This window comes from Apium graveolens, chromosome 10 (genome assembly GCF_009905375.1).
Source record: "Apium graveolens cultivar Ventura chromosome 10, ASM990537v1, whole genome shotgun sequence".
In the NCBI taxonomy this organism is placed as follows: Eukaryota; Viridiplantae; Streptophyta; class Magnoliopsida; order Apiales; family Apiaceae; genus Apium; species Apium graveolens.
In genome coordinates, this window is record NC_133656.1 from 91230062 (window position 1) to 91374240 (window position 144179).

Genomic DNA, 144179 nt, shown 5'->3' on the forward strand with positions numbered 1-144179 from the left:
GAGTAAATGCCTCAACATCAAGGGAGGTGGAATCTATAACAGCTTGAGGTTGCCGAGATAGTCCCTCCCTATCTACATCCTGGACATTCATTAACTCACTAGCAATGACATCCATCCTTATAGCTGTTGTACCTGCATTTCTCTCTTGGTCTCTCTTTTGTTATATCAGGGTCTCACCCTGGCTCCCCACCCTCACACCCTCACCTTCACCATCTAAGGTGGGACTCCTCTCACTCTCTTTTGCCAATCCTGAAGAAATAGATTGCATATTTTCACTCTTTTCCTCTCCTTTTCCTGGGAGCAACCCAGACTCTCACTCATAACACTCTCTTCCCTCAATCCTAAGAGTGAATATACAACCACTAAGTCTTCTGCACTATAGATAATAGATGAAATTTGAAGTTGTACAGAGACACCCGACGGATGAGGAATATCCATCGGGTTAGCAGTTTGAATATTCGACAGATAAATACTGTTAAGCTTATCCATCGGGATACAATCACTACTCGGTGGATGAGCAATATCCATCGAGAGAGTAGAAATGAATGAACTTGGAATTGAAACTATTGTTGACTATGTGCTGATTGATGAGATTTTAGGCACAGATGTTTCAACAGTTACTGAAAGAATTGGCAAGTGAGCCAACAAATCATCCAAAAGATGATGCTCACTTGCACTAGATTTTGGCTTCCCCAACAAAGTTAAAGAAGGGGAATCAGGAATTGATGTGTTGATCATATCCACATCCAGAGAGTTTGTAGGAGAATTTGGTGTTTGAGGTGCTTCTATAACTAATAATTTTGGCTGTGACTCCACATTTATTGGAGCCACATCAAGCTGAATTTATGAAGGTGCAGTGACTGTGTCTTTAGCACCAGTTTGCACAGTGTGTGAACCCTGTGCATCCCCAAAGGTTTTGGATTTCTTCTTTCTGGCATAAGTTTGGGGTGAGCTAGTGTCCCTTACCCTTTTGACCTGTGCTCTTGGCTGAGAGCTTTGTTCAATAGCCACATCCTTTTGGGAGGATGCAGCTAGAAATTTGCTTTTGTCCTTTTTAAGCACTGTAGTTTGTTGGGAAACTGCAGTGTGGCTAGGCTGGGAAACACTCACCTCTCCAACCTTATCCTTAGGGTTTCTTTTATTTTCACCCTGTCCCTCACCTACCTTACCCACCTTCACACTCCGCTCTTTGGGTTTGGTGGATTTTATAACTGACACCTTTTGAGAGGTACCAGAGGGGGCTTTCTTTGATTTGGATTTTGAAATTTTTAATGGTTTAGTAGCTTGGGTAGGCAATTGTTTGGGCATTGACACAGTTGCCACAGCTACACTAGAATTCAAAGAAATTTGTGAGGTTGGAAGAGTAGGGACAGATGAACTTACCTCACTTACCTGAGGTGTTTCCATTACAGGGAAATAGAAGAGTGGCACCTCCTTGTGATGGTTTGCCCTATTTAAATCTGCAATAATTCTTCTCTCTTGAACCCAACAATCCAATTTGTTGTTTGGGTTCTCAAGCACAATTTTCTCAGAGAGGTGGTTAGCTAACATCATGAAAAATCTAGCATAATAAACATTTTTACCCTTCTTATTTAACTCCCTGATTTAAACCCCAACTCAAACAAAACAAGATCACTAAAATTAAAGAACTTATCTGTAACTAGCATGTAGAGCATGTTAAGCATAGAAATATTGACATAATCAAAATTACTGATTTTACCAGAAAAGACCTTGGTAACTACATCACATATGAAACTCCATTCTTTCCTAAGATCCAACCTCCAAATATCACTTAACTTAGAAGTAAAGAGTGCATAGTTCATGGAATTAAGCATATTAACAATATCAGTATCTGTGTGTGGTGAGGTCACAATATTATCAGGAATTTTGAAACATGTTTTAATAACATCACTATTGATACATAATTCCTTACCTTTAATAGTGAGTGTGATGGTCTTGTCAGTAGAGTTGTATGTAGCAGTTGTCCACATCTCTTCAACAACCTCACAGAAGATGGTGGGTGATTCTAGCATTGCATAGCTGAGTTTGTAGTTCTTCACAAAATCCATCATTTTATGGTAGTCACTTGAATGTTGAATCCCTTTATTTACTAGATCCGTGAAGTTGTTCTTCTCATAGATGTATCCAGTTTGTTACATGATCTTGAGTACTAGTGTCATTGTTAGAGAGTGGAAATTGCAGAGATAGAGATGATAGTTGCTTTTGAGAGAGAGAATTTTGAGCAGATAATTTGAGAATGATAAAAGAAAAGCAATGGAAATGAAATAAGCTTTTATATTATCTCAAAAATAACTGTAAAAAATAATAAAGTAAAATAAAGTAACCAATGAAAATTGCCCAAAATAGCCGTTTAAAATTAAACTGTAAAAATTCCATCAATTATCCGTCGTGTTATGCTTACAAACTGTAAGTATACTCGATGGATAATGTTCAGGAAATTAACGGCTAAGATTAAGACAATTCGACGGATGAGGATAAACTGTTATCCGTCGAGTTATAAAATATTCCAGAAAAATAATTGATTTTTATTTACAAATAGTATTCCGACGGATGATCAAACACGATGGATAAAGATCATCCGTCGAGATGTAAATTTTGACTTAGCCAAAATTCCATCTAAGACTGAAAAATCAATTAAATTTCTGGCTGCATAACAACTTGCAAATTATCTGAAAATATTTAAGAATAATTATGCATACCTAACTCACTTACCAACATTGAGAAGGTGGATTCATCCAGTGGCTTTGTAAAAATATCTGCAAGCTGCTTTTCACTTGGAAGAAAATGTAGTCCCACAGTACCATTCATTACATGTTCCCTTATGAAGTGGTACTTTATATCTATGTGCTTTGTCCTTCAATGTTGTATTGGATTTTCAGTGATGGCAATTGCACTTGTGTTATCATAGAAAATGGGAATTCTTTCCACTTGCAGACCATAGTCTAGCAATTGGTTTTTCATCCACAAAATCTGTGCACAGCAACTGCCAGCAGCAATATATTCAGCTTCAGCTGTAGAAGTAGAAACTGAATTTTGCTTTATACTGAACCAGGACACAAGCTTGTGTCCTAGAAATTGACAGGTTCCTGTTGTACTTTTTCTATCAATTCTACAACCTGCATAATCTGCATCTGAATAACCAGAATCTCTAGGGTACCAAATGCCAAGTTCTGGTGTTCATTTGAGATATCTGAAAATTCTCTTAATAGCTACTACGTGAGATTCTCTAGGATCATCCTGAAATCTAGCACACAAACATGTAGCAAACATTATATCTGGCCTACTAGCTGTTAAGTACAGAAGTGAGCCAACCATGCCCCTATAATTTGAAATATCCACAGACTTCAGTAGTGTTTAATTCAAGCTTAGTTGCAGTGGCCATGGGAGTTTTTACAGATGTGCAATCCATTAGATCAAACTTCTTTAAAAGATCATAAATGTATTTAGTTTGACTAATGAATATTCCATCACTAACTTGCTTAACTTGCAGACCAAGAAAGTAAGTTAGTTCTCCCATCATACTCATTTCATACGTACTTTGCATCAATTTGGTAAACATTTTGCAAAGTTTTTCATCTGTAGAGCCAAAAATAATGTCATCTACATAAATTTGAACAAGTATACTAGAGCCATTAACATTTCTAAAAAAAAGAGTTTTGTCTACAGTACCTCTAGTGAAGTGATTCTCCAAAAGAAACTTTGACAAAGTGTCATACCAGGCTCTAGGTGCTTGCTTCAGTTCATAAAGTGCTTTCAAAAGATAGTAAATATATTCTGGAAAATTTGGATCTTCAAAACCAGGAGGCTGATTCACATAGACTTCCTCCTCCAAATCTCCATTCGGAAAGGCACTTTTGACATCCATTTGATAGACTTTGAATTTGGCATGAGCTGCATAGGCTAAGAAGATTCTGATGGGTCCAAGTCTTGCAATAGGAGCAAATGTTTCATCAAAATCTATTCCTTCTTGTTGAAAATAGCCCTTAACAACCAATCTAACTTTGTTCCTGACTACTATGCCATTTTCATCCATCTTTTTTCTGAATACCCATTTGGTGTCTATTGGATTCTTTCCTTTAGGCTTGGGCACCAGCTTCCATACCTTATTCCTCTTAAATTAGTTTAGCTCCTCCTGCATAGCTAAAATCCAATTAGGATCCAACAAAGCTTTTCTACCTTCTTTGGTTTTTCCTTAGAAAGAAAGATGTTGTATAGACATTCTTCTTGAGTTGCTCTCCTTGTTTGAACTCTAGAAGATACATCACCAATGACGAGCTCAAAGGGGTGATCCTTTGTCCATTTCCTTTGTTGAGGTAGATTAGCTTTAGATGAAGAGGCCACATTGTTGTCTTGATGTGTGATTGAGTTTTGATTATTTGAAACCCCTATGAGTTAATGGATCTTTGATTTGAGAAATGGAAGCTTTTTATAAGTGATCTATTCTGACTTCCAGCTTCTTTTAATGACCCGACGGATAGTGAATTTTGAGTACCGACGGATGAGGCTGGTTGTCTCCTGACGGATAAAGCAGATTGTCTCCTGACGGATGAAGCATTTTGCAACTCGACAGATGTTGAATTTTATGCTTCATTGGTAGGAGATTTTTCTGCATTATCCTTTAATACTATTTCTTTATCACTTTCATCATCACTGTCATCACTAAGCATCTCCACATTGTCAAATTTGAGACTCTCATGGTAATCTCCATCTTGCAGTCCTTCAATCTTTTTATCATCAAACACAACATGTATTGATTCCACAACAATGTTGGTTCTTAGATTGTAGACTCTATATGCTTTACCAACAGCATATCCAACAAAAATTCCTTCATCTGCTTTAGCATCAAACTTTCCATTCTGACCAGTTTGATTTCTCAAGATATAACATTTACAGCCAAAGACATGAAGAAAATTTAGAGTTGGCTTCTTGTTCTTGAACAATTGGTAGGGAGTCATGCATTTTGCTTGATTAATCAGAGAAATATTCTGAGTGTAGCATGCAGTATTTACAACTTCAGCCCAGAAATATGTTGGTAACTTAGACTCTTCAAGCATTGTCCTTACAGCTTCAATAAGTGATCTATTCTTCCTTTCTACTACTCCATTTTGTTGTGGAGTTCTTGCTGCTGAAAACTCATGTAAAATCCCATTTTCTTCACAAAATGCTCTCATGACAGAATTCTTGAACTCAGTTCCATTGTCACTCCAGATTCTTCTAACTTTGAAATCAGGATGATTATTGAATTGCCTTATGTGATATTTAATGATTTCACTAGCCTCATCTTTAGACTTTCGGAAATATGTCCAAGAAAACTTTGAGAAATCATCTACAATTACTAGGCAAAATCTTTTCCTTGAGATGGACAACACATTGACTGGTCCAAACAAATCCATGTGTAGCAGTTGCAAAGGTTCTACAATTGTTGAATCAAGCTTCTTCCTGAATGATGCTTTGATCTGCTTTCCTTTTTGGCAGGCATCACACAATCCATCCTTAGAAAACTCCACTTGAGGAATGCCTCTAACCAGTTCTTTCTTTACTAGTTCATTCACGGTCTTGAAGTTTAAATGGGATAGCTTCTTGTGCCATAACCAACTTTCATCCTGACTTGCTTTGCTGAGAAGACAAGTAACAGATTCTACATTTGATGAGTTGAAGTCAGCTAGGTACACATTTCCTTTTCTCACACCAGTGAGAACCACTTTGTTGCTCCTCTTGTTAGTCACAACACAGGCTTCTGAGTTGAAGGTTACTGAATTTCCTTTATCACAAAGCTGGCTGATACTCAATAAATTGTGCTTGAGACCATCCACTAAGGAAACCTCTTCAATAATGACATTGTCTTTTGAAATCATGCCATATCCCACAGTATAACCCTTGCTGTCATCTCCAAAAGTAATACTTGGGCCAGCTCTCTCCTTGAACTCTGTGAGCTGGGTAGAATCACCAGTCATGTGTCTTGAACAACCATTATCCAAGTACCATAGATTCTTTCTGTTTCCCTGCACACATCAAAATCAAATCAAGTTGATTTTGGTACCCAAGTTTCCTTGGGTCCTGCCTTGTTAGCTTTCTTTTTCTGTTTCTTAGGTTTGATCTCATTTGACTTGGGGATATCAGATTCATCCTTAGTCATATGAGTTGAACCTTTGAAACCATTCATTATAGCATAATTATCATGCATATTTTGATTAACAGGGAATGGCATGCTATTAGTAAATATGTTATTCCATTAAGGCATGCTAAATGGCATTTGTGGCATACTAAATGCAGCATAATAAGGATTAGGTGCAAATGGAATATTAACAAACTGTGCATTCATATTCTGTGTAGACATAACATTCATAGGCACAGAAGGCATGGCATTCATGTTGGGAAAATGAGGTGGCACAGATATGAAAGTAGGCATGGCAGTTTTGCAATTAACAGACAAATGATTTACACTACCACACTTGACACATATTTTTCTTGGAGCATATTTATCAGGTGTGTAGTTGTTATGCTTGTTAATTCCTACTTTACCATTTATATTATTTTTCCTTTTAGCCTCTGTTTTAACCTCAATCTTTTCAAGTCTGTCACTCAATTGCTTGACAATCATATGACCAACATTAGCCTTTTTCTCCTTCCTAACTTGACTAGATTCTCCTGGAACAAAATTTTTGGAAACTGATCCATATTTCTTATTTAACTTGACAAGTTTGGCTTTACTCACAGGCTTGCTCACAGTCGACGAATGAGGATTTATATCACTCGGCGGATAACCCTTTTTGTTATCCGAAGGATGACCCTCATCATCCGTCGAGTCTACATCTGTTAGCAATCTTTTAACCAAATTGGATTCCAGCTTCTCCTTATCCTTCTTACAGGCTACATCACAAAAGAACTCAATACCTTGAACTTTGATGATTTGAGCATGAACATCTCTAGATGTTTTCCATGCCTTAATCACCTCATGTTCTCGTTCAAGCTGCTTCTTCAAGATCTCTTCTTTCTTCAAGGACTCAGTTAATTCATCCTTAGCAATTTTACACTCAATTCTCAATTTTTCAAATTCAATGAACTGAGACTCTAGCACATTATTCCTCTCACTTAGAAACAAATTGTTTTCTTTGATTTTAGCATTTTCCTTAGTAAGAGACTTAAGTGTAACACGCAAATGATATAATTCTGTAGACATGTCATTTATAGCATCATTACACTCAGCTTTAGATAAATGTACAAGATTAGTGGTGATTACCTGATTACTTGAAGAACTTGTCTCTGTTTCATCAGACTTTGCCATTCGGCTAGATTTACATAACTGACATCCTCATCCTCATCCAGACCATCTACTGCCCAGTCATTTTCTTGTGTAATGAAAACCCTTTCCTTTTGTTTGAGCAACTCAAAGTATTTATGTTTATAATCCACAGGCTCAAACTTCTTTTTGCTGGAATCTGACTTTCTACACTCACTGGAAAAGTGCCCTGCTAAGCCACATTTGAAATATTTGAATTTTGATTTATCCACAATGTTTCTATTTGGCTTAGCTGCTCCAAAGTTCTTTTTGAACTTGAGCTTGGCAAATCTTCTGGAAAGAAATGCTAGATGTTCATCAATATCTTCCATGTCATCTTAGCTCAAAGAATCTTCATTTTCTGCTACCAGCCCCTTGCCCTTATTTTCACAGACCTTTGAAGTTGATTCAATAGCTTCCATCTTCATCTCCTTCTCTTTCTCTAACTCAGCAACTAGTGCAATGGATCCTCCTTTCTTCTTTCCTCTCTCCATCCTCTCATCTTGCTCTATTTCAAGCTCATAAGTTTTCAGGATGCCATACAGTCTCTCCAAAGTAAACTCCGTATAATCTTGAGAGTTTCTCAATGAGAATGTCATAGGTTTTCATTCCTTTGAAAGAGATGTAAGGAACTTAAGATTGGAGTCTTTTGTCTGATAGACTCTTCCATGCAAGTTCAGAGCATTTAGTAGTTTTTGAAATCTACTAAAAATGTCAGTGAGAGACTCACTATCTTCACTATGAAAGTGCTCATATTACTGAATTAGCAGCTGCATCTTGTTTTCTCTAACTTGTTCAGTGCCATCACAGATAATCTGTACAGTATCCCAAACTTCCTTGGCAGTTTTACAATTGATGATGTTGTCAAACATATCACCATCAACTCCATTGAACAGGATATTCATGGCCTTCTTATCTTTCCTGACTTGTTCAATATCAGGATCCGGCCATTCATGCCTTGGCTTGGGGACATATGGCTCATTTCCAGTTACAGCTCTCATTGGTACATGAGGGCCTCTTTCTATGCAATCTACATAGGTCTCATCTTGAGAAAGTAAATGAAGATGCATCTTTACCTTCCAGTGATGGTAATTATCTTTATCCAGAAAAGGAATCTTGACTCCAACATCCTTCTTGTTCATATTGCTATTTTGTTGTGATCTTTAAACTCTTTGTTTATCAAGAGCTTACTCTGATACCAATTGTTAGTCCCTTAACAATACAACAAGAATTACAGAAGGGGGGTTGAATGGAATTCTTGAAACTTTTTCTTGGTTTAAAACTTGTTCTACCTTAACAATATATATCTGTGTGAATTGATTTGCAAAGTACGGAATAATAACTTGAAATGAATCAAAACACAAGTATTTAAAAATACAAGTCTTTAAAAACTTTCTGATGGATTAGAATGTATCCACCAGAGATATATATTATATATCAAGAGAACCTTGTATAGCAATAAAAGCTCATAGCTGCTTACAAATGAACAAGTAAGATTACAGAGAAATGCTAAGGGTGCAGCGTACAAATGTTTCTCTGAAAAATGTTCTTAGTCTTGTTGTTGTTCTATTAGCTAGTTCTTGGTTTATATAACACCAAGATTACAAAGTAATAAGACAAGATAATAAAACAAAAACTATCAAGTCTAATACTATGCTGCTTCATTACTCTATTTCAGCATCTTTGAGTATCTTCATAATAGCATGGAAATGACAATACTTCTTTGTTCTCTAAAACCCAGTTGAATAGGCTTCCACATTCCATTTGCATACACTCGATGCATGTGACTGTGTTGTCACTGTCAACAGATGTTTGAATTCTTTATCCGTCGGGTTCATGATGATCCGTCGAGTTCATGATCATCCGTCTGGTTGTCTTGTTCATCATCCGTCGAATGGCATTGTTGTTTATCCGTCGGGTAGCAATCTGGCACTTGACTTCATTTCATTTATGCAGAATTACAAGACATCATCTATGTACAATTAATCAACCTATTCTGCATATCTAGTTAAAGTCAACATGACTTGAGTATTACTTACAGAATCTAAACAATGTGTATGCAGAAATGTGCTACAGACTTATTGTTACACAAGCTACTCACTCGATGGATAATAAATCATCATCCGTCGGGACTATATTGAGTTATCCGTTGGACTATAATCCTTATCCGTCGAGTGCTACATATTTCATTAAGTAAAATCTACCAAGGTGTTTTGTTAATGAAATCATCAAGTTCACAACATATCCACAACAACCTTTTTAGAAATAAATTACAAAAATAAGATTGCTAAGTTTATTTTCAAAAATAAGATCTGCAACTTTATTTTATTTTTAAATTACTTTTAAAATTGATTTATTTTACTTTTATTATTTTTGGAGTGAATTCTGGTTGCATATGTTACTAATCGTAGTCATTTCATTTCAACCCCATATGCACCGGAAAATTAACAAAAAATTATTTTTTTTTGGATCATTCAATCTTGATATTCATCTGACCAAATAGAGAACATAAATTGTACCATGTAAATAAACACAATAAATTTGATGAAACCTTATTTTTGTATAATTATATCAATAAAAAGTAAAAACAATCACAATAAGACAAAATATTTATTTTAAAAAAAGGACTACACCTTAATGAAAAACCAAAATGAAGTATTACAAAATTACCTCCACCTTCAAATTTAACAATCTCTTACTATATATTAAACCAGGACAAGAAGGGTAAAAAAGTTCCAGAATAATGCCTGCGAAAAAGACTAGTATAGCTTTAGTAATGATGTATTAACAAGAATGCCACTTGCATACTTATTTACCAAGATGAAAGTCCATAAGAACATCCAAGAACTCGAATTGCATTCCATTTCATTGATTCCCTAAATTACTTGTGAAAGAACCATAGGCATAACCAAAAAAGCCACTCCCAAAATTTAATGGATATTATAGCCGAGTTTTTATTATAAAGATCTAGGTTATAGCTCATTAGAGAGTTTAATTTCATAGCTATCCATTATAGCTCATTATCAGAGTCGGACGTTGCAATTGATTCAAAGTTTCAAGAATCTCGTTGTATGTTGCTTTTGCGTATTTGATCAGAGGTTGGTGTTCAATGTTCAGTAATTTATAAACTTTTGTCAATTGTGTATGTGATTATACTATGTCGTGGATTGTGAGGTTTTTAAATTGGAATGATCGTGCATGTGTTGCTCATCAGTCAATTAGTCATTTGTGCATATTCATAAAATTTTAGGGTCCTATACCCTCTAATTCTTTGGTAGTCCGAGTTTAGAGGCCTTAAATTGGTGAGTGTGGCTAAAGTGGAATTGTGAAACATTATGTAGCATGTTTAGACTTACTCTATTTCTATGTATCTATGTATATATTAATGTGATATGTATAAATCAGATTCTAAGTTTTTAGGAAGATGCCTTTTTTGTTTCTTGAGAAAAGTAAGTTACAGACAAGTTGAGGAAATAGGTTACTGTATTGAGTAAATGTATGTAGATATGAGACAGTACTGAATAAAAGTTTAAGTATTTACAAGACCAAGTGTGCAGTCCAGATGAAGATTCTGGAAAGTATTTTTGGTGCATTTTGTTAAGTCTAATATGGAAGAGCGGAGATTGTTGAAGCGTCTCTATAAATACAATTCTGGAACTTACAAGGTATATCTGATGGAAATTGTAGATTTAATTGTGTGAATGCTTCGTAGGTTAGCTATGCATGGAATATACTTTTAACAGAAATATTTAGAATAGGAAGTCTTGTGATTTTGAACCTCGCACTCAAGTTTCTAAGCACCATCGGTGACCCCCATAAATAAATAATCCTGATGCCCAATAGCATTTGTTAGTATAAGTACTTGGTGAATCATAATTCTTCTTTAGAGGCCCTGTGACTGAAACTCGTTACATTTAGTTGTTGTTTATAGGGCAAGATTACCCGCTTCTCCATTTCCAAGTTCAGCCATGTGCCATAAGGATTGTATGTTAATGAATTATTTATAATATTATGTAATAATTCTGTAAAATATGAAATTAATTTAATTAAGTATAATATGAACAATTGAAACCAATAACCCAAAGTATAAAATAAAGTAATATGTTACTATCTAAATATTCAAGAGGTGATTACTTTTGATTTATGATTTATTTTTGTTGGCTTAGGACCATTCACAATAACAATTAATGTGAAGTAAAGTTATTACAAATATATAATACATAAGTAATAACTTAAGGCATTTTGACAATATACTCCAAAGTCTAAGTTAGTAATTTTTTTTATATCTCTTAGCATTTTTACTGTTTATGCGCACACATGTTAGCATATGCATATTACCATTTCATAAAAAGCATTAGAAATAGAAAGAGAAGATGTACAGTAAGAGATAGTTAGCATAGGGAAAAGAGAAATAACTAATCAGACTAATAAGTCAGGGCTCGACAACTAGAAATATATTAAAATGGAAAAAAGAAACTAAGAGTGCAGCCTTGAACGCCATTAAGAGGGTTTTGAAATACATTCAGACTTGGTTCTAAACAGTTACTTACATTTACAATGCTTGCGCATCGTCAACTTCACATCGATTACCAATATCAAAAGGGTGAATCAAAAATAGATAATTGATCCCTTCAAAGATTGTCTTGCATGTGTTCACAAACATGAATACACCTAAAAGCTGGAAAGCAGGGATGCGACACTTAGGTGATTCACTGCGCACCGAGTGCAGACTGGTGCGAAGGTGCGCGGGGTGTGGCGTCATACGTACGGGGTGCGTCACCAGGTGTATCACTGTATTACCTGCTGGACTTCGTGGGAGTGCGGGAAAGGGGATGTGGGAGGGGTAATAATGGTCATTTTCCAGTTACTTTAAAAGAACGAAAACCAGCTCTAACAGGAAAATGGAGAGGGAGATATGTTCATCTCCAGTCAACTGTGTTGTGTTCAATCGATGAGTCAGATCTGTTGATCTGCTGATATATGTGTGTATGTATGCGTGACTGTAACGCCCTCCAAATCCGGGGTCTAGATCTAGGGGTTACTTGCTAATCACCATTATAATACCAACATGTATAACAATTGTACAAATATATATCTAACCCCTTTACATCTATCCAGGATCTTTTAAGGTTGAGGTATGAAAATAAGAACAACACACTATCTTTATTTCAAACCCAAATATAAAATCTCATAGAACTCTCTTTATTACAAACCTTTGTCTAAACAAGTTTTAAGCTAAATTCATTATATTTCAATCACACACCACTTCTATCTACACTACGCCTGTTCAGGTGGCGCAAAGCTCTCCTCTTTTATCGGGATTAGCACTCTTGGTATTAGAGGATCCCGCTGCTTGACACGCTTCTTCACCACGCGAGTCCGAATAGGTTTCATTCTCTTTCTTGTCTGAAAACAAATAAAGTGAATAACAACAAAAGGGGTGAGCCATGATTTTCTCAGCAAGTCCACAATATATAAACAGTATTGTAAGAAAGCTAAATGAAACGGTAATCTGTAAAGATGTAACCCTGTAAGGAAATAACGAAGGTCATTATTGGTGATTATCAATAAACTAGACTGGACACAAGTTCGCACCCATGTAATAACCCCAAAATTTTGAACTTTTTGTAACCCTTATGAATAGTGTTTTTGCTGATATTGCTGAATAAGAAAACTTTTCATGCCACACTATGTAGGAGTTCTTTTATGGATATTCTGAGATTTTATTGGTACTCTATATGATATATAAGTGTATGTAAAGATCATCAGAATCCAAATTTGAACCTTTTGATGTTTCCCGAAAATCCACCAGATATCGAAAGAATTGAGTATAAGGTAACAGGATAAAAAAGATTTAAATTCAAGGATTTTAAGAGAGGATCATAAAGGGAATATAATGTGTTGAGAAAGGTTAAGGGAACCTAAGTAATAAGATCCCGGGTATGATCCCTCAAACGATAAACGAAAACGAAAGTTAAGCGAACCGTATAACAGATCAGCGGTCATTAGCCAAATAATTAAAAGCTAATCAAAGACATTAGTGGGGATGATGTCATCAAACCAATAAGAAGAGGACAAAGGTGGGAGGGTGACATCACATGGTGACATAAGCATGACCAAACAAAGTGTGCTGTTGGTTGAATTAGAACCACACAAAAGTAACCATGGTAAAAAGGTAATAAAATAAAACAAATCAAAAAAACAACCAACCAAGCCAAAACATTTCATTTTCACCAAAAACACAAATTTATTTCATCTCCTTCATCAAAGCTCTCGGCTTTTCTTCTTTTCCAAAGAAAGAAAAATCAAAATCCTAGTTCCAAACTTTGTTAAATCACAAGGTAATTATCCAAGGTCCCTTATGCTTAGTTATGGATATCCTATAAGTTTGAGCTCCTAAATCATTCACAATCTCTTCCTAAAAATCATGGAAGAAGACGGTGAATAGTGTTTTTCAAGAACTAAAATTTTTGTTCTTGAGTTTTTGTTTAGATTAAGCTTGGATAAGGACTTTTAAGGATGATTCCAAGCTAATTACTTGATTCTCCACTCTCCAAGGAAGGTATAACCCCTCCAACCCCTAACTTTAGTTGAGGAATTAGGTTTAGTTTTGTTGTTATGATTCATGAGAGGCTTGTTTGTTGTGAATGTAGAGATTAGATGGTTTTCTGAAGTTTTTGGAGAGGTAGTTCTTGGATTGTTGATTAATGAACTTAAGTGTAGTTTAAATTCATGTTTAAGAATAATATAAATTGATAATGTGGAGTTGTCGGGGATGTGATGATTAAGTATGGATGGAGTTTGGTTGGGATGTTGATTGTGAGTTGATTGTGAGATGATTTGGAGTGGTTTAAATTTGGGTAATCGCGTAAACATAGCCGTTGTAATGTCCGATTTACTTTAGACTGTTTTTATTCTTAACATTAGGACCCGTGAACTCACTGCTAGGTTTTGACCATTGCCATGATTAGATAGTTCAAGTTACGAGCTTCGTTTTGATATGTAGTTCGTTTGATTCCGATGTACGGTTTAGGAGAAACGGCCGTTTTAAGTAACGGCGTTTCGCGAACGAATCATTACTCCTCGCCTTACTTTCAAACATAGGTTAAAGACCTAAAAGGACTAATTGGAGTATGAAACATTTATGTAAAGTGTGTTAGGCAGTTGGTAAGACACTTGCGAAAGAATCGCCTTATAACTCGTAATGGTTAATTTATTAAAAATGGTGGAGCCGAGGGTACTCGAGCGACTTAAGAGAATCAGTAAGCGCAAAGCGAGCGTTAGAGTCTAAATTGGTTAAAGTATAGATTTATAAGTGACTTTGGTTTAATTCTAACTTATATGTTGTTTATAGGTTACCAGACTCGTCCCAAGCCATTTATAACCACCAGTCGCTCAGGCAAGTTTTATATCCGTTATATTGTTGTTGTGATGTATACATTTGTATATGCATTATCTTGTGATGGATGCATAATGGTTAATTAGCAAATTCTTGCAATATATTGTAGCATGTGATATGGTATATATACATGCCTGTTTCGTATTCTTGATACATATATCTGTTGATTCAGTTGATAATACCTATGCTAGAGATAAGCGGTAATTTGCATATACCCTTAATATAGGGGACCCAAAGGTAAACATTTTCTAAACCGGGAGTCGATGTTCCCGAGTATAATATATATATATTTTTATATATATATATATATATGAATAGTTTTCAAAACTATTATTCGAATAAGGTTTATTCGATAACTTTATTTTATTAATGAATATTATTTTGAATATTCATTCGAGGGCTTATGACTCCGTTTATTTTGTTAATGAATATTATTTTGAATATTCATTCGAGGGGTTATGACTCCGTTTATTTTATTAATGAATATTATTTTGAATATTCATTCGAGCGCTTATGACTCCGTATATTTTATTAATGAATATTATTTTGAATATTCATTCGAGGACTTATGACTCCGATTAATTACTAATTATTATTCTTTATTTTATTAAGGAATAATGTGTCGATGATCAAACTCACTTTTGATTATTCAAATAAAGATAGTACTTTCGTATAAGTATATATTTGGTTATTTATTATTTATTTCAAGTATGAGTTTTAAAACTTCTACTTCAATTATTTTTATAAAGATTATTCCTTATGAGAATATTATTTAAATAATAATATTCAGATATTTCCTAATATATTGGGACTGATTTATTTTATTAAATCAGCATTACTCCAAACATTCCTAAAAATGTTTTGCGAGTCTTCAAAATGATTTTAAAAGTTAGAGCGGATCCCAAAACTCATTTTTATATTTAAGATCCTCATTTCGAAGGGGATTTAAATACTCGCTCAAAACCTGAGGGATCCGGCTCTATGGTGTGTTTTATATTCGCAACAAGGTTGTTGTCTTGATAAAAGAGTTTTTGATTACTTACCCAATACTCGGGAAGTAAAATTCTTGGAACAAGTTAATCCACTAACAGGCATCGCCCGGGAAATATCGGTGAGTTTTCCTTTCCAACTAGATACGACTTCTTGGTGGAGCCGTATCAACAAGTTTCTACTTGGAGAAAGTGGGGACGAGCTTTACGTTTCAGAGTCATGGATTTCATCTGAACTAGGAGTGGCGTAAGTGGTCGAGTGGCGCCGGCCCAGCCTAATTATATTGGCCCAAATGTCCTGGAAGTTCCGCTAAGACGGTCCATTCCTTAGGAGTCCAGTGTTCGGTTGACAAGTAAATCCGACAGGTTCTCCTCTACATGTAGAAAATGGTGGGGTTGTACTACTGTGACTGATCATCGTAAGTGGTCTTCCTGGCGCGACAAACTCCCGTAATGAGTTCATCATCCAGTTGGATAATTCTGCAACACTACGCGTAGCATTTCGATCGAAAGGCTACGAATGGGTGGTTGCCGAAGAATTGACAGGGTCAAAGAGTTATAATGGTGTTCCCATTGAATGAAGTATCTCGTAACTTCATTTCCTTTAAAAATATTTCAAAGATTGAATCTATTCAAGTTTTAACTTGTGGTCTCATCTATGGGATGACCTTTTGAAACTTATTATACTTTGAACAGTAGTAGTTCAAGTAGATTTCTAAAAATGATATAAGTATAGTGAAGTATTTGGTAACTTCATCCCTTGTTTTTGCTTATATCCAGTAAGTAATTACCTTACACTTGATAAAGGATTCTAGTAAGTTATCCATTTAGATACTTGCATTATTGTTTACACTATATATTATCTTGCGAGCTGTAATGCTCAATCTTGCTTCATTTCTTCATCATACAACAATAGTTAGGAAAGATGGCCAGACTCAAGCAGACCCAGCGCAAGCGCGTGTGAAGCGTCCCGCGTCTTCCCGTTGATGTTGTAGCTGCTATAGCTGCAGAGGTAGATCTATTGGTAGATCAGGCATTCTACTTTTGGGAACCAAATATTGTATAATTATAACTTATGACAGATAATGGCAATTAACTGTAAATTTATCAAGTAATCATTTTGGGTTGTAATAACTTTTAAATTATGGATTCAAGGACTTGTACTTATTTCAATTTCATCTCTGAGACTATAACGGGTTGTGGTGTGTGTTAGTGTGGGGTCACAACATAAGGTTATTTATTATTAATTAAGTGAAGTGATATTGTGGAAAGAAAGACCATGACGACCCGGATCCCTGACCCCGAATCTGGGGGTGTTACAGAAATGGTATCAGAGCGAAGCGTTATAAACATCAGAGATGATGTGACGATGTAATAATAAACTCACAAAGATAATAAGAATTTTTTTCAAGTTCATGGTCGGACTACTTAAAGTAGCGCTGACAGTTAAAACTCTTACGGGAACCCTTATAAGTATCATGATAGTAATTTAGCTTGTTTAATGTGTAGGCGTATGAGATAGAGGACCCTGAGATGTTCGAGCATGAGCATGATGAGGCACTGCTAGATGTTGAGGATCAGGAGGAGCCTGAGATGGAGGAGGATGAGGAGGACCCCTCAGAGGAGTCAGAGACAGAGGTAGTCGCTATTTCAGATGAGGAAGACCCGAATGTGGTCCCAGTGGCTGAGTAGCGTGTCGAAGCTATGGTAGTGTACACTGGTACCCCTTTACCCTCACTCCCGGTGGTCAGAGCTCCTACCCCTCTACCACTATCCTGGAGCCCATATGATGACAGCTCAGAGACCCATAAAATAAAGGAAATAAATAAACTCTTGCTTTGAAAAATCATATATTACATAAAGCAAATTTAGAATGCAGAAATTTTTTTCATTCACACAAGGTACAACCATTAATTATATTCACTTACGGCTTTAATATCACACAAAATCCACAGATAATATTACATAAAATGCCGGTCATAACACTTACCCTTGCATCCTTGGCAATAGATGAGATGTCTTCAAGTATGTAATCACCTTTCTCCTTTGGTATAGTCTTTACTGGTTGATCAAAAACTGCAATAGAAAGCTTGGTAGGCTTATATGGTCCATCATTAATTCTATCAAGGTATTCTGGATCTGTGGCTTCCAGAAATATAGCCATCTTTACTTTCCATATAGGATACTTAGATGCTCTCAGTATGGGAACCCTAATACTTTCATATCGACTGTGGGTTTGATTGTTTTGAGTATCTTGAGTTTTAGTGGGCTTATGTGGAGTTTGTGTTTCGTCAGACATGATTGTAAACTGGATCTCACTGTTTGTATATCAACAGAGATGCTCTGACACCACTTGTTAGGTCACACAACACTATAGAAGGGGGTTGAATATAGTGTTTATACAATCAAATTGATTTAGAACACAAAGTAGTAGTTTATTCAATCGTAATAAACTCTGTTACAGTAGGTTAAACTACTCTCTCAGTGATGAACAATATCACTAAGAGCTGCTAGGGCTACAAAGAATAATATTCTCGTGAATGATAACACATATAGTGTAAACCCTAAGCTGTGTTTATATAGTACACAGTTACAAGATATCTTCTAATTGATATGAAATATATCTCTTCCTAAAATATATCCATAAGATATTATCTTCTACAAGCCTTCTAGTCGTCCAACTCCTAAAACATATCTTCCTTTGTTTTAGTCCAAATCCTCTCCCAGAAATCAGCCACACTTTACTTCTGAAGCATATCCTTCCTTAAGTTCTGATATCACAAGTTCTGATAACTTAAGTTCAGATATCTTCCTGTTTTCAATAAATCCTGATTTCCAGTAAGTCCTGATAAATCCTAATATTAAGTTCTAAAACTAAATAAATCAGATTAAACATGACATCACAAATATATCTAACAATTAATATGATCAAAAATTGAAATTTATTTATAAAAATAATTGTAAAAATGATTTTTCTTTAATAATAAAACGTATTTTATAACCCACATAAATAGAAAATATTGCATTTCTTATCTTCTAAAATTCTAAATAATATCACACAATTATTTAGCATAATTCTAATCACATAAACACATATTCACAATTTTTTTATAGAAGAGCTCAATTAATATATATATATATATATCAATTAGAAGATAAAAAAATACTGGTTATGACATCCTCTCCGCCTTAAAGGATTCTGTCCTCAGAATCTTAGGAAATAGGTGAGGGTACCGAAGTCGAATTTCTGACTCTAATTTCCATGTCGATACTTAGACTTTGTGATTTCTCCAAAATACTTTCACCATCTTTACTAACTTATTTCTAAGACTCTTCTCTTGCCAGTTGAGTATTTTGACAGGTTACTCCACGTATGACAAATCTTTCTGAATTTCTAGCGGCTCATACTTTATCTCATGATTGATATCCGAATTATACTCCTTGAGCATACACACGTGGAATACATTATGAACATGATGATATTGAGGCGGTAGAGCTAACTCATAGGCTACTTTTACTACTTGATTTAAGATTTCAAAAGGACCAATATATCGTGGTGCCAATTTCCCCTTTTTTCCAAATCGAGTAAAACCCTTCCATGGTGACACTTTCAGCAATACGACTTCACCAAATTGGAAATTCACATCCTTTCGGGCAGGATATGCATACTTCCTTTGTTTGTCTTGAGCAACAACTAGTCTTTTCTGAATTAAGGCGACTGTTTCCTTTATTTGTTGAACTAATTCAGGGCCGAGAACTTTTCCTTCTCCTACCTCGTCCCAATTTTTCGAAGATCTGTAATTTCTTCCGTATAAAGCTTCAATCGTTTGTATAGTTCGCTCACTTTGACCGTCCGTTTATGGGTGATATGTCGTGCTCATGCTAAACTTGGTGCCAAGACTTTCTTGGAATTATCTCCAAAATCTTGAGTTGAATCGCAGATCCCGATCTGAAACTATCGATACAGGTATGCCGCAATGTAACACGATTTTCTGCACGTACATATGGACCAACTTATCTAATGAAGTCTTCTCTTTGATTGGTAAGAAATGTGCCGATTTTTGTAAGGCGATCAACTATAACCCATATGGCGTCATGTCCGGACTTTGCTCGAGGCAGTCCCACTATGAAATCCATAGAGATATTCTCCCATTTCCATTCATGAATCTTCAATGGCTGAATTAATCCACTTGGTCTTTGATGTTCTGCTTTTACTCTTTGATAAGTGTAACACTTGGAGACCCACTCTGAAATTTCTCTTTTCATACTTGGCCACCAAAATTTATTTTTCAAATCCTAGTACATCTTGGGGCTCCCCGGATGAATCAAAATTTCGAGTTATGTGCTTTCCACAGTATCTCGTTCTTCAATTCAGTCACTTGAGGGATCCAAATCCTTGATGAAAATCTTAATATTCCTTGCTCATCCTTTTTCGTAGGTATTTCTTATCCCGTTAGTTGATTATCCACTCGACTCGTCAGTTCTTCTTGACATTTCTTTATCTTCTGCAATAGTTCTGGCTGAAAAGTCATGGCGTAACAAATCTGTTTCGATGTTCCGCAAACACAAAGTTTTAACTCAAATCTTTCAATCTCCTCAGATTATTCCCTTGGCATGGTTATCATATTCAAACTTTCCTTCCTACTCAAGGCATCGGCTACTACATTCACCTTTCCTGGATGGTAATGTATCAAACAGTCGTAATCCTTGATTAGCTCCGACCATCTCCGTTGCCTCATGTTGAGTTCCTTCTGGGTGAATATATACTTCAAGCTTTTATAATCCGTGTAGATTTCACACTTCTCCCCGTACAGGAAATGTCTCCATATCTTGAGCGCGAACATTATGGCTGCCAATTCCAGATCATGGGTTGGATATTCCAATTCATGAGGTTTAAGCTATCTGGATGCATATGCAATCACCTTATTGTATTGCATTATCACACAACCTAATCCTTTATGCAAAGCGTCTCTAAATATCACGAAATCTCCTTTGTCGTCTGGCAATACCAATACTGGCGCGGTAACCAATTTCTACTTTAACTCTTGAAAGCTTTCTTCATATTCCGCATTCCAGTCAAACCTATGATTCTTCCTTGTCAACTTGGTCAGTGGCGTAACGATCTTTGATAAATCATTTACGAACCTTCTGTAGTATCCAGCCAATCCTAGAAAACTTCTTACTTCCGTAGGAGTCTTCGATCTCTCCCAACTCATAACCGGTTCAATCTTTGCAGGGTCCACTCTAATCCTTTACTTTCGATTATATGTCCTAAAAATTGAACTTCTCGCAACCAAAACTCGCACTTTGAAAATTTAGCATACAACTTCTCTTGTCTAAAAATTTCCAACATTATCCATAAGTGTTGCTCGTGCTCTTCTTCCGCCTTCGAATATATTAGAATATCATCAATGAATACCACGACGATCTTGTCCAAATATTTCTTGAAAACTCTATTCATTAAATCCATGAAAGCTGCAGGAGTGTTTATTACTCCAAATTGCATTATTAAAAACTCATAATGTCAATTTCTTGTCCTAAATGCCGTTTTCGGGATATCCTCTGGTTTGATCTTCAACTGATGGTATCCCGATCTTAGGTCGTTCTTCGAAAAACACTTTGCTCCTCTCAGTTGATCAAATAAATCGTCTACTCTCGGCAATGGATATCGATTATTAATTGTCATCTTGTTCAGCTCCCGATAATCTATACAGAGTCTCATACTTTCGTCCTTCTTCTTTACGAAGAGAATCGGCGTTACCCATGACGATGTACTTGGCCTTGTGACTCATTTATACAAAAGTTCTTGTAAGTTACTCGCTAACTCTTTCATCTCTGCTGGTGCCATCCTATAAGGTGCCTTCAAAGCGGGTTCCATTCCTGGAGCAAGATTAATCTCGAACTCAATCTGTCGATCTGGAGGTAGTCCTGGTAATTCCTCTGGAAACATATCTGGGAACTCTTTCACCACTGGAATCTCTTTTATGCTAGGAACTTATTTCTCTGAATCTACTACATAGGCTAAATACGCTTCACATCCTTTCCTAAGTAGCTTACTGGCTTGAATAGAGGTGAGAAATAGTCGCTCTTGCTTCTGACCTCTAAACATCACGTTATTCCCATTATTTGCTCTTAAATAGACCTTCTTAGATCTATAATCTATCTGGGCATTATTATTTCCTAACCAATCCATTCCTAATATTATATCAAACTCCCCTAACTTGAAAAGTATCAAGTCGACTGAAAACTTATGCCCGGAGATATCAATCTCACATTGAGGGCAAAATTGACTTACAGGTACCTTCTCTTGATTAGACATTACTATGTTCATCACTTCTCTCAAATTTTTCTTATCGCAGTTAAGTCTATTAGCAAAATTTTCTGATATAAAAGACCTTGTAGCTCCTAAATCAATCAATACTTTAGCTTCAACATTGTTAATCGAAAGCTTACCTACTACTGCTTCTAAATTTTGAACAGCATCCTTCATTTTCAAATTAAAAGTCCTTGTTGATGCTTGTGGAGTCATTGCTGGTGGTGGAGGTAATGCCAGTATTTCTGGTGGTATCGCGGTGCTAGTGCTTGCTACATTCATCATATTTTTTATTGATCCGCTGGACCTGCACTCCTTGGCGATATGCCCAACTTTTCCACACTTGTAGCATGTTACTCCAGGTTTATGCACCTTACACTCATTGGCCAAATATCCCTTCTGGTTACATTGATAACATGTCATGTTGAGCTTGTTGCAAATTCCCGAATGCTTCTTCCCACAATGCCTATTTCGATCCTTGGTTGTTTATCATCATTCGCTTGAACCTGGTTCTGTTCAGGGTTCCCTTTATTGTCTTGTCTCTTGTTCACTTCCCCTTTCTTCTGTGCATTTTATCCTTTTTGGAATCCAATTCTCTTCACATTTCTGTCTTTCTGATATCCTGATTCTAACCTCTCCCTCTGATGAAACACTTTCCTCTTGTTATTATCTTTTTTTTTATAGATTGCGCTCCATTACTTTCAATCAATGCGGCCTTCTGAACTACCCCGACATAGGTATAAATCTCAAACATCGACACTTTATCTCGAATCCAATATTCGAGCCCTTCTTGAAATCTCTAAGCCTTCTCTTCATCAGTATCTACATACTTGAACCCAAATCTTGACAATTTTGTAAACTTCTTCTCATATTCCAAGACTGTCATGCTCCCTTGTTTCAATTCCAAGAATTTCATCTCCATCTGCTTCTGCATATACTTGGGGTAATATTTTTCCAAAAATAACTCCTTAAACCTAGTCCAAGTAACTAGTTGAACTTCTTCCAAAGCTTTGACGGAATCCCACCAATAAATCACTTCCCCTTTCAGAAAATATGTGGCATAAATGGTCTTCTATTCTTCTCCTAGTCGAACTAATTCAAAAGATTTCTCCATTTCTTTTATCCAAGTGTTATCTATAACAAGATCAGTGGTGTCATGAAATGAAGGTGGTTTCAAATTCTAAAAAGTTTTGAAAGTCACAATTTGTTGAGGTGGCACGGGTGGGTCTGGTTGATGTTGATGTTGATCATGATTCTCTGGGTTTCGAAATTGTTGTTGTTGGAATTGTTGTTAAAGAGTTTGTTGTTGTTGAGCAATTGCATTAGTTTGTAGTTGCAAGGTTTCCAATATTCGAAGGATATTGGGGTCGGTTACAGAAGAAGTACTAGTTTGTATCGTCTTTTTAGGAGGCATATTTCTGAAAATAGAATTTGTAACAAACAGGTGTGATTACAACAGATAATTCAAAGCTAGATTGTCACAGGGTTAATATGATCATATGATTTCAAATTGGTAACAAGGCTATATAGGACTATAAGCACAAAAGCCGTAAAATAGGGAAAAATGGAACAACAAAAGTGCATAAATGAGTTTGGAACAATTTCGATAAGCGCAGACATGATTCTGAAATAAAAGGTTTAACAAAACAGTTATGAATATGGCAATCATTTCAAAGTCAAGGTATTACAAAGTTAAGGGGTTACATGCATTCAGATTTCGAATATTAACAATAAAGGTGATATATAATTCAAGATACAGAAACAAAAGAGAAACTGAAACGAAACGATAGTGCATTAATCATTGAAACAGGGTTTATCTTACAATGCAACCAAATAAGGTTCGAATTTAATGGTCAACAACATCATAGTTCCGAAAGGAAATAAGGGAAACTACATAGTTCAAAAGATACAAAAACATAAAGGATGGCCAACTGGAAAGGAAATAGGAAGTATGACTCCTAATTCGGCCTAACGATCATCGTCCTAAGTCTCCTCGCTATCGTCTTGAGCTATCGGAATCTTTTCCCACTTCTCTCCCTGAAGTACCTTCATAATGCCCTGAAGTTCATCTGCTACCATCTGGATGGTGTACAGGCTACTGCAGTCACGGTGTACTGGCATCTCCTCGTGCTTAGTGTTAACGAACTGTGTCAAGGACTCGAGTCTCACAATCAACTATGCCTTAGATTCCTCCTTAAGTCGAGTATCATTCTGAAAAGCTACATCCAGTCGCTCCATAAGTCGGTCGTACTGCCTTTGGAGCCTATCAAACTGAAGCCTCAAGTCAGCATATACGGAAAAAGCAATAGTGTTGGATGGCGCCGAGGACGAAGAAGAATGCATCCTTTGCTGAGAAACAATATACGAAGGAAAATATTAGCGACCCGCTCGAATTATATCTACTTACACTCTCGTATTTCCGATATATATATATATATATCATATAACCTATGTGGACTGTTCAGGAACTCTTAACCTTAGCTCTGATACCAACAACTGTCACAACCCTAAAATAACACTAACAAAATACAACTAAGAAAATATAAAGTTATTATAAACGGCTGTTAACAAAATCCAATATCGTAAAGGTTAAGTGTTTGAACAGTCCAACACTACAACTATTACAACTTTTCATAACTACCGATCCTCATTCAGACGCCAACTATACTACCTAAGCTCTAGCATAAGCCTCAACATCTCCACCGGTAGACTTACGAGCAGTCTGCTTGGTTCCAACCATACCTGTTAGCTGAAATATCATGAATAAATAGCAAGAAGTGAGCACCGAGGAGGAAAAAGCAAAGAAATTTCAGCAAGGATTGGAGCCTTGGATCAGAGATAGGGTGGCTATGTTTGAGCTTGAAACTTATGCGGGAGTAGTACAGAAAGCTGCTCTGATTGAGAATAATGGGATGCAGTCAAGGAAAGAGAGGGATAATAAGAAGAGGAAGGTTCCATTTTATGGAGAAAAGTCTGAAGCTGGAAGTTCGCAAGATCGGAATGTAAAGAGGATTGGTTTCCAGAAGGGCGGAAATTTTCAAAGGAAGGGAAATTTGGGCAAAAGGCAAGAATCAAAAGGGAACAATCAGGCAAGCCAAGGGCAAGTTGGAGAAAACAGGTTCCAGAGGCTAGAATGCAAGCACTGTGGAAGAAGGCACCCCGGAGTATGCAATAAGCTGAGTATGACCTGTTATAGGTGCAATCAGAAGGGACATTTGGCAAACGAGTGCAAGATGCCGAAGCCAGGAGTTACGTGTTACAAGTGTGGGAAGACTGGACACATGGCTAGGGAGTGTAAGGCAACAGGACCAGTCAGAGCTCTGATGAACGTGGCAAGTACCAGTGCAAGCGTGCCAGCTGAGGTATTGGCATTACCTCCACCACCCGCACCAACCAAGCAAGCAACAGCAAGGACATTTGATCTAAAGATGAAAGATGCTGTTCAGAATTCTGAGGTGATAGCAGGTACACTTTTATTCAATAATGTCAAAGCTAAAGTATTGATTGATTCGGGAGCAACAAGATCTTTCATATCAGAATCTTTTGTTGATAAGCTCCAATGTGATAAAACGGTTATGAGTGAGGTAGTAAATGTGGTAATTGCGAACCAAGAGAAGATTCCTGTGAATCAATTTTGTCCAAAATGTGAGATTGATATTTCGGGATATAAGTTCTCAGCCGACTTGATACTCTTCAAGCTGGGAGAGTTTGATATAATTTTAGGAATGGATTGGTTAGGAGAGAATAGCGCTCAGATAAATTGTAAGACCAAGAGAAGGTAAAATCACCTAGGAAAAATAGGAATGGAAAGGAAGGTGTGAATAAAAGCAATGATTATAAGCCTGTTCCTGATGCTCCTAGAAAAATGTGTCATAACTGTGGAAGTTCTAACCATCTGGCTTCTTTTTGCAGGAAGAATAAGAACATAAACTCCTTACCTTCAAAGTCAGGAGTTAAGAGTCAGTCTGTTAGATATAAGCCACAAAATCCTTGTTTTCATTGTGGTAGTTTATTGCATTCCATTTATACTTGTAAGGAATATCATAGTTTGTACTATGATTATTATCAAATAAAACCTTTTTAAAGAAAGTTACCATTATTCCTTCTAGTGTAAGTTCTGATTCAAAGTCTAATAGTGTAAATTCTGATAAGAAAAATATTAACATAAACTCTGATGCTAAATCCGCTGCAAATGTTAACAAACTTAATAAGGCCAAAGGATCCAAGCAAGTCTGGGTCCTTAAAATTAATCATTAATGGTCTTTGTGATTGCAGGGCAACAGGAAAAACATCATAGTTCTGGACAGTGGATGTTCAGGACATATGACTGGAAATAAAGCCCTGCTATCAGACTTTGTGGAGAAGGCTGGCCCAAGTGTATCTTATGGAGATGGCAACATTGGAAAAATGTTGGGATATGGCAATATCAATCTTGGGAATGTTATCATTAAAGAAGTAGCTCTAGTCTCAAGACTTAAACACAATCTACTAAGTGTTAGTCAAATCTGTGACAGAGGTTATCATGTGGATTTCTTTAAAGAACACTGTGAAGTTGTAAGTAAATCTACAGGCAAAGTTGTTCTGAAAGGATACAGGCGTGGTAAAATTTATGAAGCCAAGCTTTCAACAAGTACTGATGGTTCTGCAGTCTGTCTGATTAGTAGAGCATCAATTGAAGAAAGCTAGAACTGGCACAAGAAACTCTCTCATTTAAATTTCAACAATATAAATGAATTAGTCAAGAAAGATCTTGTGAGAGGACTGCCAAAGTTATTATTTGCTCCTGATGGCCTTTGTGATTCTTGTCAGAAAGCTAAACAAAGGAAATCCTCATTCAAGAGCAAGACTGAATCATCAATTCTTGAGCCTTATCACCTACTACATGTTGATCTATTTGGTCCAGTAAATGTCATGTTTATTGCAAAGAAGAAATATGCTATGGTCATAGTGGATGAGTTCACCAGATACACATGGGTGTATTTTTTGCACACAAAAAGTGAAACTGCATCTCTCTTGATTGATCATGTCAAGCAACTGGATAAATTGGTCAAAGATTCAGTGAAGATAATAAGAAGTAATAATGGTACTGAGTTCAAGAATTTGATAATGGAAGAGTTCTGCAAAGACCATGGAATCAAGTAGGAATTCTCTGCTCCTGGAACTCCACAGCAAAATGGAGTTGTTGAAAGAAAGAATAGAACTCTCATTAAAGCTGCACGTACAATGCTTGATGAAGCAAAGCTTCCAACCTATTTCTGGGCTGAAGCTGTGTAGAATGCTTGTTTTACTCAGAATGCAACACTCATTAACAAGGAAGGAAAGACACCATATGAGATGGTGAAGAAAAAGAAGCCAAATCTGAAGTATTTTCATGTATTTGGATGCAAATGTTTTGTTCTTAAGACTCACCCTGAACAGCTATCCAAATTTGATCTAAAAGCTGATGAAGGAATCTTTGTTGGATATCCACTTTCCACAAAAGCCTTCAGAGTCTATAACTTGAGAACAAGAGTGGTCATGGAATCTATCAATGTCTCTTTTGATGATAAGAAGATTACTGGACTTGAAGATTTCAATGATCATGATCAGCTGAGATTTGAAAATGAAGACTTAAATTATGATACTGAAAATCCTGACAGTCTAAATCCTGATACTGCAAACTCTGATGGATTAAACTCTGATGTTATTGAAACTGTGGTGACTACGCCAAAGGAAGATGCACCTATGCAAGGGGAGCATACTCAAGATACAACCACATCTCAAGAAGCATCAGAACATAAATATGGCTCTTCAAGTTCTGATTCGTCAAGTTCTAATAAGCCAAGTTCTGATAATTCTGAAAACTTAAATTCTGAAGAATCCAACTCAGAGAGCATAGTTTCAGGGGGAGCATCAGAAAATGTTGACGAAGATAGCATGGATCATGGGGGAGCATCCAGTTCTAGAGAAAACCTTCCATCTGCAAGGAAGTGGACTAAATCACATACACCTGACTTAATAATTGGAAATCCTGATGCAGGTGTCAGAATTAGAACAACTACTTCAAGTGAATGTCTTTACAATTCTTTTCTTTCTCAGACTGAATCAAAGAAAGTGGAAGAAGCTCTTCAAGATGCTGATTGGGTGCAAGCAATGCAGGAAGAGTTAAATGAATTTGAAAGAAACAAAGTCTGGACCCTAGTGCCAAGACCAAAGAACAGATATGTTGTTGGTACAAAGTGGGTATTCAGAAACAAAACTGATAGTGATGGCATAATTACAAGGAATAAGGCAAAGTTGGTTGCAAAAGGATATTCTCAACATGAGGGAATTGATTATAATGAAACATTTGCACCCGTTGCTAGATTGGAAGCCATAAGGATATTTTTGGCTTATGCTGCTCACAAAAAGTTTAATGTCTTTTAAATGGATGTGAAAAGTGCTTTTCTCAATGGAGAATTGGACGAGGAAGTATATGTTGAACAACCTCCAGGCTTTGTAGATCCCAAATATCCTAATCATGTCTACAAGCTTGATAAAACACTTTATGGCCTTAAGCAAGCTCCAAGAGCATGGTATGAGATTTTAGCTCAGTTTCTTCTGTAAAGTGGATTTAACAAAGGAACTATAGACAAAACACTGTTCTACCTCAACCATGGAAAGGACTTACTTCTGGTTCAGATATATGTTGATGATATCATCTTTGGTTCTATAAATGACAGACTTTGCAAGAAGTTTGCCAAACTGATACAGTCAAGATATCAAATGAGTATGATGGGGGAACTTAGCTATTTTCTGGGCCTTCAAGTCAAGCAGAATGAAGAAGGCACTTTTATTTGTCAAACCAAGTACACCAGAAATTTGCTGAAGAAATTTGGAATGCAAGATTGTTCAAGTGCATCCACTCCCATGGCCACTGCAACAAAACTGGATGAGGATACTGGTAAATTAGTAGATATTACTGATTACAGAGGTACGATTGGCTCGTTACTCTATCTAACTGCTAGTAGACCTGATATCATGTATGCTACCTGTCTTTGTACAAGATTTCAAGCAGATCCAAGAGATCCTCACTTAACAACTGTGAAAAGAATTTTCAAGTATCTTAAAGGAACAGCTGATCTGGGATTATGGTATCCCAGAGAATCCGATTTTAAACTAATAGGTTACTCAGATGCAGATTTTGTAGGTTGCAAAATTGACAGGAAAAGCACAAGTGGAAGCTGCCAATTTCTTGGAGGCAAAGTGGTTTCTTGGTTTAGCAAGAAACAAAAGTCAATTTCCACATCAACTGCAGAAGCAGAGTACATTGCTGCAAGAAGCTGTTGTGCACAGATTCTTTGGATGAAGAATCAGTTACTGGATTATGGGTTAACATATTTTAAAATCCCTATTTACTGTGATAATCAAAGTGCTATTGCTATGACAGGTAATCCAGTTCAACACTCAATGACAAAGCACATCAACATTAGGTACCACTTCATAAGGGAACATGTGGATGAAGATATAGTGGAATTGCATTTTATTCCAACAGATCAATAACTAGCAGATATCTTCACAAAACCACTGTATGAAGCTACTTTTACAAGATTGGTAAATGAACTTGGAATGGTTTCAGGTTCTTTCTCTAAATCTTCTTAGCTCTTGTTCTAATGCATCAGACTTTATGATCAGTATTTACAGAAATTACTCTCTTTGTGTATTCTATGCTTAATTGAAAATTGCTTAAGTACTGATTGTTGTCTGATGTGAATTTCTAAACTCTGATAGTGATATGACTGTTTATGTGACTATTCAATCCTATGAGGATACTGTGCTAGATGTTGACCTAGTAGTCTTTAATATACTAGAGATCCCATATTAGAAGTAATTATTTATGTGGAAATCTACTGACACAAGCAAATTCTGATATTGAGCTTAGTTAAGTTTACTTTGTCTATCTTATTACTAAGTCAAAAACTAGAATAATGCTTCTCATCTGTTAAGTACTGATGTTAGTAAATCTGTTGAATGTACTAAGTGCTGATAAACCTCACTTATCAAAAGAAAAAAAAACACAAGGAATAAAAATCAGGTACTCCTTTAAGATCTAGAGTAAAAATGTGGAAGGGACAACCCAAGTGCATTGCTGGTATTAAGTAATATGCATCAGAAAAGCAAATAATTATTTTTCTTGGTGACTTTTCACACTCTATGATTACTGGAGAAATACTCTGATAAAAGCATATATTCTGATAAGCAGTCGTGACTCACTTACACTGAGAAGCCACTGTAAAATGGAATTTCAAAAGATGCATAAAATAAGCACAAAACAGTTGAGGTGGACTCGTGCATGAACTCATTCAAAAGTAAACTTCAGAATAATGACAGATTTTTAGTAAAGTTCTTAGTTATGCCTTATTTATAAGATGTACTGATGTGAATCAGACTTTACTCTTTGTCTGATATTTTGATTAATGCACACACTTACACTCCATATGAATGATGAAAATTACTGTGGCATTCAATGTTTTTTTAGATGAACAGTTTATGTGTCAGATTGCATAAATTCTGAGGACAAGTTCTACTGGAAGTTCTGATAAATAAGTTCTGAAGAACCGAAATCAGAATTTGTGTGAAGAATCACAGAGATAGGCATTCATTTTTCGAGTTAAGAAATCATGTTCTGATGACTGTTAAGTTCTGATATAAGTCTAAGTGCTGATATTAAATTCTGATCCTCTACTTGACTTATTTGTGGTTAAAATCTGAAACAGTCTTATTTTAAATCAGAATATGTACGGGTGAGATATTAACAGTCAATACAATTAGGGTTAGTGGAACACGTACATGCACAGTAATATTTACTAGTTTCTTGTGCGCATTAAACCCTGTTTTATTCTTCTAATGACTGTTTTTTCTTCTTCCCAGTCTAGGGAGACGAGGTAGAATTATTTCTACCTGTCAGCATTAAATTTCCTTGCATCTCCTGGCATTCTATTGCCTATATAAACCAACACCTCAAATCAGCCTACACATCATTTCTTTTCTTACACACTCACTCTCTTTTCCTTCATATCAACAAAATCATGGTTAACTACAACATGTTCTTGAACTATGAGACCTTCAACATGGAGTTGAGTTGTGCGGACTGGCAGCAGGAATGGCATGTTACTGCCATTCCTAATGAGATTCGGGACTCAGTTCCCCAGGAGGTTCTCACACACCTCCTGTTCTTTTAAATGGACTACCATCGCCATCTTGAGCGATTGTAAGAAGAAAGGCTGGAAGCTCTCCGCCAACAAGAGCGAATCATTCAACTCGCTATTCTTTTTGTAGAGAGTCGGAAGAAGAAATAATTTATTTTCTTTTTCCTATTTTTTTTCATCGTCAGCTTTGTCTAGCTTCTTAGCAAAGGACAAAAGTTGTTGATGTTGGAGTTTGTAGCTTAGGACAGTCTTGTAATGTTCTGATGTAAATTTCAATTTCATGAATGTATTCTCTTAATATATTAATGGAATTTTATCTTTTTGCAAGATTTTGTCTCTGAGATGTTTATAATTCTACTGCATTTTTAAATCCTGATATATCCATATTCTGATGACCATTTTAATTGCTGATATAAATTGAGTTCTGATTCTGAAATGTCAGTACTTGTTTACTTGATTTATTTTTTGGTCCTTCTCAAACTTTATATTTTTCCAGAAAATGGGTTTTGCAGTAAAAATGATTAATTAAGTGGGAACAGTTTAAATTTTGAATTAAAACTGACTTACCTCAATTAATGGGATTACTTGGTAAGTGGAACGGTTTTTCCTTGAAAAACTGCATGTGATAAGTAATGATTACTGTTTTCCCGTGCCCATTAACTATTCATTATTGCTGCATGTCTGACAGGTGTCCAACGGTTAATTTTTTTTAACCATGTATAATTAAGAGAGAGAGAAGATTATACAATCTTTTACTTACTTTTACACTTTATCTCTCTTTCTTTACTTTTACTCTCTCTCATCTCCTGATGTTGGTTTTTATACAGACATTTTATCAAATACCTTACAGGCAACCTTAATTCTCAATTTTTTCTCATGGCACCTAAGGATTTGATTATAGATGGAGCCAAATTCGTTCCCAACAACTATGCTGCCATCTTAAATCATGATGAAGCTCCATCTGAGTTGCACTTTGTGCAAGATCTTCTTGCACACAGTGAAATTGGGTATGCATTGACCCATCCACCAGTCTTTTCAATCCAACAAGTTCTGACGTTTTGGCGAACTGGGCATTTTGATAATGGTGGTGCTACTGGTACTCCCAGCATTGTTTTTGAAGTGGATGATTTTGAATATGTGGTAACTCCTGGAACAGTTCGCAAGGCTCTACGTTTACCAGAAGGCTGCATTTTCTCAACACCGGAGGAACCAGTTCTAAAGCAGCTCATGGCCAATTTGGGGTATGAAAAGAGTTTGGCTAAGCTTGGACAGTTGAAACGAGCATATATCATAAAGGAATAGAGCTTTTTCTTCGAATGCATCACTAAAGCCTTCGGGAATAAGTGTTCCAACTTTAATGCCATTCCAATAATGAGTTAGCACACCGGGTATGCTATTATTAACCAAACTCATTTTGATTTTGCAAGTGCTGTGCTAGGTTTTATAGGGGATAGGATGATAGAGGATAGGAATGTTGTCTACTTTGCTAGATTCTGTCAGCTTATATATAATTTTTGTTGTGCTGATGAACCCCAACCTACCACTGACTTATTTCCACCCTTTAAACTTGCAAAATGAGCTTTTAATGACTTGGTAAATGCTGACCTTAAGAAAATGTTGGTTAGACCTTTACAGATTCCTCAGTATGTAAAACAGATCCTGGTAAATGCTGATCCTCAAACCTATAGATCTGTTTATCCTGATGTTTAACCTACCACCACATCCCAAACACCACAACAACCATCAGAAAATACCACGCATACATCTATACCTCAATCCTCTATCAGAACACATCTCAAACCTTTACAGATAGCTCAACCTTCATCCTCAGCACCTACTGTGAAGCGTTCATCTTCCAAGCCCAAGAGGACAAGGACTGTCCCTCAGACACCACAGAAGACAAGGAGGATTGTTCTGAGAGATGAGTCTGATAGTGAGGAACAGGTTTCTGCATCAGAACCTATTGTTAAAGAAGCTGAGAAGGTCCTTTCACAGAAGGATTCTAGAATTGGGGGATCTAAGCTTCTCAAAAGGCTTAGAAGAATGACTTATACTGAACCTCCGAAGGAATCCCCACCTTCAAAGAGATACAAGAAACAGAGAGCTAAAAGGCCAGCTTCAGATGATGAGGAAGCAACAGCTAAGGAAGGAGATCAGGAATCTCTGATCTCAAAAGAACCAGAATTTGCTGAAGCTACTGCATCTACCTCTCCATTGTCCCCAACTCAGGAAGCTGCTACCGATAAGGCAAACACACCATCTATGTCTCCTGTACATGAAACTGTATCTCCTGTAGACCCAGGGACAAGTGCTGAAATTGATATTCACAACCCGGTTATGCCTGAGGTTCCCTAGTTAGAAGCTCCAACAACAATTAATCCATCAATAACACCTTTTACTGATGCTACTCAAACTCCAGAATTGTCTACAACACCTTCTCTGCATCTAGATGTTAATGATCAGAATATAGGTGAGCATCAGGATATGGCTGTTGATCAGAACTTGGAAACAGATCAGCACTTAGAGGATGATGCTGAAGCCTCAATTAGATATATTTGATAATGTCATGTCTATTATGATTTATGTTTAGTTTTCAGATCTTACTTAAACAGGACAAATCAGTACTTAACTGAAACCAGCACTTATACTGAAGTCAGAACTTAAGTCCAAATGCAAAACTGATCAGACACTGAAGGGGAAGGATGATGAAAAAGATGACCAAGGAAACTCTGGAATGGGTGGAGGTCATGGTCAAGGTAGAAGTTTCTCATCAAGAAGAGCTGAAATTACAAGTCACAGGACAAGTTCTGATGCTGTAAAAAGAATTACTTCTGCTACTGGTAAAAGGATAAGTCCTGATGAACTTTTGGATCTTGATGAAGAAATATCAAGACATCTATTTCTGAAAGAAAATCCAGGAATGGACTTTGAGAGTCTGATGGAAGAAGAAGCTAGACTTAAGTTAGAAAAAATCAAATCTAAATCTGAAGCTTCTGTTGGTAAAAAGAAACTTCCAAAGGCCAAAGGCATTGTGATAAAAGAAAGAACAAATCTTGAAGCAACCAAGGATAAATCACAATTGCAGATAGATCCAAGGTCCAAGGGCAAAGAGAAAGTTGGTGAACCTATCAAGGGTTATGTGCCTCCTATGGATGAAGAAATTACTGTTGAAGATACTGATCTTGCTCTAACTTCAAGAAAAAATTCTAAGATAACCTCTGACATGGCTCAAGTTGTTCAGAGTAAAGATATAGTTAGTTCTGATATCTCAAAGAAGTAAGTAACCTCTGACATAGCTCAAGTTGACTTGATATCAGAAGATAAATCAAAGGAAACCTCTGACATTGCTCATGTTAAACCTTCAAAGATACTCCTACCAGGATTCACCAAAGCCAAACAGACTCAACCTTTGAAGACTGATGTAAGTGGTTTTGAATCAAGAGTGGTTACTGGAAAGGAAGCAAGAGATAAATCTGGATTGGGTAGTGCTGATGAAAGAAGAATACAGAACAGAACCAATGATCCAACTTCCTTAAGTGAACCAGGTATTGGAGCAACTCCTGAAAGATTGAATCAACTAGAATCTGTACAGATGGTTTACCATACCTACTTGAAAGAACACATCTTGTTGTACTTAATGACAGATGGTAGGGTTTATCCTATAAGGGAAAATGCTATTCCACTGAAGTATTTTGAAGAATTGGAACATGTATTATTCTTACTTAAGTGAATGACAGAATAACAGAAAGTGCTGCAAACTATTTGAAGAGTCAAATTCAGAAACATAAAAGGTTTTATTCTGTTAAGTCTGACAGCATATATCTTCCAAAGTACAGAGATCACAAGGGTGATATTGTTGAGATGAAGCCTAACTCTGCTAAGATTATAACTACCTTTCTGGGTTACAAGGCTGTGGGATTCAATCTTGAGTCTCACAAGGCATATTTGATCAGACTAGATCAGGACATAAGGAAAGATAAAATTAATCATCTCAGGGCTGCAATCTTTCAAACTGGTGAAGATTCTACAGAACTTAAAGATGCTAAAAGGAGGATGATTGATGAACTCAGATATGCTGAGAGATATTTGTTAAAGAATTATCTCAGAACAACTCCTGACATCAGAGAGATCAGAAAGTGAAGCCAAGTCAAGATCTACAACTGCTCAAATTCTGATATGTATACAGACTGAAGTTGTTATCAGAAGTTAAAGTTGGTAAAGCTTTAAGGACTGTAAGTTTGTAGTTATCAGTCAAATTCTCATGCATTTGTACTTAATGTTTTTGACATCATCAAATATCTGTTAAACTTGTATATTATCCTAATTTACAAGTTGGGGGAGATTGTTAGATATATTTGATAATGTCATGTCCAATATGATTTATGTTTAGTTTTCAGATCTTACTTAAACAGGACAAATTAGTACTTAACTGAAATCAACACTTATACTGAAGTCAAAACTTAAGTCATCAGTACTTAAGGTTAAGGAGATATTTATCAGAAGATAATATCAGGACTTAAAGGAAACGTTCAGATAAGGAAGGCGGCTGATTGAAAGGAAAAGAAGATCAAGACAAACGTAAGAAGAGATATGCATGAAGAAGGAATTCTATGAAGAATAAAATTCTTGGAAGAAAAGATATCTGATTGATATATTTTAGGAAGCAGAATTATATTCCATATCAATTAGCGATTATCTTATAACTGTGTAGTATATAAACACAGACATAGGGTTTACACTATAAGTGTTATCATTATCGAGAAGATTATTCATTGTAACCCTAGCAGCTCTCGTGATATTTGTTCATCACTGAGAGAGGACAGTTCCATACTGTAACAGAATTTATTGCTTTGAATAAAGTATGTTTTCTGTTACTTGTGTTATTAGAATTCGATTTGATTGTGCTATACACTGTATTCACCCCCTCTACAGTGTGTGTGACCTAACAAGATCTATAGAGATAGATCTAGAAGAATGATAGGTCTTACCCAGGGTACATACATCCAGAAAGTGCTTAAAAGTTTAGCATGGAAAACTCCAAAAGAGGTCTCATACCGATGAGCCATAGAGTGTCCCTTTTCGAAAAAATGTCTCCTAAGACACCAGAGGAAAGAGAGCGTATGAGTAAGATTCCTTCTGCTTCAGTAATAGGATCTATCATGTACGCGATGTTGTGTACAAGGCCTGATATTGCTTATTCAATTAGTGTGACGAGCAGATATCAGTCCAATCCAGGTGAAGACCACTGGAAAGCAGTGAAAAACATCCTTAAGTACTTGCGAAGGACTCATGACATTTTTCTTGTTTTTGGTGGTGAATCTGAGTTGAAAATAGAGGGTTATACTGACTCTAGTTTTCAATCAGAAAGTGATAGCAAATCCATGTCAGGGTACGTGTTTACTCTGAATGGTGGTGCGATTAGTTGGAAGAGTTCCAAACAGTCTACAACGGCTGACTCCACAACGGAAGCAGAATATATAGCTGAAAGTGAGGCTGCAAAAGAAGCCGTTTGGATGAGGAAATTTGTTTTTGAGTTGGGAGTTGTTCCTAGCATTGAAGAGCCTATTATGTTGTATTGTGATAACAACGCATCAATAGCACAAGCCAAGGAACCTAGGTCTTATAGAAATTCCAAACATGTCCTACGGCACTTTCATCTGATTAGGGAGATTGTTGAAAGTAGAGATGTCAACGTCGAGAGAGTTGACACACATAACAACGTAGCAGACCCACTAACAAAGCCACTTTCTCAGAGTCACTTTGGTCATCATAAAGACAAGATGGGTATTAGATACCAGAGTGATTGGCTTTAGTACAAGTGGGAGATTGAAAGAGATATGTCCTAAGTCCAATCATGTATGAGGATTTAGGAATAACTTTTATATAATCTGTTTTGATTTCATTGATATTAAAAAAGACTTGTTTTATTTTTATTGCGGGCTCTATCTATTTAAATGTTTAAATAAGATATACCACAGTTTAGAGTAAAGCTTTTTATGGATTGTGATGAGATCATAATAATGAGACCTAAAAGATGATAACTCTAAACTTAAATAGTTCCTGGTCGTAGGATTACTAACTGGTAATTAATAATCCACAAAGATTGGTACATACTATGCTTGCTTCATTATGAAGGATGTCTGTTCTCATAGACATTTGTGTGGTGACACTATAGCTAGTATGTAGGTGCTTATTATAGAATAAGTTCACTGAACATGACTCACACAGCTGAACAACTGATGGAGTTCACTCACGTGTCAGCAGTTGTTCACATAGTGATAGTTGTACAAGTATCCTTAGACTTGAGGTCATCATAGTCATCTTGTGTACACTGAACTAGTTGGTTTAGTTCTTAGTCTCAAGGGACAATTATAAGGGCTCTACTGGGTATAGGAATTTATACACGAAGATAGTGTATGATCGATAAAGGATCTACCCCTTCCAGTGAAGGAAGAGAATGTTCAATGCTGATCCACTTATGCTAGTTCAGGAATCTCTGGCCAGAGTGAATGAAATTAGAAAGGAGTTTCTAATTTACATTAAATAGAACTAAGCATAGTGAATGGGAAAGCAAGTGATTAAATAAGATAGGCTTGACACAAGTTCCATGCCTTGTATTTAATCGTGACATTGCAGGGTAGAAAGAATTGATTGTACGGTAACTACTCACTGAATAGGTTCTTGGTATTCTAAGCAGTGAATTCGTATTATCCGGATAGTCGCGATATGCTAAGAAGTATCCCTCACGATGTAGAATAAATATGATTAATTAATTAATCATATTTAATGAATTAGAGAATTTATATAAATAATGATATAATAGTTTTATTATTATTTATTTCTACTACCGGCTTAATATTGAACCTACAGGGTCACACCATAAAAGAGAATGATTTAATGGTGGAGGAATTAATTAATAATGGCTGATAAATATTTATTTATGAAATAATTAATTAATTGGCAAATTTAATAATTGATTAAATGAGATTTAATTGATTATAAATTAATTAAGAAAAGGTTCTTAATATTATTAATTAAGAATTTAATTTTTAGAAATTAAACCAAGTGAGAGAATTATTTCTAAAGAGTTTAGAAAAAGGATTAATAATTAAAAGGTGTTTTAATTATTAGTGAGAATAATAAAGGGTTAATAATAATAACATTTTATGGGAAAAATTTTAGCTGAAAATTTTGCCTATAAATATACTATTATAGACCCTATTTTTGCCTCAACCAAAAAGATTTATAAATTCCTAATTCTCTCCATCTTTTCCTCCTTCATTACATCATTTTCTTGGTGGATACCGGTGAAGTGCTTCACACTTGAGGAGCAGCTGCTAAGGATCTCCGTTCATTGTTTTTGGATCGCCATTAAAGACCTCTATTTTTCCATTAACGTAAAGCTTCTTAAGGTAAACATACTGAACTACGAATTAAATATTATTTTTCGCATGGATCCTGCGGAGGGTTTCAGTCTTTTTAATATTTAAATTTACGTTTTCGCTGCGTTTATGTGCTAAAAACCCTTCATGAGCAAAACGCTCAACAAGTGAATAACAGTGAATAACAATGCATCATATACTTGATAAGTGGCATTTTATACCACTTAGAGCGTCTCATAATGGCTTGGATTGGTGTCTTGAACTCGAGTATTTTGTGTATTTGACGCGTTTTTGAGTGTTTTTGCATTTCAGGGTATAACTTGCTTAAATAGGAGGATTTCATCAAAATAAGCCTAAGAAAGTACTTGGGATCAGTCGCGGGGTGTTGTGTGAAGAATTCAGCAAAATCAGAAGTAAAAATAAGAATTCTCTAGAAGTGTTGCAGGCGCCTGCCTGGAAGGAGCAGGCAACCACCTGCTAGCAGGCGCCCGCGTGGTGAATGCAGGCAGCCACTGGGTGCGGAAAATCAGATTCTGAAATTTATATTCAAGTTCTATTGGGCTTCTATTAACGCTAGTTCATCTGGACTCTTATATAAACCTATTGGGGAGACATTTTCAACAACAAGTAACAAGGAAAGAAGATCAAGAAGACCGTTTTAGCACGCAATAATTAAGAAGAGGAAGCATACGTTCATCATGTGATTCTTTTAATTCGTTGTAACAGTGGATGTTATTTTTCTTTACTCTTTGAACCTTAATACTATTGTGACGTACTTCTTTGTTTATTAAGTATTCTTTAGTTTATATCGTTATGTTATTATCATGTTTTCATATGAACCCATGCTGACGATGAGTTCTATTATGGGCTAATCGTGATCATGGGATCGTAGCGGATTTATTATGTATTTCTTTAGGTAATTGTTTAATACCTTGGTATGTGGGGATTGTATGATATCTAGCATAGGTTGTGCTTATTCGTCTTATGTGCATTGCGAACATGTAAGATAGCCTGTTAATCTCTTGTGAAGCGACAGTGAATCTTGAGATTTAGAACTTGCCATGCTAGCATAGGTTCATATATTGTATGCATGATTAGTGGGTAACTGTAACCATTTTACTTGCCCTGTGTAATCATAATGAATAACTTGCGCTTAAATCATTATGTTGTCAAGTTCTGTAGACATATAGGGTCTCAACATAATTGATGCCTATTCAACTTCTATCTTAATTGTGGATGCTTGGTAGAATGGTATTCGTACAACGAAAGTTGGCGTTTACCAGTTTCGTGTTGTTCGCTTAATATCATCACCATTACATGCTAAGGGTAATAACAATAACTATTGAATGAAGTAGTAATAAAGTTATGGTCTCATGTGTGTTTAATATTGTTAATTCAAGTGTTTAATTCTCATAGTTAATATTAGTTAATCAATCTTAATTGTTATTGTCTTGATATTGAAGAGTAATCATACATTGGTGAGAAGGTGTTAATTAAATATATTTAATCAGAGTCTCTGTGGGAACGAACTAGAAATCATTCTATATTACTTGCGAACGCGTATACTTGCATGAATTTTAGCGAGTGTTTTCGCCCTAACAATACTCAATAAAATGATAATAAAGATAATCAACAATATGAAATCTCAAATAAAAGATCAAGTTTTTAATAAGTGAATGGAATTGGAAGTCTCATGGCGCTATGAGCGATGAGGGGTGATCAGCCCACATCAAAGCTCCGAACCACATAACAAGTGATTCACAACTATTGAGGATCATCGACACACATTGGCCTTATAAAACTATCAGGCTCCCTACTATTGAGGTTTTAACAGTGACTGGTGCCTCAGTCTTACCAGAACATATCATCCAATTCCTTTTAATCAATTCATTTTAATTTCAAAGGTTTCTTGAGCAAGGACAGGATAACAAGGGTTGGTATTGTAAAAGAATACATGAGGGAATGGTATTAGTATTTGGGTTTCCAAAAGAAATGATTCTAATTTATGAGGGGTTTAGGATTTACTTGATATATTAAGGAACTATTGTAGGGTATTCACATGGGTATGAGGTAATATGAGGAAATGGAATTAATTCAAATATGAAAGCGATTAACTAAATTCAAGATCTAATCATTGGGTGAAGTCAGGGACTAATTAATCTTATTGAAATTGTAGTCAAACATTCACAGGGTAATTAATCATGGGAACAGAATTATAGAGGTAAGTTGAGAGTTCACTTGCCTGGACAACGCTTACTGAGTACTTGAATGGAATCGTCTATGGGCTCCTTACTTGGCCTCCTACTTGAACCTATAATGAATAGTATCCGCATCACAACTCTTACCAACTACCCTTTCGTGTATACTATAAATATATACATATACACACACACACACATATATATATATATATACTTAAAATCAACTAATTACAAGTAATATATGCTTCACATAATCCACATAACATTTAGCAAGAAATGGCATGTCAATAGCACATTTTATTTTTCTACCTTAGTCACTTAAGCAATTAACCATATAACATATAATTATCAAGACTAATACTCCTAACCCTACTTTACAGACCTCAACTCAACCTAGATTTAGTAAGGCACACTTGTGCCTCAATTCGAATGACTCACAATTACAATGCACACTACTTAACATACCCGAATGTACACCTTAGCACCAATTGTGTGCCTTGGAAAAAATATGAATTTCTACCTTTGGCCTTTGCTATATTCTGACTCATATGAATTCTTATGACTTTAAGCTAACTTTACCAATTGGTTTGACATCAAGGCCTCACTTAAAATATACACAAATGCAATGCACTTCTCTAAAGTTTCCAAAGGCAACTCTAATGGCGACTCTCGGGTGTTTTGGTGGAAACAAGGTATCTCCACCTTGGGCCTTCACTCCAAACCAAATCTCAAAGGTTATTAAGAATCTAAACTGACTCTGAAAGTTGGAATTAATCAAAGGCCTCGCTCAGGCCTCCCTAGGCCTTAAGTGGAAGTTGACACAAAACTGCATCCCCTGATTACGACACTGCCCTCTTTTTACCAACTTAAAACTCATTTATCCAATTCAATTACTGGTTTTAATGGCTTGTTAAGCTTCCTAAGACTTCATTATATCTATTTAGACCAAGGCCCCATGAAGGAATGAACTATGACATGATGATAATCAATGAAAAGTCAAGTTTACTCAAATCCGCCCTGTTCTGAGATGCTCTCGGGTTTGTGTGTACACCTAACCAAATGCAAGTTTATATTCAATATAAAGCTACTGGACTCAAGTATGAACCAAGTCCCAACTCCCTTGAGCTCAGGCCTACCAAGGACTAGCTACAACTCACCTAAAATGACCTAAATTCTAGTATAAAAATCTGCCCACCTATGACCAAATGACTCCTTCCACCTTAACTCCCTACATTACTCCAAAAACAATCATCAACCAACCAAGGAAAGTCTTAAAATACACTTACACCTACTGATTATCAACATATAAGATTTATTTACATTTCCTTAAGCATGAAAACAAAATATAAAGACAAGCAAAGTAACACATCACAAGTCGAGCCATCATATAACATTTTTAACGCAAAAATTCGAAGTAAACATGCATGGTAACTTCATGACACCTACTGACCTTAAACTCATTTCATCATATATAACATAAACTATCATTTTATTAAAGGAATCATGGCATGCAACTCCCAAAAATCAATTATCAAGAGGTTAAAAGAACAACTATATTGCACTACACCAAAAACAGCCTGTTGTAACCAAAAAAAGTTATAACAGGGCCCTTTTAACGTTACTAAAGGCCAAAAACAGCTTAAGGTAACATAAAATTTAAGTTAGTTTTTTCGGTGATAGCTTAGGGTACCTAATCTAACATAAACGTCGCTTACTGTAACATGGCCTTTTCTGTTACCCTAGGCCCCTAAGGTAACAAAAACAATCCAAATGTAACGTAAAACGCATGTTACATTAGAGAGCCCATGAATTTTCAAATTGACGTGGAATGCTGACATGGCATGATGACGTGGCATGCAACGTGGCATGCTGATGTGGCAGTGTGGGGCCCACATTGATGAGGTGGCATGTGGGTCCCACTTTTATGGTGTATTTTAAGAACCTATGGTAACACTTTTATTAGCTAATGTAACATTTGTAAGCAAGCTACTGAAATATTTTACACTATCTATGGTAACAGTTTATGAAGATAATGTAACACTTTAACAAATAAGAAATTAAAAATGTGCTATTGGTATTTAAGCAACCCCAAATTCAATAAAACATCCAAAACAACAAACATCTAACAAACATCCTCCCAAAACATCCAACCATCCAACAACCATCCTACTAAAACATCCACCCCCTAATAAAACATCCAACATCCAACAAAAGTTAAACTACATAAATAAAACTTAAACTAGTTCACGACTTAATAGATAGCGTTATACGCTTATAAAATTGAAGGTAATCAGTATCCCACATGATAGCTTTTGGTGACTTGTTGGACTCTGCTGATGCTTTTGTCGAATTTTCAGACTCGTCGAGGTTGATCTTCCAAGAGCATTAATTAAGGGAAAAAATCTAACAATGCATCAAATGTAAAATGCTACTTCATTCGGATAAAACTTATAGACCCCGGTGATGTGAAAGATCCTATTTAATTGTATTAAAAGGATATTTCACATCACAGGGAGTTTTATTCGAATGATGTAGCATCTTACGTCTGATATAATGTGAGATTGTTTCTCATCTTTTTACTCTCCATGCTGGCCTAATTCAAAATCAAATAAATCAAAATCAGATTTTTGATGTCAAAATCAGATTTTTGGCAAGTAGAAGAAGTGATCGTATATTCTGTAATAAGTATTATATTCTTATACCTTCCATCTCTTTGTAATAATTATCATCCTTATGAATTCCATCATTGCTAACAATGAAGTCAAAGGCAAAGTCCATCAAATGACCCCCTTTGTTGCACCCCTGATTGAAATCTTTATCACAACTAATACAGTTAATGTATTACATTAACTAGTCGTGCTCCACCTCCAGCCACTAGAATACAGTTGGTTACATCAATCTGCCAACCAGTGGTTAAAAAAATAAATCTCGTAACTATAAGTCATACCTCGTGGAATATGTAGTCAAGTATCATATATGACTATCCAGAGCCACCACCCTTTTTCATCCATTAGGTAAAGCAGAAGCAAACTGATGCAACAATGAACCATTTCTCAGTCTACTAATAGTAGTCCCATTCAAAGAAATAACAAAACATCATTTTCCAGAAGGCCTTGCAAACACGTACATGCAATTATACAATTATTCACCATTTAAATTTTTCAAAAGCATAAACAATCAAATTGCCACTATATAACATAAGCCTATACATATGATTCTGTCACTTTTACAAACTTTCCTGCACTAATAATATAGCACTTTGGCTTACTAAATGGGCCATATAACATTTAACTATAAACATGTATGTGTATGTGCATTTAACTATATGTATTTATATTTATCATATGGCTATCAGAAGATGTGGCCAACATATATTTCTTTGATATAATGTGGCTATCAAAAGATGTGCATTTAACTAGAAGTAATACACCTCACAATGACATGAAAACAAACATATGAGCTAAAGGTCCAAGCAAAAGGAGTGCTATATAGATATATGGAAATTTTGTACTATAAAAGAAAAGATACAGGGTGTAAGTCATATGTCATAGGCCTATTTGTATATTCGAGGATTCAACTCAACTCAAATAAGAATGTAATAAGTAAATAGTGGATCGACCGTCAGAGAGATCTCGCAAAGTAATATCTGTCAAAGGATTCAGAAATAAGGTTCATCTACAGACTTGAGGAGTTAATTCACTGGAAGAAGTTCAAGAAGTTGATCATGCCTCAGTGATATAAATCAAGATCGTGGATTTAATCAAGTGACAGAGATCTCGTCAGAGTATCATTAATTACAAGGATTTAATCTGAAGAAAATCAAAGTGTCAAAGTCAAGACATGAAGAAACGTCATGGAAGTTAGTCACTCATGAACCAGACAGTACATCGAGTGTCAACGTTGAAGTGGTGGAATTGATTCATAATTGACTGTGATTATCAGAAGATTTTCAGAAGAATGGATGCTGCTCAGGGTTAGTATTAATTCTCTATTAACTAATTAAGTCATTTAATTTAATTAAGAAAATAAATTATATCTGCAAAGATTAATATATTGATTAATTGAATTAAATTGATTAATTAATTTAGAATTAATATTGAGGATTTACAAGATTTTAATTGGTTTAAAATCTGCTTAAATTCAAAACAAGACAATTCATTTGAACTAGTATGACAATCGGTATGACAATTGATAATCATACCGAAAGTCATGCCAATACATTTAATTGTCTTATTAGAATTTCTGTTTAGATTAAAATCTGTTATTAATTCAGCAAGACAATTTATTTGAACTAATATGACAATCGGTATGACAATCAATAGTCATACCGAAAGTCTTGCTAGTTCATTTTGATTGTCTTGCTAGTTGTAAACATTGTCCTACCGAAAGTCTTGCCAGCTATAGGATTGTCATGCCAATTCAATTCTATTCGGCTGTTGATTAAAAAGAAGCAGAAAAGCAGCAACTCAATAATCCAATCCAACAAACAAAAAAAACAAGAACACAGCAGCCGCCTAAGAAATATTTCATTGTTCTCTGCTGAAATTCAAAGATCAATTTCTAGATTGCAAAGTTAAATCCAATAAACTAGAAATCATTCTCTTGTTCTCGTGTAACAATCTAGCGGATCAAAATCCCTAGAACTTAATCTCAAATCGCGTTTAGCATTTGATTCTAATTATTGCAAAAATAGAAAAAGTTCATGTCGAATTTATTCTAGATTTGTGATAATTGATTTGAGATTAATACCTTGTAATCGATACAGTTGTTGTAACACCTTTCAAGTTTAATAATATTTTTATTTAACTTGAATTTTGTTTCACATTTTTTATTCCGCATTTATTCGATTATTCGGTACTGTTTGTATTCAACCCCCCTTCTACAAACACATTGGGACCTAACACAGGGGATGATGGAATTCATATCAGATGACAGAGAAGAACAAATTAGCTTCTCCAGAGTCATTTTTAGATGTCTGGTATATGATACTAATACCGATTGACATCCCACCAATATCAGACAATATAATAGCCTATTTCAAATCTCCATTCTGAGTAGCAGCAATGTAACACCGATACCACCAGAATGACGAGTTCCAGGAAATTGAGATACAAGTAGCCTTGAAGCCAATGTAAAAACTGCAGAAACATACAATGAGCCCAGCCACAACTCAATCAAATTCTTTTCAGCAACAATCCACTTTGATCACATTGCACTTTCCAACCAAACCCCATTGTCCCAAATCTTTATTGCATCATATCAAAAATACCAAAAGGAAAAGTGCACAAAAAAATAGTATCATGAATAATGGACACTGATAGAAACTGCAATACTATTTAAAAATAGTAATAGCCCCAAATCAAACCAAACCTTGGACCCAGGATCTAGTCTTAAATCCTTAATTCACATTCTGATAAAATACACATTGAGCAAAAATTAAACAATGTAAGTCTAGTCTTATATTCACTTGCTGATAAAATGAATAATTAAATCGTACAAGTATCAATTAAACATAACAATCAAAAGAACACAATGAGTGAATAAAAAAACTCAAGAAGAACTAGTAAAAACTTATACGTACATTGCTATAAGTGTAAATAACGTCACGTTATTCAAAATAAAAACCAAAATATTTAAAATTAAAACATATACATTGATGTGTCCAACATATAAAAAGGCCCAAAATCTCCAAAAATTCCAAAAATATTGAAATCAAAATACCTAAAATTGAAACTCTAAAGCTCTAAATCTACCGAAGAAGACCTGCAATCAAAGATATAAAATTATTGAAGGGCCCAATTTGAATTCAAAATCTGTGACCCCATTTCCAAAAAGCCCTAATTTGAAGTTTACAAATTAGGCACAACCATAGCTTTGAATCAAATAATTTGAAGAGTCAACGATTTAAAATGTAGTCAGTGCTAATAACAGAGAACGAGAGAGTGAGAATTGGGTGAGAGGAATCGGGGGTTGGGAGAGAGATATCGGGGTTGGAGAGAGGGGGTAGATAGATGGCAGCGATATTATGGTACTAGAGAGAGTGGTAGAGAGAGTAGAATGAGAGTGGTAGACGGAGAGAGGGATAGAGAGAGAGAGAGAGCAGAGAGGGGTAGTGAAAGAGAGTGTGTGCTAAGAGAGAATGTGAGGGAGGGTAGGTTAGCTTATCAAAAATTTCAATTTGTCTGAAAAAAATTGGGCGGCTTTTTGCCCAAAATTTCCCCCTCTTTTAAAATTACAAGGCCCATAATTTGGATATATATTCAGGCCCAAACTCAAACAATTATGTAATAAATATTATTCAAATAATTATACTATTTTTATATACTTTATTAATTTAATGAATTTGTATATTACATCTTGATATTAATAATTTTTTATTTTGAATATTTGTGTGTTATGTATCTCATTTATTAAATTTGTATTTATATATCACATTATATTTTTAAAAAATGAATTTAAATTAATATTTAATCTTAAAAAATATCATATTTATATTTTAATACTCTAATATAACATTTTGATAATTATGTTACAAGCTGCAACACTTTCTAGCTAATGCAACACCACGTTTTTGGCTAAGGTAACACAAAAATCACAATATTACATTAGACCATCTGCAGCATAGCTAATGAAACATATTTGGGTAACATATTTTTGGTGGGGGTTGCGATATGTCATATATGGTATAGTGTTGGTAATATCACATCTTCGAGTTTTAAGCAAATATTAGAACCATATACCCAAAATAATCACTTGATATCTACTGAATATAATCACTTATCAGCATGGAATACTTCATATAGCATTTTTATAACAAATACCATAGCATGCATCTCACACAAGTCAAGTACCAAAGTATAAAATCAACAAGTATGGTTCTTACTTTGAAAATCACTTGTAAATTGACATGCAAGTACTATATCCCACATGCAAGTGCTAAAATCAACATGCAAGTGCTAAACTTATGGTATCTTAAAGGAAAAATAGCATGCAAGAGTTTAATCTTGACAAAACAACATTTGTAAAGAGCAAGACTTTAAAAATCAACATGCATGGTCATTTTTCATAAAAACTTCCCAAAATCAACACTTTACATTTTGCTCTTAAGAAATCATTACCAAATGTTTATGAACAAGATTATGACTTGGCAAAAATATAAGTGTAACACCTCTCCAAGATCACATCTTGCTCATTTTTATAAGCCACCATGGTTGAAACCTTGAGTTCACAAGAACTAAGGCCTCGACTTCGGCTTTAACAATATGTGTTAGGTCCCAATGTGTTTGTAGAAGGGGGGGTTGAATACAAACAGTACCGAATAATCGAATTAAATGCGGAATAAAAAATGTGAAACAAAATTCAAGTTAAATAAAAATATTATTAAACTTGAAAGGTGTTACAATAACTGTATCGATTACAAGGAATTAATCTCAAATTAATTATCACAAATTTAGAATAAATTCGACATGAACTTTTTCTATTTTTGCAATAATTAGAATCAAATGCTAAACGCGATTTGAGATTAAGTTCTAGGGATTTTGATCCGCTAGATTGTTACACAAGAACAAGAGAATGATTTCTAGTTGATCGGATTTAACTTTACAAACTAGAAATTTAATCTTGAAGTATGCAGATGAAAATGAAATATTTGCTGCGGCTGCTGTGTTCTTGTTTTTTTTTGACTTGTGTATTGGATGATTATGTGCTTTCTGCTGCTTCTGTTTCTTTTTAATTCATTCAACTGGAATGACAATCCTGAGCTCAGCAAGACTTTCGGTATGACAATCAAATGAACTAGCAAGACTATCAGAATGAACTAGCAAGACAATCAGAATGAACTAGCAAGACAATCCTCCTCCCAGTGTAACTTTCGGTGAGACTATTGTTTGTACTAGCATGACTTTCGGTATGACTATTGATTGTCATACCGATTGTCATACTAGTACAATCAGTCTGACTTGCTGAATTTAAATGAATTTTAATCCAATTTAAATTCTGAAAATTCCTAAAATTAATCCAGAATTAATTAATCAATTAATTCAATTAATAAATAAATTATTCTTCGCAGATATAATTTATTTTCTTAATTAAATTAGATGACTTTAATTAATTAATAGAGAATTAATTCTAGTCTTCAACAGCACCCATCTTTCTACAAATCTTCTGAAAATCACTGAAAATTATGAATCAATTCCACCACTTCAATGTTGACACTCGATGTACTGTCTGGTTCATGAGTGACTAACTTCCGTGACGTTTCTTCATGTATTGACTTTGACACTTTGATTTTTTTCAGATTAAATCCTTGTAATTAATGATACTCTGACGAGATCTCTGTCACTTGATTAAATCCACGATCTTGATTTATATCACTGAGGCATGATCAACTTCTTGAACTTCTTCCAGTGAATTAACTCCTCAAGTCTGTAGATGAACCTTGTTTCTGAATCCTTTGACAGATATTACTTTGCGAGATCTCTCTGACGGTCGATCCACTATTTACTTATTACATTCTTATTTGAGTTGAGTTGAATCCTCGAATATACAAATAGGCTATTACATATGACTTACAATCTCCCCCTATTTGTTTGTTAGACAATAACACACAAATACCTAGAGGATAACTCAACTAACAAATAAGAAAAAGATATAAAAAGAAATGCAAAGTAAATAGCAGAAAAGTTCTGGACTAGATTTAACATTTTCCAGATTCCAAGTAGATGTTCCTCTAGACTGAACATATCTTCAAGTAGTTCCATCTTCATTTGTACAACCACATTTCCTGTTGAGAAGCCCATATCTCTCTTGCTTCTCCCCCTATGAGAATCAACTGATTAAAGAAGATCACCTTCGTTTACCACCTCTCCCGTACAATAGGATCCGCAGATAAAAACCAATGGTACTCCCCTTTTGAAAACAGCTTCTTCCCTTACTAGAAAATCACCTTGTGTTTACCACCTCTCCCGTACAATAGGATCCGTAGTTACAAACAACAATGGTGTGGTGTAGTGTACATGTAGGATCTTTTTCTTACTCCCTGCTATTTCTCCCCCTTAGTTGAGGAATCCTCCAAACTATTACTTAAGCTTTTATCTCCCCCTTAGTGAAGGAATGTATGCTGTCGTCTGAAGAAGTTCTCATATTTCACTTGGTTGGAAAAGAAATAACAAGTAGTTTATCTTTCTCACTGTGAGTGTGTGATTCTGTTTAGTGTACCTCACATGTGTTTCACTCTTCTCTCCACTCGTGTTTACACTCTTTCTTACAAGTGTATCACTCTTCTCTCCACTCGTGTTTACACTCTTTCTCACAAGTGTATCACTCCTCTCATAGCTCCATATTCCAGCTGTACCTGCAAGGAAAATCACCTTAGCCATCCTTAAGGAGGTCACAGGTGGTGCAATGGGAGTTCGCAAATCCCCATCCTTATTAAACTCGTCAGATGAATCTGAGTCATAATTTACAAGTTGCTAGTTTCCCTTTTAGGGTTCCAGATTTGAATTCTGGGAAGGTAAACAATGATCCAAAGAATTTAGCATAAAGATCAAGGTTCCCTTCTAATGTCTGTGAAGACATTTCCTTGTGACTTATCATGTAATATCTGAATCATTGTCAACAAGTTGCCGATCTGCGCCTATGTCAGATCCACTATCCGCAGATGCATCCAGGGGATTTAAGCCTGGGGAGGTAGACACTGACCACTGACATATGGCTTTTGGATCAGTATCCTCTCCTAACACCTGTAAAGGCAATTGGTCCATTAACAAACCTTGAACAATCGAATCTGACCTTAAAATGGTCGAAACTCTTGTTTCCGTCAACTCATCCTTTGTGTGTGTAACCTTTCCTTGTGCATCAAGAATTGTTTATATTTGAGGTGGTGACACTACATCGGATACCCTGGACGACAGGCAAATTTCAATAGACACACCCTGTTGAGAGAATGAATCTAGTAACTGTTTTTATGCCTTTTCAAACATTACATCTTTTTGAGAAGATGTATGGGGGGTTAGCAGTTGTCTCGGTTTAAATACTACTCATCTTTGTAGGAGACAGAGCTACTGGGTTGACTACAGAACCTTCCTTATGTGGTGCACTTAAGGCACTATCTCCCTCACGCTCATTCATACTATATTTAGTGGTAAGAGAGTGTTGGTTGGTTCTGTTTTTGTGTTTGTCTTTACAGTCTGGGATAGACGTTGTGGGTTTTCAACCTCATGACTGTCAATGAAAGAAAGTCATTGGAGACTGAACTTGTAACACAGAATATATGGCACTATAGAGATAAAATGTATTTAAGATCTATAATGAATGAAAATTATATATTTAATCTTTTGAGAGTAATGATGTACAATAGTGATTTCAAAGGATTTTACATGAAATAAAAAATCACTAATGTAGAAAGAAGTTTGATTTTGTTTTTCAATATGAATGAGCTTTTGATAAAACATTGATCACTTAGGGTAAAGTCTAAGTAATTCTCATTCATGTCAAAAGCTTACAAATATCTGCAACATAATGTTAACAAGATATCATTGACCGATACTTGTTAAGTACTTTAGATACTAATTGTTATGTTGCATAAAAAATATATCACTGCACATATTAAACAATATGATTGTGCCTAAAGATAAGAGAGTTAAAAATATGACGACTCTACTAGTTCATATTAAACAATAACTTCAGTTAGAGTGCCATACCATGTTCTTGACGATTGCTTGAGTAGTACACTAGTTCATACCAACCTGAAGTGAGATTGTGAAGAAGAGATTGCATAGTCCAATAGATCTGCAGCCTGCAAAGTCCATGAACTGTGGTGCATTGACTTCCTCTTTTGACTCACCAACCAGGAGTACATTTGTACACATCTTACTAGAGTTCAATTCCAAGTGTAATGTGCAGCAGGTGCTTGATATGTCGTAATATTCTCAAGTCTCGTCACTGGTGCTATATGTTAGATACTGCTTCCTGATAATAACCTAGCACAATATACAAAATTTCCCTGATAACATATCCAGCTTGCAAACAGCCATATCCCTCAGATAAACCTTTGCTGTTATCTCCAAAGGTAACCAGGGGGCCAGCTTTCTCAATCCACATTTGATAGCAGGGCTCTATCTCCGGTCATATGTCTTGATGATCCACTGTCAAGAATCCACACTACCGGTTACACCTGTTTAATGCCCTGCACTACAAATGGATTAGACCTTCTTCGGAACCCAAACTTGGTTGGGCCCAGCATACTTGTAGAATTGTCCTTTGTCAGGCAAAATAACATTTTTAATTTTAATGGTCTCAACTTTCTCACTGACTGAACATTTGACCTTATAAATAGTCTTAACAAATTTCTGTTTAGGCTTAGGCAAAAATGTCTCCTTTCTAGCCTTAGAAGGACTAGCAGTCTTAGACCTATCATGCTTCTTGTTATTCACATGCTGAAGAGGAGTAGTCTTAACATTAGAAACATGCTTACCATTAAAATAAGCATACATCATATTAAAAGCACAAGACATACAATTAGAAACACCACATGCTTTATGAGAGTGATTAACAACAGGCAATTTATGCATGGTAGTCATGGCATTTTTGTTTTCCAACTCATGTGTGTCTGAGTTAGTCTCAGTTGCTTTCACAACTTTGACTGAAACTTTCGACACACTCGACTTGGAAACAACCTTCTCATTAGCAAGATCTTCAGCACGCATTTCTTCTTGAATAACAGAAGAGGTCGCATCAAATGGTTCAACAATTGATGGTTTATAGAGGGGTTCATCAACACCCTTAAGCACATGTGGTACTTCCCTCCCTTTAGCACAGACACGAGGAGGGGAGTTTATGCCTAATTCTCCAATAGGAACATTGTAATCATAACCTATTCCAGATATTTGATTAACAGATTGGTTACTGTAGAACTCTTTATCCTTCGAACAAGAATTGAAGTAGGCTCTAACCTTAGTCTCAAGACCGGTTATCTTGTCTTTGAGAATAGTTTCGAGTTTTCTATAACAGTCAACTCTATTCTCTAGAAAAGATACATGTTCTTTTAATTTGTCTTGATTAATGTGCACAAGTCTTAATTCATTGACCTCTTTCTCAAGGTCTGTGATCTGTAAACTTAACAGTTCATTATCACGACGTGCACAATCTAAGTTACCTCTTAGATGATAAACCATTTCAGCATCAGAAAGTTTTACCTCTATTCTTGACGATGAAGCTTTTCCATCAATAGCCATAAGAGCAAGATTTCCTTCTTCTTCATCTTCACTGTCAGTATCATCCCAGCTTCTTCCCTTTTCCAGATAAGCCCTTTCAGAGTTCTTTCTTACTTGCTTTGGCTTCCTACATTCTGTGGCAAAGTGTCCCAACTCATTGCAGTTATAGCATCTAATGGTGCCCCGATCAACCATCCCTGTTTTGTATCCACCACTGCTGGTGTTAGAGGATGAAGATCCACCTTTCTGGAATTTGTTGTAGTTGGACTTGTACTTAAGCTTGGGATTCCTCCTGAATCTGACATTAGAGAATCTCTTGACAATTTGGGCCATTGACTCATCTTCCAATTGCTCCAGTTCTTCCAAGGAATAAAAATCATCACTTGATTGATTTGTAGTAGGAGGATCATATTCTGCTTCCAACTCATTTTCCTCACCCTTGGAAAACTGTACCATTCTTTCTAACTGTTGAGATTGTTGTTGTTGTTGACCTTCAGCTACAAGTGCAGTAGATGTGCTGACCATTCTATCCTTCTCGTAGACTTCCTTCTGTTGAATCTGCTCCAACTCATAGGTTTTTAACACTCCATAGAGCCTGTCCAAAGAAATCTCACTCAGATCTCTAGCTTCTCTAATGGCAGTGATTCTATGTTCAAGATGAGCTGGCAGTGTTAAAAGGAACTTTTTGTTGACTTCCCTGATTGAATAATACTTTCCATTGATGTTCAGGTTGTTGATCAACGCATTGTACCTCTCAAACACTTCAGTAATTCCTTCTCCTGGAATTGATTTGAAATGTTCATATTCAGAGGTTAGGATTTCCAACTTGTTCTCCCTAACTTCCTCTGTGCCTTCATTAATTACCTCAATAGTTTCCCACATGTGTTTAGAATTTTTACAGTTCATCACATGTCTGTTCATCAAGGGATCAAGGGAATCAATTAATATTAATTAAAGGCTGGCATTGAAGGGGGCTTCTTCTTTCTCAGCAGGAGTAAAATCTTCGGGTTCTTTTGGATAGGTTCTAGCTTTAGTAGTCACCACACCATCTATTATTACCTCCGGTTCAATAACCATCGGAGTTTTTATACCCTTCTTTAACAAGTTTGAATATTTGGGATTTGCAACTTGTAAAAATAATAGCATCTTCTTCTTCCACATGATCTAATTCTCTTTATCAAATTGTGGAATTTTAACGGTTCCAACTTTATGTGAAGTCATTATGAATTTTTGAATAAATAAAAATTCAAGGAGTTGAAAAATCACAAAAGTCTAGGATTTTGATTTGTTCGTTAATCAGAAAGCTCTGATACCAATTGTTAGGTCCCAATGTGTTTGTAGAAGGGGGGGTTGAATACAAATAGTATCGAATAATCGAATTAAATGCGGAATAAAAAATGTGAAACAAAATTCAAGTTAAATAAAAATATTATTAAACTTGAAAGGTGTTACAACAACTGTATCGATTACAAGGAATTAATCTCAAATTAATTATCACAAATTTAGAATAAATTTGACATGAACTTTTTCTATTTTTGCAATAATTAGAATCAAATGCTAAACGCGATTTGAGATTAAGTTCTAGGGATTTTGATCCGCTAGATTGTTACACAAGAACAAGAGAATGATTTCTAGTCGATTGGATTTAACTTTACAAACTAGAAATTTAATCTTGAAGTATGCAGATGAAAATGAAATATTTGCTGCGGCTGCTGTGTTCTTGTTTTTTTTGACTTGTGTATTGGATGATTATGTGCTTTCTGCTGCTTCTGTTTCTTTTTAATTCATTCAACTGGAATGACAATCCTGAGCTCAGCAAAACTTTCGGTATGACAATCAAATGAACTAGCAAGACTATCAGAATGAACTAGCAAGACAATCAGAATGAACTAGCAAGACAATCCTCCTCCCAGTGTAACTTTCGGTGAGGCTATTGTTTGTACTAGCATGACTTTCGGTATGACTATTGATTGTCATACCGATTGTCATACTAGTACAATCAGTTTGACTTGCTGAATTTAAATGAATTTTAATCCAATTTAAATTCTGAAAATTCCTAAAATTAATTCAGAATTAATTAATCAATTAATTCAATTAATAAATAAATTATTCTTCGCAGATATAATTTATTTTCTTAATTAAATTAGATGACTTTAATTAATTAATAGAGAATTAATTCTAGTCTTCAACAGCACCCATCTTTCTGCAAATCTTCTGAAAATCACTGAAAATTATGAATCAATTCCACCACTTCAATGTTGACACTCGATGTACTGTCTGGTTCATGAGTGACTAACTTCCGTGACATTTCTTCATGTATTGACTTTGACACTTTGATTTTCTTCAGATTAAATCCTTGTAATTAATGATACTCTGACGAGATCTCTGTCACTTGATTAAATCCACGATCTTGATTTATATCACTGAGGCATGATCAACTTCTTGAACTTCTTCCAGTGAATTAACTCCTCAAGTCTGTAGATGAACCTTGTTTCTGAATCCTTTGACAGATATTACTTTGCGAGATCTCTCTGACGGTCGATCCACTATTTACTTATTACATTCTTATTTGAGTTGAGTTGAATCCTCGAATATACAAATAGGCTATTACATATGACTTACAATATGCATGCACAAAACTCACCTCAAAATGAAGCTACTCCACTAAATGATGAAGACCTTGGCTTGACTAACTTGAGAAGTGAAAGAAAATGAAAAGAAGTGAAGAAAAATGGCAAGAGTGCGGATGGGGGTGAGCTTCGGCCGACAGGGAGAGAGGATAGGAGAGAGTGAGGTGTTTGAGTGGGTGTGTGATGAAAATGAGAGTATCCTCTTGGTTTTGTTACTAAAATGTGGTAGTGGAATGGAGAATTTACTCTAATAACCCTCTTGCTAGTTGTAACAAAATTGCATGCAAGGTTAAGGAATTAAACTAGCAAGTTAGTGGGGTTGGAATTGACGGTCTTAGCCTTGGACCCTTTTATAAACCAAAATGCATGCAAGGGTATACTAGTAATCTATTAATTAATAAAAGTATAATTAAAGAGAATGGATTTTAGTAAATAAAATACAACTCCATAAATCATAAAATTAATACCATAGATACTATGAGATTTTAGAAATTTTATAAAATTGTTTTCAAAAATTTTGAACAAGAATATCTTTTAAAAGAATTTTCTATGATTAATACTCTAATATACAAGCCACATAAAAATATGATTAACAACTCTAAGTCACATAAGAAAATGCAAATAATTTGATTCTAAGTCGCTAATATACGAATAATAATCTATCCTCTAATCGCAACTATTATAATTATTATCTAATTGCGTTAAACTCAAATATTATTTAAACGCGTAACGAAATTTGCTTGCGTAAAATTAATCATACGCTTATAGATCATCTAACAATATTCGCAATGCCACACAATGAAGAACGTATACAAACATATTGGATTTTCATAATTTCTAACATCTAATACACAAAAAAAATTATATAGCACAAAACAGAATATTATATTACATTCATATCAAATATTTACAAGCGTTACAACCTTCCCTCTTAAAGGATTATGTCGCCAGAATCTAAGCAAACATATGAGGATACTTATGTAACATATCACTTTCTAATTCCCATGTTGACTCTTCAACTTTGGGATTTCTCCACAAAACTTTCACTAAAGGAACTATTCTATTCCTTAACACTTTATCCTTTCTATCTATAATGCTAATCGGATGCTCGATATAAGACAAATCTGGCTCAATCTCCACTGATTCATTCTCTATGATACATTTGGTATCGGGGTTGAACTTCTTAAGCAATGATACATGAAAGATGTGGCGCCCCAAAACCCGGGGTCAAGAGTCTCGGAAGCCACGCCATCTAACTTACACAACTCACACTACAATATATAAATACTCACGCTTCACGACCCCACACTTATCACACACACACTTACAGGTTATTATCTTGGAAACGAACCATCATAACTAGAGTAATTTTTATTACAACCCAAATATAATTAGTCTTACCGGGGAGTGACCTCTAGGTAAGGCTAGTCCGCCGGCCAAATATACGCTTCTTGTTTCTTACCTTACATAAATCATACTTATAAATAAGCCGAACTATAAACAACTGAAAACTAATCCAGCTTATTCTGACTACCTGTGGTACAACACCAAACAATCTACGGAATAGCTATCTATTTCATACCCGTTTCCTGGCTGTGGTTCTCATGGCAGGCATCTTGATTCACTATTGTGTTGTGTCAATTTGAGAAAATAAGTGTGAGCTATAATGCCCAGCATAATAATGTACAGTATAAAAATGACTGTATGATAACATCATATATGATATTTATGTGTTATTCGAAAATAGTTTTCTTTGGTGATACACACCTTTTTATAAAAACAATTCATTAAGGGGGTTTTTAAAAACCTGCGAATACCTTAATAATAATCCCAGCACCTAGACTTGGGTTACAGTATTGCATCATAATTCCAGTTGGAAGAATTTGGACATTCACTAGAGCCACCGCATACGATGATCAGTCGTACTGCGATAAAAGTAACCTTTTCTACTAGTAGAAGGAAGAAACCGTCATCTCTCAGGTATCACCCTTGCCGCATATGGGCTATGTGTCATCATTTCGGGTATACACACACTTTGCAGGTCCATAGGTACATATTGTACCGTCTCTTACGGTACCAGTAGCCTATCCAATACACGAAGTACTTGGATTCTACCCCTCCCTTATCCTTTAGGAAATCCTATCATATCTCGAGAACTCGAACCATATCGAAGTTCCTCCAAGCATTTTGCTTGTTGATAGGCATAGCTTTACAGTATATATATAGGTACTTCCGAAAGTTTCGGAGGAAGTACTAAGGATGTGAGTTGACCGTTGTCAACAGATAATCAATAAGGGGGGAAAGTTTCTCCTTGAAACTATATTCAAAATATTAATAAGTCGGGATAATATTCACCGACGATCTGAAATTATTCGAATGATATTCCGAAATTAGAAAGTGTGTTTTAAATCAGGATCTATAATTTTTACATCAATAATACCCTTTAATAAATAATAATTAATTAAATAATAGTCAATAAATAATTAAATGATAATTGATAATAATCATTCCTCGAATGAGTTTACTCTCTAAAAGATTTATTTAAAATAATATTCCTCAACTAGGTTGTGTCTACATAATTAATAATCTATAATGATTAATCGGGTTTGAAATAAATCAATGTTGGAGTATACTACTCCCATAATAAAGGAATAAGTATGTAATATTTATTATCCGAACAACAAAATATAGTTGGGGGAATATGATCGTTGGGAAATCATTTTAATAAAAGTTCGAGGTGTTTTAATGTTTCATAAGTGGATGATGACTCCCTTTTAAAAACGTACTACTATGGACTTATAACCGTCCTATAATACCACCAAAAATGATTCCCGGGTTTTATCTTAAATCCCGACCGACTCTCGGTCTTATATAATACTTCACGCTTAAAGCGGAATAAACATTTTATCGTACAACATTGCTATATTATGCGAAATTCAACAACTATGTATCATGGCAAACATGGTATTTATGCGATGATAGTAAAAAAATCCTTTCACAACACAACAGTAAAAATGGAGTTGGGTTCGTAAACTTGCCTGGGTATCTCGAGGTGGAGGATGCTCTAGGTTCCGCTCGGAAATCTATAACCATAAACATATTTCTTTTTGTTAGGTTCCGTTCTAATTTACGGAAACTCGTACTCAAGCGCTACTTATTATGCACCCTCTCAACTCACACTACCCTTAACATTCCTTTAAGTCATATCCATATTATGGTCACTTCATTTTCCTAAGTATCTTGGGTTCATTCTCATTATCGTCGTCGGCTCCGCTTATGGATTCTCTTGGTTTCTACTCGCGTGGTCTCGGCTCCGACATTTTTATAAAATTCGGAAATCATTATTTTCACTTGAAATTTTTATGGAAGTTAGGAAACTCAATATGTTACTCTCTGCAAAAATTTCATGATTTATGAACACTTTAAGTCTATTCTTTATATTTTAAAAGTTTGTAATTCATAGTAGTTTTTGTCGCGTAAATCACTTTTACTAAAATGGTCATAACTTTTGATCCGTAATTCGGAATCAAGTGATTCAAGCATCTAAAAGATCCTTATAACATTTTCTATCCTAAAAAAAGTTTATTTTTCAAGAATATACAGTTTAAAACTTCGGGACTTAATGCAGAAATTTAAAGTTACGATTTGTTGGTTTTAACGAAGTTACGTCTACGATCGGGGTTTCGTTTACGCCCTAACTATTAACACAACCACCAAAAATCATTATATCATCATCAACACACAAATTCCTCTCAAGAACATCATGTTCTTGAGGAAAAAACAATCAACTTTAATCTACTTAACTTAAACACCAAGATTTCATCAATACTACTTAGTAAGCTAGGTTTACTACCACATACTAAATGGATCTTAAAAATGAACCTTAAATAAAGTTGGGCCAAAGATTTTTACCTTTCTTGAAAGCTTGAGATGTGTTCTTGAGGATGGTGGAGGCTTGGAAGTGCTTGGTATGATTTTTAGAACCTAAAACCATCATTGAAATCAAGAAACCAAAGAGAGGTTACTATTCATACTATTCATTAGTGAGTTTTCTTGAATTTATTCCACCCATCAAACCTTGATAAAAAAAAGATGAAATAATTTTCTTACCTTAGTTTAGTTTCTAGGAGGGTTGGGAATTAATTGGGTGATTTTACAAGAGCTTGAACTTGGAGTTTGGAATTTGAATTTCTCCTTTTCTTCAATAGGGCAGAATGGAACAAATGGGGATAGGGGGGTATTTATACTACTTTGGTTGCTTCTCTTGGATGCTTTGGATAGGTTTCTTTTAGGAAGGTGAGTTCATATCTTGCAACTTGATTTTAATCTTCCTAGTATAGCGTTCTAGGTTTATTCTTTGTAGCAAATCTTGGAGACCAATCTTTGTAGCTTGCTAGCTTACAAGCTAACTACAAGGTTAGCTTCCTTAGCACACTATTTTGCTAGCTAGCTTGGTCATCCTATGGTTAGCTCACTATTTGATAAAGTAACCATGGTTACTTCCTTACCATGGTTTATTTAGTGCGTTACATTTATTTAATCGTTTACGCGTTTGCTCGGTTACTTAAACGTTCTCCGTAATACTTACTCGTAAATGGTTCGCGATGTAATTCCTTTCGTATTTATTCCTTATATTTTTATTTATCCTTCTTGAATATAAATCCGTAGGATTTTAATCTCGTAATTATATTGTGATTCTCGTAACCCTCGATAAGTCATAAATACGGTCATTTTTCAAAGTTCATTTTCTTCGAAAACTAATAGCGTTTACATACACTCATTTGGTACGTATAGTCGTAATATCAATTCCGAAACTCCTTTTCTCATGCACTACATAGTGTGGGCTCAAAAGTTTTTCCCGTCTATTAGGGTTACTATTCATTAAACATTTTACAAGGTCTCAAAAATTCGATTTATTACAGTCTTCCCCTCTAACAAGGATTCCGTCCCGGAATCAATTAGAAAATAAGTGGGGATATCTATTCCTCATTGCGTCTTCATGTTCCCAAGTTGATTCCTCAATATTTTTATTCCTCTTTAAGATCCTAACTAGCTTCACCATTTTGTTCCTCAGCAATTGTTCTTTCTGGTCCATTATCCTTACTGGCTGCTCGATGTAGGTCAGGTCTGGTTGTAAATCTACCTGCTCGTACTCTATTACATATCGTGCATCTGCATGGTATTTCCTTAACATGGACACGTGGAACACGTTGTGTACTTGTTGCAAATTAGGAGGCAGGGCGAGCTCGTAAGCTGGAGGTCCTATTCTCCTCAAAATTTCAAAGGGTCCTATGAATCTGGGACTCAGCTTCCCTTTCTTTCCAAATCTCATCACTCCTTTCCACGGAGATACCTTCAATAGAACAGAATTTCCTACTTCATATTCCCTATCTTTCCTGGTCTGGTCGGCTTACTTCTTTTGTCTGTCCTGGGCTACTACCAGTCTTTTCCTGATGAGTCCTACCATTTCTCTGGTCTGCTGGACAAACTCTGGTCCTAATATCTTGTGTTCTCCGACTTCGTCCCAACACAGGGGAGAGCGACATCTTCTCCCGTAAAGAGCTTCATACAGGGGCATTCCTATGCTAGCGTTATAGCTATTGTTATAAGCAAATTTGATCAGGGGTAAGTGGTCATCCTAATTTCCTTCGAAATCAATGGCACATACTCGTAACATATCTTCTAGGGTCTGAATAGTCCTTTCTCTTTGTCCATCAGTCTGGGGGTGGTAAGCGGTACTCATGTTTAGTCTGGTGCCTATGCATTCCTGGAAGCTTCTCCAAAATCGGGAATTAAACCTTGGGTCTCTATCTGACACTATGGCTACAGGAACGCCGTGTCTTACTATAATTTCCTTCAAGTAAATATCTACCAACTTGTCTACGGTGTATCTTTCGTTGATTGGTAGGAAGTGTGCGGACTTGGTCAATCTATCTATGATAACCCATATGGCATCATGATTGGTCTTTGTCCTTGGTAAACCTGTCATAAAATCCATGGCTATATGCTCCCATTTCCATTCCGAAATCTCTAGGGGTCGTAATAGTACACTAGGTCGCTGATGTTCAGCCTTCACTCACTGGCATGTCAAGCACTTGCTGACCCACTCTGCTACTTCTCTCTTCATGTTAGGCCACCAATAATATTCCTTAAGGTCGCGGTACATTTTCGTACTTCCTGGGTGGATTGAATATCTAGAGCTGTGCCCTTCGTGCAGCAGCTCATCCTTTAACTCTTGCACATTTGGAATCCAAATTCAGGATGCATACCTTATGATCCCTTTCTCGTTCTTCTCGCATCTTACTTCTTCACCGATCAAGGTTCCTCTTTCTTCATTCATCTTCTTTTCCTGATATATTCGTATCTTTTGAGTCAGCTCTGGCACTAGCTTAATCTCAAATAATCCTTCCGTTCCCTTACCGGTCATCCTTACGTCAACTTCCATCTTCTCAAATTCCTTAATCAACTCCTCTGATGTCATTATCATCATGAGTCTTTCGTTCCTACTAAGGGCGTCAGCCACCACATTAGCTTTACCCGGGTGATACAAAATTTCACAGTCATAGTCTTTTATCAACTTTAACCATCTCCCATGTCTCATGTTCAGTTCCTTCTGAGTAAAAATATATTTGAGGCTTTTATGGTCAGTGTAGATCTCGCATTTCTCACCGTATAGGTAGTGTCTCCAATTTTTTAGGGCAAACACTATGGCTGCTAATTCTAGATCATGCGTAGGGTATCTGCTCTCATATTCTTTTAATTGCCGAGAGGCATACGCTATAACTTTCCCGTGTTGCATTAGTACACATCCTAATCCTTTAAGCGATGCGACACTGTATATCACAAACTCTCCCTTTCCATCAGGAAGAGCGAGCACTGGTGCTGACACCGGCCTCCTTTTTAACTCTTGAAAACTCTCCTCACATTTCTCTGTCCACACAAACTTTTCTGTCTTCCGGGTAAGTCTAGTCAGTGGACCGGCTATCTTAGCAAAGTCTTGCACGAATCGTCGGTAATATCCTGCTAAACCCACAAAACTCCTAACCTCTGTTGGGGTAGTTGGTCTTTCCCAATTGGATACTGCCTCTATCTTGGTAGGATCAACTAAAACTCCTTTGCTACTCACCACATGCCCTAAAAACTGAACTTCTCTCAACCAAAATTCGCACTTCGAGAACTTGGCATACAATTTCTCATTCCTCAAGATTTCTAAGACTATTCTCAAATGTTCTGCGTGTTCTTGCTCTGTCTTTGAGTAGATCAGAATATCGTCTATAAAAACTATCACACATATATCCAGGTACTTTTTGAACACTCTGTTCATCAAATCCATAAAGGCTGCGGGTGCATTGGTTAACCCAAACGACATAACTAAGAATTCATAGTGTCCATACCTAGTGCAAAAAGCAGTCTTCGGTATATCTTCCGGTTTAATTTTCAACTGGTGATATCCGGTTCTTAAATCTATTTTGGAAAAATGTACAGCTCCTTTGAGTTGATCGAATAGGTCATCAATTCTGGGAGAGGGTACCTATTCTTAATAGTCAGCTTATTCAGCTCTCGATAGTCTATACATAATCTCATACTGCCGTCCTTTTTCTTTACGAACAGTACTGGCACTCCCCATGGCGACACACTGGGCCTTATCATTCCATTATCTAATAACTCTTGCAGTTGAGAAGTTAGTTCCTTCATCTCAACTGGGGCTAGCCTATATGGGGCCTTGGATACTGGCGCCGTTCCTGGTGCTAACTCTATAGCGAACTCTATTTCTCGGTCAGGTGGTAATCCTGGTAAGTTCTCTGGGAATACATCCTCGAATTCGTTTACTACAGGTATGTCATGTATATTAGGGACTTCCTTCTTAGTATCTATCACATAAGCCAAATAGGCCTCGCTACCTTTCCTTAACAATCTTTTTGCCTGAAGCATGGTTAGAAATTTCTAGTTCTGTCGTTGACCTTTAAACACTACTTTTTCATTCTGCACTCTTATCTTTACTTTCTTCCGTTCACAATCTATTTGCACTCCGTTACTGGATAACCAATCCATTCCCAAGATTACATCAAATTCTCCTAACACGAATGGGATTAGGTCAATCTCGAAGATCTTCCCTTCTAATTCCAACTTGCACTTAGGGTGTACTTGATTTACAGGGATTATTTCTATGTTTGCTATTTGCACTCGTAATATCTCACGTAAGGGTATGGCATTAAGTTTTAACTTTTTGGAAAAATCTCGAGATATAAAAGACTTGGTTGCTCCAGAATCAAATAGGACATTTGCATGTTTGGAATTTAACAAAAGGGTACCTGCTGTCACGTCAGTGTTTCGGACAGCATCATGAACAGTCTTGTTGAAGGTCCTAGCAGCTGGGGGTCGGTTGGATGCAGCTTTGCTCATCCCTGAGGCTGGGGGCTTCAACGTTGGGCAATCCTTCTTCATGTGTCCTACCTTTCCATATTGGAAACACGTTATAATAGACCGGGTGCTGCTGTTGGCAAGGTGTCCGATTTGGTCACACTGGTAACATCTCAGAGGGGCTCTTGTCTGGGTACATATTCCAAGGTGTCTCTTCTTACAGGTTTGACATTCTGGTATTGGGGCACGTGGTTGGCTACGAAATATTGCCCTAGATTGTCCACCGCCCTGGTCAACGCTCTCACTCGGGGCCTTTCTGAATTCGGGGCCTCGTGCAGGTTGGGACACCACTCCCCTGACGAACCTGCTTGGAAGGCTCCTATTCCCGGTTCCTATTCCTTGGCTTCCTATCTTCCTCTTCCTATTTTCCTTCTCCTTCACAATCTGCTCACTGCCAGCTTCAACAATCGAGGCTTTCTGTACTAAGGTGGCATAGTTTGTCAGCTCTAACACTGCTACTCGATTCTGTATCCATTGTTTCAGATCAGGCTGAAACCTTAGCACATTCTTTTCTTCGGTATTCACAAACTCAGGCACAAATCTAGACAACTCAGTAAATTTGGCCTCATATTCTGCCACAGTCATCTTACCCTGTTTCAACTCCAGGAACCTAATCTCCATCTGGGTTTCCATAAACCAAGGGAAGTACTTGTCTAAGAATAGTCGGGTAAATCTATCTCATGGAATCACATCATCTGTTTCTAGGTTTCGTTTGGACTCCCACCAGTAGTTAGCTTTTCCTTTCAGCATGTAAGAAGCGAAAATGGTCTTATGTCGTTCCTCAACACCTAGTATTTTAAAGGACTTTTCTATCTCTTTGAGCCAGGCCCGAGCTTCAATGGGGTGGGCAGATCCTAGAAACTCTGGGGGTTTGAGAGATTTGAAGGCTCTAAAGGCAGTAGCTGCAGTCTGATGGGCAGCATGTGGCTGTGGTGGAATAGGCTGTTAGTTCAGATTTGCTCTTAGCAGTTCCATAAATTCATTCATGGGGTTCCCTCCCTGATGGGTATCCTCAGCCTCTTCTTCTACATATTCTTCCTCATCATATTTATTATAGTCTAGGTCTTCTTCACTCTCCTCATTTATTACAGGGTCATCTCGTTGTTGGTTAACAGATTCTGCGGGTTGTGCCCTGGTTCCTCTTCTACGGGGCGGCATTGTTCTGATAATGAAAATTGGTCAACATAATTGTAATTATAACAGTTGGGTTATTTTATTCAAATGTAAGCATGTCATTTATTATCTAGAAGGTTTTATAAAGTGCAATAATAGAGACATCATTTCTTAATAACTGTTTACCTATATATTAATAAGATCTCCCATTTATAACTTGGGGATGAAACTACTAGCCGAGTTCATACATGCCTGATTACAATCTATCACTACTAGTTTTGAATACTGAAACGAAAATACATAAGCCGTGTACCCTGAATGGCTAGGAACGCTATCTACTACTAGTTATCCTATCAAAATTGGTGACAAGTCACCCAGCCCTTTTCAAGGTCTAAATCTAGTCACTAGTATCTCAGTCACTATCACTGCGAGTGAGGTCACCCACCCTCATCATCGCTCCTGCAATCATCAGCTCTGCATTAACTACCGGGATGTATCCTCCCACTGATGTCATCCTCATCTGAACCCTGGTACGGAGCTTGATCACATCGATCTCTCTACGGGCTATAACTGGGGAAGCAGCTCTGAAATCTCCTAGGTATCCTAGTCGGGTGGCTCTCTCAGCTGTCAGTGCCTGACATAACTCCGCAATGCGAGCAGATGCCGCAGTGATCTCAGCGTTAAGTTGACCCACTATCCAGTCGTGTACGGCTACATGCATGGTCGCCGGGGGTGGTAGAGGTGAATCTGGGTCACTAGAGGATATATTATGGACCTCGTGGAACTGTGCGCGTATCGCCTCCTCGACATCATCATCAGTATAGGACATAGGGCTCTAGATCCCTAGGGGTGGTGTAGGAGAGCGAATAGCCTGGTGAGGGTACATCTCTACATCCCTCCAGACTACGCCATTAGCTACGGAGACAGGAAGCTCAGTCTCCTCCTCTAGGACATCCTCAGTAGGGTCATCATCTGAATCATCAATGGGTGGGCTCTCTGGCTCGAGAATAGGGTCACGCTCAGGAATCATGACATCATCAACAGGATCAACCTCCCTCCTAGGCTCCGCTGGTACCTGACACAATAGGCAAGGTGTTACTAATGTAGAGTTGGAATTCCCTTGAGGGTAAAATAGTCAAGACTACCCGTGTAGCCCGATGACGAACTCGACTTGAGCTCTAATTGGTTATTTTATTATTTTTATGTCTACGTATATTATGTCCTATCGTTTCCAAGATTTGATAACCTAAGGCTCTGATACCATTTCTGTGGCGCCCCAAAACCTGGGGTCAGGAGTCTCGGAAGCCACGCCATCTAACTCACACTACAATATGTAAATACTCACGCTTCACGACCACACACTTATCACACACACACTTACAGGTTATTGTCTTGGAAATGAACCATCATAACTAGAGTAATTTTTATTACAACCCAAATATAATTAGTCTTACCGGGGAGTGACCTTTAGGTAAGGCTAGTCCGCCGGCCAAATATACGCTTCTTGTTTCTTACCTTACATAAATCATACTTATAAATAAGCCGAACTATAAACAACTGAAAACTAATCCAGCTTATTCTGACTACCTGTGGTACAGCACCAAACAATCTACGGAACAGCTGGCCATTTCCTACCCGTTTCCTGGCTGTGGTTCTCATGGAAGGCATCTTGATTCACTGTTGTGGTGTGTCAATTTGAGAAAACAAGTGTGAGCTATAATGCCCAGCATAATAATGTACAGTATAAAAATGACTGTATGATAACATCATATATGATATTTATGTGTTATTCGAAAATAGTTTTCCTTGGTGATACACACCTTTTTATGAAAACAATTCATTAAGGGGGTTTTTAATAACCCGCGAATACCTTAATAGTAATCCCAGCACCTAGGCTTGGGTTACGGTATTGCATCACAATTCCAATTAGAAGAATTTGGACATTCACTGGAGCCACCGCATATGATGATCAGTCGTACTGTGATAAAAGTAACCTTTTCTACTAGTAAAAGGACGAAAACGTCATCTCTCGGGTATCACCCTTGCCGCATACGGGCTATGTATCCTCATTTCGGTATACACACACTTCGCAGGTCCATAGGTACATATTATACCGTCTCCTACGGTACCAGTAACCAATCCAATAAATGAAGTACTTGGATTCTACCCCTCCCTTGTCCTTTAGGAAATCCTATCATATCTCGAGAACTCGAACCACATCGAAGTTCCTCCAAGCGGTTTGCTTGTTGATAGGCATAACTTTACTTTATATATATATAGGTACTTCCGAAAGTTTCGAAGGAAGTACTAAGGATGTGAGTTGACCGTTGTCAACAGATAATTAATAAGGGGGAAAAGTTTCTCCTTGAAACTATATTCAATATATTAATAAGACGGGATAATATTCACCGACGATCTGAAATTATTCGAATGATATTCGTAAAATCAGAAAGTATTTTTTAAATCAGGATCTATAATTTTTACATTAATAATAAATCCTTTAATAAATAATAATTAATTAAATAATAGTCGATAAATAATTAAATGATAATTGATAATAATCATACCTCGAATAAGTTTACTCTCTAAAAGATTTATTAAAAATAATATTCCTCAACTAGGTTGTGTCTACATAATTAATAATCTATAATGATTAATCGGGTTTGAAATAAATCAACGTTGGAGTATACTACTCCCATAATAAAGGAATAAGTATGTAATATTTATTATCCGAACAATAAAATATAGTTGAGGGAAAATGATCATCGGGAAATCATTTTAATAAAAGTTCGAGGTGTTTTAATGTTTCGTAAGTGGACGATGAGTCCCTTTTAAAAACGTACTACTATGGACTTATAACCGTCCTATAATACCACCGAAAATTATTCCCGGGTTTTATCTTAAATCCCGACCGACTCTCAGTCTTATATAATACTTCACGCTTAAAGCGGAATAAACATTTTATCGTACAACATTGCTATATTATGCGAAATTCAACAACTATGTATCATGGCAAACATGGTATTTATGCGATGATAGTAAAACAATCCTTTCACAACACAACATTAAAAATGTAGTTGGGTTCGTAAACTTTCATGGGTATCTCGAGGTGGAGGATGCTCTAGGTTCCGCTCGGAAATCTATAACCATAAACACATTTTATTTTGTTAGGTTCCGTTCTAACTTACTGCAACTCGCACTCATGCGCTACTTATTATGCACCCTCTCAACACATACTACCCTTAACATTCCTTTAAGTCATATCCATATTATGGTCACTTCATTTTCCTAAGTATCTTGGTTTCATTCTCAATATCGTCATCGGCTCCGCTTATAGATTCTTTCGGTTTCTACTCGCGCGGTCTCGGCTCCGACATTTTTATAAAATTGGGAAATCATTATTTTCACTTGAAATTTTTATGGCAGTTAGGAAACTCAATATGTTACTCTCTGTAAAAATTTCATGATTTATGAACACTTTAAGTCTATCCTTTATATTTTCAAAGTTCGTAATTCGTAGCAGTTTTTGTCGCGTAAATCACTTTTACTAAAACGGTCATAACATTTGATCCGTAATTCGGAATCAAGCGATTCAAGCGCCTAAACAATCCTTATAACATTTTCTATCCTAAAAAAGGTTATTTTTGAAGAATTTACAGTTTAAAACTTCGGGACTTTCTGCAGAAACTTAAAGTTAAGATTTGTTGGTTTTAACGAAGTTATGTCTACGATCGGGGTTTCGTTTACGCCCTAACTATTAACACAACCACCAACAATCATTATATCATCATCAACACACAAACTCCTCTCAAGCACATCATGTTATTGAGGAAACAACAACCAACTTTAATCTACTTAACTTAAACACAAAGATTTCATCAATACTACTTAGTAAGCTTGGTTTACTACCATATACTAAATGGATCTTAAAAATGAACCTTAAATAAAGTTGGGCCAAAGATTTTTACCTTTATTGAAAGCTTGAGATGTGTTCTTGAGGATGGTGGAGGATTGGAAGTGCTTGGTATGATTTTTAGAACCTAAAACCACCATTGAAATCAAGAAACAAAAGAGAGGTTATTATTCATACTATTCACTAGTGAGTTTTCTTGAATTTACTCCACCCATCAAACCTTGATAAAAAGAGATGAAAGAATTTTCTTACCTTAGTATAGTTTCTAGGAGGCTTGGGAATTAATTGGGTGATTTTACAAGAGCTTGAACTTGGAGTTTGGAATTTGAATTCCTCTTTTTCTTCAATAGGGCCGAATGGAACAAATGGGGATGGGTGGGGGGTATTTATACTACTTTGGTTGCTTCTCTTGGATGCTTTGGATAGGTTGCTTCTAGGAAGGTGAGTTGATATCTTGCAACTTGATTTTATTCTTCCTAGTATAGCATTCTAGGTCTTATTCTTTGTAGCAAATCTTGGAGACAAATCTTTGTAGCTTGCTAGCTTACAAGCTAACTACAAGGTTAGCTTCCTTAGCACACTATTTTGCTAGCTAGCTTGGTCATCCTATGGTTAGCTCACTATTTGATGAAGTAACCATGGTTACTTCCTTATCATGGTTTAGTTAGTGTGTTACGTTTATTTAATCATTTACGTGTTTGCTCAGTTACTTAAACGTTCTCTGTAATACTTACTCGTAAATGGTTCGCGATGTAATACCTTTCGTATTTATTCCTTATATTTTTATTTATCCTTCTTGAATATAAATCCGTAGGATTTTAATCTCGTAATTATATTTTGATTCTCCTAACCCTCGATAAGTCGTAAATACGGTCATTTTTCAAAGTTCGTTTTCTTCGAAAACTAATAGTGTTTACATACACTCATTTGGTACGTATAGTCATAATATCAATTCCGAAACTCATTTTCTCATGCACTATATAGTGTGGGCTCAAAAGTTTTTCCCGTCTGTCAGGGTTACTATTCATTAAACATTTTACAAGGTCTCAAAAATTCAAGTTATTACAGAAGATTTTATGAATGTGCTGCATTTGAAGCAGTAAGGCCAACTCGTACGCCACTTTTCCAACTTTACCCAAAATCTCAAAAGGTCCGACAAATCTTGGTTTCGACTTTCCTTCTTGCCAAATCTAACTGTAACACCCCCAAATCCGGGGTCGGGGATCCGGGTTGTCACGAGTTCCATTTCCCTTAATAACACCCAATCTTAATAAATAATCAACTACTCTGTACTGTGACCCCACAATAAACACACACACCACAAGTTATAGTCTCAGAGATGAACACTCAAAAATAAAACAAGTCCTTATATTCCACAATTATAAACTGTTACACCTTAAAAAGGTTCTGAATAAATTTACATATTCCTTGCCATTATTACAATTCATATTATACATAAGTATGGTTCAACAATAGTTGAAAACCTAGCCTATTGGTAGCTCCTACCTCAGCTACGGCGGCATCAACGCTTCCAGAAGACTGCGGAACATTTTTTAACCGGTTGCGAATCGGGAGCTTGGTCATGTTCATCTTTTCTATCTGTTGTTGTGTGATGAAAGAAGAAAGCAAGGCTGAGCAGCAAGCCCACCAAAATAATATGTATAATGACTAACAATATATGAGCCTTCTCATAGTACTCATGAAAGTCTTGGTCAAAAGAAATGAACCAAGTTTGATATCTTAATGCGATGAAGTCACAAAATATTCCGTATATATACATATATACTTTTCAAAATCTTGGAAGTCCTCTTCCATGCATAATATACACAGAGTTCCAGTTTATAACTATATAAAAATATCGTTGCAAGGTGATCTCATATATCTACCCTTGTCTCAACGTTTTTCTGAAAATCTTTGATATGCATAAGATAATCATTAACTAGATATAAGTTGAAAATATGAAGTTAGAAGATACCCCAATATACTTATATCTTTTCCAAATATTACTTGAACTACCACCGTTCAAGTTATAATCAGTTCAAAAGTTCATCACATAGATGAGACTACAAGACAAGATTTGAATAGATTCAATCTTTGAATATCATTATAAATAATGAAGTTACGAGATACTTCATTAAATCCCGATATATATACACCTATATATATACATTTCATACACTCCTTGAAAACCTCTGTTATGAAAATTATAAACAGAGTTGCAATATCCAATGAATTTAGAAAGGAGAAGACCTTGGCATAAACCTGATATCTTGCTGATCAGGCAAAGATACCAATAAGTAACCTTTTCTACTAGTAGATGAACGAATTCCCCACTGGTCATCACCCTGGTCGCAATAGGACCTTATGCTGGACTGCCACTCAGCCACTTACGCATTTGATGGACTCCCACTGAGCCACTTACACTATCATGGACGCCCACTGAGCCCATGTTGCTTATGCCGACTCTATAGATGGACTTACTTCCCGAACGTTGGGTAAGTAATCAATTCATTTACCAAAACAGCAACCTCGTTGCGAATATAAAATACACCACAAAGCCGGATCCCTCAGGTTTTGAGCGAGTATTTAAATCCCCTTTAAAAGGACGATCTTAAATATAAAAATGAGTTTTGGGATCCGCTCTAACTTTTAAAAATCATTTTGAAGACTCGAAAACACTTTAAAGAGTGTTTGGAGTAATGCTGATTTAATGAAGTAAATCAGTCCCAATATATTTAGAAAATGTCTGAATATTATTATTTAAATAATAATCCCATAAAGAATAATCTTTATACAAATAATTGAAGTAGAAGTTGTAATACTTATACTTGAAATGAGTATTAAATAACCAAAGATATACTTATACGAAAGTACTATCTTTATTTGAATAATCGAAAATAAGTTTGATTATCGAAACATTATTCTTTAATAAAATAAAGAATATTATTAAATAACAAGCGGAGTCATAATACCTCGAATGAATATTATAAATAATATTCATTAAATAAAATAACGGAGTCATACATCCTCAAATGAATATTCAATTAATAATCATTAATAATATAACTGAGTCATAAGCACTCAAATGAATATTCGAAATAATATTCAATAATAAAATAAAGGAGTCATAAGTCCTCGGATGAATATTCGAAATAATATTCAATAATAAAATAAAGTTAAAGTTATCGAATAAACCTTATTCGATTAATAGTTTTGAAAACTATAACCATATATATATATAAATATATATTATACTCGGGAACATCGACTCCCGGTTTAGAAATATGTTCACCTTTTGATCCCCTATACTAAGGGTAAACTCAATACCGCTTATCTCTAGCATAGGTATTATGCAACTGTAAGCATTTTAACCAACAGATATATAATCCACGAATATGAAACAGGCATGCATATATACCATATCACATGCTACAATATATCGCAAGAACTTGCTAATAACAAATATGCATTTATCGCAAGATCATGCATATACACATATACATCACAACAACAGTATAACGGGTAGAAAACTTGCCTGAGCGACTGGGGGTTAAAATGGCTCGGGACGAGTCTGGTAACCTATAAACAACAAGTAATGTGGAATTAAACCAAAGTCACTTGTAAATCTATACATAAACAACTTAGACTCTAACGCTCGCTTTGCGCTTACTGATTCTCTTAAGTCACTCGAGTACCCTCGGCTCCACCATTTTTAATAATTTAACTATTACGAGTTTTAAGGCGATTCCTTTGCAAGTGTCTTACCAACTTCCTATTACACCTTACATAAATGTTTCATACTTCAATTAGTCCTTAAAGGTCTTTAACCTATGTTTCAAAGTAAGGCGAGGGGTAAGGGTTCGTTCGCGAAATGTCGTTACTTAAAACGGCCGTTTCTCCTAAACCGTTCATCGGAATCCAACGAACCACATATCAAAACGAAGCTCATAACATGAACTATCTAAACATGGCAATGGTCAAAACGTAGCAGTGAGTTCAAGGGTTCTGATGTTAAGAACAAAAACAGTCTACGGTAAATCGGGCATTACGACGGCTATGTTTACGCGATTACCCAATTTTAAACCACTCCAAATCATCTCACAATCAACCCACAATCACAACCCAATCAAAACTCCATCCATACTTTATCATAACAGCCCCAACAACTCAACATTAACAATTTATACTATTCTTTATCATGAATTTAAACTACACTTAAGTTCATTAATCAACAACCAAGATTTACAACTCCAAAAACATCCCAAAACCAACTAATCTCTACATACACAACCATCAAGCCTCTCATGAACTAGAATACTCATATTATGCTCTTAACATTCAATAACAAAGCTTGGTTAAGAGATTATACCTTCCTTGAAGCTTCTTAACACAACACAAGAGCTTTGAATGCCTAAAGAACCTCGATCCTTGCTTGTATAACCTTAAACTTTCATAAAAATTCAAGAAAACTAAAGTTATTTCTTGAAGGTTACTATTCACCATCTTCTTCCTTGATTTATTGGAAGAGATTGTGAAGGAATTAGGAGCTTAAACTTATAGGATATCCATATCTATGTACAAGGAACCTTAGATAATTACCTTGTGATTTAACAATGCTTGGAACTTGATTTTTGGAAATTTCTTCTTTGAAAAAGAAGAAAAGCCGAGAGCAAGCTTGGAAGAAAGACAGATTTTTGTGTTTTTGCTTTGATTTGATTCTTTGGTTGGTTGTTTTTGATTTGTTTTTGGGTAATTACCTTTCTAACCTTGACTTTGTGTGGTTATAAACCAACCACATCTCCTTCCTCCCTATGTCATGCTTATGTCATCATGTGATGTCATCCTCCCCTCTTTGTCCTCTTCTCATTGGTTGGATGACATCATCCCCTCTAATCTCTTTGATTAACTTCCTAATTGTTTGCCTAATGACCGCTGATCTGTTATACGGTTCGCTCAACTTTCGTTTTCGTTTATCGTTTGAGGGATCATACCCGGGATCTTATTACTTGGGTTTCCTTAACCTTTCTCAATACATTATAATCCTTTTATGATCCTCTCTTATAATCCTTTATTTAAATCCTTTTTATCCTGTTACCTTATACTTAATTTTCCGTATCTAGTGGATTTCCGGAAAAAATCAAAGTGTTCGGAATTGGATTCTGACGATCTTTACATACACTTATATACCATATAGAGTACTAATAAAATCTCAGAATATCCATAACAGAACCCCTACATAGTGTGGCATGAAAAGTTTTCTCATTCAGCTAAAACACTATTCATAAGGGTTACAAAAAGTTCAAAATTTTGGGGTTATTACAGTCTCCCCTCCTTAAAAGGATTTCGTCCCGGAATCAGATAGAAAATGAATAGGGATACTCTCTTAGCATTGCACTTTCTAACTCTCGAGTAAATTTTCCCACATTCTGGTCCTACCACCAAACTCTGCCTAGTTTAATAACCCTTCTCCTAAGCACTTGTTCCTTTTCACTCTATAACCCTTCCTGGTTGCTCCATATAGGTTACGTCGGGTTGCATGTCTATGCGCTCATATGCCCCTATTTATCTGGCATCCGAATTACACTTTCTTAACATTGATACGTGAAATACGTTATGAACTTGCTACAGGTTCGGGGGTAGGGCTAGCTCGTATGCTATTTTCCCAATATGTTTTAGTATATCCAAGGGTCCGACACATTGTGGACTTAGCTTTCCTTTCTTTCCGAATCTCATCAATCCTTTCCGAGGGAATACCTATAACCGCACTAGGTCCCCTACTTCCTATTCCTTGTCCTTTCGTGTCAAATCAACATATGTATCATGTCCATCTTGGGCTACTACCAGCCGTCCTCTGATTAGATCTATCATATCCTTGGTCCTTTGGACTACGGCGGGTCCGAGCATCTTGCGCTCTACAACTTCATCCTAACATAAGGGATATCGACATTGTCTTCCCTCAAGGATCTCATAAGGCGATATCTGAATACTGACATATGATCTATTATTGTAAGAAAACTCAATCCGTGTTAAGTGATCATTCCAAATTCTTTCAAGTCTATTGCACAGATTCTCATTATAGCTTTTAACATTAGAGCTTTTGCTTCTCAATACCCATTCTTTTCCCGTTCGTAATCGCTACTACCTTCCGTTCCTAATATTATACTGGTTATACTTTTGCTCGTTAGTGTTCTATAACCTTTTAATAACCACGTCAACCTTAGTATAACGAATGTGTTTCCATTCCGAATACTACCACAACTTTATTACTCTTTTTTTTCAGCTGTTTCTATTTCCCAAAGTTTGATCAATCATATAGAAGTAAATGAATTTGTTGAGAGATCACTATGATCATGAACACTTGTTATATCGCATAGTTAGTACAGAAGGTGGCCAGCCTTTAGTACTTGACAAGCAATTAAACAATAGATGGTATCCTACTAGGCTTCTATCACACAGATAAATAGTCATTCGGCAATACCTCCCCTTCTGGAAGGGTTGTTCTTCTCAGCTTACATGAAATGAAAAGAAGAGAAAAGAACGAACTGAAGAGAATTGTGTATTCGTAAAAATTTTATTGCCATAAAATATCTGGCTTGGAATCTACCTCTGAACTATAGAGGTCTGTCATAGGAGAACAAAACATATATATTTATATCAACATCAAGTGTTATAGCATCGTATTTCACATGCCTAAATATTTTCGCTATTCCGTCCTTCATTCTATGGACCCAGGCTCTTCCTCGAGCTTATACACAATCACCTTTGAAACTCCCTCGATATCAAAAATCGAATCTGGGATCTCATTCTAGACATCATCGTTACTAGAATTCTATGCTTGCACCGCAACCTTCCTCGTATAGTAATACGACTCTCTATTCATAAGAGGGAATAAATATTCAATAGGTAGATACTCTACTTAATTAGTCTATCAATGATAACTTATACACTACCACGACCCGATTAGTGGTACTCAATCTCAACATCCACTCCAATACAACTCTCACGGTTGTAATCAGCTCATTACTCGCAGAATCATTGTTGGATTACTATGGTCCACTACTGACATACTGTCGTCATTCACGTTCCATGAAATCTTAATATCTAACCATACGGAGTCCATACATGTCGTATCAAATCCTTCTAAGGAGGTAACATAATCACCATTCATGATTCATGAAGAACACTCCTGATTCTGACATACATACATGACATGAAGCAGATAAAATTGCAGAAGAGTTTCGCTCAAAGCAACGATAGCAGGTTAATATCATTCTTAATTATATGCCTTCAATAGAAGACTTCACTCAAAGGTTTGTTTGGTCCTTTTTGGAATATGGTCCTGGCTTATTCTCAAGATAGTACCTTCTAAGATAGATAGCCCGCTCATGGCGATTACACAAATTAAACCTTTACCAAACTACTATTACGGTTGGGTATTGCACAGTCATCAGAAGGAATGTCAATCTTCCAAACCATAATACAACCTTCACAGCTTTAACCATCATCACTGTATTCCTTTGGCCTATAATTATCCTCTTACCTTTAAAGTGTCGGCCACCTCTTTGGCCTTTCCTGATAGTAAAATTTCCTTACAGTCAATGTCATTTTAACCACCTCCAAATAAATTTTCTACCTCATTTCAATCACAGCTTATGTGAAGATGTTTTCCTTAAAATCGGATGAGTAAAAAAAAAAATATCACCATTTTTCCATAAGTTATTACCTCAGTCTTTAGAGGTTAATCACTATCGCGACTGACTCTCGATCGTACTTAGATCATATTTTGTCTTAGGTCCTAATTGCCCTGAACAATTTCGACCTTTACTGGTTCGATCCATACTTTCTCGTGGTTTAACACGTGCCCCACTTGGCATTATTATAATTACGTCATATTTCCTTTATTAACATTTTTATTCTTGAGAATTTCGAATATTTCCTTTCTCCTTGTAAAACTTCTAAGGTTATCCTTGAATCATTCCTCCTGTATTCCCTAGATACAGGGCATATCAAGATACCATTTATTAATACCAGAATCATTGTCTATATACTTCTGAAAAATTTCTCCACTGATTCTTAAAGGTTGTTATTACCTTAATCCTTTCCAGTTCATACTGTCAAAACTCATACTATCCCTATTAAGGGTGAAATGCCAACCTTTATGCATTCCCCTAGGATTCATTTTAAGTTACCGATGTTCTATCCTTAATTCCACCTTTAAAAAGGTACATGCATCCTTCCATGGATAAATCAAGTCATATATCCCTGATAAGGGGGTCTTATTCAATCATTCCCACCTCGATAGTATATTTCTAATTTCACAATAACATCTGTATTAAAAAGGGGGTCAATCAATATGGCCTCCAAAAGATAACAACGGTTATCCGCTTGTCTTGCCTAGTTTGGTAATGATAACAAGGATGTTCTGGAAGATATTGGTCGTGTTCAACGTGAACCTCTTCTTAATAATTCCTTATTTACTTTTGTTGTTTATCTCAACAGTCACCTCAATGTTGGGATATCTTTCATACCTGGCGTCTCCCTTTCTGGGTATCAAGCCACCGGTCTTACACTTCACATCCTTGAAGGTCACTTCCTTCATCCAATTTTCCTAATTTCTTACTTCCTTGTCTCCTCAGTCTACCCGCGTCTCATTATTTATCCTTCGAATTATCTCAAGGTTTCCTCGAATCCTCCCAACTTACAGGGGATAAAATATATGTATCTCTTATGCCTTCAACCATCAATTTTAACTCATGGTGAATCACCCTCATCCTGAAAAATGCATACTTTTCTATTTCTATTGCTACGAGTCTTTAGGGTTTCCTTATACCCAACTCCCTTATCATACCTCAAACTCTATTGCCTTTATATTCCTTTTCACTTCAGTTTCTTTTTATTTTCCTTTCTCTTATCATTATTTCACAAACCAATCACAACATAAGCATTGATTTCAAACATCCCGTCATTCTGGATTCGTGTCCTCAGAATGAATCTTGACAACTTTTACAACTTAGATTCATAATTCATCATACTCATCCGCCTTTGTTCTGGCTCTAAAGCTTTTACACTATCTTCATAACCTTGGGAAGTACTTTCCTGTAAACAATTGACTGAACTTAAATCAGTTTATTATAATCTCTTGCTCCGTGCCTTCCTTGGCCCTTCACCAGCGTGTGGCCTCTCTCTTAGGAGGGTAAGTGACAAAACAGTCTTTTGTGATTCGTCAATCATTTAGAATCTCAAATGATTCCTGTATTTCCTTTAGCCAGGCTCTTGCCTCGACTGGGTCAGCTTGTTCCTTGGAACTCTGAGAGCTTAGCGACTTAAAGAAGCAGAAATAATTTCTCACCGCATTGTTTCCTCAGGGTGGTGGTTGGGGATAATAGTATAAGTTCTGTTTAGGCAGGTCCATGAATTGCCCAATAGGAGTACCATCCCGATTCTCCCTATCTTGTTCAACTTCTGTTTTCTCAGTATAAAACGTTCCAACCTTCTCCCATAATCGGGGTTATCTTATACGTTAAAAATCCTTGTTTTCCACTTCATTATGTTATGGGTTCCTTTTTATCTTGATGGCGACCTCCCTGACTATCATGTTCAGGGTTTGCTCTAAATCTTATTCCTCAAACTAGCTTTCATCTAAGATTTCATCTTTAAGCTCCTGAACGTTTGGAACTCAAATTCTGTAGGAATACCTCATTATTCCCTTATCATTTTTCTCGGTATTAATCTTTTATCTAATTGTTGGCTCTCTGCCTTCATTCATCACTTTTTCTGGCACAATATGTTCTTTTCCGATAATTCAGTCTGTATTGCAATCTCAAACAGCTTTTCGGTACCGGCTCCGGTTACCTTCACTTCTATTTCCATTTTCTCAAAATCTCTTATAAACTCTCCCAAAGACATTATTATCTTGAGTCTCTCTTTTATACTAAGGGAATTAGCCACCATTTTGGCTTTCCCTGGATGATAAAGAATCTCATAATCGTAGTCCTTGATTAGTTCTAACCATCTCCTCTGGCGCATGCTGAGCTCTTTCTACGTGAAAATGCACTAGAGCACTTATGGCTTGTGTAAATCTTGCACTTCTCTCCATACAAGTAGTGCCTCCAATATTTAGGGCAAAACTATTGCCACGAGCCCAAGCTCATAGGTGGGGATATCGAATTTTATATTCCCTTAATTTTCTTGACGCGTACGCGAGTGCCTTGTTGTGCTGTATAAGAGCACCCTAATTCCTTATGTGAAGCGTCAATACAAACCACAAAATCTCCTTTTTCCATCCGGCAACGCCAACATAGGGGCCGTCACCAACCTTTGCTTCAATTCTTAAAAGCTATTCTCGCATTTCTCTGTCTATTCGAACTTCTCAGTCTTACGAGTAAGCCACGTTAAAGGGTCTACTATCTTTACAAACTTGAACGAACCTCTGGTAGTAACCGGCCAATCCTACCTCTGGTAGTCGCCCTAACCATAGTCATCAATTCCTCAGTGGTCCTTTATTCATTCTTGTCAGGATCCTCCACGGGATTCTTCTCAGCAACAATCCCTTCTAGGACAACATCCTCGACCACTACATCCTCAATATGAACATCATCCGGTCCTGCGTTAGGACGCGCTATCGGATCCACAATCCGATCACCAATTAATAATAAAACATCATCGCGCTGTTGCTCCTCAACCTCAGGGTTCGGAGTCCCGCTACCATCTACGATAACGAACTACGCTTCTATCGCCACATTTATAAGGGTTCCCATAAGGGTTTTAACTGTCGGTGCTACGTTAGGTAGCCTGACTATTAACTTGGCAAGAGTTCTTATTATCTTAGTGAACTTATTATCTTAACGTCACATCATCTCTGAGGTTTATAACGCTGAGCTCTGATACCACTTCTGTAACACCCCCAAATCCGGGGTCGGGGATCCGGGTTGTCACGAGTTCCATTTCCCTTAATAACACCCAATCTTAATAAATAATCAACTACTCTGTACTGTGACCCCACAATAAACACACACACCACAAGTTATAGTCTCAGAGATGAACACTCAAAAATAACACAAGTCCTTATATTCCACAATTATAAACCGTTACACCTTAAAAAGGTTCTGAATAAATTTACATATTCCTTGCCATTATTACAATTCATATTATACATAAGTCTGGTTCAACAATAGTTGAAAACCTAGCCTATTGGTAGCTCCTACCTCAGCTACGGCGGCATCAACGCTTCCAGAAGACTGCGGAACGTTTTTTAACCGCTTGCGAATCGGGAGCTTGGTCCTGTTCATCTTTTCTATCTGTTGTTGTGTGATGAAAGAAGAAAGCAAGGGTGAGCAGCAAGCCCACCAAAATAATATGTATAATGATTAACAATATATGAGCCTTCTCATAGTACTCATGAAAGTCTTGGTCAAAAGAAATGAACCAAGTTTGATATCTTAATGCGATGAAGTCGTAAAATATTCAGTCTATATACATATATACTTTTCAAAATCTTGGAAGTCCTCTTCCATGCATAATATACACAGAGTTCCAGTTTATAACTGTATAAAAATATCGTTGCAAGGTGATCTCATATATCTAACCTTGTCTCAACATTTTTCTGAAAATCTTTGATATGCATAAGATAATCATTAACTAGATATAAGTTGAAAATATGAAGTTACAAGATACCCCAATATACTTATATCTTTTCCAAATATTACTTGAACTACCACCGTTCAAGTTATAATCAGTTCAAAAGTTCATCACATAGATGAGACTACATGACAAGATTTGAATAGATTCAATCTTTGAATATCATTATAAATAATGAAGTTACGAGATACTTCATTAAATCCCGATATATATATACACCTATATATATACATTTCATACACTCCTTGAAAACCTCTGTTATGAAAATTATAAACAGAGTTGCAATATCCAATGAATTTGGAAAGGAGAAAACCTTGGCATAAACCTGATATCTTGCTGATCAGGCAAAGATACCAATAAGTAACCTTTTCTACTAGTAGATGGACGAATTCCCCACTGGTCATCACCCTGGTCGCAATAGGACCTTATGCTGGACTACCACTCAGCCACTTACGCATTTGATGGACTCCCACTGAGCCACTTACACTATCATGGACGCCCACTGAGCCCATGTTGCTTATGCCGACTCGATAGATGGACTTACTTCCCGAACGTTGGGTAAGTAATCAATTCATTTACCAAAACAGCAACCTCGTTGCGAATATAAAATACACCACAGAGCCGGATCCCTCAGGTTTTGAGCGAGTATTTAAATCCCCTTTAAAAGGAAGATCTTAAATATAAAAATGAGTTTTGGGATCCGCTCTAACTTTTAAAAATCATTTTGAAGACTCGAAAACACTTTAAAGAGTGTTTGGAGTAATGCTGATTTAATGAAGTAAATCAGTCCCAATATATTTAGAAAATGTCTGAATATTATTATTTAAATAATAATCCCATAAAGAATAATCTTTATACAAATAATTGAAGTAGAAGTTGTAAGACTTATACTTGAAATGAGTATTAAATAACCGAAGATATACTTATACGAAAGTACTATCTTTATTTGAATAATCGAAAATAAGTTTGATTATCGAAACATTATTCTTTAATAAAATAAAGAATATTATTAAATAACAAGTGGAGTCATAATACCTCGAATGAATATTATAAATAATATTCATTAAATAAAATAACGGAGTCATACATCCTCAAATGAATATTCAATTAATAATCATTAATAATATAACTGAGTCATAAGCCCTCGAATGAATATTCGAAATAATATTCAATAATAAAATAAAGGAGTCATAAGTCCTCGGATGAATATTCGAAATAATATTCAATAATAAAATAAAGTTAAAGTTATCGAATAAACCTTATTTGATTAATAGTTTTGAAAACTATAACCATATATATAAAAATATATATATTATACTCGGGAACATCGACTCCCGGTTTAGAAATATGTTTACCTTTTGATCCCCTATACTAAGGGTAAACTCAATACCGCTTATCTCTAGTATAGGTATTATGCAACTGTAAGCATTTTAACCAACAGATATATAATCCACGAATATGAAACAGGCATGCATATAAACCATATCACATGCTACAATATATCGCAAGAACTTGCTAATAACAAATATGCATTTATCGCAAGATCATGCATATACACATATACATCACAACAACAGTATAACGGGTAGAAAACTTGCCTGAGCGACTGGGGGTTACAATGGAACTCGTGACAATCCGGATCCCCGACCCCGGATTTGGGGGTGTTACACTAACTATCCCTTTCCAAGGCGACACTTTCAACATAACGGTTTCTCCTAATTAATACTCTACGTCCTTTCTGCGTGGATAGCATACTTTCGTTGTCTATCCAGAGCCGCGATCAAACGATTTCGAATCAAATCTATCGCTTCTTTCATTTGTTGAATCAGTTCGAGGCCAATTACCTTTCGCTCTCCAACTTCATCCCAATAAATAGGTGATCTACACTTCCTTCCATAAAGAGCTTCTTACGTGGGCATTCCAATATTGGCATGAAAGATATTGTTATACGAAAACTCTACTCGAGATAAATGTTTATCCAAATTTCCTTTGAAGTCCAAAGCACAAGATCTCAACATGTCTTCTATGGTCTGAATCGTGCGCTCACTCTGTCCGTCTGTCTGTGGGTGATAGGCAGTGCTCATCTTGAGTCGAGTTCCCAAATGTTCTTGGAATTGCTTCTAAAATCTGGAGTTGAAACGAGGGTCTCTATCCGACATCATAGATACTGGAATTCTATGGCAAGTGACAATTTCCTTTAGATACATATGAATCAGCTAGTCCATTGAGCATCTCTCGTTGATTGATAGAAAATGAGCCGACTTAGTCAATCGATCAATTATTACCCAAATAGCGTTGTGATTAGATTTTGTCCTTGGTAATCCAACTATAAAGTCCATTACAATGTACTCCCACTTCCATCTAAGGGTTGAATTAGTCCACTCGGTTTCTGATGTTCGGCTTTTACCCTTTGGAAAGTGTAACATCTACTAATCCATTGTGCAGTCTCCTTCTTCATATCCGGCCACCAAAAGTTCTGTTTCAAAATTTGGTACATTTTTGTGTTTCCCGGGTGAATAGAAAATTCTGAGTTGTGAACATCCTTCAAAATCTCATTCTTCAATTCTTTCACATTCGGTATCCAAATTCTTGAGGAGAATCTTAGGATTCCTTGGTTGTCTTTTTTAGTGCAAATCTCTTCTACGGTCAACTCATTCATCCTTTTATTCATCACTTCTTCTTGGCACTTCTTAATCTTTTATAATAATTCTGGTTGAAATGTCATCGTACAAATCATTTTTGTAGGTGCACTTGGAGCTCGAATCTCAATTCCCATTTTCTCAAATTCCTTCGATAACTCTTGGGCCATAGTCAACACTTTCAATCTCTCCTTGCAACTTAAAGCATCCGCTACTACATTTGCTTTCCCATAATGATAATTGATCGTGTAGTAATAGTCCTTAATCAACTCCAACCATCTTCGTTGCCTCATGTTTAATTCCTTTTGAGTGAAAATGTACTTCAGGTTCTTGTGGTCCGTTTATATCTTGCATTTCTCTCCATATAGGTAATGTCTCCAAAGCTTTAAATCAAATACAATTGCATCCAGTTCCAAGTCATGAGTTGGGTACCTTTGCTCGTGAGGCTTAAGTTATCTTGACACGTAGGCTATCACCTTCCCGTGTTGCATTAAAACACATCTCAATCCTTTGTGTGACGCATCGCTGAATATTACAAAGTCTCCTTGATCGTCTGGCAGGGCTAATACTGGAGCAGTGATTAACTTCTGCTTCAATTCTTGAAAACCCTTTTCACAACTCTCCGTCCATTCAAACTTCTCATTCTTTCGGGTCAATTTTGTCAATGCTACTGCAATCTTTGAGAAATCCTTCACAAATCTTCAATAATATCCGCCCAATCCCATGAAACTTCTAATTTCAGTCGGGGTCTTCAGCCTTTCCCAATTCATTATAGCTTCTATCTTCGCGGGATCAACTCGAATTCCTTCACTTCCGACAATATGCCCTAGAAATTGAACTTCTCACAGCCAAAATTTACAATTCAAAAACTTGGCATATAACTTCTCCTTTCTTAAAGTCTCCAAAGCTATTCTCAGATGTTTAGCATGTTCTTCCTCGGTCTTTGAATATATTCAAATGTCATCGATAAACACATTGACAAACTTGTCCAAATACTCCTTGAATCGGTTCATCAGATCCATAAAGGTGGCTGGCGCATTTGTCAATCCGAATGCCATAACTGATAACACGTAATGTCTGTATCTAGTTCTGAAAGCAGTCTTTGGTATGTCTTCCATCCTAATCTTCAACTGATGATATCCCGATCATAAGTCAATCTTTGAGAAGTAAGCTGCTCCCTTAAGTTGATCAAACAAATCATCAATACGAGGTAAATGGTATCTATTCTTAATTGTCAATTTGTTCAACCCTCTATAGTCGATGCACAGTCTCATACTTCCATCTTTCTTTTTCACAAACAGAACTGGAGCACCCCACGGAGATACACTCGGCCTTATAACTCCTTAATCCAATAACTCTTGTAGTTGCTTGGCCAATTCCTTCATTTCTGCTGGTGCCATATGATAAGGTGCCTTCGATACAGGTTCCACGCCGGGTGCTAAGTTGATAGAAAACTCAATTTGATGATCAGGCGGTAATCTAGGAAGTTTGTCCAGAAATATATCGGGAAATTCGCTAACTATCAGGATACTTTCTATATTCGGCATCTCCTTAGATCTATCAATTACATGAGCCAAATACCCTCCACACCCTTGTCTTAACAACTTTTTAGCTTGAATCATTGTCAAAAATGTTTTAACTTGTTTCTGTCCTTTAAACTCTACTTTCTTTCCTTGAGGGGACTTAAGAATCACTTTCTTCTTCTTATAATCTATTTGAGCACCATGCTCTGCTAACCAATCCATTCCTAATATAACATCAAATTCTCCTAGTTGAAAAGGTATAAGGGAAGCAAGGAAACTATAGCCTGAAATCTCTACTTTACACCAGGGGCAAATACTTTTAACAGATACTTGTTCTTGATTAGCCACAATGCTAGGTAGAGGTGGAACTAACGGTCCAATTTCACAATTCAACTTACCAACAAAAGATTTAAATATGAAAGATCTAATAGCTCCAGAATCAAATAGCACTTTAACATTGATGTTGTTGTTAGAAAGCGTACTTGCCACAACTTCAGAACTCTGAACAACATCCTTGATATTCATGTTGAATGTCTGGGCCTGAGCAAGATAAGAGGGAGGGAACATTGGAGTTGCAGATTCAGAAGGTTGATTTGAAGGTAGTTGAAGTATTGGAACAAAATATGTCATTGCTTGATTGTAAGGGGCGAGCGTTAATTGCATCAACTTGTTGTTTCCGAGGGTCTTGAAATCCCTCGACATATGACCGGTCTTTCCACACTTGAAGCATGTAATAGGGGGCTTCGGGTTCCAGCACTTATTCGCATAATGACCTTTCAAATTGCACTTATAACAAACGATGTCAGCCTTATTACAGTTACCCATGTGTCTCTTGTTGCAGAATTTACACTCTGGATTTGTTGCTTGTTGGGATCTTTGTCCACTTGGCCCTTCAATGCTATTCTTCTAACTCTTATTATCACCCTTCTTAAAGCTTCGGGGTCCTCCTTGATTTTCGTATCCAAACTTCTTGAAATTCCTTCCACTTTAGCTCCCTTGAGCCGATCCTTCACCATTGTTTCCAAACTTTATTTTTTTACTCTCTTTTTCCTCCGATTTTGTTCATTTTCTCCTTCAATTACCATCGCCTTCTGAACCACTTCAGCATATGTGGTCAATTCAAAGGCATCCACTTTGCTTCGTAGCCAAGGCTTCAATCCTTGTTTAAATCTCTTCACTCTCTTTTCATCCGTGTCCACATAATCTCCAACAAACCTAGCCAACTCAGTGAATTTCTTCTCGTACTCTCCTACAGTCATTCCTTCTTGGTTCGATTCAAAGAACTTCAATTCCATTTGAGTCTGCATATACCTCGGGAAATACTTGTCTAAGAAAATCTTCTTGAATCTATCTCAAGTGATAACTTCCTCTTCTTCTAAAGCACGGGCTGACTCCCACCAATAAACCGCTTCGTCTTTCAGAAAATAAGACACATAGTCGACCTTCTTTTCTTCGCTTACAATAGCTAGCGTGAAAGCTTTCTCCATCTCTTTAAGCCAAGACCGGGCTTCTACAGGGTCTTGAGTTCCACGGAACTCCGGTGGTTTCACAACTTGGAATGATTTGAAAGTTGTAGGGGTTGGTGTTGGTGGAGGTGGTTGTTGTTGTTGAAATTGTTGCTGAAGGAGTTGTTGTTGTTGAGCAAGATTATTAAATTGTTGGTGAAGTATTTGCATGAGTTGAGCCAAGTTGGGTGGTGGATCTTCATGATCCCCGGTATTGGTGTTGCGAGCTCTACGAGGAGGCATGATTCTGAATGTAGATAAGAAAGGTTTATTCACAGTTCAAATTTGTATACACGAGTTATAATAAGGGTAAATATCAAGTAATAAGGTCTTATTCAAGGGATATCTTAGGGAAAGATTAAACATGATCAAGTTCTAGAGGGATCAATAGAATTTAAACAACAAAATTCTATCTAAGCAAGTATATAGCATGATAATGAGATGGCATTATTATAGAGATAATCAAAGTGCAAATTTAACATTAGTTCAAATGAAAAGTGAGAATTAGGTACAAACAGGAAATAAAGTGCAAATAAAGTCTTTCCGTAACAATCCGGGTACAAGGTACAAATGGAAATCAAAGTACTAATCAACAATGATGTTGGAGATAGGTAGACTATATGATAGTCTAAGAGGATGGTGGTAGGGGAACAGGGGCACTGATAAGTGGATTTTATATCTACTTGGAATGCTTTATTATAAGCTTAAATTGGTGTTTTGGACTCAAGTTGTTGGTATTTTGATGTGTTTTTGTGTTATTGCATTAAAGTTATCAGTTATATGAAAAAATGAGCTTTAAAAGGAAATATGATAAAAGTGATCAGATTTAGAAGCCAAGGCCATTTTCAAGTTGTAGAGAATCTCGTTAGCTTCGCGTGGCCAGTTGAATCGCCTAATTCTGACAAGTAGAACTCAAGTTATAGCGAAAATAAGATTCATCAGAAATTTTTCCAGACAGGCTCCAGGCACCCGCCGGGGATGTGGCGCCGCCACCGGGGAGCTGAGGCGCCCGCCCGGAGAGCTGAAGCAGGCCGCCCGAGGCGCGGCTGGTCGTTGATTTCGCTGAAAAAGCCTTTTTTGAGTGGAATTTGACGATTTTAAGGGTCCAGGTCCCTTAGGGGCGTATATATACTTAAAAAAAGGGTTTTCATCATCCGGGAAGACTGGGATACCAAGGAGAAGACCTAGAAGCACAAAACAACTCCAAAAAAGAAGATCTTATTTTTAACTTATGATTCTTTGAATTAGTTATAACTTTGGATGCTCGTTTTCGTTCTTGTTAAACCTAGATCTCGTTTATTCGTACTTTGATTATTATTCAGTTTATTAAGACCTTGTTTTATACCATGCTTTCATTGGAACCCATGGTGACGATGAGTTCAATTATGGACTAATCGTTGTCATGGGATTCTAGCGGATTTCCTTATACATTTCAATAAATAAATTATTTTGATATCTTGGTATGTGGTGATTGATTGATATCCTACTATTGGTTGTGCTTATTCGTCTTATATGCGTAGCTAACATATAAAATAGCATGTTAATCTCTATTGAAGCGACGGTAAATATAGAGGTTTAGAACTTGCCATGCTAGCATAGGTTCATGTATGTGTATGCATGATTCGTAGGTAACTCTAACCGTTTTACTTGTCCTATGTAATCAAGATAGATAACTTGTCCTTAAACCGTTATGTTGTCAAATTCTATAGACATATAAGGTCTCAATATAATTGGTGCCATTTCAGCTTCTATCTCTTTTGTGGATGTCAGGTAGAATGGTTCTCGTGCAACGAAAGTTGGCGTTTATCAGTTTCGTATTATCTGATTAGTGTCATCACCATCACATGCTAAGGTTAAGAACAATGACTTTGAATGAAGTATTTAATGAAGTTAGAATCCCATGTTTGTCATATATAGTAATTCAACCTCAATTCTCTTAGTTATTATTATTTAGTATAATCTATTATTTTAATAAATACCCAATTTGTTATTTGTCTTAGCATTGAGCGATAATCATACATTGTTGCATAGGTGCATAAATTGAACTTAACCTAAACCAGTCTCTGTGGGAACGAATATGATTTATATCTTATTCTACTTGCGAACGCGTATACTTGCATGAATATTAGCGCGTGTTTTCGCCCTAACAAGTTTTTGGCGCCGCTGCCGGGGACTCGGTGTTAATTTTTAGTTTATGTGCTTGTCATCAGTGGTCGTTAAAGTTCACTGACTCGGATTCTTTTACTTTCAGGGTTTATTTGTTTGTGTTTCAGGTACTCATTACAATGGGAGATCTAGCAGCATGAACGAAAGCCTTGATGGATTTTTCTTAACCCAAGTTCAATGACATTCAATCTAGCATTGTCCGGCCATCTATCACAGCTAATACCTTTGAGATCAAGCCTGGCATAATTCAATGGGTGCAGAATTCAATCCAGTTTGGGGATTCTCCAACTGAAGATCCCAATTTATATATTAGGGATTTTATTGAGATCTGCGACACCTTCAAGTTCAACGGTGTTTCTGAAGATGCTGTGAAGCTGAGACTGTTCCCATTCTCTCTGAGGGATAAGGCTAAGTGCTGGTTACACTCTCTACCAGCTGGTTCAGTTACTACTTGGGAAGATCTTTCTCAAAAGTTTCTTACTAAATTCTTCCCTATGGCGAAGACAGCTGCACTCAGGAATGCTATTACTCAATTTGCGCAGCAAATGGGAGAATCGCTATGTGAAGCTTGGGAGCGCTACAAGGAGATGCTTAGGAAGTGTCCTCATCATGGAATTCCTGATTGGATGATCATCACTTGTTTTTACAATGGGTTGGGAGCACAGTCCAGACCCATGCTTGATGCAGCAGCAGGCGGAGCATTATGGGCAAAGAGCTATGAGGAAGCTTATGATCTAATTAAACTGATGGCTACTAATGAATATCAGTATCCAACCGAGAGATGTCCACAGGGCAAGGTAGCAGGAGTTCTTAAACTGGATACAGCTACGACTATCACTGCTCAACTAAAGGCATTGTCTATGAAGATCGATTCTCTGGCTAACTATGGTGTTAATCAAATAACCAGTGTTTGTGAGCTATGTGCAGGTTCGCATGTGACGGAGCAATGCGCTATATCTAGTGACTCAGCTCAGTTTGTGAGCAACTTTCAGAGATCACAGCAACCAGTTCCAGACACTTATCATCCTGACAACGGGAATCATCCTAACTTCAGCTAGAGCAATAATCAGAATGTAATGCAACAGCTATTCCAGCAGTTTGGAAATAAGCTATTCAACCCTCCTGGTTTTCAGCAACAATTTGCACCAAGACAACAACTCCAACTTCAACAACAAACTCATGATACAGGTTTATCTTCGAATGAAAAATCTGAATTAGAGGAGTTGAGGCTTATGTGCAAAAACCAGGCTCTTATATGCCAAAGCCAGGTTGTTTCTATCCAGAATCTGGAGAACCAAATAGGGAAAATTGCTAATGCCTTATTGAATCGACCACCAGGAATGCTTCCTAGTGATACAGAAACAAATCCAGGCAAGAGGGAAGTTGAAGAACAGGTGAACGCCATCACCTTAAGGTCTGGAAAGGTCACAAGCCCCAAAATTCAGCAAGACGAAGAGCCTGAAAAATCTCAAGTTTCAGAAAATGCAATTGTGGCTGAAGAAGAAGTGCAGAAGGAAGCAGAGGTGGAACCAAGGAAGACTACTATGGAACACACTCCTCCTGAGGGTAATATAGGGGAGAAACATATCTATCCTCCACCTCCTTTTCCTAAGAGGCTGCAGAAGCAAAAGCTGGATAAGCAGTTTGAGAAGTTTTTGGAGGTGTTCAAGAAAATTCATATCAACATACCTTTCACTGAAGCTCTTGAACAGATGCCTAGCTATGTGAGGTTTATGAAAGGTATTCTCTCTCGAAAAGTGAAGCTTGATAACTTAGAGACCGTTGCTCTCACGGAGGAATGCAGTGTTGTGCTGCAACAGAAGTTGCCTCCGAAGTTTAAAGATCCTGGAAGCTTCACTATTCCTTGCACTATCGAAAACTTGTCGTTCGACAAGTATTTATGTGATTTAGGAGCAAGCATCAATCTGATACCCTTATCTATCTTCAAGAAGCTTGGTCTGCCTGATCCGAAACCAACATACATGTCATTGCAACTAGCTGACCGTTCCATCGCTTATCCACGAGATATAGTGGAGGATATCTTGGTCAAGGTGGATAAACTCTTCTTCCCTGCTGACTTTTTAATTCTTGATTTCAAGGAAGATAAGAAGATTCCCATCATCTTGGGAAGACCATTCTTGGCTACAGGCCGAACTATGATCGATGTGCAAAATGGAGAGCTTTCGATGAAGGTTTACGATCAAAAGGTCACTTTTAATGTGTTCAAGGAAATAAAGTTACCCACAGCTAAAGAGGAGTCCTTTAAAGTAGAGCAACTGCAGGTTTTGAATGCACCTCCGTGAAAGAGGAAGTTGGATGTGCCATTCGATTCTCTTGGGTTAGCAGAGCTGAAAATTTCTCAGGAGCGTTTTGAACCATTTACTCAAGAAGCTCCCATACTTGATCTCAACCGAAAGCCATATCACTTGAGTTATTCATTCTTAGGTGCACCCTATGATAAGGGGTTGGGCTATATATTTGATGATATAGAGGGTAGCCGAACGAACTCTCCAATGCCTACAGAGGGTTCTTCTCATGTGTAACAGGTAGTTGATAGGACTGGTGTTGGTGATGAGCAGTACAGGCGAGTAATTAGGTGTATGGAGGCCATGCATGACATTCACCATTATTTTGCTGCAGATTTGACACAGGCTTCGGGTACTGTTGTCTGAGACACTGGTGGCGAGGTTGATTGGCCACCTGATCCTCCACCCGAGGAGGGTGATCTTTCCGATGACTAGGTATGCCTGAAATCCTTATTATTACCTTCAATGAGGACATTGAGAATTTTAAGTTTGGGGGTGATAATGTAAGGATTAGTAGTGTGTGTGTCCATATAGATTCATATTGCATGTTTAGTTGTAGTTCATTTAAATTTTTGCATGATTGTTCATTTAGGACATATTTGTTTATTTTTATGTGATTTCATATAGTTACATTTGCATGTATATTTAGCATGATCCCTTAAGATGAACTATGATATTTGATAAGTTGATGTTGATTTGAGTGTGGTGATGACGAATAGAGGGATGTTTAAGTCCTAATGAATTGATTTGCAGGCTAGAAACACTTGTAATTTTACTAAGTCTTAGAGCATGCTTAAGGGCTAGATTGTTGTCATAGTTTGATGGTTTTCAAGGTTAATCTATTGCTTATGCTTAGAATGCATGATAGGCTCTTAATGATAAAAGACATGAATAGATAAAAATTGGAGATACAAATTGGAATTCATTGCTAGTTGTGGCTAGGCGTCAAATGGCTAGTAGCCGACTCATATTGTATGCGAGTAGTCTAGGGTTGAGCAAGATGGAGCGAAACGCACTTGCTCAGAAATTGAAAAAAAAAGAAAGAAAAGAGAAAAAAAAGAGAATATGGTTTCAATGCACAATTGATCACGAGTGAGATCTTTCATATTCGAGTTATTAAGTTCTTAGGGGACTTTGTGCCTAGTGACCTAAGGCTTTTATAGTCTGGGATCCGCTAACCTAATGCTCGCTAAATGGATACCATTGCATAAGTCTTTTGTGGACCTCACTCATTACACGATCAAATAAGCATTTGTTTTATGTGTTGAATAAAAGCATGATTCTGTAATAAACTCCAATAACCTTGAAGTGTTATTGTTACGACCGGTATTTTGTGTAATATTAATTTTGGACTTGGTATATTATTAGAGCCGAATGTAAATATACTTAATGGTTGTACGTTGTGTGAATGAAAATTTCTGCATTTTAAATTTGCTTTATGTAGTATATGATTTTTCAAAGCAAGAGTTTATTTATTTCCTGTATTTTTGATTTATAAGGAATATTCTAAACCTTGGAAAATTTTCTTTTAAAAGTTATTTAGTTCACAAATTTCAAAAGTGATTTTATAAAATTTCTAAAAATACAAGTTATTTTATGGTATAAATTTTATAATTTTTGAACTCGTATTTTATTTTATAAAAATAAATCTTTACAAATTTTATTTGTTATAATTAGCAAATTACATAGAAGCCCTTGAATGCAAATCACCCTTCTATTCTCTCAAAGGGCAAAGAAGACCTTTCCAACCCCACTAACTCATTTGTTGATTACCAAATTACCACACTAACCTTGCATGCAAAATGGCCTAACTTTAGCTAGAGGTCATTTTTGTACATTCTCACTTCCACTCATTATTTTGTCAGCCCAAAAGCATAAAACCAAAAAACCAAGTGGGAGAAGTCATTTTCACTCACTCCCCACTCCAACACACCTCATTTTTCTCTCCTCCCCTCCCTCCCTTGTTGCTCTCGGCCGAAGCCCCCCATCCCCCACTCCCTTCCATTTTGTCATTCCATTTCTCATCTTCTCTAGTGTAAATCTTCTACCTATATTCATTTTATATACTTCACAAGAGTTTTGTGACTTGGGGGATGAAGTTTCATGGTTGCATGTGTAGTTCTTGTGTGATCTCCAAAGAGAAACTCTTGATTCTTATGAATTCAAGAGCTCTCTATGAGATACATTTTATATATGTGTTAACTAAGTGTTTTATGGAGAAACCATGCTTTAAAATCCTTTCCATGCTACTGAAATTTCATTATATATTCATGTTTAGCCATGCATGCTAGTTTTAAGATATTAAAATGATGATCAACCATGTTTTGCATGCTACTCTTTTCGAAATCATGTTGCTATGTTTGAAAATCTATAAATTCGAAATATGTGTGCTTAAAATAGATTGTTTCCATGATAAATTTCTTATTAATAATTAAGAGAAGATATATTTCATGAATATTAAGGATGAGTAATAGGTACAAGTCGAATTTGCAAACATTTAAACTTTATGCTTTAGCCGAAATCTTGTTAAGTGTTTCCATGAGTTGCATGTTATATTTTTAGTTGCATGTTGTTATTCTTGGGCATGGATGATCTCCCCTCCTGTTGAGGCACTATTTTAGGACATTAATGCACTAGGTTTTCTTTGGTAAGGGTTGGATGCTTGGTTATTAAGCGGGAGTCAAGGTGGAAGGAGATTAGTTAGTGTTTGCATTTTTCCAGATTTGATACACTAGTTTATAGGGAAGTTTTGAATGAGTATTTGTTGTGCACTTTGAGGCCCAAGCCACCAGAAGCTAGCACTAGGAGTATATAAAAGGTTTTAGGTGTTTGTTGGAGATTTGTAAGTCGTTTGGTTAGGTGCACGAGGTGAATCACAAAATCTGACCACCAGGGGACAGTTTTGTAGCAACTTAGAAATAGGAAGTTTTGACCATGTCATGGATAGGCCCTCATTAGGCCCTGTTGGGTCTTAGTTAGAGGGAGTGTCAGAGGAGTTTTTCCAGCCATAGTTCATAATATTTGAGTTAGAACCATGTGTCACAAGTTAGTTCAAGTCAGGGCGTTTTCTGCCCAGAAAAACAGGGGAACCATGGACTTTAAGCTTAGGCCCAAGGAGGCCCAATCTAGTCCCTTGAGCCACATCAAATTTGGGAGATCCCTTATGGTCATAAGAGTCTAGTGTAGAAGTTTTGGAGGTAAACTTTTATTCTAAGAGTGTCTAATGTACTCAAGAAACTATAGATGTCATTCTGAAATTTTCCTTAGTGAGCACTTTCACTTATCACAAAGTTTTAGAGCACTTATGAGTGAGACCTAGGTTGACCACTATGGTTGCAAGATAGTAGAAAGCCAGTAGAGTAAAAGGCCCAAGTGAGGGTCAATAGGTTTTGGATAGTTTAGTAAAGGCACATCGAGTTAGGAGGCCAAATTTGGAGAGTTTGTCTAGTTTAGCGACCAAGTGACTTAAGTTGTGGGTCTAGATCATCCAAGCCTAGTGTTATATTATGGTGTGTGTGATATTATTTGGTATTAAAATATGATATGTGAGTATATGTGGCTATGTGTACTATTGTATTTATAAGGTGATTATAAATTGCGTACATATAGGCCTAAGTGCCATTTATATTTAATTTCGGGTTGCATATAGACTGCGTTGGTGAGAGTATATTATAATGAGGTTATTATTAATTGTGTAGGATCTCAAGACGAGGGTAAAATTGCCATAAAGGTCGGGTAAAGCTTCCGGTTGCTCCTACCTGCCAGACCAGTCCAGCCTTTCTCAAGGCAAGTGATTCAACCTGTATTTCGTTTACACTACAAATGTGTGATAATTAGTTCATATATATTGATGCGAGTATCCTGAGTTATCTTAATATACTTGAACCAAGTGATTCTTAAATCTATCTTTGTATTATATAGAAATGTCATGAATCCTCAAGTACATATTGCAAGTAGATCAAAATTTATATCACGCTAGTATATCAAAGTAATTGGAATGCCATGATAAAATAAAGATTTGATATAATACTTGATTGATCCTCTTGATTATCATGCTATTGATTCCTAAAATATTGACATGTCACCCTGATGCTTGAACCCCAATAGAAACTTTACCTTGATACCTAAAAGCCAGATATTCTTTAAAGTTGTTCTTAATTGATTGATAACCCTTTTTCTTACCCTAAAGTTTGACAATCCTGATATACCTTGAGCTAAAGATCATTTTCTTCATACCTTAACACCCCTAGTATTCATGAAGCTTCCTTCTTGACGTTCTAGTACTTGTACCTTGTTGAAAACCATTGCTTTAAGCCTAGTTTGGCATTACTCTTTCATATTATCCAATAGCCTTGCTAAATCTGTTTGTCAAAGTTCTTGTATATGGAAACCTTTCAATTACCCTAATATAGTAAAGTCTAGTGGATCATGGCCCTGAAATTTGGTGACATATTTCCAGTGTTTCAAAGTTGATTTATAATCCCTTTATAAAAATGTTTACTACTTAAGAGATTTTATTATAAATCGGCATCAGTTTTTGAAATGATTAAAATGTGGATTTTCAGTCCCAAAGGGGGATAAATGTTTTCTTTGAATAGTGGATCTGGACTGAGAATCGAGTCCTTTCCACATTTATATTGTAGGCTTAAAGTTGCCCAGGGATCCCATTAATATTTTAGAACCCAGCGAGGTTCGGGATTACTTCGCGGCTGATCACCGGCTGTAATCTGTAGCGTCATAAAATGATTTTGATTAAGTTATGATTTTGAAAATGTTTTGAATCAAGCAAATGATGCCAGCACCCAAAATTTCATCTCTTGTTATTATTAGTTATATCTTCGCATTGTCATTCTTTAATATATATCTCGATTTATGTTTCGTATCATACTGTTTAGCACTTGTTGAGCATTTGGCTCACTCCTTGCTTTAACCCTGATATTACAGTTAGCAGCTATGGTTAGATTCAAGCAGACAACACTTAATCTTGAGACGCCGATGCGTATGTCCGAGCTCAGGTAGAATAAGAGATAGTTTTGTGTGAGGATTCGATATTAAAATCAGTTGTAATAGATGGTAGTGTTGGGCTGTTCCAAACCCTAAACTGTAAGATCTTGGATTCGGTTATATTTACTTTCTTTTAAATATTGTAATAGTTATATATTTTGTTTGTTAAGTTGGGGGTGTGACAGGTTTTGGTATCAGAGCTACGGTTTAGAGTCACTGGACAGCCCAAATAGGTTATAGGATATATGTATAGGTATAGATAATATGCGAGAGAGTAGGTTAAGTAAATTTATTATTAATACTCCTCTTATTGGTTTGTCAGCAAAGGGCACATTCCTCGTCATCCTCTGGGTTGGACGACACTATTGCTTTCTCCGTGTATGCTGAGTTGAGGCGCGAGTTTGACATGCTTCAGGGCAAGTACGAACGACTGATAGACCGACTGAAGAACGTGTATCCAGAAAACCGACACTATGAAGGGAAGCCTAAGGAGCAGATGACTGCGAGACTTGAGACTTTGGTTCAGTACGTTAACACTAAGCTTGAGGAAATGCCATCACACCGAGACCATACCAGTCAGTATATCATCCAGATGGTGGCGGATGAGCTCCAGAGCATTGTGAAGACGCTTCGAGAGGAGAAGACTACCAAGCCCCATTCCGATGGAGTGGAGCCTTAGTTCTTTCCATTATCTACCTTCCGTATTGTAGTATTATCAGACTTCGTAGAAATTCCCAGTTGCTTCCTTTAAATAAGCATGTTATTCCTAGAATCAGACTTTATCCTGATCTTGATGTAATAAGACCTTTAGATTTCCAATATTATGCACTATCGTTCCATTTGCTATCAACTGTTATCTGACGTCTCTATATGCATCACCATATTTGTTTAATTTGAAACATGATCTCATATGTAAATAAGAATGCCATGCGATACCCTCGAATTATTCCATTATTCATACCTGTTTTAACATAACTCTTATTTCAGGATCATGCCACCCAAAAAGAAGAACCCAACAACCACATCCACCACAGATCCAAATATTTTTCGATTACTGGAAACCTTGCAACAGCAAACCAATGCTATAGCTCAACAACAACTAACTCTTCAACAACAATTTGAAAACCAAGATAACCGTGAACCACACCAACCACCTTATCTACCAGTACCATCTCTATAAGTTGTCACTTTCAAGGCTTTTCAGAATGTGAATCCACCTGTATTTCATGATACCACTTATCCAATAATAGCTAACACATGGATTAAGGAAATGGAAAGGGCTTTTGAGTTGGTACAGTTAGGGGACGATCAGAAGACACCATATGCTACTTACTTCTTGAAGGGCCAAGTCATCTATTGGTGGGAATCAGTAAAAGCTATGGAAGCAACTCAGCAAGTTTCTTGGGAAAGATTTAAGAAGTCATTTCTGGAAAAGTATTACCCTAAGTATATGCAGAATCAGATGGAGCTTAAATTTCTTGAACTGAAGTAAGGGAACATGACTGTACTGGAATATGAGAAGAAATTCACAGAGTTGTCAAGGTTTGTGACAAAGTATACCAGCAGTGAGGAGGAAAAAGCAAAGAGATTTCAACAAGGATTAGAGCCTTGGATCAGAGATAGAGGGGCTATGTTTGAGCTTGATACTTATGCGGGAGTACTACAAAAAGCTGCTCTGATTGAAAATAATGGGATGCAGTCAAGAAAGGAAAGGGATAACAAGAAGAGAAAGGTTCCATTTTATGGAGAAAAGTCTGAAGCCGGAAATTCACAATATCGGAATGTAAAAAGGTTTAGATTCCATAAAGGCAAAAATTTTCAAAAGAAAGGGAATTTGGGCAAAAGACAAGAATCGAATGGGAACAACCAGACAAGTCAAGGGCAAGTTGGAGAAAACAGATTCCAGAGAACGGAATGCAAGCATTGTGGAAGAAGGCACACCAGAGTGTGTAATAAGCTGAGCATGACATGCTATAGGTGCAACCAGAAGGGACATTTGGCAAACGAGTGTAAGATGCCGAAGCCAGGAGTTTCATGTTACAAGTGTGGAAAGACTGGACACATAGCTAGGGAGTGCAAGACAACCGGTCCGGTCAAAGCTCTAATGAATGTGGCAAGTACCAGTGCAAGCGTGCCAGCCGAGTATTGGCATTACCTCCACCACCTACAACAACTCCGCAAGCAACAGCAAGGACATTCGATTTGAAAATGAAGGACGCTATTCAGAACTCTGAGGTGATAGCAGGTACACTTTTACTAAATAATGTCAAAGCTAAAGTATTGATTGATTCGGAAGCAACGAGATCTTTCATATCAGAAACTTTTGTTGATAAACTTCAATGTGATAAAATGATTATGAGCGAGGTAGTAAATGTGGTAATTGCGAACCAAGAGAAGATTCCTGTGAATCAATTCTGTCCGAAGTGTGAGATTGATATTTCGGGGCATAAGTTTTCAGCCGACTTGATACTCTTCAAGTTGGGAGAGTTCGATATAATTTTAGGTATGGATTGGTTAGGGAAGAATAACGCCCAGATTAATTGTAAGACCAAGAAAGTGTATTTAAAGACGAAGAGTGGAGAGAAGGTAGTATTTAAGGGACAGAGGCAAGAGCAACTGTTTCTTACAATCGTTCAGGCTAAGAAGCTACTTAGAAAAGGTTGTGAGTCATTCCTAGCTTATGTAGTGGATTCAAAAAAGGGAAACCCCAGCATAGAAGATATCCCCGTAGTTAACGAGTTCCCAGATGTATTTCCAGATGAACTACCGGGCTTACCGCCAGATCGACAAATCGAGTTCGAGATCAACCTTGCTCCGGGCACAGAACCAGTTTCAAAGGCCCCATATAGGATGACACCAACAGAAATGAAAGAGTTGGTGAGCCAGCTACAAGAATTGTTGGAAAAAGGAATGATACGACCAAGTACGTCGCCATGGGGAGCACCTGTTCTATTTGTAAAGAAGAAAGATGGAAGTATGCGGCTATGTATAGATTATCGGGAGTTGAATAAGGTGACGATTAAGAACCGCTACCCGCTACCAACAATAGATGACCTATTTGACCAGCTGAAAGGAGCAAAGTGCTTTTCAAAGATTGACTTGAGATCAGGATACCATCAATTAAAAATCAAAGAAGAAGATATTCCCAAGTCAGCATTCAGGACCAGATACGAACATTATGAATTCTTAGTAATGCCTTTTGGATTGACTAATGCCCCGGCAGCATTTATGGATCTAATGAATCGGGTATTTAAAAAGTATTTGGACAAGTTCGTGGTGGTATTTATTGATGACATCCTTATTTATTCAAAGTCGGAAGAAGAACATAAGCATCATCTATTGATAGCATTGGAGATACTCTGGAAAGAGAAGTTGTATGCCAAGTTTTTGAAATGTGAGTTTTGGTTAAAGGAAGTTCAATTTTTGGGACATGTCATTGGAGATGAATGAGTTAAAGTAGATCCGATAAAGATTGAGGCGATTATGAGTTGGGAGAGGCCAAAGACACCTACGAAAATGTGAAGTTTTCTAGGATTGGCAGGGTATTATAGAAGGTTTGTCAAGGATTTTTCAAAAATCGCCACGCCATTGACTAAGTTAACCAGGAAGAATCAGAAGTTCGAATGGAGTGCAGAATTTGAGGATAGCTTTCAAGAGTTGAAACAGAGATTGGTAACAGCTCCGGTGTTAGTACTACCAGATGACCAAGGAAACTTTGTGATTTTCAGCGACGCTTCACATAAAGGATTGGGGTGTGTTCTAATGCAACACAATAAGGTGATCGCATATGTGTCAAGACAGTTAAAACCGCATGAATTAAAGTACCCGACGCATGATTTGGAACTAGCCGCCATAATGTTCGCACTTAAGATTTGGAGACATTACCTCTACGGGGAAAAATGTGAAATCTATACGGATCACAAGAGTTTAAAGTACATTTTCACTCAGAAGGAGCTTAATATGAGGAAAAGGAGATGGTTGGAATTGATCAAGGACTACGATTGTTCGATAAATTGTCATCTTGGAAAGGCGAATATTGTAGCCGATGCTTTAAGTAGGAAGGAGAGGTTGAATATGATGGCAACACCAAAGGAACTGTCTGAAGAGATTAAGAAATTTGGATTAGAACTTTGTGATTGTGGAATAGTTGAAAAAGTTTGTCGTGCAATGACATTTCAGCTAACACTAGTGGAAAGGATAAGGAAATGTCAGGAAGAAGTAATCGAGAAAGAAAAGAATCAGCTAACTGGAGAAGAGATTGGCACTCAAAGGGATGAGCAAGGTATACTAAGGTTTTCCTCAAGAATTTGGATTCCTCATGTACCTGATTTGAAGAATGAGATCCTACAAAAAGCCCACAATTCAAGATTTTCAATCCACCTGGGGAGCACCAAGATGTATTGGGACTTTTAGAAGAACTTTTGGTGGCCAAATATGAAGCGATACGTGGCAGAACGGGTTGCAAAGTGTTATACTTGTCAGAAAGTGAAGGCAGAATATCAACGACCAAGCGGATTAATTTAGCCCCTAAAGATTCCAGAATGGAAATGGGAAAATATTGCTATGGATTTATAGTGGGACTACCGCGAACGAAATCCGGACATGACGCTATATGGGTTATAGTTGATCGCCTTACGAAGTCGGCGCATTTCCTTCAATTAATGAGAAGTCATCATTGGATAAATTGGTTCATCTGTACGTGCGTGAAATCGTACTAAGGCATGGAGTACCCGTATCGATTGTTTCAGACAGAGATCCCCGATTTAACTCAAGATTCTGGAAGCAATTTCAAGAAAGTCTTGGCACGAAGTTGAACATGAGTACGGCGTACCACCCGCAGACTGATGGTCAGAGCGAAAGGACAATTCAAACAATCGAAGACATGTTGCGCAGTTGTGCAATCGATATTACAAGAAGTTGGGACGACCACTTGCCATTGATAGAATTCTCTTACAACAACAGCTATCACTCCAGTATTGGCATGCCACCATACGAAGCTTTATACTGAAAAAAATATAGATCACCGACAAGTTGGGATGAAGTAGGAGAAGGAAGGATTCTAGGCTCGGAATTGGTACAATAGTTGTATGAGACAGTCAATTTAATTCAGAAAAGGTTACTTGCTGCTCAAGCTAGACAGAGGAAGTATGCGGATCCAGCGCGTAAGGATGTTATATTCCATGTAGGCGAAGCCATTTTATTAAAGGTGTCACCAAGAAAAGAGTTGTCTAGATTTGGCAAGAAAGGGAAGTTAGCACCTAGATATATAGGTCCTTTTGAAATTTTGAGTCAAGTGGGGAAGGTAGCCTACGAGTTAGCCTTACCACCTCAGTATCAGCATGTGCATAATGTGTTCCATGTGTCGTTGCTTAAGAAGTACAATCCTGACGCCAACCATGTGATAGAATATGAACTTGTAGAAATTCAGGCAGACCTGTCATTTGTGGAACAACCTGTCAAATTACTCGACTGGCTAGTAAAGAGTCTTAGGAATAAGTCGGTAAAGTTAGTGAAAGTACTTTGGAGGAACCCCAAAGTCGAAGAATGAACTTGGGAGTTAGAGTCTGATATGCATTCCCGGTATCCTCATCTGTTCTCTTAGATTCTGGGGACAGAATTCCTTAAGGGGGAGAGGATGTTACGACCGGCATTTTATGTAATATTAATTTTGGACTTGGTATAATATTAGAGCTGAATGTAAATATACTTAATGGTTGTACGTTGTGTGAATGAAAATTTCTGCATTTTAAATTTGCTTTATGTTGTATATGATTTTTCAAAGCAAGAGTTTATTTATTTCCCTTATTTTTGATTTATAAGGAATATTCTAAATCTTGGAAAATTTTCTTTTAAAAGTTAATTTGTTCACAAATTTCAAAAGTGATTTTATAAAATTTCTAAAAATCCAAGTTATTTTATGGTGTAAATTTTATAATTTTTGAACTCGTATTTTATTTTATAAAAATAAATCTTTACAAATTTTATTTGTTATAATTAGCAAATTAGATAGAAGCCCTTGCATGCAAGTCACCCTTCTATTCTCTCAAAGGGCAAAGAAGACCTTTCCAACCCTACTAACTCATTTGTTGATTACCAAATTACCACACTAACCTTGCATGCAAAATGGCCTAACTTTAGCTAGAGGTCATTTTTGTACATTCTCACTTCCACTTATTATTTTATCAACCCAAAAGCATAAAACCAAAAAACCAAGTGGGAGAAGTCATTTTCACTCACTCCACACTCCAACACCCCTCATTTTTCTCTCCACCCCTCCCTCCTTTGTTGCTCTCGGCCGAAGCCCCCCATCCCCCACTCCCTTCCATTTTTTCATTCCACTTCTCATCTTCCCTAGTGTAAATCTTCTACCTACATTCATTTTATATACTTCCCAAGAGTTTTGTGACTTGGGAGATGAAGTTTCATGGTTGCATATGTAGTTCTTGTGTGATCTCCAAAGAGAAACTCTTGATTCTTGTGAATTCAAAAGCTCTCTATGAGATACATTTTATATATGTGTTAACTAAGTATTTTACGGAGAAACCATGCTTTAAAATCCTTTGCATGCTATTGAAATTTCATTATATATTCATGTTTATCCATGCATGCTAGTTTTAAGTTATTAAAATGATGATCAACAGTGTTTTGCATGCTACTCTTTTCGAAATATGTGTGCTTAAAATAGATTGTTTCCATGATAAATTTATTATTAATAATTAAGAGAAGATATATTTCATGAATATTAAGGATGAGTAATAGGTACAAGTCGAATTTGCAAGCATTTAAACTTTATGCTTTAGCCGAAATCTTGTTAAGTATTTCCATGAGTTGCATGTTATATTTTTAGTTGCATGTTGTTATTCTTGGGCATGGATGATCTCCCCTCCTGTTGAGGCACTATTTTAGGACATTAATGCACTAGGTTTGCTTTGGTAAGGGTTGGATGCTTGGTTATTAAGCGGGAGTCAAGGTGGAAGGAGATTAGTTAGTGTTTGCATTTTTCCAGATTTGATGCACTAGTTTATGGGGAAGTTTTGAATGAGCATTTGTTGTGCACTTTGAGGCCCAAGCCACCAGAAGCTAGCACTAGGAGTATATAAAAGGTTTTAGGTGTTTTTTGGAGGATTGTAAGTCGTTTTGTTAGGTGCACGAGTGGAATCACAAAATATGTCCAGCAGGGGACAGTTTTGTTGCAACTTAGAAATAGGAAGTTTTGACCATGTCATATGTAGGCCCTCATTAGGCCCTGTTGGGCCTTAGTTAGAGGGAGTGTCATAGGAGTTTTTCCAAGCATAGTTCATAATATTTGAGTTAGAACCATGTGTCACAAGTTAGTTCAATTCAGGGCGTTTTCTGCCCAGAAAAACAGGAGAACCATGGACTTTAAGCTTAGGCCCAAGGAGGCCCAAGCTAGGCCTTTGAGCCACATCAAGTTTTCGAGATGCCTTATGGTCAGAAGAGTCTAGTGTAGAAGTTTTGGAGGTAAACTTGTAGTCTAAGAGTGTCTAATGCACTCAAGAAACCATAGATATCATTCTGAAATTTTCCTTAGTGAGCACTTTCACTTATCACATAGTTTTAGAGCACTTATGAGTGAGACCTAGGTTGACCACTATGGTTGCAAGATAGTATAAAGCCATTAGAGTAAAAGGCCCAAGTGAGGATCAATAGGTTTTGGATAGTTTAGTAAAGGCACATCGAGTTAGGATGCCAAATTTGGAGACTTTGTCTAGTTTAGCGACCAAGTGACTTAAGTTGTGGGTCGAGATCATCCAAGCCTAGTGTTGTATTATGGTGCGTGTGATATTATTTAGTATTAAAATATGATATGTGAGTATATGTGTCTATGTGTACTATTGTATTTATAAGGTGATTATAAATTGCGTGCATATAGGCCTAAGTGCCATTTATGTTTAATTTCGAGTTGCATATAGACTGCGTTGGTGAGAGTATATTAGAATGAGGTTATTATTAATTGTGTAGGATCTCGAGACGAGGGTAAACTTTCCATAAAGGTCGAGTAAAGCTTCCAATTGCTCCTACCTGCCAGACCAGTCCAGCCTTTATCAAGGCAAGTGATTCAACCTTTATTTCGTTTACACTGCAAATATGTGATAATTAGTTCATATATATTGATGCGAGTATCCTGAGTTATCTTGATATACTTGAACCAAGCGATGTTTAAATCTATCTTTGTATTATATAGAAATGCCATGAACCCTCAAGTATATATTGCAAGTAGATCAAAAGTCACATCACGCTAGTATATCAAAGTAATTGGAATGCCATGATAAAATAAAGATTTGATATAATACTTTATTGATCCTCTTGATTATCATGATATTGATTTCTATAATATTGACATCTCACCCTGATGCTTGAACCCCAATAGAAACTTTACCTTGATACCTAAAAGCCAGATATTCTTTAAAGTTGTTCTTAATTGATTGATAACCATTTTTCTTACCCTAAAGTTCGACAATCCTGATATACCTTGAGCTAAAAATCATTTTCTTCATACCTTAACACCCCTAGTATTCATGAAGCTTACCTTCTTGATGTTCTAGTACTTGTACCTTGTTGAAAACCATTGCTTTAAGCCTAGTTTGGCATTACTCTTTCATATTATCCAATAGCCTTGCTAAATCTGCTTGTCAAAGTTCTTGTATATGGAAACCTTTCAATTACCCTAATAGTAAAGTCTAGTGGATCATGGCCCTGAAATTTGGTGACATATTTCCAGTGTTTCAAAGTTGTTCTATAATCCCTTGCTAAAAATGTTTACTACTTAAGAGATTTTATTATAAATCGGCATCAGTTTTTGAAATGATTAAAATATGGATTTTCAGTCCCAAAGGGGGATAACTGTTTTCTTTGAATAGTGGATCTGGAATGAGATGTGAGTCCTTTCCACACTTATATTGTAGGCTTAAAAGTTGCCCAGGGATCCCATTAATGTTTTAGAACCCAGCGAGGTTCGGGATTACTTCACGGCTGATCACCGGCTGTAATCCGTAGCGTCATAAAATGATTTTGATTAAGTTATGATTTTGAAAATGTTTTGATTCAAGCAAATGATGCCATCACCCAAAATTTCATCTCTTGTTATTATTAGTTATATCTTCGAATTGTCATTATTTAATATATATCTCGATTTATGTTTCGTATCGTACTGTTTAGCACTTGTTGAGCATTTGGCTCACTCCTTGCTTTAACCCTAATAATACAGTTAGCAGCTATGGTTAGATTCAAGCAGACAACACGTAATCTTGTGATGCCGATGCGTATGTCCGAGCTCAGGTAGAATAAGAGATAGTTTTGTGTGAGGATTCGATATTAAAATCAGTTATAATAGATGGTAGTGTTGGGCTGTTCCAAACCCTATACTGTAAGATCTTGGATTTAGTTATATTTACTTTCTTTTAAATATTGTAATAGTTATATATTTTGTTTGTTAAGTTGGGGGTGTGACAGTTATAAGTCATTTTGTGTCTAGAATATATTCTTCATATAAGCTTGTGGTTACTTTGAGGATAATTAAGTTATGGTGATTGATCTAGTTTCGAAGTATATCTGTTAAGCATTCCACACACGCACATTTCTGGTTTGTGAGTTGGTTTGGGGGATTTATTCGAGCTCTGTTTAAAGTCATTGAATTCTTAGAGGCATTGGCTTATTCATTTGGTTATGGTTATTCTGAGGGGGTCGATTGCATTATCATTTAGTTGCATTCACGTAGTTGCATTCATGCATTACGTTTGTTTTGTAGTTTTTAGACTGTTTATGCTTGAGGACAAGCATCAATTCAAGTTTGGGGCTGTGATAGGTGGATTTTATATCCACTTGGAATGCTTTATTACAAGCTTAAATTGGTGTTTTGGACTCAAGTTGTTGGTATTTTGATGTATTTTTATGTTATTGTATTTCAGGTATTAGTTATATGAAGAAATGAGCTTTTAAAGGAAATATGATAAAAAGTGTTCAGATTTGGAAGCCAAGGACATTGCCAAGTTGTAGGGAATCTCGTTAGCTTCGCGTGGGAAGTTGAATCGCCTAATTATGACGAGTAGAACTCAAGTTATGGCCAAAACAAGATTCATCAGAAATTTTTCCAGAAATGCTCCAGGCGCCCGCCCGGGATGTGGGGCGATCGCCCGGGAGCTGAGGCGCCCGCATGGAGAGCTGAGGCGGCCGCCCGAGGCGCGGCTGGTCGCTGATTTCGCTGAAAAAGCTTTTTTTGAGTGGAATTTGACGATTTTAAGGGTCCATGTCCACTAGGGGCATTTATATAATTAGAAAAAAGGGTTTTCATCATCCGGGAAGATTGGGATACCAAGGAGAAGACATAGAAGCACAGAACAACTCCAAAAAAGATCTTGTTTTTAACTTATGATTTTTTGAATTAATTGTAACTTTGGATGCTCGTTTTCGTTCTTGTTGAACCTAGATCTCGTTTATTCGTACATTGATTATTATTCAGTTTAATAAGACCTTGTTTTATACCATGCTTTCATTGGAACCCATAGTGATGATGAGTTCAATTATTGACTAATCATTGGCATGGGATTCTAGCGGATTTACTTATGAATTTCAATATATAAATTGTTTTGATATCTTGGTATGTGGTGATTGATTGATATCCTAGTATTGGTTGTGCTTATTCGTCTTATGTGCGTAGCTAACATATAAGATAGCGTGTTAATCTCTATTGAAGCGACAGTGAATATAGAGGTTTAGAACTTGCCATGCTAGCATAGGTTCATGTATGTGTATGCATAATTTGTAGGTAACTCTAACCGTTTTACTTGCCCTATGTAATCAAGATAGATACCTTGTGCTTAAACCGTTATGTTGTCAAATTCTATAGACATATAGGATCTCAATATAATTGGTGCCTATTTAGCTTCTATCTCTTTTGTGGATGTCTGGTAGAATGGTACTCGTGCAACGAAAGTTGGCGTTTATCAGTTTTGTGTTATCTGATTAGTGTCATCACCATCACATGCTAAGGTTAAGAACAATGACTTTGAATAAAGTATTTAATGAAGTTAGAATCCCATATTTGTCATATATAGTAATTCAACCTCAATTCTCTTAGTTACAATTATTTAGTATAATCTCTTAGTTTAAAACCCAATTTGTTATTTGTCTTAGCATTGAGCGATAATCATACATTGTTGCATAGGTGCATAAATTAAACTTAACCTAAACCAGTCTCTGTGGGAACGAATCTAATTTATATCTTATACTACTTGCGAACGCATATACTTGCATGAATATTAGCGCGTGTTTTCTCCCTAACAGGCATGGAGACGGCTAATCACTCGGCGGAGCTCATCAGTAATGGCGGTAAGAGTGATCTGACTATTTCTCTCTCTCTCTCTCTCATGGTGTGGAATCATCAATGCCAATCGGTCCTCAGCCATCTGGATGATCTCCTCAAACCTGGCTATCAATCAGGGTCGGTTGGGCTCGTCATCAAAGTTTTTGCGGTACAACTGGTCCACCCTACGTCAAAGATTCGTGTTCTCTCCTTTCAGTCGATCAACCATTATTACCATCTGCTCGTAAAGAGGGAATGTCATAGTAGAAGGGAATCCGGGAGTCGGCGAGGATGATGCGTGTCAAACAGTTATGTATATATACGCGGTTATAAATAAAAGGGTCAGAAAACCTATAGATTCTAACATCCCAAAACCCAAATGATCTAAGTTCATCCTATCCTCTAAATTCCTATCTTATATTCATTTATCCTATGTTGTTCAGTGACTCAACTTGTGGCTCTAATACCAAAACTATGATGTACCCACACTACTAACTAGCAAAAATATGCATAATATTAATTAAATGGTAAAGTACTACAAAAGATAGAATTATTAAAGCTACAACCCTTAACCACAATCCCGAAATTTACAAGAATGAGTTTGAACAACATCTAACATCTTTATTATTACAAACCAAAAATATCTTAAGTCAAATTACTACCAAATTTTAAACCCAAAGTTTATAACCCTTGGGGAACTACTAGTTCCCTACCTGCTCCAACATCTAACGGTAGGCATACCCCGAGTCCCTAGAAGTCTTACGCGCGATTTGCTTGAAACGAACCATCTTCGGGTTTCACTGAAGGGATAACATCAATAACAATATTAAGGAGCAAAATGCCCAGCAAGTGAATAATAGTGAATAACAATGCATCATATACTCAATAAAATGATAATAGAAGATAATGAACAATATGAAATCTCAAATAAAAGATCAAGTTTTTAATAAGTGAATAGAATTGGAAATCTCACGATGCTATAAGCGATCGGGGGTGATCATCCCACATCAAAGCTCTGAACCACATAACAAGTGATTCACAACTATATTAAGGAACTATTGTAGGGTATTCATATGGGTATGAGGTAATATGATTAAAAGGGATCAATTCAAGTATGAAAGTGATAAACTAAATTCAAGATCTAATCATTGGGTGATGTCAGGGACTAATTAATCTTATTGAAACTGTAGTCATGCATTCACATGGTAATTAATCATAGGAACATAATTATAGAGGTAATTTGAGAGTTCACTTTCCTGGACTACGCTTACTGAGTACTTGAATGGAATCGTCTATGGGCTCCTTACTTGGCCTCCTACTTGAACCTATAATGAATAGTATCCTCGTCACAACTCATTCTAACTACCCTTTCATATATACTATAAATATATACATATATACATATATATACTTAAACTCAACTAATTACAACTAATATATGCTTCACATAATCAACAAAACATTTAGAAAGAAATGGCATGGCAATAACACATTTAGATTTTTCTACCTTAGTCACTTAAGCAATTAACCATATAACATATAATTATCAAGAGTAATACTCCTAATCCTCCTTGAAAGACCTCAACTCAACCCAGACATGCAAGTCGTATTTAAAACCAAAACCAAAACCATTACATTAAGGTCAAAAGGCCATAACCATCCACCATGCTCATACAACACATAAAAGCATGTTAAAACACATAATCTGATCTTAACATATCATATTATCCATGATCTAATCATAAAAAAGAAAATATGACAAAAATCAGAAAAATCAAAATCAAATCAGAAAAACAAGAATCACTGTTTACGGGCAGTACACGACGTCAAACGCCTTACAAACGAGTCGTTGATAGCTTTAGCTATCAGTTTTGTTCAGACGCTCGTTTCGTTTGCGTAAATCGGACACTAGACCCAGATTTCAGCAAATCTGCAGCAGCCAATTCAGAATCCGTATCTAATATGATTCTCATAATTAGAACAAACATAAATCATGTATATATCAGTATATATATAGATTACATAATCATCTTATGATTATACAACTCACATGAATATCATATATTCAAAACCATACATATATAAGCATATTATATCAACATCAAATCATGGCGAATCACGTACATGCTCATATATCGAAAACAGTTAGACACATAAACGAATTAAAAACTTTTCGCAAGTAGCTCTGATGCCATTGAAGGGTTTTTAGCACATAAACGCAGCGAAAACGTAAATTTAAATCTTAAAAAAACCGAAACCCTCCGCAGGATCCATGCGAAAAATAATATTCAATTCATAGTTCAGTATGTTTACCTTAAGAAGCTTTACATTAATGAAAAGATGAAGGCCTTTAATGGCGATCCAAAAACGATGAACGGAGATCCTTAGCAGCTGCTCCTCAAGTGTGAAGCACTCCACCGGTATCCACCAAGAAAACGATGTAATGAAGGAGGAGGAGATGGAGAGAATTAGGATTTTGTAAATCTTTTTGGTTGAGCCAAAAATAGGGTCTATAATAGTATATTTATAGGCAAAATTTTCAGCTGAAAATTTTCCCATAAAATATTATTATTACCCTTTATTATTCTCACTAATAATTAAAACACCTTTTAATTATTATTCATTTTTCCAAACTCTTTAGAAATAATTCTCTCACTTGATTTAATTTCCAAAAATTAAATTCTTAATTAATAATATTAAGAACATTTTCTTAATTAATTTATAATCAATTAAATCTCATTTAATCAATTATTAAATTTGCCAATTAATTATTTATTTCATAAATAAATAATTATCAGCCATTATTAATTAATTCCTCCACCATTAAATCATTCTCTTTTATGGTGTGACCCTGTAGGTTCAATATTAAGCCGGTAGTAGAAATAAATAATAATAAAACTATTTTATCATTATTTATATAAATTCTCTAATTCATTAAATATGATTAATTCTACATCGTGAGGGATACTTCTCATCATATCGCGACTATCCGGATAATACGAATTCACTGCTTAGAATACCAAGAACCTATTCAGTGAGTAGTTACCGTACAATCAATTCCTTCTACCCTGCAATGTCATGATTAAATACAAGGCATGGAACTTGTGTCAAGCCTATCTTATTTAATCACTTGCTTTCCCATTCACTATGCTTAGTTCTATTTAATGTAAATTAGAAACTCCTTTCTAATTTCATTCACTCTGGCCAGAGATTCCTGAACTAGCATAAGTGGATCAGCATTGAACATTCTCTTCCTTCACTGGAAGAGGTAGATCCTTTATCGATCATACACTATCTTCGTGTACAAATTCCTATACCCATTAGAGCCCTTATAATTGTCCCTTGAGACTAAGAACAAAACCAACTAGTTCAGTGTACACAAGATGACTATGATGACCTCAAGTCTAAGGATACTTGTACAACTATCACTATGTGAACAACTGCTGACACGTGAGTGAACTCCATCAGTTGTTCAGCTGTGTGAGTCATGTTCAGTGAACTTATTCTATAACAAGCACCTACATACTAGCTATAGTGTTACCACACAAATGTCTATGAGAACATACATCCTTCATAATGAAGAAAACATAGTATGTACCGATCTTTGCGGATTATTAATTACTAGTTAGTAATCCTACGACCAGGAACTATTTAGGTTTAGAGTTATCATCTTTTAGGTCTCATTATTATGATCTCATCACAATCCATAAAAAGCTTTACTCTAAATTGTGGTATGTCTTATTTAAACATTTAAATAGATAGAGCCCGTAATAAAAACAAAACAATTCTTTTATTAATATCAATGAAATCAAAACAGATTACATAAAAGTTATTCTTAAATCCTCATACATGATTGGACTTAGGACATATCTCTTTCAGCTCATTCATATTGTTATTGATGTTATCCCTTCTGTGAAACCCGAAGATAGTTCATTTCAAGAAAATCACGCGTAAGACTTCTGGGGACTCGGGGTATGCCTACCGTTAGATGTTGGAGTAGGTAGGGAACTAGTAGTTCCCTAAGGGTTATAAACTTTGGGTTTAAAATTTGGTAGTAATTTGACTTAAGATATTTTTGGTTTGTAATAATAAAGATGTTAGATGTTGTTCAAACTCATTCTTGTGGATTCGGGGATTGTGGTTAAGGGTTGTAGCTTTAATAATTCTATCTTTTGTAGTACTTTACTGTTTAATTAATATTACGCATATTTCTTCTAGTTAGTAGTGTGGGTCCGTCACACCAATGGTTGAAGATGACTGGGGTGAGGTTGGTCAGAGAAAGGAGGCTCGCTATCAGAAGTTTTTTATTGAATCGTCGACATCTGTATATATAATTTCAGCGAGTGTGTGCACCCTTCTATGAAAATTCATATATGTGAGCATTGATACGGTTTTACTTTTATAATTTTGGGTTTAGGGTTTTTAGGAGCAAGGGATCATTTTATCAACAAATCCTGGTAAGAGGTATAGGCTATTTAAAACCAATACATGAAACCTATGAAGAATGATATTTGATACCTTTGGGAGAAAGTGGGTTTGGGATATGGGAATGAGGTATCAGATTAATTTTTATTATTTTATCTTTATTTATAAAATAAAATACAATTTCAACACATATATTTTAGATTTAATGTCATTTATTTTTAAATAAAATAATATTTGTATTTATTTATACTAATTAGTAATATTTATGTTTCCTTTTATTTTTCTCCAAGTTTAGCCGTAGGTTTGACACATATTCATGGACCATCTCTATGTACAATATGATGTAATAATTTGCTCATTCATTTCTGAAAAATGTACCTTGATTTGTCTTGTTATGAAATGACTAAGTGAAGATATCATGAACTATAATTTATCCTTGACTTCACGATATAGCTCATTTTGGACTTCAGAATATAGTACAATTATGGACTTCACGATATGGTGTAATTCTAGAATTCACGAAATAGATCAATTGTGGACTTAATGATATTGAACAAAATTAGACTTCACGATCTAGTACGAAATTGGACCTTATGTTGAACTGGATTTCACTATATAGCTTTGATGGACTTCATGACATAGCTTTCTGGACTTCGCAATATTTGACTTAAAGAAATGTCTTGAACTTGTTATCTTTAAAAGTCTTATTTCTTCATTTTGCTGCTTGAACAATCTTCATTGAACTTCTACCAACTTGAATTATTATATGACTAATATATTGAAAAGTGTTGCATAGAAATCTATAAGCTTTTAAAACATTTGAGCTATCTTGAAAAGCAAACAAGACAAGTACTTTGAAACCTATCACCAATCCAAATGGTGGAATCCATTTGGCAATGTAAAGTGATATTGTCACTTGAGTAGGCTTGTTATGATGATATAGACATGTCATGTGCCTAACAATCTCCCCCAAATTTTGAGTAAGACCGTTAAGCACAATTTTAAGTCTACTAATAAGCCTACAATACATAAAAAGAGAGACAATAAAAAATGCATGAAATTTAAGTGCAATTTATTCACTTGACAATATTTAAAACTTGTAGAACATATATTTTCCACCCTTATTTCTCCTTAGAAACTCTGACAAGATGATTGCAGTTCTGATGAAATTCTTGAAAATGCTTGCAATTTTAATTTCATCAGTTGTCCTCAGTCCTGGTTTCTTCTGCATCATCTCAGCAAATTGAATAGCTAACCTCTTATTTTGTACAGTTAATTCCCTTGGAATTTTCAGCTAGTTGTAGTCTTATGGTCTTGTACCAAATTTGAAAATCACAGTTCTTGGATTTAAAAAAACTTCTGGAAGTCTTCGTGACTATTTGTTGAATAAGTTGTCATGTAGATTGTAACGCCCCCAAATTCGGGGTCAGGAATCTGGGTCGTCACGCCATCCTTCAATCATGTATAACCTATTTTGATTTAATAATCCAACAGACCCCAATCTCATGCGCGCACACACATAAGTTATAGCCTTAGAAATGATGTACAAAATGTAATCTTCTTTTATTACAACTAAAATGTACTTTACAGGATCTTAAACCATTATTCGTAACCTCTACATGAAGTTACAATAATTATCACTAACATTTTATACCTATCTGAATACTCTGGTACACTTGAGACAAAGCTGCAAAGGATTCTCCCCATGATTTTAAGTGACTAAGTCCCACACCGGCATACTGGTATCTGTTGTGTTGTGACATTTAAAAGAAAGTAAGAGTGGGAAATGATACTCAGCCATAATTTACAAAACAGTTGGAAAATAACTGTTAAAATAATACTTCATCGTATAATAAGATGATTTGAAAACTTGGTGGTATACACCTTTTTCTCTTTAAATCAAATCAGATATTATATATATATCAAAATATCTTTATAATACTCTCGATAGTATTATATACTCAGGAGAATCAATCTCTTGGTGTTATACACCTCTTTTTAAAATAATGATTTCGATTGACTTATTAGTCTGCAAATACCTTAATGGTAAACCGAGCACCTAGGCTTGGGTTACGGTATTGCATCTCAATTTCAATTGGAAGAATATAGGACATTCACTATAGCCACCGCTTATGATGATCAGTCGTAGGACAGAAATTGGTAACCTTTTCTACTAGTTGGAGGATGACTTCCAAACTCCTTGTCATCCTGGCCGCATACGGGCTATGTGTCCCATTTTGGGTATACACACACTTCGCAGGTCCTTAGGTACACATGGTACCGTCTCCCACAGTACTGGCAGTCTCCCCAGTACACGAAGTACTGGATCTCTACCCCTCCCTTGTCCTTTAAGAAACCCTATCATATCTCAAGAACTCGAACCACATCGAAGTTCTCCAAGCATTTTGCTTGTTGATAGGCATAACTCATCTCGTCTATATATATATACTTTCGGAAATTTCGGAGGAAGCACTAAGATAATGTGAGTTGACCATTGTCAACAGATAAGTATTTAAGGGGGAGTTTCTTTTTGAAACTATTAGTCAAAATATTTAAAAATACGCCGTGATAATATTTTCGAAGATCCAAAATAGTTAGAATGATCATTTGAATCTTCAGAAAATATTTTAAAATAGCTTTTATGAATTTTAAATCATATTAAATCATTTAATAAATATTTAATAATTAAATAATTAAACCTCGAATAATTATATTTTAACTGAATATTTGAAATAATATTCCTCAACTAATTTATGTTTAAATAATTAAAGTAATCTTTAAAAATATAATTAATCCAGTTTGCAATAAATAATCGTTGGAGAATACTTCTCCTATATTAAATGAATAATTGAAATAATATTTAATTTTCGAGTAATTAAATATAGTTGAGGGAATACTATCTTTGGAATCGTTATAATTAAATTCGAGGTATTTAATACTTCGTTAGTGGAGATCGTGTAGCGACTAGGAATTTCACGATATAATTAAATGAATAAAGTATAGTTTTATGCTATAATTATGGTTTATATGGATTTATGTGAATTAATAAAAGGTTAAATGATTATGCAATTTATTTGTCATTATCTATAATAGTAACTGGGAACGTAAAGTAACTCGTTCCAGTTTGATGAGTCAGCTAAGGGATTAAGCTGTCGTCGGACCGCCAAGTTGAACGGAACCCGTATTAAAAAGGATTAAAATGTTTAAGAGTGCGAATGTAAAATATATTTGATGATCTTATGTGTTCATATACTATTTGATTTGTGCATGTTCGAATTTGAGATTTGTGGAACTTTAAATATCTTAAAAAGGATTTATAAAGGTTTTATTGATCTTTAAACATTTTTATAAAATTATGGAAATGTGATCAAAATGTGAAAATTGTTTTATTATTCTTAAAATAATCCAAGGGACTTTTTAAAAATTATTGGTGGATTTATTTGGGTGATTTGATATTTTAAAATAATTTTATGAAGGGTATTTTTCATTATTTGGGATTTGATTGTAAAATCCATAACAAATAATCTGTTCGCTTAAAAATTTATTTCAAAATATGGAAGAAGAGTTAATTCCATGCTCTTTATTTTAAAATTTGAATTTGTGATATGTTCTAATCTTATAGAGATGATTTATCTTTTTCAGCATGATTTTTGTGTTAAACAAAAGAAAAGAAAAAAAACAGAAATTTAGAAGTATATTACATTTTTACCAAAATGCCCCTGCCATTTTGGCTATATATACACCCCATCCTCCCCTTTCTTTTCTTTTCTTTTCTTGACCCCGGTCTCATCTCTCTCTTTTCTCTCTTCTCCCTCTCTCTCATCTCTCTCTCTCTCTCTCTCTCTCTCTCTCTCTCTCTCTCTCTCTCTCTCTCTCTCTCTCTCTCTCTTCTTTCAAATCCTCCATTAAAACTTAATCTTCACCCAAGATTTGAGTTCCTTATACTCTAATTATGCATATAGATGCTTGCATGTGTGTGTTGTGTGTGTTGTTCGGTGTGTTGTTCGGTTTCCATCAGGGACCATTCAATTCTTAACCTTGAGTTCATTTTTGGAGTTCGATTCTTTGCAAGAAAATGATTATTGTGATGTGCTTGCTAGTTATCTTGTGCAATTTATGAGAATAAGTGGTTTTTGGTTGGACACCTTCGAATGAGGGCACCACCGAGAAGCCACCTCCACCGACGATGCACTCCGGTGAGTCGGTGGTGAGCTATGATGCTTGACTGAGCTCTAACACATTGAAATTGATTAGTTCGATAGTTGCATGTGGTGCTTTTGAAAGAAACCAAATGTTACTTTGGTTTAAAAGAATTGGGTTGAAAATTATTTACTTATTTAGTTGATCATTCATAATTAAATTATAAGCATGGATTTGAGTTGATTATGTAATTGATTTGGATGAATTTTTGGTTATATGTCACATGCATGTCAAAATTTGTGGTTGTTTGTAATTAAAATAGGCTTAAAAGAGTTAACAAGGTTGGTTGTGATCTAGAGTAATGATTTATTATATTTAAGATGGGATTTGATTTTGAATTGAGTTTCTCAAAGGATTTTGGTTCGAAAATTTGGATTGTAAGGTTCTGTTTTTAAGAAAAATGGTTCGAATGGGTGGTTTTGGGCTTGAAGTAAAGTTTATGCTTGATTCTTGAACTTGCATATTGATTGTTCCTAATTGAGATATGATTCTTGAACTTGCATGTTGGTTTTGTTACTTGCATGTCGATTATCTGAAAAGAACTTACTTGGCATGCTTTGTTTTGGTTCGAATTTTGATAAGCAAAAAGGAGAAAAAGTGTTTTCGTGTCGTAATGTTTAAATCGATGACTAATTGTTAAATGTTAAGCATAGTTATGATACTAAGGGTATAGGAGTATATCATGTTATGTGTTATGTGATTATACTCAAGTACATAAGTTAAGTTATATCGCAATTTGGGGTAATCGTTAGACGTTCTGAGAAACGTCGAGTGTTGATTAAGTTACTAATTAGGGTTTATATTTTGGATTGTAGATTCGGTTAGCGGAGGCATTCCGGCTAGTAAAGGGAAGGATATCTTAGATGGCAGTAGCTCAGGCTCTGTTAAGCAAGAAAGCTATTTGAGGCAAGTAACTCCGCCTTCTCCTATGATTTGAATATAAAGAGGAAATTATCGATGCCATGATAAAGTAGTGAATCTTTATAGCGATTGTGATAAACCTGTTATTGATTCTGAGAAACCCTGATATTATTCCTTGTGATAAGTTGATATCAATCCCTGTTCGACCCATTTTAGTAACCTTATTGATTCATACCCTGATTACCTTACTTATTTCCTTTGTTATCTTATGATCTCTTAAACCCTAAGAGAACCTTTATGAATCTCCTTACGTATTGTTTTGATTAACCTGGATTCTTCGATAACCCGTGAACCTTGTTATGTATTGATCTTTGAAATTATTCTAATTCAGAACTAGTATACTCTGTTGACCATTTAATTAAAAACTTTTATATTGATCCCTGTTTACTTATGATTCGTTCAGTTTCCTTGAATTATTGAATAGAACTTAAGAAAGACTTCAACTTGAATGAGTCCAAATGATTTCATATTCTTGGTAATGATAAATTGAATTTAGACAACTCTTCCTTCTTCTAACATAAAGGTTTTTCAAATGAATTCCTGATTGATTGGATAGATGTTAGGGATGAAACACACGCTAATATTCACGCAAGTATACACGATCGCAGGTAATATAGAATAAATTCTAGTTCGTTCCCACATGGATTGGTTTAGGTTAAATTCAATCAATGTATTTATACAACACTGGTATGGTTATTATTCAGTGCTAAGACGAATAACAAATTTATGTTGTTTATACTACAACTAACTAAGAGATTATAATAAAGAACATAAACTAAGAGATTAAAGATAGTTAAATACTATATGACACAAACATAGGATTATAACTTCATTAAATACTTTATTCAATAGCCTTTTCGTTCTTAACCTTAACATGTAATTGTGATGACACTAATCAGATAATGTGAAACTGATAAACGCCAACTTTCGTTGTACGAATACCATACTACCAGACATCCACAAAAGAAATAGATGCTGAATAGACACCAATTATATTGAGACCCTATATGTCTATAGAATTTGACAACATAATGGTTTAACGCACAAGTTATCTATCGTGATAACATAGGGCAAGTAAGATGGTTAAAATTACCTACGAATCATGCATATCAAATACACAAACCTAAGCTAGCATGGCAAGTTCTAAACACTTAAATTCACTTTCGTTTCATTAAATATTAACACACTATCTTATAAGTTCGCGATGCTCATAAGACGATTAAGCACAACCAATACTAGGCTATCATACAATCACCACACACTAAGGCATCGAAATGAATTAACTAAAGAAATCCATAAATAAATCCATTAGAATCCCACGATAACGATTAGCCCATAATCGGACTCATCATCAACGTGTGTTTCGATGAAAGCATGGTATAATAAACATAGTCTTTATACTGAATAAATAATAAACCAAGTACGAAACAAGAGTATATGTTCACGAATAAGAAAACTAGCATCCAAAGTTACAACTTAAAACAAAGAATCACAAAAATAAACTAGATCTTCTTCATCTTGGTTGAATTATGCTCTACGGTCTTCTTACGCCTTCTTCTTAAGTTCTGGTACATCTTGTTATGAAAAAAGAACATAAGTTATGTATATATAGGAGCCCATGCAGAGTAGAAGTCCAATGGATCAAAATTACAGAAGAAACATGATTTAATTTTCCTGACCTAGTGCGGCCACGCGCTTCCCTAGCGCTGGCACGCTGACATTCTGCTCTTTGGGCGCGGCCGCACGCTACTACAGCGCGGGCGTGCCGTCTCTCTGGAGAAATTTATGACTTCTTCTTTTCTTGTTGGTTTGAGTTGGTCTTTTCATGAGCATTTATTCTAGACATCATCCTAACACCATATTAGCATCAAAACAATGCTAATTCACCTGTATTCCTAATAAATGCCTGAAATGAAAAAACACTACAAAACATGTTAAAAACACTAACAACTCGAGTACAAAACACCAATTCAAAGCTTTACAGAGCGTTATAAAGTGTCATAAATGCCACTCAACATACCCCCAAACTTGAACCGATGCTTGTCCTCAAGCATAAACAGATTCAAAGAACAAGAAATAAAAATGCATGAATGCAACGATCCCAATAGAATAACTAAACCAACCAACAAGCAACATCTCAATAAATGTAGTTATTAACACAAAGATCAATCAAGCCCTACAAATCAACTTACAAGCCAGAAACGTGCGTGTGTGCAAATGCTTACAGACAAACTATCGCAACTAGATCAATAATCATGACTCACTACTCATTAAAGAAATCACAAGGTTATAAATAGAATAAAAGCTAAACTTAAAATAACTTATAACACTTCAATTTTTATATCGGAGTTTTACATGGATTCAAGCTTTTATTCACTACACAAAAACAACACAAATATGCTTATTTAACCGTGCAATAAGTGAGGTCCACAAAAGACCAACACAAAAATAACACAAATATGCTTATTTGACCATGCAATAATGAGGTCCACAAAAGAATTATACAATAATACCCATGTAGCGAGCGTTAAGTTAGTGGATCCCGGACTATAAAAAGCCTTAGGTCACTAGGCACAAAGTCCCCTAAGAACTTAATAAATCAAGTATTAAAGAGCCCACTTGTGGTCAATTATGCATAAACACATATTTTTTTCTTTTTCTTTTCTTTTCTTTTCACAAATTTCTGAACGAGTGTGTTTCGCTCCATCTCGTTCAACCCTAGACTACTTATATAAAATGAGCCAGCTACTAGCCATTTGACACCTAGTCATAACAACTAGCAATGAAATCCAATTTTTTCCAATTTTTAAATAACCATGTTATTTTATCATTAAGAGAATATCCTAAATTCTAAATATAAACAAACGATTAAACTTCGACAAACAAATAAACCATGGCCATGATCTAGCCCTCAAACAACCTATAAGACTTAGTGAAATATAATTGTCTCTAGCATGCAAATCAACTCAATATGACTTAACATCACTAAATATGACATCACTACACTAGCATCAATATCACAAATCAATCGAAATTATCATCTAAGGGATCATGTTATAATGCAAATGCATAAAACTATATGCAACAACTATCATAAAAACTATAAAAATAAAAAAACTACTACATGGCAGTTATGCAACTATATGAACTAAACTAGCATGAATATGCAAACTATATGCGACTCACACAAAATACATAATCCTTAACTACTACCCCCAAACTTAAAATATTCACTATCCTTAGTGAAGGTAATAGCAAGGAATCAGGCATACCTAATCAGAACCAGGATCATCGCCCTCAAAGGGTGGAGTGTCTGGAGGCAGATACATGGAATCCTCACTGAATACTGGCCACTGGATGTCAACTCCTGTGGCTCTGAATGCAGTCCCCAATTCCTGGGTGAGGTAATGTGCAAACCTGCTATGGATGTCATGCATCGCATCCATCCTCCTACCTAAATGCCTATACTACGTCGTACTCAAACCAGCACTGCCCTGTGCTTCCTCCTCCTACTACTGCTGCGATCCCGAAGGACCAGCCTCCTCTCCCAACTGAGCTCTCCAAGCTGCTCGACGAGCCTGTGAAGTCCCACCAGCATAAGTCTGATCCGCTGGCCTTCCACCTGGTAGATGGTCAGAAGAATATCCAAGACCTTTAGGATCGGGCTTCCCACCATACCACTCTGTCATATTTAACAGCGTCGAACTATCAATCGGAGCACTAGGGAGATGAAACTGCTGATGTGCGGGTCGACGAATGCCAACCTCCACACATAACTTCGTCACAATGGACGTATAGGGTATCGAACCCGTAGTACTCCCTCATAAGAACCTCAAAATACCCTGATGGATAACCATCCCAAGATCCACATAGTCTCCCTACTGAATACCCCACAACAAACGCGCACGCTCCATAGTAATCTCATGCACGTGGGAAGATGGCATGATGTTAGCACAAATAAAAAAATTCCATGCACGTACAAACTTGTTCATGCACGAAGCAGGAAACGTGGCATACACATTCGTTCCTTTCTTGAACTTCAATGAGTCTCAGGCACACACAGGGTAGCAACAATCAAATCCAAGTTAAACTCCTCCAGACTCTTCTCGTTCCAGTTCTCCTGCTCCTTCTTCCTCTCGGGCTGCTCAATCACCCTATGAATCGCCTCAGCACTATAGTCCACAGTCATCCCCCTCACCATGGTGACACCGTTCTTATCCGCCTTAGCATTACCATAAAACTCATGCACCATACTCATGGGCACAATAGCGGGCATCTCACAAAAAACAACCCAGCCCATCTCCGAGATCATCTCCAACAACTTACCATCTTTCCCCGATGGCAGAAAACCACGCTCCTTGGCTATAGGCTTCGAAAGCAGCCTCACATACTCCGCTTCAGCCTCGGGAGTTGAAAACCTAGGCCTCACACCACCTGCACTCGAAGAATCGATGGTGTTGCTGCTTACTCAAGTTCGCTGTCTTTTTGGTGGCATTGAGATTAAATAAGTTTGAGAGAATTGAAGTTTGTAAGACAAATTTTTGTGTTTAAGAGTTTAAGAAGTGATGGAGAAGTTTGTGTATAAGTGTATATATATATAGGAGATTGGGAGAGAATTAGTTATGGAAAAAGAGTGGGAATTGATTATGGGAATAATGGGTTTGATTTGGAGAGGGAAATTTGGGATGTGGGTGAGTAAAATTCGGGTGGGAATTGATTTTGTATTAAAATTCCCGAATTTCTCTTCTTTTCTGCCTTATATTTTTTTTAACACAGGGACCCAGCGCGGCCGTGCGCGACCTTGGCGCGGGCGAGCCGTGCTTCTGACATTTTAGTGCGGCCGCCCGCCAGACAGCGCGAGCGCACGCAGTTTGTGGAATTTCAGCGCGGCCGCCCCGCTCCACAGCGCGGACGCGCCGTGCTACTGTAGTTGGCCCTGATTTTTTTTATTTTTATGATTTTTTTGTATTTTTGTATTTTTCTTCTGCTTCCTCTACCTACTAATATACAAAAAACTTGGGTTGCCTCCCAAGAAGCGCTTGGTTTACGTCGTTAGCTTGACGTAGAATCTCGAGATCGAGTGGACAATAGGACGACACTAATCACCTCACGGTTTGTTGTATCCCCATAGTAATGCTTCAACCTCTGACCATTTACTTTGAATGCTTGGCCTCGATCATTCTCAAAAATCTCCACAGCTCCATGCACAAACACAGTTTTGATTATGAAAGGCCCGGACCATCTCGACTTCAATTTTCCAGGAAAAAATGGAGACGAGAGTTAAATAACAGAACTTGTTGTCCCGACATAAATGACTTGAGCACTATACCCTGTCGTGCCACCTCTCGACTTTCTCCTTGTATATTTTGTTGTTCTCATATGCTTGAAGCCGAAATTCGTCGATTTCATTCAATTGAAGCATTCTTTTCTTACCAGCTGCATCCAAATCAAGGTTCAACTTCTTCAAAGCCTAATACGCTTTATGCTCGAGCTCCACAAGTAAATGACACCCCTTACCATAGACCAAATGAAACGGCGACATTCCCAACGGAGTCTTGTATGCTGTTCTATATGCCCAAACAGCTTCATCAAACATCAAAGACCAATCCTTCCTTGATGGACACACAACTTTCTCTAGAATAAGCTTGATCTCTCTGTTAGACACCTCAGCTTGACCATTTGTCTGAGGATAGTAGGCTGTAGCAATGCGATGATTCACATTATACCTTTGCATCATGGCAGTGAACTTACGATTGCAGAAATACAATCCCTCGTCACTGATTATGACTCTTGGAGTCCCAAATCGTGTGAATATCTGCTTATGAAGAAAATTAAGCACTACCCTTGCATCATTTGTCAGCAAAGACTTCACTTCAACCTATTTCGACACATAATCGACCGCCAGCAAGATATACTGATTATTACAAGATGAGACAAACGACCCCATGAAGTCGATTCCCCAAAAATCAAAGACTTAAAGCTCGAGAAGCACATTAAGAGGCATTTCATCCCACTTGGTCATATTACCCACACGCTGACATCGATCACACTTCAAAACAAAGTGATGCACATCCTTAAACAATGTAGGCCGGAAGAATCCCACTTGAAGGACACGAGCTGCTATCTTCTCTCCACCATAGTGGCCTCCATAAACAGTCGAATGACAGTCTCACTAGATCCCCCCGTTTCGCTGTACGGAATACATCTCCCGATGATTTGGTCAGCTCCTTGCCTAAACAGATATGGTTCATCCCACATGTACCACTTCACCTCATGAAGAAACTTCTTTCTTTAAGCGTACGACAAGTCTGGAGGCATGATATTACTCACAAGGTAGTTGATAATGTCTACAAATCACGGTTCTTCCTCTTGCACTCCAAACAGCTACTCATCGAGAAAAGACTCATTTATTAATGTCTTATCCTATGAAGCTGCACTTGGATCTTCCAAACGAGAGAGATGATCAGTGACTTGATTCTCAGTACCTTTTATGTCCTTGTTCTCTAACTCAAATTCCCATCTAATCAATCTAGGCTTCAAGTCTTTCTTCGATACGAGATATCAAATAACGGCGTGATCAGCGAAAACTGTCACATTCGTCCCAAGCAAATATGATCGAAACTTCTCAAAACTGTGGACAATGGCCAAAAGTTCTTTCTCAATAGTAGTATAATTCAGTTGAGCACCACTGAGGGTCTTACTAGCATAGTAGACCACATGAAATATGTTGTTCTTTCTCTGCCCAAGAACTGCTCGAACTGCATAGTCTCTTGCTTCGCACATCATCTCAAAAGGTTCATTCCAATCAGGTGCAGTTATGATAGGTGTCGTGATCAAACTCTTCTTCAAAAACTCAAAAGCAGCTAGGTGTTAGTCTCTAAACACACGCTGATAATATACGCAAGTATACAAGTTTGCAAGTAGTATAGAATCTTTTCTAGTTCATTCCTATAGAGACTGGCTAGGTTAACAAATTAATTCATGCACTTAAGCAACAATGTATGGTTATTATTCAATGCTAAGATGATAACAAATAGAGGTTGTTTATAACTAAGAATTAAACTAACAATTATAACTAAGAGAATAAGATTTGTTGAATTAATATATATGACAAACATGTGATTCTAACTTCATTAAATACTTCATTCAATAGCCTTATTGTTCTCAACCTTAGCATGCAATGGTGATGACACTAATAAGACGACACGAAACTGATAAACGCCAACTTTCGTTGCACAAGTACCATACTACCAGACATCAACAAAAGAGATAGAAGCTTAATAGACACCAATTATATTGAGACCCTATATGTCTATAGAATTTGGCAACATAATGGTTTAAGCATAAGTTATCTATCTTGATTACATAGCGCAAGTAAGATGGTTAAAATTACCTACGAATCATGCATAATAATTACATGAACCTATGCTAGCATGGAAAGTTCTATATCCTTAAATTCACTGTCGCTTCATTAAGAATTAACAAACTATCTTATAAGTTCGCGATGCTCATAAGACGAATACGCACAACCAGTACTAGGTTATCATAAAATCACCACACACTAAGGCATCGAAATAATTTAACTAAAGAAATCCATAAATAAATCCGCTAGAACCCCACGATAACGATGAGCCCATCATCAGACTCATCATCAACGTGGGTTCGGATGAAAACATGGTATAACAAACGTAGTCTTTATAAGGAATAAATAAAACCAAGAACAAAACAAGATTAAGGTTCACAAATAAGAAAACTAGCATCCAAGTTACAACTTAGAACAAAGATTCACAGATAAAAATAAGATCTTCTTCGTCTTCGTTGGATCGTGCTAATACGGTCTTCTTACCGCTCTCCTTGATATATCTCTGGCTTGATATATTATTAAAAAAGACCTAAAGTTATTTATATAGTAGCCCTAATCAGCAGAGAAGTCTTCCAATTCAATTTAGAGTAGAATCAGAATTCTGCATCCCGACCTGGCGCGGCCACGCGCTTGATCAGCGCGGGCGCGCTGGCTTTCAGAACTTTGGGCGCGGTCGCGCACTTGTGCAGCGCGAGCACGCTGGGCTGTAACCAGAAATTAACCTCTTCATTTTAATTGCATATTTGAGCTGACTTTCAATGAGCTTTTATTCCAACACCACCTTGACACCAAATTAGCACCAAAACAATGCTAATTTACCTGATTACCTAGATAATGCCTGAAATGCAAAAACACTAGAAAACACATAAAACACTTAACAACTTGAGTACAAATGCATCAATTCAAAGCTTATTAGAGCATTATAAAATGTCATAAATGCCACTCAACATACCCCTAAACTTGAATCGATGCTTGTCCTCAAGCATAAACAGACTCAAAGAACAAGAAATAAAAATATGCATGAATGCAACTAAATGAATGCAACGATCCCCATAAAATAACTAAACCAATCAACAACAACACCTCAGCAAATGCAGTTATTCTCATAAAGGTCAATAAAAGCCCACAAATCAACCTACAAATCAAAGACGTGCGTGTGTGCAACTGCTTACAGATATACTATCGCAACTAGATCGACAATCATGACTCACTACTTATCAAAAGAATCGCCAGTTTATAAATAGAATAAAAGCTAGACTCAAAATAATTTATAACACTTCAATTCTTATATCAGAGTTTAACATGAACTCACGCTTTTATTCACAAAAAAAATAACACAAGTATTCTTTTTTGATCGTGCAATGAGTGAGGTCCACAAAAGACTTATACAATAGTACCCATGTAGCGAGCGTTAGGTTAGCGGATCCCAGACTATAAAAGCCTTAGGTCACTAGGCACAAAGTCCCCTAAGAACTTAATAACTCGAGTACTAAAGAGCCCACTCGTGATCAATTATACATACCACTTATTCTTTTTTTTTCTTTTTTTCTTTTTTTCAATGAATTTCTGAATGAGTGTGTTTCGCTCCATCTCATTCAACCCTAGACTACTCATATAAATATGAGCTGGCTACTAGCCATTTGACACCTAGCCACACAACTAGCAATGAAATCCAATTTTCTCCAATTTTTAAATATCCATGTCTTTTATTATTAAGAGAATATCCTAAATTCTAAATATAAACAAGCGATTGCACCTTGACAAACAAACAAACCATGACCATGATCTATCACTCTAGCAACCTATAAGACTTAGTAAAATACAAGTGTCTCTAGCATGCAAATTAATTCGATAAGACTCAACATCACTAAATATGACATCACTACACTAGCATCAATATCACCCATTAATTGGAAAAATCATTTAAGGTATTATGTTATAATGCAAATGCATGAAAACTATATGAACAAAATATCCTAAAAACTACCAAAAATAAAAAAAACTACATGGAAAAATATGCAAACTATATGAACTAAACTATCATGAACATACAGCTATATGTGACTCACACAAAACATATTCCTTCAATTACTACCCCCAAACTTTAAATATTTATTGTCCTCAGTGAAGGTAATAGTAAGGAATTCAGGCATACCTACTGCGAATCAGAATCATCATCCTCAACGGGTGGAGTGTCAGGTGTATTAGGAGGCAGATACACGGAGTCCTCACCAAACAATGGCCACTGGATGTTAACCCGGTGGCTCTAAATGCAGTCCCAAGTGCCTGGGTGAGATCATGTGCAAACCGACTATGGATGTCGTGCATCGCATACATCCTCCTAGCTAGACGCCTATACTGCATCGAACTCAAACCGGCCCCAATATCTGCTCCTACTGCCTCCTGCTGTTGCTGTTACTGTTGCGACGAACCAGCCTCCTCTCCTAACTGAGCTCTCCAAGCTGCCTTACTCGCTTGCTGCGTACCACCAGCATATATCTGATCGCGGGGCACACCTCTTGGCAGATGATCAAATGTGTAACCAAGCCCCTTAGGATCGAGCTTACCTCCTCCCCACTCAACCATGCTGTGCAGCGTAGAACTGTCAATAGGAGCACTGGGAAGCTGAAGCTGCTCATGTATGGGATAATGAACACCAACTGCCATGCACAACTTCGTCACCATGGACGCATACGGAATAGCACATGTAGTACCTTCTCTCAAGAATCTCAAAATCCCCTGATAAATCACCATCCCCAAATCAATGTAATCACCATGAAGAATCCCCCACAGCAGATGAGCACATTCCACAGTAATCTCATACACATGCGAAGATGGCATGATGTTAGCACAAATAAATGAGTTCCAAGCTCGTGCAAACCTGTTCATGCACGATGCAGGGAATGTGGAGTAATCAATAGTGCCCCTCTTAAAATTTCAATGAGTCTCAGGCATACACAAAGTCGTAACGATCAGATCCAAGTTGAATTCCTCGGGAGTCTTATCATTCCAAGTATCCTGACCCACCTTCCTCGTGGGCTGCTCAATCACCGTCCTGATAGCCTCTGCAGTATACTCCACAGTCCTCCCTCGAACCACCGTGAAGCCATTCTTCTTCGCCTTGGTGTTAGCATAGAACTCCCGCACAACACTAATGGGCACAGCAGTGGGAGCCTCATAAAAAGGAACCCAACCCATCTCAAGAATCATCTCTAACAGCTTACCATCCTTCCCTGATGGCGGAAAACCTCGCTCCTTAGCAATAGGTTTTGACAGAAGCCTAATGTACTCCACTTCAGCCTCAGGAGTAGAAAACCTTGGCCTCACACCACTCGCAGATGAATAATCGGTGATGTTGCTGCTAACTTGCGTTTTTTGCCTCTTCGGTGCTATTGGGATTGAATGAGAGAGAATAAAAGTTAAGTGTTTTAGAGAGATTTGTGTTTGAGAATTTGTGATGTGGTGGAGAAGTTTATGTATAAGTGTATGTATTTGTAGGTGGAGAGGTGAGAATTCAATAAGGAATAGAAGTGGCAACTGATTGTGGGAATCGTGGGAATAATGGGTTTGATTTGGAGAGGGAATTATGGGATGTGGAAGAGTAAAAATCTGTTAGGAATTGATTTTTGATTAAAAATCCCGATTTTCTCTTCATATTTTTTTTTTCATTTTTTTTCCGAACCGGGATCCGACACGGGCGCGCGCTTGGATAGCGCGGGTGCCTCACTTTCTGGAAAACCGGCGCGGCCGCACGCTTAAACAGTGTGGGCGCTTATCTTTTGGAAAAACAGCGCGGCTGCGCGCTGGATCAGCGCGGGCGCGCTTGGTCACTGGAGTTGGCACTGAATTTTTTTCTTTTTCTAATTTTTTTTGTGTTTTCACCTTTTTTTTTGCTTCTTCTACCTACTAATGTACAACAAACTTGGGTTGCCTCCAAAGAAGCGCTTCTTTTATGTCGCTAGCTCGATGTAGAACCTTGTGCTCAAACGGACAATAGAACGACACTAACCACCTCGCGGTTTGCCGTGTCACCATAGTAATGCTTTAACCTCTGACCATTTACCTTGAATTCCTGGCCCGGATCATTCTCAAAAATTTCCACCGCTCCATGTGGAAACACAATTTTGATTATGAAGGGCCCTGACCACCTTGACTTCAACTTTCCAGGAAAAGGACGGAGACGAGAGTTGAACAAGAGAACTTGTTGCCCCGACACAAATAATTTGAGCACTAGACCCCGATCGTGCCACCTCTTGACTTTCTCTTTGTATATTTTATTGTTCTGATAAGCTTGAAGTCGAAACTCGTCAAGTTCATTCAATTGAAGCATCCTCTTCTTTCTAGCCGCATCCAAGTCAAGATTCAATTTCTTCAAAGCCCAATATGCCTTATGCTCGAGCTCCACAGGAAAATGACACCACTTACCGTAAACCAACTGAAATGACGACATTCCCAATGGAGTCTTATATGCTATTCTACACGCCCAAACAGCTTCATCAATCTTCAAAGACCAATCTTTCCTCGACGGACACACAACTTTCTCTAAAATGCCATTGATCTCTCTGTTAGATACCTCAGCTTGACCATTTGTCTGAGGATGATAAGCCGTGGCAATGCTATGATTCACATTATACCTTCTCATCATAGCAGTGAACTTGCGATTACAAAAATGCGACCCCTCATCACTAATTATGACTCTTGGAGTTCCAAACCTTGTGAATATCTGCTTGTGAAGAAAATTAAGCACCACTTTTGCATCGTTCATTGGCAACGCCTTAACTTCAACCCATTTCGACACATAATCAACTGCCAACAAGATATACTGATTATTACAAGATAAGACAAATGGCCCCATGAAGTCAATTCCCCAAACATCGAAGACCTCAATCTCTAGAAGCACATTAAGAGGCATCTCATCCCTCTTAGACATATTACCCACACGTTGACATCGATCACATTTCAAAATGAACTGATGAGAATCTTTAAACAAGGTCGGCCAAAAGAAACCTGCTTGAAGAACACGAGATGCTATCTTTTCTCCATCATAATGTCCTCCATAAGCCGTTGAGTGGCAATCTCGCAAGATCCCCCCAATTTCACTGTAAGGAATACATCTCCTTATGATTTGGTCAGCTCTTTGTCAAAAAAGAAATGGCTCATCCCACATATACCACTTTACTTCGTGTAGAAACTTCTTCTTTTAAGCGTAAGATAAGTCAGGAGGTATGATATTACTCACAAGGTAGTTCAAAATGTCTGCAAACCACGGTTCTTCTTCTTGCACTCCAAACAGCTGCTCGTCGGGAAAAGACTCATTTATCAATGTCTTATCCAATGAAGTAGCATTAGGATTTTCTAAGCGCGAGAGATAATCAGCGACTTGATTTTCAGTTCCCTTTCGGTCCTTGATCTCTAGTTCAAATTCTTGAAGCAAAAGAACCCATCTAATCAATCTAGGCTTCGAGTCCTTCTTTGAGATAAGATATCAAATTGCAGCGTGATCAGTGAAAAATGTCACCTTAGTCCCAAGTAGATAAGATCGAAATTTCTCAAAACCATAGACAATAGCCAAAAGTTCTTTCTCCGTAGTAGTGTAATTCAGTTGAGCACCATTTAGGGTCTTACTAGTATAGTAGACTACATGAAATATGTTGTTCTTCATCTGCCCAAGAACTGCTCTAACTGCATAGTCACTCGTATCGCACATCATCTCAAAAGGTTTATTCCAATCAGGTGCAGTTATGACCGGTGCCGTTATAAAACTCTTTTTCAATGTCTCAAAAGCTACAAGGCACTCGTCTTCAAACTTGAAAGGAACATCTTTCTCTAGCAAACTGCATAATGGATTTGGAATTTTTGAGAAGTCTTTAATGAAACGCCTATAAAAACCTGCATGACCAAGAAAACTGCGAACTCCCTTAACAGAAATAGGTGGAGGCAGATTCTCAATGACCCCCACCTTGGCTTTGTCCACCTCAAGACCTTTATTAGAAACTTTATGCCCAAGAATTATTCCTTGTCGCAACATAAAGTGGCATTTCTCCCAATTGAGAACCAGATTGGTCTCACCACACCTCTTGAGAACGTGTCCAAGATTTTGCAAGCATTCATCAAACGAATCGCCAAATACAGAGAAGTCGTCCATGAACACTTCCACATTCTAGCCAATTATATCAGAAAAGATGGCCATTATACATCTCTGAAATATGGCTGACACACCACATAGACCAAAAGAAACTCGTCTGAAAGCGAAAGTACCAAATGGACAAGTGAAGGTAGTTTTCTCCTGATCTTCTGGAGCGATACAAATCCGATTGTAACCCGAATAGCCGTCCAGCAGATAGTAGTACTCATGACCAGCCAATCTATCAAGCATCTGGTCAATAAAAGGAAAATGGAAGTGATGCTTCCTAGTGGCTTTGTTCAGCTTCCTGTATTCCATGCAAACTCTCCACCCCGTGACTGTTCTAGTAGGAATAAGCTCATTCTTCTCATTTGCTACCACAGTAATACCACATTTCTTTGGCATACATTGAACTGGGCTTACCCATTAACTGTCAGAAATAGGGTAGATGATCCCTGCATCTAGCCACTTAAGAATTTCCTTATTCACTACTTCCTTCATGATTGGTTTAAGTCTTCTTTGCTGCTCGACCGTAGGCTTGCTACCTTCCTCTAACAGAATTTTAAGCATGCAATAAGAAGGGCTAACTCCCTTTATATCTACTATAGTCCTGCCAATTTCCGATTTGGGCTCTCTTAGAATCCTCAAAAGCTTTTCCCCATCACTACCTGAAAGGTCAGATGCAATAATAACAGGCAAGGTAGATGCATCACCTAAAAACGCATACTTAAATGCTCAGGTAAAGGCTTAATGTAATATTCCATATTGGAAAATATTATTATTATTGTTATTTGAAATTGTTTATGTGATTTTTATGTGAATTTTAGTAAATTATATGATAATAGGAATTGATTTTTGGATGTTTATATGTGATATTCCTAGAGCATTTTAATGTTTATATGTCCAGAATAAAATATAGATAATTTTCTGGTAATTTTTGGATTATTATATGATTTTATAATGATTTATAGATTTAATAATTATTTTTTGTATAATTACAAACTATTTTATAAAAATCGGAAATCGTCCAACTTCAACCATTTTTACGTTTTTACAACTCGAAACTCTTCGGAAAACTTCTTCTTAACCTAATCAGGATATTCTGAACATTTTCCGTGTTTTAAGTTTTTCGATCCGGATTACGGTTTGACCCGTACGAGTCCCGACGTTAAATATTCGATAAGATAGTCATTTTAATAGATTTGTAAAAACCGTATTCTCAAGAGATGGGATATTATTACATTATCTTCGTATAAGGTGTTTTATAGGAACCCCGGTTTTGATAATTATCCAAATATGATACTAAATTGTATTTTTTTCTATAGTTACTTAGCGGCTAAGTAATCTATTTTCGGATCCGGTATGATCCAATAGAATACTGGTCATGTGTTTTAAGATGCATTTATATGGATCGATCCGTAAATTGGACGTGTGTTTATTATGTTACTCATTTTATCTTGTTTTATGTGAGTCTGAATATATTTTATGTGTTTTTCGGGATATTCTGTTTATTTAGGAAGCGTTTCTGTTTTTAAAAATTAGCGAACCGGGACCCCTCCGGGATGTCAAAGCCCCACAATTTCACATTTTTATTTTTATAAAATTATACATGTTTCAAATACTCTATATTTTCGTGTTGTTGAATTATTCTCAATTTTGAGGAATTTTGATATAAATTCTGTATTTTATCGCTTTTAAATTATTCCCCGTAATTGTTATTTTTGGGCCTAATTATTTTAATAATGGGAATAAAAACACCCTTATTTGATTTTGGGTATTTATTTCCCAGAAAATATAAATGGCTAAAACTGAATTTTTTGTTCCAATTATTTTATTAAAATTTTCTGAAAATTCACAAACTCCAAGAACAAGTCCTTGGGGGTGAAATTTCTTTCTCCAACTGGAATCACTGATTTTGATCGATTTATGGAACCAAATCGGACACTCTAGTAGTCAAATTCATCCTCTCGAAGAGAGCTTTCTATTGGTGTCAATTTCGGAATCTGAGGTGAGGTATATCGCAAAATCGAATATTTGGTGTTCTTGTACTTAAGAATTCGTTTTTGATTCTTGAATAAGTGTTTGATGTTTATGTTGATTGTTTAATGTTCCTAGGGTTGCAAGGGTCAATTTAGGGTATTAAAATATTAATTTTGGTTCCGATTTAGTAGAATTCGAAGTTCTTAGTTTATTGAATTTTTCAAATCGAATTCTTGAAGTTGTGCTTGATTCTGGGTTAATATAAACTTTAGGGATAAATTCTAATTGATTCGAGCTTTAATTTGAGACAAGAAGCGTTGAATTTGGTTAAGGTTTGGCGAATTAAAGGTTTCGCCGGAAAACAAGAACTCGGGGCCGGAGTTCGGCCGTTTTCTGGGTTTGAGCTAGTTTTTGCGATTGATTTTGGCTGGGTTTTTTTTAGGGATGTACGAGGAATGATTTGGTGGGAAGAAACGGGAGTTTGGCCGTGTTTAAGGGGGTTTGGAAGCTCGCCGGAACCGATGAACGACGCTGGCCATTTTCTGGGTAACCCAGAATCCGGCGGCTTGTTCTTCAAGTCCGGCCGCTCCCCCACCGCACAGGGCCGCCATTTGATTCGCTGAAGGAGACAACCCAAGTGTAAAAACGTTTCTGAAAATTCTTTTTTACTTTTAATTAAAAATCCTTTTTCCTATTTTCAAAAATCAATTTAGTTATTTCTAAAAATCATTTAATATTTATTTTAAACACTAAAAATTATTTACTTAATTATTTTAAATTCCAAAAATTTATTTCTATTACTTTTTCCAAAAATCCATATTTGTTTTAATTATTTGTAATTTATTTTATTTTATTATTTATAGATTTAATTAATTGATTAATTTTTTTAATCAATTAATTTTATTTATAAATAGTTAAATAAAATACAATTATTTATAATTAATTCAAATAATTCCTAAAAAATTGTTTTTAAGCTTCTAAAAAATTATATTTTTGTATTTAAAAATCAATTAATATTATTATTAATTGATTTAATTTTATTTATTTCTTATTGTATTCTTAATAAATAAACCGTTCGTCCGTTTAAAATGAAACGATCGCGTACAAACTCAGAATAATATTCCGCTTTCATTAAAAATACTTTCAAGACCCAAATTCTTTTGTTTCGAAAGGTCGCTTGTTTTACGAGTCATTCTGAGTCGATTATTGATCAATAAATCATATTTTTGAACTGATTTCAGTTTTAAACGTACCTAGTCGAACCTTTTGACGAACTGAGTCATATGTGATATGAATTATGTGATACGTGGATTATGTGTTTACGTGATATGTGAAATTCTTGCGTACGCAGGTTAATAGTCTTGTATTTGGCTGTCTTCTTTATGTGTGGGCTATCGTATGGGTAGACAATAGGGTGTTGACGCGCAGTTCGTCGAGTTATTATCATTTAGACAATTAAAGTGTATCTTTTAATTATAGAAGTGAATCGCTCGAGTTGATCAGGACCAAACATGGGGGAGAATGAGATGAAGTGATATTGGGTATCGGCTTCTAGCAATCGTAGGAGCAGCACATTAGTGAATTGTTGAAGGAAAATACGGTGATACCTTGAGATGACAGACTGAGATAATTACGTTTCTACGAGTGTGACTAACTGCTAAAAAAACCCAAAGGCATGTATCCCTATCACCACTTATTGCTCAAGTGATATTTATTTTGAATCTTATCATGCAAGTATTGCTTTCCCTATTCTCAGTTCAAAATAGATAAATGTTTTATATCGCTGAATTAAATGATTCTGTTTATGCAAGTTTTCTTCTACTATTCTATGTTCAGAATAGCTAAGTGATTTTATTTATCAAATTACTGGATTTATAAATGTTTTGGATTTTGAGAAAGATGATTTTGTTGCGAGTTTCCTGCCCAAATGAATGGGGGAATAAAATTATTTAGGATGTCGATTGAGTCGGCTCCTTTTCAATAAAAAGGTTTTAAGATTGGAATGGTTACTGGTTACAGTGTAGGTGATCGAGATATCGGTCCAGCTGTAATATCTTTCAAGGTGAATATATGCCTTTTTGGCGCCCTATAGGTACCGTATGGCTGTGGGATACGGGTAGTACCTATATTTACGGTATGGCTGCAGGATACCGGTGTTGTTTCGTGACTGATCATCAGGAACAGCATGAAATATAATTGGTTCCAATCTAAAATGTTGTTTCTAAATTGTTTTGAAAATCATAGAATAAATAGTTTATCAAATATTTCTGTTTTGGATTAAAGGTGAAATGTGATTTTGATTCAGTTTCTGATTTATGCTGATACTTACTTTGTTGTTAAATATCAAAGGTGGTATTAGTATAGATGATTGATGTTGACTTCAGTATGAGATATTGTGAGCATCAAAGTTCGTATTGATATCTAATTTGATATGACAACAAAATAAGTATTAATTTCAAGAGTTCGGTTTTGAATAAAGTTTGTGATTCAGTCCATAATCATGGTTTCTTGTTATTGCTGTTTACGATAATTCTGTAAGCACAGTTTTACGAGTTTTATTCTCGTCAAGATTCAAAGTATTACTGAAGCATCTCGCTCAAAAATATCAAAAAGGATTTTGAATACTGAGGAGGAATCGATTCTGGGATTCCTTAACTAAATTTTCTGATTCAGCAATTATGATTTTAAATGTTCTGCTCTATGCAGATGTCGGCTTTATATCAAAACGACCATATATATGCTATAATGAACTTGCTGAGCATTTCTTCTGCTCATACTTTCCTGTTTTTAAATTTAACCTTCAGTGATGATTAAAATGTGCTGTTTAGCCGCCTAATTCGGGGAAGCAAAGAAGAAGCTCTTGGAAGGTGGTTGGTCCAGGGTTTGCGGGCTAGTCTAAATTCTATTATGAAAAGTTGTTTATATTATATTATATTACATTATAATTGTGTTATTTTATAGTTGGACCTAGTATACTTCTTTTCGAAGTTATACTAACGAGTTAATATTAAATTGGAATTTGTTGAAAAGAGTTTTAAAAGAAAGTGAAAATTATTTATGGAATTTGGAATTCTTGTTTCTAGAACTATAACCTTAAAAGATCTTGGATTAGTTTGGGGTCATAGATGTTAAATATCTTCCGATGGCACTTATTTATTGGTTAAATAGGTTATTTTGAATTAAGGTTTTATAGTGACGACCAAATCCTCTGACCCCGGATTTGGGGGCGTTACAGGTTGGTATCAGAGCTGAGGTTATACTATACTAGAAACGAGAGTGCGTAGGAATGTGTATAGCTATGTGAGGACGTTTGAGCTCATATCGAGTTCCTGTTGGACTATTGGATATAATACCAACGAATAAGTTAAGATAGACGCATTCGTTTGAGATGGTTGCGTTGAGCTAGACAAAACTCCTGGCAGTTGCAAACATCTATTGTGGAATCTTCCGAGACTACGATTCAACGACAATGAAGATTATCGATATTCTTAGGAAATGAAGAAGTGTCTAGAATCGGATGACGAGTCAACAGAAGAGTTCAAATAGAAGATAAGTATTAAGACCTTGACAATACCTTCTCTTTCTATGACTTCTTTTGACATCTTTCAAAAAGAGGTATCCATTAGAGGATATATTCCCTAACACTCATTTAATCATTTTATGCCGCAATCTTGTTCTCTGGATTTCATTTCCTTCAGAAATATCAGCTTTGAAATCTTTTTCAGTTTTATTCATTTGAGTTTGGATTCCTTTGATATTCTTTTATTCTGACTGAGATGAACAACCCTAACTATAGGGGACACAAGGTATACCTGTCTGTGTGATAGGAGTTGGATGGGACACCATCACTTGTGTGTGTTATGACTATAAGAAGGTTAACAACCTTTAGTAGTGTCTTAATTTGGACACACAATACCAAGTTCATTTGATCATATTGACCTCTCAGTTATTCTTTCATTTCAACAATATTTTTCACAAATTCAGATTTTGGTCCCGTTATGACATGAAATTCTCTTCTCTTTGGAATTCATGATTTTTATCATCTCAAATATTTGAAGGTATGCCAATCAAGTTGGGCTGAGCTAGCTTGGACAAAGAAAAGTAGGGCTATGTGATGGGATTACCAATAAGAACAGTGGATTGCCATGCGATTAAAATATCAGTGGCATATAACGAATTCAGTTTGTTTCTTTATTCTCTCTCTATTTATCTCTTTATCTCTCTTTCTTTTTCTTTCTCTCTATCTTTCTCTGGATTTTCATTCTCGTAATCAGTAAAAGTAATTTCATTGAGGAATTGGTCAAAGGATGTGGATGGAACAGTGGTGCGGAGTGAAACTCCCATGATCATTATGTTATACAAGAAAACCAAGTTTTTATTTGAGATTTTGAGAAGAGTTACGTATGCAAGATTGAAAAGTTATCCAGAAGATCCTAAGTGCTTTCTTCTGCTGATTCCGAGGACGGAATCCTTATAAGGGGGTAGATTGTAATATTCCATATTTGTAGATATTATTATTATTGTTATTTGAAATTTTTTATGTGATTTTTATGTAAATTTTAGTGAATTATATGAAAATTGGAATTGATGTTTGGGTGTTTATATGTGATATTCCTAGAGTATTTTAATATTTATATGTCCAGAATAAAATATAGATAATTTTCTGGTAATTTCTGGATTATTATATGATATTATAATGATTTATAGATTTAATAATTATTTTTCGTATATTTACAAAACTATTTTATAAAAACCGGGAATCGTCCAACTTCAACCATTTTTACGTTTTTACAACCCGAAACTCTTCGGAAAACTCCTTCCTAACCTAATCTGGATATTCTGAACATTTTTCGTGTTTTAACTTTTTCGACCGGGTTACGGTTTGACTCGTACGAGTCCCGGCGTAAATTTTTTGATACGATAGTCATTTTAATAGATTTGTAAAAACCCGTATTCTCAAGAGACGGGATATTATTATATTATCTTCATATAAGATGTTTTATAGAAAGCCCGGTTTTGATAATTATCCAAATATGATACTAAATTGTATCGTTTCTATTTTCCGATCTGGTATGATCCAATGGGATACTAGTTATGTGTTTTAAGATGCATTTATATGGATCGATCCATAATTTGGACACGTGTTTATTTGTGTTACTCATTTTATCTCGTTTTATGTGAGTCTGTATATATTTTATGTATTTTTCGGGATTTTCTGTTTAATTAGGAAGCGTTTCTGTTTTCAAAATTTAGCGGACCGGGACCCCACCGGGATGTCAAAGCCCACAAAGTTCACGTTTTTTATTTTTATAAAATTATACATGTTTCAAATAGTCTATATTTCCGTTTGTTGAATTATTCGCAATTTTGGGAATTTTGATATAAATTCTGTATTTTATCGCTTTTAAAATTATTCCCCGTAATTGTCATTTTTGGGCCTAATTATTTTAATAATAGGAATAAAAACCCCCTGATTTGATTTTGGGTATTTATTTCCCAAAAAATATAAATGGCTGAAACTGATTTTTTTTTTCAATTATTTTACTAAAATTTTCTGAAAATTCACAAACTCCAAAAACAAGTCCTTGGGGGTGAAATTTCTTTCTCCAACTTGAATCACTGATTTTGATCGATTTAAGGAACCAAATCGGACGCTCTATGTTATTCCCTAACAATACAACAAGAATTACAGAAGGGGGTTGAATGTAATTCTGGCTTCTTTTATAAGATTTTTAAGACAGTTCTTACTTGATAATATATAAGTGTTTTATTTACAGAATGCGAAATAAATAATTTAAATAAATCAAAATACAAATTAATAAAAACACAAGCTTTTAAAACTTTCTGGTAGATTTGAAAGTATCCACCAGAATTATATATATATATATATATATATTTATATATATATCGAATGAGAACCCTGTGAAGCTTGAATAGCTCATAGCTGCTTACAAATACGAACAACTAAACTTACAGAGAAATGCTACAGAATACAAATTGAAAATGTTTCTCTGAAAATGTGTGTGCTTAGTTCGATAATTGTTCTACTTGCTACACTTGGTTTATATATCACTAAGTTTACATGACAATAAGACAAGATAATAAAACAAAACATATCTAGTCTAACTTCATGCTACTTCACTACTCTATTCCAACATCTTTGAATATCTTCATAATAGCATGGAAATGGTAATGTTTCTTTGTTATCAAATTCCTGCTTAACAGGCTGGCACATTCCTTTTGCAAACACCCAACACATGTGACTGTGTTGTCACTGTCAACAGATATTTGAATTTGATCATCCGTCGGGTACATGCTTGTAATCCGTCTGGTAGCTTTGTTGATCATCCGTCGGGTAGCTTTGTTGATCATCCATCGGGTAGCTATTTGTCACTTGACTCCATTTTACTTATACAGAATTACAAGACATGTCATATTTATAATTAATCAACTTATTCTGCATATCTACTAGTAGTCAACATGACTCATATGCTCCTACAGATTCTACACAAAGTGTTTTGCAAAAATGTGCTACAATACTTATTATTACATAAGCTACTCATTCGATGGATGTCAAATTATCATCCGTCGGGACTATATTGAATCATCCGTCGGGACTATATTTGGTCATCTGTCGAGTGCTACAAAAATCACTAAGTTAAATCTACTAAGGTGGTTTGTTTAATTTATCATCAAGTTCACAACATATTCCTAACAATCTCCCCCAATTTATGTCTACTGGAATTGTAGGCATAAATTAAGAGAAACTTGATGATAGAAAAACATCCAAAAGATACAGAATAAAAATAGTAGATGAAGTTGATAAGTGCTGCAATATTTACTGAAAATTGAACAAAGCAAAGTATACAAAGAAGTTGCTCACAATCATTATCAAGGTGCTCCTCTAGTCTGAGCATATAAGTCTATTTCTTTGATTGTATGGGTTTCTTCCCAAGCCTCCTATTTTTCTCTTCTATTTGATTTTGGAGTTGTTTGTGGAATTCAAGTTCATCAGCTTCTGAGAGATCTAGCATTTCTTGCATTTCCAGTAGAGTTTCATTGCTAGAGATACTCAACTGGTCCTCCAATCTGAAGAATATTCTTACTCCCTTTTAATCCCTGAATTCCATCAGCTAATAGGGCCTCAAATGCACTCTCTTTCCTGTGAAGGGAATTGACAGAGTTTTTGGTAGTGCATCTTTGGCTCTATTACTCCTCATTTCCTCAATCTTCTTTAGAACTAATCTCTTTGCCGTCACATTGTATCCAAAGTTCTTTTTGAAGGATGAGTAGATCTTTATTAGAACTGATTGGCTTTCTAGAAGAATTTTGTGAAGTGGACATATTATCTATTTTCCTCCCTTATATTTGAACACTAGCCTTTCAGGAAGATGTATGTGAGCATCAATCCTTCTTACTTCTTACAATTCATCTAAATAGAGGTTTATGTCAGAGAACTACTTGATGTCACAGATGTATAACAAATCTCCCATGTTGACTATAGATTGAGTTTTGGTTAGGGTCTTGGATCTGAGAGTCACAGGCTTCACTTTCTTCTTGCTCTAGTCTTTGTCTTCTTTGGCTTGTTGAAGATAGGAAAATTTAGCTCAGGAATTGGCAAACTATCCCAGTCTACTGGCTCATCCTTAGAAATAATGGGCTCACCATGAATGTTCCTAGTTGGATCCATCACCTTGAATTCTTCAAATACCACTGAGGGTTTTGATGTCTGAGTTGAAATTATAGGCTTATTAGGAATATAGTCTTCCATCTCCTCATCACTGAAATCCAATTTTCTTTTGGAGTGGAGCTTGTATCTGAATCTTCTTTTCTGTCATGATTCATCTTGCAGTTTTTGATCTTGAGGTTCAGCAATTACAGATGGTTGTGCAGAAATTTCAGTTGTGATCTTTATAGCTTGAAGTTTGGCCAAGATAGCAACTTGCTTCTTCTTTTGTTTGAGTGTCTTAGCATCCAGAGCACCTTACTTCTTTTCTTGCCTAATTCTTTCCTTCTCTTCCCTTTTAGCTTCCACAAACATAGGTTGTCCAGCCATCACACAAATTCCTTTACCATTTCTTAAATCTTGGCTAATCTACTTTTGAGTGCTGAATCTGCTGGATCTTTGTAAAATGCTATTGACCTAGCCAACAGCTTCTTCTCCTCTGGCCTAGGTGTCTCATAATCAATATCCATAGGATTTTTTTCTGAGAACTTTGAGTAGTTCCTTTTAGGCTTCATGATCAGATTTGCCTTTGGAGATTTGATACAAGATGTTTGGCCTTTTTCCAGATAATTCATACTCATTTCATTCATAAAAATATTCTTAACTTGAGAGTGATGAATGAATGTTTTGTCTGGCTTCTGAATTGGCTCAAACTTTTGTTGAATTTCTACATCTATCTTTCTCCATTTATCATCTAGTTCCTTCTCCACTGCTACAACATCAAGTATTTTAGGAATTGACTTTGACTCAAGCTTAGTAGCTTCTATGTGGACCAGATCAATGTTGTCCAATACTGGTGGCTTTGGTAGAGTAATTTCTGGAACAATTACTTGGCTGATTTGTACATTTACCACTTTTCCCCCTCACTAGATGGCTCTGCTTGACTGACTTGAGATAATGATTTCTCCCTCTTTTTGTTATCATCAAGTAGAGTGGAGGAAGAAGATTGTGTAGCCACCAGTTGTTGCAGTAGTTGAGTTTGCTGTGCTTGTTGTAGATGTATAGCTCTGAGAGAAGCTTCCATAGCAGTCATCCTTTTGGCCATGGACTCCACTTTTGTGTCAAGATCAGAGTTCTTCCTTAGTTGCCTCTTAATATCAATCATTGTTGCTTCTGGAAGTTTAGCATCCAATCTTTCAGAAATATCCTTCTTCAATTGATCAACCTCATTTTTGATAGAAGTGACATTCTGACTGTGTTGAAAGCCTTGGATTTGTTGTAACTGAAGAGAAGCAAGGTGTGCTTATAGGAGCTTCTTGGTGCTGGCATTTGTTGTTGATTGAAGAGCAGATTATGTCTGACTGATGAGTTGAATGAGGGTGGTCTTGAAATAATGTCCATCACATTTCTTTGAAAAGCCCAAGTTGGCATACTAGATCTGGAACTAGGGCCTACTTCTCCCCCTATGTCCAGTGACTCCCCTTCACTATCATCATCCTCATTACCAAAGAATTCTTCTAACCCACCAGCCACATAATCCATGTCATCACCAGCTGTAGAAGGCATAACTGTGATAGCTTCCTTTGCTCTTTGCATGGATTGGGTGGTGTGCACCAAATTTAGCATCTTTTCTACATTTTTATTGCCCTGTCCAGCCAAAAGTTGATATGCTGGAACAGGATGAGTAAATGCCTCAACATCCAAAGAGGTGGAATCTATAACAGCTTGATTATGCTGAGATAGTTCCTCTCTATTTTCTTCATTGACATTCATTGACTCACTAACAATGATGTTCACCCTTATTTCTCCTGTACCTGCATTTTTCTAAAAGATGATGCTCACTTGCTTGGATATTAAGCTTCTCCAAGAGAGTTAAAGATGGAGAATTTGGAAGTGATGTATTGATCATGTCAACATCCAGTGAGTGTGTGGGTGAATTTGGTGTTTCAAGTGCTTCAATTGTCAAGGATTTTGGCTGTGACTCCACATTTATTGGAGTCACATCAATCTGACTTTGAGATGGTGCAGTAACTTGGTCTTTAGCTCCAGTTTGTACTGTGTGTTCCCTGTGCATCCCCAGTTGGTTTAGATTTATTCTTTCTGGCATAAGTTTGGGGTGAGCTAGTGTCCCTTACCCTCTTGGCTTGTGTTCTTGCCTGAGAGCTTTGTTCAATAGTCACGTCCTTTTGGGAGGATGCAACTAGTAATGAGCTTAAGTCCTTTTTAAGCACTGCAGTTTGTTGAGAAGCTGCAGTGTGGCTAGGCTGGAAAACACTCACATCTCCAACCTTATTCTTAAGGCTTCTTTGATTTTCACCCTATCCCTCACCTTGCCTACCCTCCTTCACACTCCCCTATTTGGTTTTAGTGGATTTTGCAACTGGTTTCTTTTGAAAGAAACCAGAGGGGCTTTCTTAGACTTGGATTTTGAAATTTGTGGTTTAGTAGCTTGGGTAGGTATCTGTTGGGTCATTGACACAGATGTCATTGCTACACCAGAAGGCAAAAAAATGTGTGAGGTTGGAAGGGTGGAGACAATAGAACTTACCTCACTTACTTGAGGTCCCTCCATGATTGGAAAATATAGAAGAGGCACCTCTTTGTGGTGATTTTTCCTATTGAGATCTACAATAATCCTCCTTTCTTGAACCCAATAATTCAGCTTGTTGGTTGGGTTCTCAATTACAATGTTCTCAATGAGATGGTTAGAAAGCATCATAAAGAATCTAGTATAGTAGACACACTTACCTCTCTTATTCAGCTCTCCTAGCTTATAGCCTAACTCAAACAAGACCAAGTCACTAAAATTAAAGCACTTATCAGTAACTAGCATTTAAAGCATGTTGAGCATAGAAATGTTAACAGAGTCGAAGTTACTAATCTTACCAAAAAACACCTTAGTTACCACATCACACAAAAAGCTCCATTCCTTTCTAAGACCTAACCTCCTAATTTCACTTAACTTAGAAGTGGAAAGTGTATAGCCCATGGAATTTAGCATGTTAACAATATCTGTGTCTTTGTGTGGAACTGTAGCAGTATTACCAGAAATTCTAAAGCATGCTTTGACAATGTCACTATTAATGCAAAACTGTTTACCTTTGAGAGTGAAAGTGATGGTCTTGTCAGTAGAGTTGTACACTTCAGTTGTCCATATCTCCTCTACAACCTCACAGTAGATTGTGGGAGATTCCAGCATCGCATAGTTGAGTTTACAGCTTTTCAGAAAATCCATCATTTTGTGAAACTCTCCAGACTGTTGAATCTCCTTATTTACAAGAGCTATGAAGTTGTTCATTTTATAGATATATCCAGTTTGAGACATGATTTTGATGACTGGTGCCATTGTTGGAGACTGAGTAATTTGCAGAGAAAATATTTGCTTTGGAGAAGAAAGGAAGTTAGAGCAATTGAATTGAGAATGATAGAAGATTAGAATAAAAATGAATTCTGCTTTTATACTATCTTAGAAATAAACTGTCAAAAATAATAAAGTGAAATAAAGTGACCAATCAAAATACCCCAAAATAGCCGTTTAAAAAATAAATAAACTGTAGAAATTCTGTCACTTATCCGTCGTGTCATGCTTACAGACTGTAAGTATACTCAATGGATAATGAGCAGAGAATTAACGGCTAAGATTGAGACAATTCGACGGATGAGGATAAATTAGTTATCCGTCGAGTTTTAAAATAATCCAGAAAAATAATTGATTTTTATTAACAAATAATATCCCGACGGATGATTAAACTCGATGGATAATAAACATCCGTCGGGATGTAAATTTTGACTTAGCCAAAATTTCCTCCAAAGCAGAAAAATCAATTAAGTTTTTGGCTGCATTATAACTTGTAAAGATATCTGAAATAATTCAAGAATAATTAAGCATACCTAACTCACTTACCAACCTTTAAAATGTGGATTCATCAAGTGGCTTGGTAAAGATATCTGCAAGCTGCTTTTCACTTGGTATAAAATGAAGTTCCATAGTACCATTCATCACATGTTCCCTTATGAAATGGTACTTGATGTCTATGTGCTTTGTTCTTGAATGTTGTACTGAATTTTCAGTGATGGCAATTGCACTTGTATTATCACATAAAATAGGAATTCTATCCACTTGTAGACCATAGTCCAACAATTGGTTTTTCATCCACAAAATCTGTGCACAGCAACTACCAGCAGCAATATATTCAGCTTCAGCAGTGGAAGTACAAACTGAATTTTGCTTTTTACTGAACCAGGACACAAGCTTGTTCCCTAGAAATTGACAGGTTCCTGTTGTGCTTTTTCTGTCTATTTTACAACCTGCATAATCTGCATCTGAATAACTAGTTAGATCAGAACCAGAATCTCT

At 36.2% G+C, this 144179-nt stretch overlaps 1 protein-coding gene and 1 non-coding gene across 2 annotated transcripts; both read right to left on the reverse strand.

Moving 5' to 3' along the window:
- Positions 1-23984: 23984 nt before the first annotated feature.
- On the reverse strand, positions 23985-86098 carry LOC141690745 (uncharacterized). Its single transcript, XM_074495520.1, has 3 exons — positions 85922-86098; positions 84738-85625; positions 23985-24146 (listed from the first exon to the last, which is right to left on the reverse strand). The coding sequence occupies exons 1-3, from the start codon at positions 86096-86098 to the stop codon at positions 23985-23987; spliced, it is 1227 nt and encodes a 408-aa protein (XP_074351621.1).
- Positions 86099-89019: 2921 nt separating this feature from the next.
- LOC141694828 (small nucleolar RNA R71) lies at positions 89020-89126 on the reverse strand. The gene has a single exon (XR_012564110.1). It is a non-coding gene; the product is annotated as a small nucleolar RNA R71 (small nucleolar RNA).
- Positions 89127-144179: the final 55053 nt, after the last annotated feature.

What these genes read in the sequence shown, in the direction of transcription:
- LOC141690745 (XM_074495520.1), bottom strand. Translation starts at nt 86,098, where the DNA reads ATGACTGTAGGAGAGTACGAGAAGAAATTCACTGAGTTGGCTAGGTTT. An exon ending in AAGTGGTTCAGAAGGCGATG is followed by an intron (nt 85,626 to 85,921) that starts GTAATTGAAGGA and finishes GTTTGTTATAAG; the next exon opens with TGCAATTTGAAAGGTCATTA. An exon ending in TAGCACCCGGCGTGGAACCT is followed by an intron (nt 24,147 to 84,737) that starts GTATCGAAGGCA and finishes TCCTTGACACAG; the next exon opens with TTCGTTAACACTAAGCACGA.